The sequence below is a fragment of the Eretmochelys imbricata genome, chromosome 1 (assembly GCF_965152235.1).
Source record: "Eretmochelys imbricata isolate rEreImb1 chromosome 1, rEreImb1.hap1, whole genome shotgun sequence".
NCBI lineage: Eukaryota > Metazoa > Chordata > Testudines > Cheloniidae > Eretmochelys > Eretmochelys imbricata.
This window is the reverse complement of record NC_135572.1, coordinates 294,361,485-294,505,663: the sequence shown is the minus strand read 5'-3', so window position 1 is coordinate 294,505,663 and position 144,179 is coordinate 294,361,485. Positions and strand designations below refer to the sequence as shown.

At 40.8% G+C, this 144,179-nt stretch overlaps 2 protein-coding genes across 4 annotated transcripts in view; both read left to right on the top strand.

Moving 5' to 3' along the window:
- Nucleotides 1-5,101, top strand: part of YEATS4 (YEATS domain containing 4) — a 7,030-nt gene extending 1,929 nt beyond the window's left edge. Inside the window, exons 3-7 of the mRNA XM_077832970.1 lie at nucleotides 591-657; nucleotides 748-842; nucleotides 2,333-2,425; nucleotides 2,506-2,593; nucleotides 4,526-5,101. Coding sequence (XP_077689096.1) covers nucleotides 591-657; nucleotides 748-842; nucleotides 2,333-2,425; nucleotides 2,506-2,593; nucleotides 4,526-4,695 — 513 coding nt within the window. The 3' untranslated portion in view covers nucleotides 4,696-5,101. The remainder of the gene's footprint in view (nucleotides 1-590; nucleotides 658-747; nucleotides 843-2,332; nucleotides 2,426-2,505; nucleotides 2,594-4,525) is intronic.
- Nucleotides 5,102-50,344: 45,243 nt separating this feature from the next.
- Nucleotides 50,345-133,358, top strand: FRS2 (fibroblast growth factor receptor substrate 2). 3 transcript variants are annotated; one of them, XM_077832937.1, is made up of 9 exons: nucleotides 50,345-50,496; nucleotides 62,183-62,247; nucleotides 69,983-70,066; nucleotides 115,671-115,771; nucleotides 118,184-118,275; nucleotides 119,695-119,881; nucleotides 122,828-122,986; nucleotides 128,522-128,685; nucleotides 130,735-133,358. In XM_077832937.1, the coding sequence occupies exons 5-9, from the start codon at nucleotides 118,210-118,212 to the stop codon at nucleotides 131,683-131,685; spliced, it is 1,527 nt and encodes a 508-aa protein (XP_077689063.1). In that variant the 5' UTR covers nucleotides 50,345-50,496; nucleotides 62,183-62,247; nucleotides 69,983-70,066; nucleotides 115,671-115,771; nucleotides 118,184-118,209; the 3' UTR covers nucleotides 131,686-133,358. The 3 variants fall into 3 exon arrangements, with proteins under 3 accessions (XP_077689063.1, XP_077689081.1, XP_077689072.1); XM_077832955.1 differs by lacking the exon at nucleotides 62,183-62,247; XM_077832946.1 differs by lacking the exons at nucleotides 62,183-62,247; nucleotides 69,983-70,066.
- Nucleotides 133,359-144,179: the final 10,821 nt, after the last annotated feature.

Here is a 144,179-nt window from a genome sequence, read left to right as displayed (position 1 = left end):
CTGCTTTAATGCATTCTAATTCGCAAGTGTAGCCAAGCCCTTACATTCATATTTAACTTTAAGCATGTTAGTGGACCCATTGACTTCAAAGTTAAGCACATGCATAATTGCACAATTGGGGCCTTACCTGTTAAAATATAGCAAATGTTGTAATGACAATGTCACTCAAGAAATGCCAGAAAGGCCCTTAGCATTGTGTTGGGTCAGAAGAAAATACAGGCACAGTTAGAATAGCTTCTTCATCTCCAGTATAACACATTAATTATATGTACAAATTTAGAGTTGGCATTAGGGAAAAGGTGTGCAGATAAGTGTTTGGCAAAAAGTGAGTTATATAGACTGGCAGTTAAAAACAATCTATATTTCTGCAAGGATCATATAGAAAATAAATTAGATTGATGTCATCAGAGAGAAATGTAGCAAGAGATTTAAAAAATCCACATAATCTGGAGTATAGCTTGGTTTTGGCAGATAGTTAGTTTGCCACATTAGTAAACATAATAGATATGTGGAGGGGAAGAAACAATGAGAGAAACTGTTCAGTGTGCTTTAATATCTGGAAATAATTGGCTACAGTGTTTACATTTTAGGATATGTCTGCTTATGTGAAGAAAATTCAATTTAAACTACATGAAAGCTATGGTAATCCTTTAAGAGGTAAGTGTGTTTTTTTATGGTTTGTACATAGCTCTCACATAATGAGACTATAAGTCATCTGTGTTCCTGCCACTATTTTTTCCACTGCAGTTGTTACCAAACCACCATATGAAATCACTGAAACGGGTTGGGGTGAATTTGAAATCATCATCAAGATATTTTTTATTGATCCCAATGAAAGACCTGTAAGTACATTTTTTGGCTTTTAATAAACCTTTATTTATGTGTAGTGTATTGTGCATTTATAAAACTTTGACATGGGATGCAGTTGACCAGAAAAAGTTCTAATACTAAGTCTCAGCATGTTTAATGTCTTCATTACTGTATGCCTACCCTTCACTTTTGGATGCATCTTCAAGATAATGTGTGCTATTACTCAGCTTTTGAAGTCATTTTTTATTGTGCATTGAATCCCAGTGCATAGCTGGCTTTCACACTTTTAAACTAAGTTTAGATAGGGAAAGCACGTGTCAAGTAGCACTGTGGTGCCTGAAGGTGGGAAGGGAATGCCTACTTGTTGAAAACAGAATTTGTAAATTACCATGATCACAAGAGCTTAGTCCTTTCTTCTTGTCCAAAACTCTCAAACTCTTTATGCTTTCCTTGACCTGATTAGCACTATGGAGGAATATGATGGATTACACACTTTTTTGAATGGTGTTGAAGGAAGGAAAAGAACTGTAAGGTGTTCCAAAGAGGATCAAAGTAGATAAAATAGCCTGGATTGTCTCTTTTTTCCCTCCCTGCCCTCCATTATGTACAATTCTTCCAACTGGAAGCAGGTATCGGCCATCTCTGTGGCACTTAATTGGTTTGCTTAAGGGAAGGAGTGGAAAAGGCAGAGTTGTTGGGATTTGTTGATTAGAGCCAGAGCCATTGTGAATCCATGTTGCTTCCACATGGATGGCCCTGGCCTCCCATGAATAACCAGGGGTTTGTAGGTAGGCTCACAGCCTATTCCATTACCTATCACCTCCCACAGAATAATAGAAAAGGAACTCTTGGAGAAGAACTTCATCGAGGGGTGATATAAATCTAGATTAATATTGAGAAGCACTTCCTAACTGTGTTTTATTAGGCATCCGTATGCATAGGGTCCCACGTGAACCAAGTGATCTTTTCTGTGCTCAGAGTTTGTCTACATGGTGAGCTGGTGCACAGAAACCTAGCATGTGAATCTATAGCCAGCTACATCGTGCTTGCAAAGTTCTGTAGCGTGCTTTGACTTACTGCTGTTAGTGCTGTAGCTGTGTCCACATGGGATATTGTTGTGTGGCTAGCTAGTGTTCTGCAGATGCACTTCCTGGCTTGTTGTGCACCAACTCATTGAATGTTTTAAAAAAGGTAATTATTATAGTAGCATTTATAGATCAGTCTTCGTTTATCTTATTTTCTATTTTACTTTCCCTAGACCCTTTCCAAATCCAGCCAAACATTTGGCTTCAGGATGCTTAAGTTGTTTAACAATTAATATTAAATTCAGTTATTCTGTTAAAGTTTAAACAGTATCAGAAGATCGGTTTAGTTCTTGAATTCTTACAGGGTTTTAAAAATCCTATATGCTTGCACAGCAAAAAGAGCAATGAATGTTTTAATTCCATTGTGGTGTATCACTTATTTTTTCTTAAAGTGGTCATATTACATTTATTCAGGTCTATCTGTTTTCCTTGCACAGGTAACTTTGTACCATTTGCTGAAGCTGTTTCAGTCTGACACCAATGCAATACTGGGAAAGAAAACTGTAGTATCCGAGTTTTATGATGAGATGGTAAGAAAAGAGAACATATTAAAGGTTTTGTTTTTAAATAGTGAGATTGATAACAGGTGTGTATTTTTCTCCTCTATTAGATATTTCAAGATCCTACTGCTATGATGCAGCAGCTTTTGACAACATCTCGTCAGCTAACGCTAGGAGCTTATAAGCATGAAACAGAGTGTAAGTGCCAACTGATAATTCTAATGTCACACATGAATTTTAGAAGTTAAGATTAACCATTAATGTTTTTAATTATCTTTGTCTGCTGCTGTAAAGTGAAATTTGTATGTGGAAAGATCTCTATATGTTTTTGAAAAACATCTCTACAGACATATCTATTAAGTATTATACTAATTTTAGGATCTGAAGGTTTCAGATTTGTACATTTTTCACAATTGTTTACTTGTGAATAATTCTATATGAAGGCTGATAGAAATATTTATCGTTCATGTAATTCCAGTGAAGTCAGAGAGTAACACAAGGAATGAAAAAACCCCTGAGGGGTCCTTGTGCTACAAGGACTCCTTGTTGTTTTTCCTGGTACAGACTAACACAGTTACCACTGTGAAACCTCTCACAAGGAATGAAGTTGCCCAATAGATTTGAGGTGTGAACTTCCCCCGTTCATCTAAATAGGATATTAACTGAACTCAGAGATTGAACTTAGAATTGCAATATTTAATGTTAATATTTCAACACCTTTACCTGAAGCGAGCAGCTATTTTGGGATGGAGTGAATAGTTACCATTACTTGTTTTCTAAATGAAGTTCTCAAACTTTCATGCTGTAGACCATTTCTTAAGATAAGACTTGTATAGAGTCACCTCCCTATCCAACCTCTTTCCTAATTCTTTGTTTCCTTTGCAACTATAATGCTTTCTTTAAGTATTGAGGGCATTAAGGCGATAAAATGAAAATAAACTTTATTAATATTGACTGGTGTGGCTATTTGACTTATCCCCTCCTTCAGATTTTGCTTCAGCTTTCTGATTTCCTATACCCAGAGCATAGATTTAATATATATTCATTCCACATCTCACATTGCTGTCTATAACTCTGCTGCTCTAATCTCTCCAGGACACTTACACTTTGGTTCTGTCCTCCTGTCTGTATGTTACCCCTCTCATTTAAGTATTGTCAGTAAATTATATTACTTAAGATACTTTTGAGATACCTAAAACTGAGGACTAAGGGAGTCCCTATAGCTTTGAAAGCCAGAAAATGCTGGATTCTAATCTCAGCATTGCCACTGTAGTGCTGTGTCGACTTTGGTAAATCACTTGACTTTCCTGCCTTAGTTTTATCATCTGTGCGGTGGAAATAATGTCTTTACCAGTTTCCTCATTTGTAAAATACTTATCTCACAAAAGTACTGAGGATTATTTTTTGTATTTGTAGCTTGTTACTTTGTTAATTGGACAGTAGAAAATGTTTTATGACTTTACTTTTGAGCATGTCAAACTTCTACATTTAAACTAAAAAAATGGCTACATGTTTCTACTAGGCATGGATAGAAGTGATTTATTGCTCTACAGACAAAGTATTAGAGGTGTTTCCTTATTTGCATTTCTCATAAATATGCTTGTGGAAGAAGATATCGAGTAGGACCTTCCTGGAGCATGGGCTGTTTAATTTAATATCCCACAAATGGGAGGGGTGATTTTTTTGCGCTGCAGTGGAGTGCCAGTGTTCTATTCAGATTTCTGTTGCCCTGCCAGCCAAAAACGGAGACATGGGGAAAGTAACATTCTCACAATGTTTTTGTGCATAAGCTAAAAAGCTGGAATTTACAGTATTTCAATACTGCAATTTCTGTAGGATACTTGGAAAGACAGATTCTGTGCCACTGTATATCTGAGACATGTAGAATAACTATTGTGGTAAGGCATTGAGGGCAAGGTGCTTTTTTTGCACCTGGTAGGGAATAGGAGCCCAACTTCCAGCCATGCAAACTCCAAAATGGGATCTGAAGGTCCTTCTGGATTCTTTTAGGGTCCATGCATTACCAGTAGTGAAGATTCTGTGAAACAGATTCTGCCCTCTGTTACATTATATTGAGTAATTGCAATTTTGCAGTGCACTAAAAATTTTTTTTCTTTGTCACCATCCCAGTTGCAGATCTTGAAGTTAAAACCAGGGAAAAGCTGGAAGCTGCCAAAAAAAAAACCAGTTTTGAAATTGCTGAGCTTAAAGAGAGATTAAAAGCAAGTCGTGAAACTATCAACTGTTTAAAGAGTGAAATCAGGAAACTTGAAGAAGATGACCAGTCTAAAGATATTTAACAAGTTATCAATTTGATAGAGACTTAGCTGTAAATAAAGGGACTTAGATCATGGAACAATGTTAACATATTCCCTCAAATTCATAGAGGGGACTATGTACAGTTTCATCCTTGAATTTCATTTCAAAAGATTGTTGTACATGAGGCCAGCTTTATAGATGAAAAATGTCTAGTGTTTAAACTATCGAAGTATGTGCAGTTTTTACTTTTCTATCGTTTTAAAGAATGTAATTCTTTGAGATCAGACTTTTTTAAAATTGCATTGAGTGCAGCATGGTAACTTTGTAATAAATCTCAGGTTACTATAATTTACAAAATGTAATCCGTTTTCATACTCCATTTACTCTTTCTAAAGTATTGGAGACAAATCTTTAAAACTGAACATTAAAATAGTAGTAGCCTTTTCACTGTTGGGAATCTGAAATTCCTCTTAGTTGTTGGCTTCACATCCAGTGTGATGAGTAAATTTGAAGGGAGAGGTTAAAATCTTTGGTATGCAGGTAGATTAAGCCTGTCAGTTTAAAATTACATCTGCACTTCTGTTTTCTGATATTGGTATGAGGAAACAGTGGGCTGGCAGAGATTCAGGAAGATGAGATTCTTTAAACTAGCAGTGCTACTGTACAAATGGTACAGAGACAAACTATAAAAATGTAGATCAGACTTATATACATGCAGCAACCACATTACTTATATTCCAAGATGTAAGTTGACTTGTCATGTTTTGCAACTTTTTGTTGGCCTAATATATTATTATTATTATACTGTATTATTTGTTACCAACTCCAGTAACTCTAGCATACGTCCTTACCGAAAAAGCAGTACATATTCCCCTTGACAGCTCTGACTTTATTCATAGGAATAAAATGTGACCTTGGAATGAAAAGGGTTATCTTCCCTGCTATTTTTTAAATTACCACTATACAATAAAATCACCTGTTAAATACACACACAAACCCCAGGAATTAATGTGAGATTTTAAAGACTCAAAGCATTGGGATTGCTTTAAATTTGAGATTAATATGAACCGCCTGTTGACCATGACTTTAGTAAACTAAATACATTTAAAACAGTTCCATAGAAGTAATTTACTTCAAATAATGCAGTTTTTTGATATCTGCACTTAATATAGAACTGGAAGGATTTTTCCTTCATTCTCTGACCCCACAGTGCAGCTAAGATACGTGGGAATCAAATGAGAAGGCACAAGCCAAGACCCTTTGTTTAAAGATGTTTCAAAGAGTTATAACTCCCATGGAACCAACTACTGTCTAATGTTCAAATAAAGCTGGCTGACTCTAAAAGATGGTCCAAGTGGCTTCCGTCTACAAATTGTTGCTGATCTGATGCCTTGCAAGACTCATGAGAGGAGAATAGGAGTGGAAATGTACTAAACTGACAGGAAGTAAAATAGATGTCTATATTCCAGAACAGCAGCTCCTCTGACTCCTTGCAGCTGCTAATCTGGGTTTGAGTGTGGGCTGAAGTTGGAAAGATAGGATTTAGATAGGGCAAGGGTTCTCAAATGGGGTTATAAGCTTATTACATGGGCGGAGGGGTCCGCAAGCTGTCAGCCTCCACCCCCAAACCCTGCTTTGACTCCAGCATTTATAATAGTGTTAAATACAAAAAATGTTTTTTTAATTTATAAGGAGGGGTCGCACTCGTAGGTTTGCTGTGTGAAAGGGGTCACCAATACAAAAGTTTGAGAAATACTGATATAGGGGCCAATGGCTTACCCAAGTCCCATCAGCTCAGATGATGCCTTGTCACTCTCCCAACCTCTGAGTGAAGGGTGACCCTTAAAAGAGCCACTATCCAGAGGAAGGATGGTCCAGTGGTTAGGGAACTAGTTTAGGATTTGGGAGACTATGGTTCAGTTTCTTGTTCTTCCACAGTGTGTGACCTTGAACAAGTCACTTAGCCTCTCTGTGCCTCAGTATCCCTTGTGAAATGGGGATAATAGTATACCCATAGCTCATTAAGGATTATGAGATGCTCGGATACTACAGTGATGTGGACAATGTAAGCAGCTTAGGTAACTTTTCCTGACTGTGATTGTAAAGGGTTCTTGGAGCTACTTGCTAGATTTGGACCTGTGAGGTGTCACTAGAATTTCAGGAGTACCATCACACAAGATTATGGGGAATTGCATTCCGTTTCCTGAGGTAGCTTTTAAGACACTGGAATTTTTTTCTATTTTGGGAATAGGATGTAGGTGGGGAGGTAAAGGAAACCTGGGAATTTGCAGCAGTGGTGGGACAAAAATGGGTTTAGAACACATATTGAACCAATACTTACTCCTGCACAGCCCTGCCCACACGAGATTGGGGGAATGAGGAAATCCTCTCAATTTTTTTAATCTTCACACTGAGCCAACGTGTGTGACATCTCCTGGTTTGAGAGTTGAAGTTTTGAATCCTAATTCTGGAGTACTTAAGTCAACATAATGAGACTAATGGGAATATGAGTAACATACAGTCAGAATTCTAGAGCCTCCAAAGAATTGAAACAGAACTTGAAAAGCTGTGTCATAAGTAGCCTAGCAGAATTTGATTTTTATTTTTTATAATTTTGACATATCAATGTTTAGTTTTAAGCATTTTAAAAATTTTTATTAACTTAAATTTTTAATTGCAGGAAATTGGGGTGGGGAGGAGGGGTCAGGCAATAGGTGAGATCAGACCATAATTCTTTAATGACAGTAGAGATTTGAGATTTCAAAAAGTTAAAGCTTTATTGCCATTAAAACACAATTGTCCACATCACATCAAAATATACAAAATAAATATTCTTAAATCAAACTCTTCTCAAGCAGCATTTTTCTTATTTTGCCTATCTGTAAACTCTGGTTATTACAGATGTAAATTTTTGTTAATGTGTCTGGTGAAATGAACATCTACTGTCACTTACTGATGATCTAATCCTCTCAAGCCTAGTGATAAGAAAAGCTATGATTCAGATATTATTATTTCTTAAGAACCTATAAACACTATCCAGCTGTGTTTTTATACCATCGTTATCATCATAGTATTAGAATACTTTATTTAAGTGCAGAACTCGGCCTTAAAAATGGACCCAAGACTGGTGCTTTCCTAATAGAGAGCATGCCCGTAATAGACCAGTGATCTTTTTTTTTTTTTCCTCCTTACTTCTGAGGCAATCAAGATTTTTTTTCTTGTCACTGTTCCCTCAACTTCACTTTTTATGCTTTTCTTTCTCTCCTTCCTTCCTTGCTGTTCCTATGGGAAGAGGAGACAGAAATAATACTCTTAACTTGGAGGGAAAAAAATTAGTCACAATCTTTTCCTGAGCAGATATGACTGTCTCATGGAAAACAAGAAACTATTTCATATTACACTGTTCAAGTTCCTTGTGTGTATTCTGTATTTTTCTTCAATAGTAGAAAATTGTTTCTAAGGATGAAGAAAACATGCTTGAATTCAGCAGTATCAGAAAAATTCAGTTTTCCAAAGAACCTGTCTACAATTTTCTATCAGAATTGCAGAGCCTAAGCATTATGATTTTTATTGGATTGTAAGCAGTATGAGAAAACAAACTTTTCCAAAACTTGTGTGAAACTAAATATTGTGCCTGCATGTGACTACATGTGCATATATGAGTCATGGAGTTGCTTGGACACATGAATATGTATTCACCTTTCTAATCATGTGCCCATCTAAATCCCCAAGCTTGCATATAGTGTATACACCTAAAAGTCAAGACATCTGAACTGAGATGAAGCAGCACATGTTGGGACCTGTAGTCTGCATGATCTACATTATCTGGAGAAAGCAGCTGTGGGTTGTAATGGAAAGTTAAGGTCTATAGACTGTACTTTGGCCACCCCTGAGTAAGATGTTTTTCACATTATTCGAGACAAATAGTTATGGTTCATGATTTCTGGGGATGTGAATTTAAGTGGTAGCTATGTACATTGTTGACTCTGACTTTCTGCCTTCAGAGAGTGGTTCTATCCTGAATTATAATGATGACACAGAGTGGTATTTTAAAATCTCTTCAAGAGGGGGAAAAAATCCCTGATTGTGCCATATGTAAAACAAAAGACTTCTTGATCTCACCCAGATGTATGATAATTTAGTCTCAATAATTGTCTAGCACTAAGCTTCAGACTCTGTTTAAACTAATCCTTTGGTGGGTGAGGAGAAATATGGTTTATTTCCATTGTCTTGCTAGGTAAAATGTTCTGGACTGGGAGATAAACTTGTCCCATAATAAATCATGTTACAAGTTAACTAGTCCAGATATGTTATCCTACTTCATGCATCAAACAGGTAGCTTTATAATTAAGCACAGTTTGCTATTTCCATTGCAAACTCCATTTCCCCCCAACCCCAAGAATTTTAACCCATTTTAACTCACAGCTCTCCGAGATGTGAGATCTAAATATTTAGGTTGGATGAGAGAGGAACTGCCAACTACCTTCCATGATCACCTTCCCTTTCACTACTTTGCAGTAGTAAAGAAAAATTCACTAAACTGCTGATCTGAAAGTTTTATGCTTCACTGTCCCTCTACAGCTTTTTCAGCATGGGGATGGGGTTGATTCTTCTGAGGGGGTGGTGGTTAGCATATCAGCCTGTTTGTTAGTCTGAGATAGAATTTTGGGTTTGACTTTTTCATATTCATATGTCTTACGCTGATATGTGTGAAGAACAATGAACAAAGATACTGTGTGTTGAACTTCCCACAACCAGATGGGGTTTTTAATACAATAGAAGAGATAAGGGATAGAGCAGTTAAAGTGTTACCAGGCATAGTGGGAGTGTAATATATGAGCTCCTTTCTCAAGCCAAGGTCAAGCAACCAGTTGCAGGGAGGTGGGGGGAGGCATAAGAAACACTAAAAGCCAAAGAAAAGCCTGGCATTGTCTAGAACACAACCTCACTCCTTACCCCTCCATGGGATACAAAAGAGGTGGGACAAAGACCCATGACCCTGCAAAACAGAATGTGACCATAAGTGTAAGGAGTGTGATTAGGGGTGTGCACTGCAGGTATATTTGGGCCTGCTAAGGAGGAAGAGGTGGGAATGGGGAACAGGGACATAAGCAAGACTCTGCAGTGTCAGAGCTGGGAAGGGGGACATGGGGTAAACACTCTGTGGCGTCAGAGCTGGAAATGGAACACTGGGAATCAGACTATGCCGACATGTAGAACTATGGTATCCATGTTTGCTTGGAACTAACCCCAGTAAACATTGTATTGCCTGCACTTCGGACTTCTGGTCTTCTGCTTTCTGTCTGTGTGACGAGAACCAGGGGAGAGGGTGTCGGGAAAGCCCTCTAACAGTGGTAGCTAGACAAGAAGTGCAGCTCTGTTGGGGCAGCCTGCCCGGCTTCATCCAACAATGCTCTAGGACAGTAAGTAGGTCACTGGTGGCCAAGACCCATCCTTGTTGGAGGGGGCACCCAGACTGGTGGTCAGAGGCCAAACTGAAGATATGGAAGCAAAGAGCCTTGTTGGCATGAGCCAGAGCGATGGATACTATTCTTCAAATGCAAACCTGGTGAGATCTGAGACCTCTGAAGTATCTAGATATAGCAAGGTGAAGTATCTCCTCTCCCTCTTACTCATTTTCTTTTGTTGTCCTTCTGTATTCTGTCTGTATCTTTTGCATTCTCATATTCTTTTATCCCGTTTCATTCATTTACCCTGCCTTGTCCTTCTTTTTAGCCATTTAGGACTGGTAACAGTTGTCAGATTGAAAGCCTTGAAGAATAAAACCCAGCACAGGAAAAATATGGATAACTAACTACCTGGTTGTTGTAAGAAACATTGCTTTATTTAACTTCTTCCGGAGAGTTATTCTTCCGGCTACACTAACTCATCTGTCCTTTTGGCATGTAAACTACACTGCTGAACCACTTACAACTTTATATCATTTATCACCATTCATTTTCAGACCTGCTTAAACCTGATGTGTAACTTACACCTCCATTTATATCACCGTTCAGTTTGGTCCTAGTATTTCTGCTTAACCCACACCTCTAATACCAAGCCATTTAGAGCTGTACCCTTTGTAGATTTCACTTTAGAATGCCTAGGATCTGACATGAAGTCTATTTCAGGGGTTTACTCTAAGAATTTTCATGGTCAAAGGGAGAGATGGGGATGGTGTTGGGAAGTTTTCCCCTAAATGTATGTTTAATGACGTTAATGTTTATGTTTGAATTAATGTGTTTGCTGTAATGATTAGTATAAAATGTGTTAATTATGGAACAGAAATCAATGGAGTCCATGATTCAAGATGGTGTGCCTGAGCATTCTTGCCATCCACCAGAGCGGCAGCCAGGTATCACATTGATTCCCGCGGACGTCGAGGATCTCCTCAGTGACTTCGGGCCCACACCGTTGGCCAAGAAGACATCACTTACCATCACTCATGAACTATAACACCTACCTATATCCTGATTCCAGCGACTCCTTTATCTGCAATCCTGGTTCCAGTAGATCTTCACTGAGGGTCCTATGCTCCTCTCTCCTGTAGGCCAAGTCAGGCTGCGAAGCTTGGTTTGTGGTCCAGGATTTGGAACCCACGGTGTCAAGCTACAACGAGATACTCCACCATCAGTTGTTTTGTCTTACCTGAAGTTGTCTCCTCTGACTCAGTACAGTCAGGGCCATTCCTATCCATACGCAAAATTCGCAGCTGTGCAGGGCAACGGGAAATTTGGGGCACCACATTTCCTGGTGCCCTACGCAGCTGCATGCTGCTCCAGCCCCTGCTCTGCCTCTTCCCACCCCAGCCCTGCCCCCCACTCCCTTGAGGACTGCAGCAGGGGTTGGGCCTACACTCACCGGCGGCGGGAAGTGGAGCGACCCGGCCCCAGCCCGCTCTGCGCTGCTGGCTCCCAGCCGCGCCACCGGTGAGTGCAGGGGGGACGATAGCCCCCTGCCCCCCAAGCCGCAAGGCTGGGAGCCAGGGGAGCAGAACAAAGCAGGCTGGGGCCCGGTCGCTCCACTTCCCGCCGCCCTGTGAGTGCAGGGTCGGTCCTGCCCTGCACTCACCGGGCGGCAGGAAATGGAGGGACCCGGCTCCAATCCGCTCCACTCCACCGGCTCATGCTGGAGGGGCGGTTTCCCACCGACCCTCAAGCCTGCTCCTGCCCCCCCATGGAGGCCGCCCCCCCCGTGGAGGCCTGGGACCCCACATTCCCCCTCCCCCGGGGGGGGGGCTGAGTAGGGCACCAAAATGGCTAGGGACGGCACTGAGTACAGTATTGGGGTAGATTGTGTTTTCCTTTAGTTTAGTTCAAATATAGCCACGGTTAAGGGTTGTATGGGTCTCCGGGCTTCATGTCAAACTGGGGGCAGCCACACTTGCATTTGTATTGGGTTGTTTATTCTAGTTATCGTTCCTCTTTCCCTGCTATTGTCAATTTCCTTAATAAATCTTTAACTGTTTTCGAAGCATACATATCTCTCTGTCTCTTTTCTGTCATACACGAGAGGTGTATGGACTGACAAACTGCTTCCGCAGGTGATCAGATACTGTATGCCAGCTCAAGTTCCTGACCCTGTGGGCTAGGTAGAATGGAGGGAATACTTGGTCACGCTCTTTGTTGATTTGTTCCTTCCCACATTGGCTTGAGGTCACTTTCAGCGATGTTGTCGTGAAGACTATTTTGTTTGGGGTTTTTAATATATTTGTCATAAATCCTGAGTCCATTTCAGAATAATATTACCTTGCTCCTTAAATAGGAATACAATTTCAATAGCACTCCAGGCTGCTTTCCAAACACCAACAGGCAAACGTGTGCAAAATTGTCCTAACCATCTCAATAACAACTTAATAATTTGGTTTTGGGCAGGAAAAGGGGAACTTCTCACTGGGCCCATAAAGTAGCTTTTTACACTGAAGATTTTTAGCACTTTTTAAAAAATTCTGGAAGGATAATCAATAGTGACCTGTGTCCAGGGGCCATTGGCAGGTACAGAAAAAAAATACTCTTGAGTCAGACAACTTGCTACAATCTTAGGAACTATTTTCCCATTTGGGCAATGTTTTACTGCTCTTGGCCTTCAAACCAATACATATTTGTGTTTATGGGCTTTAGGTATATTCATATATCTTACATGTTTTTATCCCTAAACATCATGAAGGTCTGAATATATCATGCTCAGGGGGTGATCATTGAGCCAGACCTTTCAGTATGATTTGTTCTTGCTTCTGTAGATGGGATGAAATCACATCTAGCCTGCTGTGAAACTTTTACAGCCCTGTGAGCCAGCAATGCCAATTCAGATATTTCTTGGAATGGGGGGCAGATTCCAATCCACATCCCTACAGCTTCCTCAGGGATCCCTAGACAGTTTCCCATCTCTTACCTACAGAGCACATGATCAGCCAATGCTGCCATGGGTTGAGTTCTCAGTGGACTCTCTTACCCTCTGGATGGAGGGGTAGCTGGGTCAAATTTCAGTGACAATGTAACCATGAACTCAAATCCATCTTCTGGATTGCTGCAGCAGCAGCCATACTGTACTTACCCCTGCTACTGAAATTAATTAAAGGACAAATCCTGAGGGTGAGTGCAGGGGGGAGGGCAGGGCACTTGCACCTCACTGCTGTGAGCAGAATTTAGCCTCAAGTATTTGCCTGACTGCAGGGCTCAGTCATAGGAATTGTGTCTGGGTCCAAATGGAGATAATTATTGCATGACAGGGACTGCAACTCTCATTTATTTGTCAGGGTCCAGTTTTTATAACCCATGCTCCCTTTTTGTGTGCTTTTTCAAGGGGATATTATGTACCTGCAATTATATGCAGACAAAAATGATGTCACACATATGTCCTATTACATGGCATAATTTGCTTGTGCACACAAGTATTTGCATCTGTAAGAAAACCAGGTTTTAAAATTTTGACTTTAACATTCAATTGCTGGCCGCTGAACTTGTCTAATAAGAACTTAAATAATAAATAATGCCATAGATGTGTGTAGGGTGTGCAAAACTAATAGATGGAGTCCCTGCTCTGCACAGTTTGCAATCTAAATTGAGATAAGTGTAACAGGAGTAAACATAGGTGGATTCACAGGAATATAGGAACGTAAGAACTGTCATACTATTTCAAACTAGAGTCCATCTAGACCAGTATCCTATCTAACTGTGGTCAGTACTCCATACTTCAGAGGGAAATGGTTAAAAAACATTCTTTATTTAAGTATGGAAGATATGAAGTAGACTGATGGCAGGAAAATGGTGACAACAGTGAAAGATCATGAGATGAGCTTATTGTTTCATATGCATCTTGTTCCTCTTTGGACTTTTAAAATATAATGAATTAGTATGGATTTCTTTTTTTAACCTGGGGTTTACGGTACACAGCATGCAAATAATTCATAATGGAATGTTTCAGTTTTAAGAGGGTCTAAGCCAGGACTCTAAATGATATAAGCGTCCAGTAAAACAGTTCTTTTACAAGGAGATATTACATGACAGAAACTGAAATTTACATTTAAACATTCAGGGGAAAACATCTTGGAAGTCCTGGAGAATAAGTCACAAAAAGAGTTCATCAACATCAGGATGGATAGCTCGTCTCCTTTTTTCCTGGATAACTACTTTAAATTCTCAGTCACTTGAGTGTTGAAATAATAGTATCTTTGGCATCTTTGCTCCATCTTCTACTGCAGTGTTTCCCAAACTTGGGACACCGGTTGTTCAGGGAAAACTCCTGGCGGGCCGGGCCGGTTTGTCTACCTGCTGCATCCGCAGGTTCGGCCGACCGCGGCTCCCACTGGCCGCGGTTCGCTGTGCCCGGCCAATGCGGGCTGCGGGAAGTGGCACGGGCCGAGGGACGTACTGGCCGCCGCTTCCCGCAGACCCCATTGGCCGGATACGGCAAATTGCGGCCAGTGGGAGCCGCAATCGGCCGAACCTGCAGATGCGGCAGGTAGACAAACCGGCCCGGCCCACCAGGGGTTTTCCCTGAACAAACGGCGTCCCAAGTTTGGGAAACACTGTTCTACTGTATTCTCACAGCAGTGGACAACTGCTATAATTTATAGCACAGAAAACATCTATCTGATGTTCTTCCCGCTGCTGCTTAAAGAGTATTTTAATCTGAAATGTTGGCAGTTTTTCTAAGGGTCACAGTTGAAGAAATATTTCAGCTAATTCCTATTTTTGTGGTGTTTCCCTTTCCAGTGTTCTGTACATCTTTTGTACATTTTCCTATGGAAAATATTGTTGGTGACAGCTTACGGTACAATGTAACTTCAGTTTAAAAACTCATATTTCAGGCAAACTGTAGCCTAAAACGTTTTAATGCATTCAGAATTGTGTGTTCCTAGTATATGGTATAAGTTGCATAAAAGAATTGTGTAGAGACATTGTTCGGGGAAACAAATTATAGTATTCGTTCATGAGCCCAAAAACAAAGAAAGAAAAAATTTAAGAGGCATATAAGCAAGAGTTTTTCAGCTGATATTTGAAGTAAGATGAGAACTGGCAGGCAAAGCTACTGCTACTACTACTAATTCTATATTGATGTAATGACTTTAATGCCACAGGATCCCAAAGTGCGTCGCAGGTTTATACCCCGGTTTGTAACTTTGCATCTGCCATCACCAATATGGTGGCTGATTACCTATTTTTGCTGCAAGTACAGTATTTTTATTAAGTTATAAGAGGATAAGAGTTATAAATGGGGGGAAAATCAGGCTCTATGCCTTTTGTCTGCATGTTGTATAAAAAGAAAAGGAGTACTTGTGGCACCTTAGAGACTAACCAATTTATTTGAGCATAAGCTTTCGTGAGCTACAGCTCACTTCATCGGATGCATACTGTGGAAAGTGTAGAAGATCTTTTTATACACACAAAGCATGAAAAAATACCTCCTCCCACCCCACTCTCCTGCTGGTAATAGCTTATCTAAAGTGATCACTCTCCTTACAATGTGTATGATAATCAAGTTGGGCCATTTCCAGCAAAAATCCAGGTTTTCTCCCCACCCCACCCCAAACCCACTCTCCTGTTGGTAATAGCTTATCTAAAGTGACCACTCTCCTTACAATTACTATTACCAACAGGAGAGTGGGGGGTTTTTTTTGGGCGGGAGGGGGAGAAAACCTGGATTTGTGCGGGAAATGGCCCAACTTGATTATCATACACATTGTAAGGAGAGCGATCACTTTAGATAAGTGTGTTGGAGTGCATGGTGTGGTTGGAAGTGATCAAGGAGCAAGCTGGAGGTGGAGAGGGAAGGTCCGTGACCATGTGGTCCTTCCCATTCCCTGTAGAAGGGATTCACTAGCTCTGTGCTGCTTGGGGGAAGGATTGCTTCCTTCCCTGCCTCTTTCCAACCCTCTCCTCTTTGGAAATGGTCATTGTACAGCAGAGTGAGATGAGCCCTGCTTGGCACTGGGTCTCTGCTGGAGCTGGAGAGTGGTAGTAGTCCACACAGGTGATCTGGCCTCCAGGCAAATCCCTACTCCATGCCTGCCTCTGGGGCTGGGACCACTTCTAAAGGTGGGAAGGTAGTTCAGCTTCTTAATGTTCAATCTTTGGCCTGTCCGCTGGTGCTGAATTTGGCAATGTGGACTGCCCACTAGGATCTAGACTGAAAAAATACTCTAGGTCATTACCTACCTGTTTTGGATTCAACCTGATGCCTTAAAAGTTAAAGGTTGAGTCCCATTATCTTCTGAGTGATCCATTTCCGTGAGAGGTAGATCATCTCTGCATGTATTTAAAAAGTTTTACTTTCAAGAGAACAAAGACTAGCAGACTTTTGTCAGGAATCTTCACAACAGTGTAAGTATTCTCCATTGTTTAAACTGCTCTTCTCTGAATCTTTGATGTGCAGGCCATCTGGTGGTCTTGTGCAAATCTGTGTATTACAAATCTGCCTCTATTATTGTCTAGTAATTTATTAAGCTCACATCAATGTAAATAACATAACAACCATTAACATTTTTATATGTGGCTTTCCTGTGGAAAGACTTGAAATCATAGAATCATAGGACTGGAAGGGATCTTGAAAGGTCTTCTAGTCCAGTCCCCTGCCCTTAAGGCAGGACTAAGTATTATCTTCACCATCCCTGACAGGTGTTTGTCTAATCTGCTCTTAAAAATCTCTAATGATGGAGATTCTACAACCTCCCTTGGCAATTTATTCCAGTGCTTAACCACCCTGATAGTTAGGAAGTTTTTCCTAATGTCCAACTTAAACTGCCCTTGCTGCAATTTAAGTCCCTTGCTTCTTGCCGTATCCTCAAAGGTTAAAGAGAACAATTTTTGAAAGAGAACAATTTTTCTCCCTCCTCCTTGTAACAACCTTTTATGTACTTGAAAACTGTTATGTCCCCCCTCAGTCTTCTCCTCTCCATACTAACCATACCCAATTTTTTCATTCTTTCCTCACAGGTCATGTTTTCTAGACTTTTAATTCTTGATGAGATTCGAAATGCCAAGTATTTTTCAGTCATTGTTGATATCACTCCAGATTGTTCTCACAAAGAACAGACTACTATCGTTATTCGATATGTTAAGATTGTAGACAGCTCAAAATTTTCATTTGAAGAAAGGTTTATTCTGTTTGATAATTTTAAGAGAAAAACTGGAAAAGAAATTGCTGCTCAAGGCCTAGCAATTCTCAAAGGTTTTAAGTTAGATTTTCAAGTCTGCATTGGTCAAGCCTATGACAATGGATCTAATATGGCTTAGAAGTACAAAGGTGTACAAGCAGTTCTGCTTGAGCGTAATTCAAACTGTATTTTCTCCAGCTGTGGAAACCACACACTAAACCAGAGGTTCTCAAACTGGGGGTCGGGACCCCTCAGGGAGTCGCAAGGTTGTTCTAGGGGGGTCGCGAACTGTCAGCCTCCACCAGAAACCCCACTTTGCCTCCAGAATTTATAATGGTGTTAAATATATAAAAGGGGTTTTTAATTTATATGGGGGGGGTCGCACTCAGAGGCTTGTTATGTGAAAGGGGTCATCAGTACAAAAGTTTGAGAACCGTTGCACTAAACCTTGTAGGTGTTGACTGTGCTGAATCACGCAAGGAAGCAATTACTTACTTTGGAACTGTTCAGCAAATGTACAATCTCTTCAGTAGCAGTCCACAAATGTGGGGAATTCTGAAGCAATATCTTCCTGTTTCACTGCATGGGATGTCCAAAACTAGATGGTCTGCACGGATTGATGGTGTTTAACCAGTTGTGCATCATCTGAATTCAGTGAGAAAGGCTTTAAATGAGCTTGAATCTCTCAATCCCACTGCACAGGCTCGAACTGAACTTCAGTCTATTCAGAAGCACATGTTCAAATTTGAATGCATTCTGCTGTCATCTTTGTGGATGAAGCTACTTACAATGATTCACCAAACTAATCTGGTAATTGAAGCATGCAGTGCTACACTTGATGTTGAGAAGGATAAAACTGAAGGTCTCATCAATGATATTCAACAGGTTCTTGAACAATGGGATGCGATCCTGACTGAGTCCAAATTAGTAGCACAGAATATTGGCATTTCATCTGAGTTCTCCACCAATCGCAACTTACCTACTGAATCCGATGCCAAGCAGCTTTATAGGGTCAATGTCTTCTTTGTCATCATTGACTCTATTCAATCAGGTCTTACGCGTCCATTTGAATCACTGCGACTAATCTGTATCCTTTTGGGGTTTCTTTGACAGTTCAACAGACTGAGTAATGAAGATCTACTTTCTGCAGCTGAACAATTTCAGCAACAGTACAACAAAGAAATCTCAAAAGATCTCAGTGACGAGATCATCTTCCTCGAAGAATCTATTCCACGAACTTTAAATTGGATTGCAAGCCAAAGGAATTGCTTCAAGAAATAATCGAACTTGGACTCTCTGGGGTGTTTCCTAATATCACAATTGCATTGCGTATTTTTGTCAGTTTGCCTGCATCAGTGGCTTCAGGTGAATGCACTTTCAATGTGTTGAAGCAGGTAAAGAACTATTACCATTCAACTATGGGACAAGAGTGTTTGAATGGGCTCGCCATGCTTAATATCAACTGTGACATTGCATGAAAGCTAGATTTTTCCTCAATAATTAGTGCATTTGCACAGAAAAAGGCTAGAAAAGCATTTGTTAAATAAAAAATTATTCAAATTATGTCTCACTCTTTTTTTGGTGCCTTATTTTGTTTTCATGTGTCGTCATTTTTTATTTTTATTATGGCTAGGGGGCCTCAAAAGCTGGAAGTGGCCCGGTCCCCTCTGGACCTCTGAGAGGGCCTGAATGGATGTTAAGACTGAATCACTTTCTGAGGAGGTCTGGCCAGGTCAGGGCAGAGACACATTGATGAGGCAGTGGAGGGAAGCTTGCACTGTATCTGCCTGTTCTGTGGGACAAAGTGGGTGAGGTAATATCTTTTATTGGACCAACTTCTGTTGGAGAAAGAGACAAGCTTTCAAGCCACACCGAGATCTTCTTCAGGTCTGGGAAAGGTACTCCCAGAAAACCTCATGCTCAGAGCTGGCAATCTTGCACCTTTCACAACCGCTAAATTCACTAACAAAAAATATTCAAAATTAAAAAGTAACACAATAGTGTGAATTTGGCTTCCCTCTGCAAACTTACTGCTAAGCAGACAGAGTTATGAAAAAGAGAGAGACAGCACTCTGTTTCTTACTCTGTGATATTGGTCTCTTTGGGGAAGTTCTGCCTTTTTTCATAAGGGGACTTATCCAGCCCAGGGAAACTTCCAGAAGGACTTACAGGCCAAATTCACGTTGGTGTATTGGCACTGACATCAATAATTACATCAGGGTTAATTTGGCCCAATATGTTTTCCTTCTTCTCTTCTAGATTACTAACTCCTGAGTGAAAACAAAAGGAGAACTATCTAATTTGCACTGAACCAGCTGCTCTGCTTTTGCATAGTCACAACAAGGGAAAAAAAAATTCTTGACCACCATTTAAATATTTCTTCCAAAACACACCAAATGGAAATGAAAATCAGGGCAGGGAGAGATGCTTCTCTGTGTATCTTAGGGGAAGTGAAAGTAATTTTGTACATTAGGAGAGGAATGCTATATCAAAGCTTAAGAAACCTAGTTATAGAGAATTAGATACGTAAAGTACGTCAGAATATACAGTAATACTAAGAAGAAAAGGAGGACTTGTGGCACCTTAGAGACTAACAAATTTATTTGAGCATAAGCTTTCATGAGCTACAGCCATTTCGCAGAGATAGCTCTCTGATTGTGCTGGCTAAAACTTCCAAATGCATGTTCCAACCACCACAATAGAGATATATACGTTTTTGTGGGCACACCCATTACCCCCCTAAAATCTTGGCCTTAGGAGTTTCCTGACACTTTGAATTACTTTAACAATCCACAAGGACTAGAGAGCGTTTATTTAAGTGCGCTCTTTGATTCTGGAACAGTAAATCCAGCCACAAAAGATAAATATCAGCAACATGCCTACAACGTTTTAAAAAAACAAACATGAAAATTCTGTATGTAACAATGCAAAATATATATCAATAATGGGTATTTCAGTAAAAGTTCTCTTCACTTTCTCAGCTCCAAAGAGTGGCTGTGCTATGGTTGGACTTTCTGCTAGCACAGAGATATCCCAGTACGCAGTGTACTGTTAACCTGAGTAGCACCTCTTATTCATAAGGGAACAGGGACAAGGAAGTGTGGGGGGAAATAAATCAAATGTTATTTTTAATATTTGCTATGTAGTAGTCGTCATAAAAGCATATAATGTAAATACAGAAGATCTTAGAGATCTGTTGATGATTCATTTAAATTTGGCTTAATTTTTCCCCATAAGCAAACACCCTATGCCTGATCAATCATATTCAAGCATGCAATTGTCCATACAAATCCCTCGTTACCAGTTGCACAAGAAGCTTAAACTGCTGTTGCAAAAATATTTAGATTTGCATATAACCACACCTTATGGAAAAAAGAAAAGGAGGACTTGTGGCACCTTAGAGACTAACCAATTTATCTGAGCATAAGCTTTTGTGAGCTACAGCTCACTTCATCGGATGCTGTAGCTCACGAAAGCTCATGCTCAGATAAATTGGTTAGTCTCTAAGGTGCCACAAATACTCCTTTTCTTTTTGCGAATACAGACTGACACGGCTGTTACTCTGAAACACACTTTATGGTTTTCTCTGAATACATAGCCCGTCATCTTAACCCCACTACCTATCTACTCTCCAACAAACAGACAGACAACTCCTGTTGTTTTTATTCAGTCCTTACTCCAATTGAAGTCAAAGTAAGTTTGGCTTTAGTAAAGGCTGCAGGACTTGATCCACTGCATCTGGACATTCCTAGCTTCTCGGACAAGATCATTCTCAAGGCAGCTAGCTTCTCCTGATGCTCACCCCCTGCGGCTACACTTCCATTTATAGTGCAATTGCTCAATGAGAGTGAGAATGGATATGTCTCCTTGAGGTAGAAATTACACTTCCAATTCTAAGTGTGGACATTCCCTAAGTATTTTGTGTGAGTGTATTGTTGTACCTCTGCTGAGCAGTAGCTGATTCAGGCCTTGCAAGTCAGTTTCCTGTTAGAGGAGAAATCAATGATGCAGAGCGTGGGTGTTTTCTTAATGCACTTTGTTTATTACACTATGTATGCCAGTCCTTGAACAGAGGTGGACATCAACAGCACACAGGTAATCCCCTCTTTCAGAAATCTCAGTCCAGATACCAATGCTCAGTTCCCAGGAATCAACTTTGCACTATGAATTGACTTCAGTTAGAGAAATTAAGGTAGTGAGCCAACCCCTTATTGTCAACAATTTCCCCAAAGCACATACATCAAAAAATAACAATATCACTTTTCTTCAAAGACTATGCTGCTCTCATGTTAAGAAAAATAATTTATGTGCAACAATGCCATTAAGGGACTTCTGCCATAGCTCTGTTATAGAAGGTGGGGGGAGGGCCTTGTAATGACCCATCAGGTTAAGTTACCTAATACTTTCCCTTATAAAAAATTCTTGTAACTTTTTTTGAAAAGCTCTAATGTAACCCACGTGCCTAGTAGTGAGATATCTCTTTAAGAGACCCATTGGGGGGAGGTAGGAGTGAGTTGTGTCTGAGTCATTGTTGTGAGGCAGATTTAGCACTCCACATCCAGAAGCTTCTGGAATTGGGTCTGGTAGTTTTGGGTATGCTTCAATAGGTTCCCTGTTCCTGGGGTCAGATTCCAGGAGGGCAAGCAGTCAGGGCAGCTGCTTTGCAGAAGGCCAAGTGCCCTGTGTGAGTTGGGAGAAAATGAGCCCAGGAGCAGAAAGCAGGCTGTTGTCCCTAACTCTGAAGCATTTTGCAGCAGGCTAGTGATATTGTTAACCCTCTAACAGGGAAGCATGGGCAAGGCTAATTATAGCAAGGGGAAATTGGGAGGGAAAAATAACTTCTATTTTAATTGTATGCTTTGAATGTTTTGATTTTAGCCAAACTGTTCTAGTTATATCAACTAGTCGGATTCACCAACTTTTCTTTAAATGTAGTAATGGGGAAAGAGTCATTTATATTTTGCTATTCTCAGTTTTGTATTTTCTTGTAACAGTTTTCTTTAAATCTATACACTTTAACTGAGTGATTGGTTAATCAGTTAGCTGACCGGCTAGCAGTGATTTCAGCAGAGGAAGAGTCTGCATGGATTCCAACTGAAGATTCCTACAAGCAAGTGGAAGGAAGATGTTGTTTTAGACTCAGCAGACTGTATAGATTCGGTGCTCAAAGTGGGGGTCAGTGCTAACAAGGCCAATTCAATCAGGGTGGATGTGGCCCATTCCCAACAGTTGACAAGAAGGGGTGAACATCAACAGAGGGCAAATTACTTTTTGTAGTGACCCAGCCACTCCCAGTCTTTATTCGGGCCTCATTTGATGGTGTCAAGTTTGCAAATTAATTCCAGTTCTGCAATTTCTCATTGAAGTCTGTTTTTGAAGTTTTTTTTGTTGAAGAATGGCCACTTTTAAGTCTGTTATTGAGTGTCCAGGGAGATTGAAGTGCTTGCCTACTGGTTTTTGAATGTTACAATTCTTGATGTCTGATTTGTGTCCATTTATTCTTTTACGTAGAGACTGTCCAGTTTGGCCAATGTACATGGCAGAGGGGCATTGCTGGCACATGATGGGATATGTGCAGGTGAACGAGCCCCTGATGGCTAATGTGGTTAGGTCCTATGATTGTGTCCCTTGAATAGATATGTGGACAGAGTTGGCAACAGGTTTGTTGCAGGGATTGGTTCCTGGGTTAGTGTTTCTGTTGTGTGGTGTGTAGTTGCTGGTGAGTATTTGCTTCAGGTTGGGGGGCTGTCTGTAAGTGAGGACCGGCCTGTCTCCCAAGGTCTGTGAGAGTGAGGGATGGTCCTCCAGGATAGATCCTTGATGATGCGCTGGAGAGGTTTTAGTTGGGGGCCGTAGGTGATGGCGAGTGGCATTCAATGACTTTCTTTGTTGGGCCTGTTCTTTAGTAGGTGACTTCTGGGTACCCTTCTGGCTCTGTCAATCTGTTTCTTCACTTCAGGAGGTGGGTATTGCAGTTGTAAGAATGCTTGATAGAGATCCTATAGGTGTTTGTCCGAGCGATCGGAGCAAATGTGGTTGTATCTTAGGGCTTGGCTGTAGACAATGGATCGTGTGGTGTGGTCTGGATGAAAGCTGGAGGCATGTAGGTAAGTATAGAGGTCAGTAGGTTTCCAGTATAGGGTGATGTTTATGTGACCATCGCTTATTTGCACTGTCTGTGGGTTATAAAATAGCCATGTTATGCTGTAAAAATTAGGTTTCAGAATGGTAGCCGTGTTAGTCTGTATCAGCAAAAAGAACTAGGAGTACTTGTGGCACTTTAGAGACTAACAAATTTGTCTGAGCATAAGCTTTCGTGGGCTAAACCCCACTTCATCAGATGCATGCAGCGGAAAATACAGTAGGAAGATATATATAATATAAATTAATTATATACACATATAATATAAATTAATATATACACATACAGGAGAACATGAAAAAAAAGGGGTTGCCATACCAACTCTAACGAGAGTAATTGATTAAGGTGGGCTATTATCAGCAGGAGAAAAAAAACTTTTGTAGTGATAATCAGGATGGCCCATTTGACAAGAAGGTGTGAGTAACAGTAGGGGGAAAATTAGCATGGGGAAATAGTTTTTAGTTTGTGTAATGACTCACCCACTCCCAGTCTTTATTCAAGCCTAATTTAATGGTGTCCAGTCTGCAAATTAATTCCAGTTCTGCAGTTTCTCATTGGAGTCTGTTTTTGAAGGTTTTTTTGTTGAATAATTGCAACTTTTAGGTCTATAATTGAGTGTCCAGGGAGACTGAAGTGTTCACCGACTGGTTTTTGAAGTGGGCTTTAGCCCATGACAGCTTATGCTCAAATAAATCTGTTAGTCTCTAAGGTGCCCCAAGTACTCCTCATTCTTTTTGTAAAAATTAGATTATTATTTGTTTCTTTATCATGAGATTTTATAAACTTATTTAATTAAATTCATTTCTTTAGTTCCTTTTGGGACTTGAATGTGGCAAGGTTGACCCTGTGCAATTCTTGCTGAAAATCCTTAGAGACTAAACTCTGGGTCTCCAGCTACTTTACTATGGGAGTTGGGGTTTTTTTAGACACTGGAGAAGGGCAATGAAGTGAACTCTAGCCCACCACCTCCGTTTCTTCTGAAATGCCATTGTCACTTTAAGTGTCAGCAAAACTTTGGCAGCATGCCACAACAATAACTCAACATAAACATTCAAATTTAAGGTCAGGCCCACACAACTGCTACTGCAGCATCAGCAGACCCAGGGAGAGAGCTAGACTGGGCTCCCCATGACAATCTCATCCGCAGATTCAGCACGTGGTACCAGTATCCCATCCTCTTCTCTGAGAATACCACATGGAGAAGGAATTCCCCTCACTTTCTGGGGTTGGAAAGAAGAGAGTGATTTGGGCCATGCTTTTCCCAAATACATGCCGAGACCCAACACGTGGTGCCAGCAGCTCACTTCTCCCTGGGATAACAGCTTTTTCCTTCTGCCAGCTAAGGTAGTTAGTATAGGTTTCAGAGTAACAGCCGTGTTAGTCTGTATTTGCAAAAAGAAAAGGAGTACTTGTGGCACCTTAGAGACTAACCAATTTATTTGAGCATAACCTTTCGCGAGCTACATCCGATGCATCCGATGAAGTGAGCTGTAGCTCACGAAAGCTCATGCTCAAATAAATTGGTTAGTCTCTAAGGTGCCACAAGTACTCCTTTTCTTTTTGTAGTTAGTATAGTAGCTCAAGCTGTGCTGAAGATGTAGGATTCAAATTCTACCAATAATGTGTTTTGGGGGAGGATTTGGTAAGTACAGCAGCACATAATAAAATTTGTTAACCTTTTTCCTTTAAAAGAATTCTAAGAAATTAACTAAATTTAAAAAAACATTAAAAAACACATGTGGCAAACTCAAGCATTCAGAAGTTAGGAAATGCCAGATCTAAGGTTGCCCATACACCCTTACTCTTGGTGGAGTTCTGCGCCAAAAAAATAAAAATTCTGCATATTTTATTTGTCAAAATCACACAATATAATCATGTCAGTTTCAATTATTTTGGTAATTTATTTCAAAATATCCATCAGCAAGTATGTCTGTAACAATATAGACCCCCCCCCCAAAAAATATTCTGGTAATATTTTTGTTTTGACAAATAGATTCCTTACGAGGCTTATTAATACAGAACTTTGAGTAATTCATTTAAATTACAATACAGAACTGTATTTCCTGCATCTGTCAGAAGCAGTGCAAAGGCTTGGGGGAGTCAGGGGTAACAGAGGACCAGAGGGAGAGGGAAGGAGCCTGGGAGTGAACCTGGAGGGTGTTGGATGTAGGTGGGAGAAGGGTTTATTGGGGGCGGACGGGACTGTTAGGGAGTTGGGATGCCTCCCCCATGCAGACCCTGACTGACCCCAAGCCTCTCTCATTCAGTCAGGCACATCTATCTCTGTCCCCACAACCCCCCATCCCCATGGGTCTCTGCAGTCTTCTCCCCCATCCCCATGTTCCGTGCAGCCTCCCTTCCCCATCCCCAGGCTCAATGCTGTCACCCCACTAGCTCCTGAGCCCATGCGCCAGTCTGTCCCTGCCCCCAGCCATTCTGAACCCCAGTCTGAGACACGCCCCCAGCAGCCGTGTATGCCCTACTCTGTCCTAACCTGGCAGAGTGCTATGATGAACTTCTACTGCTGGGGGAAATCTGCAGCACTGGGCACACAGAGAAATTTCTTTCCCCCACAGAAAATACATTCTGCCCCAGAAGTGCTGCGGTTCTGCCTTTTGCCCACAAGAGGCCGCTGTGGTGGCAGAACAGCCGGGTGCATTCATGTAGCTGTCTGTTCTGGCCCCACAGCAGCCTCTGGTGGGCAAAAGATGGAACTGCACCACTTCTTGGGTAGAATGTATTTTATGTTGGTGGAAAAACAAAATTATGTGGGACAGATGAACATCTGCAGATACACAGAATTCCCCCAGAAGTAACAACCTCAGTTCTGCCCCTTGTGCATATGGCATTATGACAGAGTCTCCAGTTTCATTATCATATACTATTTTTCAATAGGAGTTCTTGCTCTTTCAGTGCACAGGATGGACTGTGCTAAAGGCATGAATCAGGGTTGATAGTGAATGAGGCTGTTTGTAGGATCTCTGCCTCATTTGCTCTAGAATTTGGAAGATGTACAGTGAGCAGGTAGGGGACTGCAGAAAGAACATGCGCTCCCAATGTGATGTTGTATTTAGCAGGGTGAATGCAATCCTTGGATGTATGAAGAATATCCGGTAGGAACAGGGAGATGGTGTTACCTCTGTATACAGCATTAGTAAGGCTGTTACTGAACTACTATGTCTAGTTCTGATCACACTTGAAAAAAGATGTTGAGAATTTGGAAAGGGTTCAGAAAAGTGCTATACGAATGATTAGAGATCAAAAACCATGCCTTCTACCGACAAGCTAAAAAAACTCTGTCTGTTTAGTTTAGCGAATAGAAGGTTAAGAAGTAACTTTTTCACAGTCTATAAGTACTTAAAGAGAGAAGAAACTTCTGCTAGTTGTGGGCTCTTTCATCTAGCAGAAAAAGGCATAATGACATCGAGTTTGGATGCGGAAACCAGACAAAATACAGACTAGAAACCGGGTTGCAAATTTTTAACAGTTAGTGTAATTAACCATCGCAACAACTTTCCTAGGGATGTCGTGGATTCTCCATCCATTCAGTCTTTAAGACAAGAGTGGAAATCTTTCTAGAAGATACGCTGTAGCTCAGGTAGAAGTCATGGGCTTGATGCAAAAAATATTCATGATGCTCTATGGCTTGTGTTATGGAGGTCAGACTAGATCAGGGTCGGCAACCTGCGGCTTCAGAGCTGCATGTGGCTCTTTGGCTGCCCCCTTGTTGCTCTTTGGCTGCCCAGTTGCTGGCTGCCATTTTCTGAGGGGGTGCGAGGTGCAGGCTCTGGCCAGGAGGCGCTCACCACAGACTGCCTGCCTGCCCTAGACCCACGCTGCTCCGGGAAGCAACTGGCTGCTGGCATGTCTCTGCGCACTCCTTGGCGGAAGGGAGGTAACCCGCAAGCAGCACCCCCGCAACTCCCATTGGCCAGTTCCCAGCCAATGGGAGCTGTGAGGACGGTGCTGGGAGTGGGGACAGCGCGCAGAGCTGCCTCCCCCCTGCACAAGGGGTGCGCAGAGGCATACCAGTAGCCAGCCACTTCCGGGAGCGGCATGGGGCCAGGGCAGGCAGGCAGCCTGCTGTGCTGCCAGCCGGGTGCCGCCTGTGGTAAGCGCCTCCTGGCCAGAGCCTGCACCTCGCACCTCCTCCCGCACCCCTGCCCCAAGTCAGAACCCCCTCCTGCACCCAAACTCCCTCCCAGACCCCACACCCTCTCCTGCACCACAGTCCCCTGCTTTGTAATCAAGGAAGACTGGCACTCAGCAGAAGAGGTGGGAGGTTTGCATGAAGGGGATTCGGAGTCTGATACAAAGCCAGGGTGAGGCTCTCATAAGCACATAATCCACCGCAGCACGGGTGTAGTTATTGTGTCCTCTCGGGTACACAATGCTCCAAGCACCCTGTGATTCAGAAGGGCAGAGACCACTCAGCCTCCAGGGAGCTCACATATTGTACAGTGACATCGCATTACTGTGACTCCCTGCCAGAATACTGGCCTTATTCAGAGCCTCACTTGAGGGACTGTAGCCCTGCAGGCCCTGTAGAAAATGCACTTTAACAAACCCAAATCTGAATGCAAGTATTTTCCAGAGAGCTGGGTCCAAACTTATTTGAATGTCAGTAACATCAGTAGGCCCCAACTCAGATCAGGTCCTGATTGTGCTAGGTGCTGTACAAATGCAGGGGATGTGCCTACATTGCATTCAGAAGCATGACTGCAGCTCTGCTAGCTTTAATCTAGCTCCCCTGGCTAAAGATATCAGTGAAGATGCAACAGCATGGACCCAGCATGGTTTAACACTGCAGCTACATACCCTGGCTGTGGGCAGTCTGGTATAGTCCTCGCTGAAGCACCTAGATTCTAGTCAGATTAAAAGTATTGGTGAGTAGTAATAACTTTAACATGTTCAATTATTATGAGTTGATAAATTCGAACTCTACAAGTAGCTTTGTGTGTGATACGGCTCTCGAAATATTTTGGTCAAAGACAAAAACAAAAAAATAGCTCTTCTTCGAAAGGTTGCTGACCCCTGGACTAGATGATCATAATAGTTCCTTTATAATCTATGAGCAAAGATTCCCTTGTAGTTAAGGAAGGTGAATAATAGAGTATAAAGGAAGATTCAGATCTATCTCTGCTGCAGCCTTCATATGCAATGCAGAGCAAATCATTCAAACAAAAATTTTGCCAGGTGACCACTAGTTGTATACTTCTGATTTTCTGTGTGCACAACTTGACACAATGGGGGCCTGCTTTGCAGAAATGCTGAACACTTACAGCTGGAATAGAACTCAGTGGTGCCACAGATGCTCAGCACCTCTGCCAATAAGACTGTTTTCACGGACACAAAGGTGTGGGGGGTTTGTACAGCGAGATAACAAATATAGAGTGGTTATCCTGCTATAAAATCCTAAGAGAGACATGTAGTGTTTGCTGTGAGGTACCTAGCTGAGGTCAGCATTATATACCTGTGTTTGATCTCGTGATAAACACTACAGGTGTCTTTTCTCCACTACGGTAAAGCAGGATAGTTAATGTGGTTAGGTATCCTACTGGTAAAAACATACCTTTTTGTCAGTGACATCATAGTACAAGAGAGCTTGGTATGGAGGTGTGGGCACAGGCTTGGGAATCTTGTGGTGCTGAGCTCTAATCCTAGCTCTACCCCTGATTCACTGTGTTCCTGCAGAGAAGTCTTTGTCTGTTTTTCCCATCTATAAAATGAAGATAATACTCTTATCTTGCAGTGGCGATATGGAGATAAATTCATTAATGTGTGGGAAGCACTCAGACATTACAGTGATGAGTGCCCTAGAAAAGACCATAAGAAAATTAATAATTATATATTCATTGCATGGTATACACTAAATAAGGCAGAGGATACTAACTGTATGTTGAGGATAAAGATATTAAACAGCAGCTTCATTCTCTGAACCATTCGTTTTTTAAACAGGTTTACAAATCCTTGCCATGTAAATATCAGAGACAAAACACTCATTACAACAGTGAGCTTTTGGTTAGTGAAACAGTATACAGTTAATATAATCATCAAATCTCTCCGTTTAAGCAGGGTGTTACCATGTGACAGAGTGAGCATCTTTACACTACTCATGACCTAGCATTTCTAGTGAATTTGTTAAACTGAGTGAAATCTCTGATTACACATATTTAACAAGCCAGGCATGTCTATCAAATGCTAATATTCAAAAAGATTGGACAGATGTGCCAAGAGGTTTTTTGCAGGTGAATGTTCTTTTGTTTGAGTACTGAATGTATATAGTAACCAAATATCTAAGTATCTATTTGTCCTCTGTCTATTATCCTGAGCACGTAACTGGTGCATTAATTTTTCCATAACAACCTCTCATATTTTGTGAACCATTCCGCTAGAGTTGGACCATTTTTCTTTTCCCAATGAGAGGCTATCAGGAGCCTAGCAGCTACTAGCAGATGACAGATTAATTCTTCATTTCCTTTTGTATGACCATTTCTGACAGGAAGCCCAGGAGGATTACTGAAGGATCACTGGGTAATAAATATCCAACAATTTGTGATAAATTATTATGAATTATGTCCCAGTACTTTCTAATGAATAGACATGTCCACCCTGTGTGTGTAAAATCTCCTCGTTCACTGCGGTTTCTCCAGTATTTATCCACATTTAATTGCTATATATAGATTTTAACCTGACTGGCATGAAATACCATTGAAACACTATAGTAAAGAATTTTTCTTTTATCATGCTGAAGACTGAGGTTACTGGTCCTCTTGTATCATATCAACCCTCATTCTTCTGGGGTAATTTGTTTATCCAGATCCTTTTCCCAGCATGTCATATATAGACTTCTTTGGTTAGGAAAGTTGTCTGCAAAGATTGATATAAATTAGTTGCAATTTTTTGTTTCCTAACTGACCGGATGCTATCGCTTCTATTAAAGTCAGCTTTTTGTATAAAACAACTTTTCTAGGAAGTTGAGCAACATAATGGCTAATTTGAAAGTACTGTACCAGTATCAGGGAAGAATGGGCTGGTTAAGGTTTGTTTTGATCTCTACGTAAGTTAGAAAAGTTTCTTTATTGAATAGCTGGGAAATTGCAGTCTTTAAAACTCTCTGGTTCATGATTTGGGTTAAGAACTGGATTATTTGAAATGGGTGTCATTAGTGAGGGAAAAACACTTATTTTTTATCTCTAGTTCTATCCTAAACCCATGGAGTAGCCTTTGCTAAAGATGTATGTACATTTCTGGAGGGCATGTTCAACCTTCATTCTGGCATTTTCTAACTTTTGGGAGCTTGACTTTGCAACCTTAATAATGTTCTTTTAACACAGTGATTTGTATGTAGTGTGTGTTCACGCATGATTGTACACACTGGCATGCGCACAGCCACAACATGTGTGTCTATTATGCACAGTTCTGAGACCCTGCAGTTCCAAAGTACAGCAGGGTGAAATAAGGACAGAATGGGAACTTTAACTTGGAATTTCCTTGCTTTTGTCAGTTTAATTCAGACCATGAATGTTATTGCAACATACGGCAACTTTTTGTATTTAATTAGATTTACATCCCACTCAGTTACCACAGGCTGGTTGGAAACAGATGTGTGTGTACTTTCCTATGGTCAGCACATTGATGCTGCCACTGGAAAATAGCCAACAAGAAGTTACAAAGAGAGGACTGCATGTGGCAGCTCCTGTTAGGGGAGTGAAAATAGTTGAATTTGGTTAAGCATAACGTTCATTTTGTGAGGCCACCTGGGCTTGAATATGGTTTTGGAAGCCTCAGAAAAAGCTTCATTTGTAATTATGTTTTCAGTCTTTCATCATTAATGTGTCTGAAAGATCAAAAAAAGCAGAGCATGACTATCTCAGCAGGCTCAGAATCATTTTATTATAACACTAAATAGGTCTTCTCTGACCTCATGAGCTTTAATTTACATTTTCAGTTGTTTTCTCATTGTCACTGTGTGTTCAATTCTTACAGCTGAAATACCGCTGTGCCTGGAGCCTTAAAAATATTATAACAGACAGTACATTGTTTGTATGCAGCAGGTAGATCTTTTCAACAATTCCATTGCTCACAGTTCAATATTCATAAGGCACTTTACTTATTAGGCAACCCAATTCAAATATTCCCAGTATGGGCACCTATCTCAAGGTCCCCTAATGATGTGAGTACAGTTCTATTCCACCTTTCTCAAAAAGCCACATCCATTAAACGCAACGGATTTATCACTCTCAAGCAGTCACTTAGGACAAGTTTTACTGTGTAAATAAAAATAATCTGTCAAGATGTAGGAAATACATTAATATTGATTTTTACATACACAGCGGCAACTGCACTAATGATTACAATATTCAGTGATACAGTGGACCAATGGTTTAAGACCAGGGCCCAATCTTGTATTCCTTACTTAGACAGAAATCCTATTGACTTCAGTAGGACCTTTTTCCTAATTAAGAATTGCAGGGTCAGGTGCTAGGTGCCTGTTGCATAGCATTCATTATCTGGGAGGGTTTGTTCTATCTTGTTCAACTGCGGAGAACAAAAACTTCTTGAACCTTGATACACATGAGGGGAGGCAGACTGACCTTACACCGTTCAACTAGCACACTAAGTACAACTCATTCTCTCTGTAAACCGGTCTTCAAGCTTCTGAAAGGTTTGCTATAGACTCAGAAATGTGTGTTTTAAAAGTTGTATTTGTTAGTGTCAAATCGCATTTGGAGACGGACACAGAAAAATTACACAAGAGGCCGCCTCCTACAGTAGAGAGAGGGAGATTTTCTGTATAAAATTTCAGCCAAGAAGTGCTTTTAATGGCTGAGTCATAAACACTGCAAAACACAGTTCATAACAGACTCGCAACACTGGTCGCATACTCATCTATAGCTGTGCTACCAAGCACTACTCTAATGAATGCAATAATAATAAAGGCCTATCTTAAACAAAAGTGATTGCAAAGTTTTGTAAAAGTGCAGAGTAATACAAATTTAGAAGATTAGAAACAAGAGAAATTAACTTTTTAAATTTAATTGAAAATGTCTTCTCAGCCTAGCATAAAAGACTAGCTTTAGGTCCTAATCTGAATCTTTAAATACTGTGTAAATGAGTCTTGCATTGTGTGACAGGGTGTACCAACCCCGCACTGGGTCAACGGGGCCTGACCAATCACTGTGGGCCTAGCAGACAATGCCCCCTCACCCCTGCTGCACATGCTCCAGGTGGAAGGGACAGATAAAAGGAGGCAGCCCAGTTCAGTGGGGGCTGACTGAGGAGGAGGAAGGATATGTGCTGCAGGTTCCTGCAGAGGAATCTTCAACTCTCTAGGCTGTTGAGACCATGGACTCAGACTATGCTGTGGATGACCAGCTGACCATGGAGACTGACTGGGATGCTGAGCCCCTGCCAGCAGAAGAGATGCCCTAAATGGGCCTTATGGTAGGAAGTACCCAGGGAATGTGTTAGGGGTTCAAGCATAGGGAATTTACCAGCTTCTTAGGGCCCTGGGCTGGAACCCAGTGGAGTAGGGTGGCCCCAGGTTCCCCTGTGCCCTCCTCTGCACTTGCCACTAGGCAAGCTACCTGACAGCTAGCTGGGAGGAGGAGAGAGTTTAGGTGTGTCCATGTAAATACAGTTTGCTCTTGCTCTGCTTAGATATCCATCAGATAGAGCAGTGTTTTGCCCAAAGTAATCAACTTTGACTCATGTTGGGTTACAAATCACTTTACTACTGAATGCAGGGGTAGTGAAATGCTGTTATCAATGTGTTGTAATTATTGTATGAATAAAGGGGAACAGAACCTGTCCCAAATGAGGGGGTCACCCTCAGCTGAAAGGACCTTGTTAAGCCAGGGGCTCGAATGCCAGAGCCCTGTGAAAGTAAGAGGGGTGGGGAAAGGTGTCCCAGTCAGGAAGTGTAGACCTTCCCCAAGGATCTTCCCTGGACTAGTTTAATGTGTTTCTCTTCCCCTGCTGCTCAAAGAAAGAGCTAAATTATTTTTTATCAAGGTCCAAATTTCTTGGTCAAGGTATAGTCAAGATCCAGACTCCAGAGAAAATAATAATAATTTAAAAAATGACAATAAGTTCATAAAAAGATTTTGGAGTCTGTTTAAAATCATCAGGTGGTCTGGATTTGGCCTGCCATCTGCCTATTGACTATCCCTGCTATAGACTGAGTATTTGCTCTGCTCCATCCCAGGGGCTGATGACTGACTTTTTGCCGTGACCTGCCCAGAGGGTCAGAGCCCTCCACTATTGTCTGCCCCAGCCCAGAAGGCTTACGAGCCATAGACTAAGTGTTTGCTCTGTCCTGCCCCCGGGGCTACAGACTGGTTGGTTGCTTGGCCCTGCTAGGGGTCCTGAGTTCTCCAACTGCAATTGTTTGACTCAACAGGGAATCCCAATGACCGTGTGACAGGGTGTACCAAGCCCAAGCTTAATATTAAAACTGCAACACTGATCAATAGATACAAGCCTTTCCTAGCTGCCTTCTTTGTGCAGTTCCCAATCCTAATGTTTTTTTTCTGGAAGGTCTAAATCTTGTCGTTGGGCTGCTGCTGTGGTTTTATTTTTTAAAATAAACTGTTTCCTTTATTGCTTTTACCTCAAGAGCAGAATTTACAATAGAAAAATTAAGAACATGAGAACTAATACCCTTACCAAAAAATGTACTCAGTCTTAAGAGAGATATACAGTAATACATATGTTAGAATTATGGAAAGGTATCCCATCCTCCTTTAAGTAGACCAAGTCACATACCGATAATATTGTATTTATTTTGTACATTTTACCTCAAGATATCAGGCCACATCCTGGTCTGTAATATCCCTTTGCCTCTCTCTGGCCCTTAAGATCAAACTTATGATTTTTCCTTTCCACCAAAGTTGTCTTTTTCTTGGCAAACACTTTAAGTGTAAGGTTGTCCATATTAGCAGTTCTCTCAGCTTAACAACCTTAGGCCCCAATTCTACATATATACTTAACTTCATGCACTTTGAACAGAAATCAATGGGACTACTCACTGTGTATCCAGTTAAGCAGGTGTGTTATACCCAATGTAACTCATTCTTGCACCAAAATTCAGAGCGATACCCTCTGGCTATTCTCACTAAAAATAAGAGAGAGAATATTTGGTACAACCTGAATGTCAGAAGGGCTAGGAAAGATATTGTTACCTTCCACCTGCTCACTTTGCAGGCCATATGCAAGGACCACAGGCAATCATGTTCCCTATATTTGCGGAGAAAATAAGGACTGCTCCCTCTTTGCACCTCTGCGGTGGCAAGTGGCAGGATCCATGAAGTTACTTGGGTACTTAAGTCCTGTTTTTTAGACACCAGTGAAATCCACAAAACTCCCACTTGGCTGCTGGCTAATCCTGTAGGCACCTATGTATTTTCCCCTAGGAATGTACACTACATGCATGCTGCAGCCTCACTATAGGCACTGTAATAGAATAAGAACGGCCCTACTGGGTCAGACCAAAGGTCCATCTAGCCCAGTATCCTGTCTTACAACAGTGGCCAGTGCCAGGTGCTCCAGAGGGAATGAACAGAACAGGTAATCATCAAGTGATCCATCCCATGTCCCTCGTTCCCAGCTTCTGGGAAACAGTGGCTAGAGACACCATTCTTGCCCATCCTGGCTAATAGCCATTGATGGACCTATCCTCCATGAATTTATCTAGTTCTTTTTTGAACCCTGTTATGGTCTTGGCCTTCACAACATCCTCTGGCAAGGAGTTCCACAGGTTGGCTGTGCATTGTGTGAAGAAACACTTACTTTTATTTGTTTTAAACCTGCTGCCTATTAATTTCATTTGGTGAGCCCCTAGTTCTTGTGTTATGAGAAGTAGTAAACAACACTTCCTTATCTACTTTCTCTACACCAGTCATGATTTTATAGACCTCAATCATATCTCCCTTTAGCTGTCTCTTTTCCAAGCTGAAAAGGCCCAGTCTTATTAATCTCTCCTCATACGGAAGCCGTTCCATACCCCTAATTTTTGTTGCCCTCTTCTGAACCTTTTCCAATTCCAATATATCTTTTTTGAGATGGGATGACCACATCTGTACACAGTATTCATGGATTTATATAGAGGCAACATGATATTTTCTGTCCTATTATCTATCCCTTTCTTAATTATTCCCAGCATGCTGTTCACTTTTTTGACTGCTGCTGCATATTGAGTGGATGTTTTCAGAGAACTATCCATAATGACTCCAAGATCTCTTTCTTGAGTTGTAACAGCTAATTTAGACCCCATAATTTTATATGTATAGTTGGGATTATGCTTTTCAATGTGCATTACTTTGCATTTATCAACATTAAATTTCATCTGCCATTTTGTTGCCCAGTCACCCAGTTTTGAGAGATCCTTTTGTAGGTTTTTGCAGTCTGCCTGGGTCTTCACTATCTTTAGTAATTTTGTATCATCTGCAAATTTTGCCACCTCACTATTTACCCCTTTTTCCAGATCATTTATGAATATGTTGAATAGGACTGGTCTCAGAACAGACCCCTGGGGGACACCACTATTTACCTCTCTCCATTCTGAAAATGGACCATTTATTCCTACCCTCTGTTTCCTATCTTTTAACCAGTTACCAATCCATGAGAGCACCTTCCCTCTTATCCCATGGCAGCTTACTTTGCATAAGAGCTGCCATAGCAACTCAGCCAGCAGTCTTTGCCAGCAGCAGCTACCAAACATCTGCAGTGACCAACAGGCTTCCATATTTGTCACCAGAGGGCAGCTTTCGCCTCAGCAGCATTGGTCTCTCTCTGGTGGCAAACAATATTAAGCACCAGCAGACAGCGTTTCCTTTTTTCACAGATCAGAAGGACCTTATTGATGATTCAGAGGAATCTAAGAATAGTAGAAGTAAGTCTAGTCTTCTATTCACTGTCAAGGAACGTATGGGTTTCTCCTGTAAATAAAGTTGTATGCCAGTGGTCTTAGTGAGCTCTTCCTCTACCCATCTAATAGTCCCTTGGCCAGTGCTTATTGGATGTTCAGTGCTACATGTTGAATGTTAAATGTTAAAAGTCAAATAGAGTTAAGTGAATGGTTACATTGTTATATTTTATATAGTCTACGTTTTTACTTGCTGCATTGCTTTATTTTAAACTGTAATTCTATTATGTTTTATCATGCTTTACTCATTTCTTCTTCTTTTTCTGTAAATACCTAATTCCTTCAAGAAACAATTATTTCTGTTTTTGAAGAATTACTGTTTGTGTGTCCATTCCTGAGCGGAAGGCTGTATTCATGTCCTTTCAGGGGTTAACAAGACTAGCTTGCTCTGAGGAGCCCTCTACGAGTCAGAGACAAGCCCCCTGGTAATATTCTGGTAATTCCTTTAGGGCAGGCCACAACCTTGTTTACCCTTTTTATTAAATTTAAAAAATTGTAGGTAATTTAATTAGCTTCCAATTTTTAGGGTAACAGTTGGGGGAGAAGAGCTTATGAACACTTTTACAACGTTGATGCTCAATTAGAGAACTGCTGAGCCTAGAACCTGGTTACTGTGTCTGTGTTCAATTGGATGGAGAAAAAGGATGGATAACTCCAGCAGTCTTAAAGAAAAAGAATTCGCCAACCAGATCATTTGTGATCAAGACCAACAGTAGAGAGTTCAACAGAAACTGTCAATATCTAGTTTGTGCCTCAGAAAGAACAATCAACAGAACAAACTCTACATATGGCAGATGACGATTCAAGGATTCCAAACTGATCACAGGCTGTTGTTGCAACTAATGGATAGCCAGATGATCAAGTTGTTACATGTTTGGGCTGTGTAGTGAGAAAACCAATCCGATTCAGATACATTTGACAGACTAGTCTGTATCAAACTTCAGAAATAGCGTGACAGTGTAAATTTTGTAAATGGTAGGAATATAGAACTTTTGGGGGGAGAAGTAATGGAATGCTAATTTGTATTCCACTGTACAGCCACAAGGTGGCAATATGTGTAACATACCTTATTTACAGGTTTCAGAGTAACAGCCGTGTTAGTCTGTATTCGCAAAAAGAAAAGGAGTACTTGTGGCACCTTAGAGACTAACCAATTTATTTGAGCATGAGCTTTCGTGAGCTACAGCTCACTTCATCGGATGCATACCGTGGAAACTGCAGCAGACTTTATATATACACAGAGAATATGAAACAATACCTCCTCCCACCCCACTGTCCTGCTGGTAATAGCTTATCTAAAGTGATCATCAGGTTAGGCCATTTCCAGCACAAATCCAGGTTTTCTCACCCTCTACCCCCCCCCCCCACAAATTCACTCTCCTGCTGGTGATAGCCCATCCAAAGTGACAACTCTTTACACAATGTGCATGATAATCAAGTTGGGCCATTTCCTGCACAAATCCAGGTTCTCTCACTCCCTCACCCCCCTCCAAAAACCCACCCCCATACACACACAAACTCACTCTCCTGCTGGTAATAGCTCATCCAAACTGACCACTCTCCAAGTTTAAATCCAAGTTAAACCAGAACATCTGGGGGGGGGGGGTAGGAAAAAACAAGAGGAAATAGGCTACCTTGCATAATGACTTAGCCACTCCCAGTCTCTATTTAAGCCTAAATTAATAGTATCCAATTTGCAAATGAATTCCAATTCAGCAGTTTCTCGCTGGAGTCTGGATTTGAAGTTTTTTTGTTTTACGATAGCGACCTTCATGTCTGTGATTGCGTGACCAGAGAGATTGAAGTGTTCTCCGACTGGTTTATGAATGTTATAATTCTTGACATCTGATTTGTGTCCATTTATTCTTTTACGTAGAGACTGTCCAGTTTGACCAATGTACATGGCAGAGGGGCATTGCTGGCACATGATGGCATATATCACATTGGTGGATGTGCAGGTGAACGAGCCTCTGATAGTGTGGCTGATGTTATTAGGCCCTGTGATGGTGTCCCCTGAATAGATATGTGGGCACAATTGGCAACGGGCTTTGTTGCAAGGATAAGTTCCTGGGTTAGTGGTTCTGTTGTGTGGTATGTGGTTGTTGGTGAGTATTTACTTCAGGTTGCGGGGCTGTCTGTAGGCAAGGACTGGCCTGTCTCCCAAGATTTGTGAGAGTGTTGGGTCATCCTTTAGGATAGGTTGTAGATCCTTAATAATGCGTTGGAGGGGTTTTAGTTGGGGGCTGAAGGTGACGGCTAGTGGCGTTCTGTTATTTTCTTTGTTAGGCCTGTCCTGTAGTAGGTAACTTCTGGGAACTCTTCTGGCTCTATCAGTCTGTTTCTTTACTTCTGCAGGTGGGTGTTGTAGTTGTAAGAACGCTTGACAGAGATCTTGTAGGTGTTTGTCTCTGTCTGAGGGGTTGGAGCAAATGCGGTTGTATCGCAGAGCTTGGCTGTAGACGATGGATCGTGTGGTGTGGTCAGGGTGAAAGCTGGAGGCATGCAGGTAGGAATAGCGGTCAGTAGGTTTCCGGTATAGGGTGGTGTTTATGTGACCATTGTTTATTAGCACGGTAGTGTCCAGGAAGTGGATCTCTTGTGTGGACTGGACCAGGCTGAGGTTACAGGACAGGCCTAACAAAGAAAATAACAGAACGCCACTAGCCGTCACCTTCAGCCCCCAACTAAAACCCCTCCAACGCATTATTAAGGATCTACAACCTATCCTAAAGGATGACCCAACACTCTCACAAATCTTGGGAGACAGGCCAGTCCTTGCCTACAGACAGCCCCGCAACCTTAAGTAAATACTCACCAACAACCACATACCACACAACAGAACCACTAACCCAGGAACTTATCCTTGCAACAAAGCCCGTTGCCAATTGTGCCCACATATCTATTCAGGGGACACCATCACAGGGCCTAATAACATCAGCCACACTATCAGAGGCTCGTTCACCTGCACATCCACCAATGTGATATATGCCATCATGTGCCAGCAATGCCCCTCTGCCATGTACATTGGTCAAACTGGACAGTCTCTACGTAAAAGAATAAATGGACACAAATCAGATGTCAAGAATTATAACATTCATAAACCAGTCGGAGAACACTTCAATCTCTCTGGTCACGCAATCACAGACATGAAGGTCGCTATCGTAAAACAAAAAAACTTCAAATCCAGACTCCAGCGAGAAACTGCTGAATTGGAATTCATTTGCAAATTGGATACTATTAATTTAGGCTTAAATAGAGACTGGGAGTGGCTAAGTCATTATGCAAGGTAGCCTATTTCCTCTTGTTTTTTCCTACCCCCCCCCCCCCCCCCAGATGTTCTGGTTTAACTTGGATTTAAACTTGGAGAGTGGTCAGTTTGGATGAGCTATTACCAGCAGGAGAGTGAGTTTGTGTGTGTATGGGGGTGGGTTTTTGGAGGGGGGTGAGGGAGTGAGAGAACCTGGATTTGTGCAGGAAATGGCCCAACTTGATTATCATGCACATTGTGTAAAGAGTTGTCACTTTGGATGGGCTATCACCAGCAGGAGAGTGAATTTGTGGGGGGGGGGTAGAGGGTGAGAAAACCTGGATTTGTGCTGGAAATGGCCTAACCTGATGATCACTTTAGATAAGCTATTACCAGCAGGACAGTGGGGTGGGAGGAGGTATTGTTTCATATTCTCTGTGTATATATAAAGTCTGCTGCAGTTTCCACGGTATGCATCCGATGAAGTGAGCTGTAGCTCACGAAAGCTCATGCTCAAATAAATTGGTTAGTCTCTAAGGTGCCACAAGTATTCCATACCTTATTTAAGCTAACCTCAGCCATGCTTGGCAGAGCATTAAAGGATCTTATAGTGAACACATCTGGTGTTTATCTCTGAGGGAAGGAAGTTCTGTAGCCAGACCATATCTGATATAGAAGCCTGATCTGTTCGTAGCAGCCCTGCAACCTACTGGTATACTTGACAGGCAACCAGGCCCCTGTTTCCTGCCTAAGCATGCATTCTACTGTTTCATGATAGGCATCCAGACACCTATCTCCCACCTAAGCTCAGAGCAATTGTCAACCCAGGAAAGATATGCATTTGGCTGCTCAAGTTGCATGTGAGGGCACAGTCAGGTACGCGGTCTCTGAGCACACCTACTGGACTGGGTCCCTCAGGCAAGTTCACACAAAATAGCTGCGGGGAGGCCAGCAACCTCCCTTATCTTTAGCCTACTGGCTAGAGTATTCACACAGGGTATGGGAAACCCCCAGTTCAAGTACTCCCTCCTTGTGTGGGAGAAGGGATTTGAAATGTGATCAGCCACAGATGCCAACTTCCGCTGGCACCAGTGGGTGGTCCCGCCCCAACTCCGCCCCTGCCCTGCCCCCATTCCAAATCCTTCCCCAAAGTCCCCTCCCCAACTCTGCCCCCTCCCTGCCCCTATTGGGACCCATTCCCCAAATCCCCACCTCTTCCCAGCCTCCCCCCCTGAGCGCTCCATGTTCCCGCTCCTTCCACTCCTTCCCACAGCTTGTTATGCCTTGAAAAAGCTGTTTCCCAGTGGAAGCCTGGGAGGAGAAGCGGGGACATGGCGTGCTCAGGAGAGGAGGCAGAGGTGAGCTGGGGGGGGCCGGTGGGGGAAGCTTGGCTGCTGGTGGGTGCAGAGCACCCACCAGTTTTTCCCCATGGGTCCTCCAGTACCGGAGCACCCACAGAGTCGGCACCTATGTGATCAGCCACTTCTCAGGAGTGTCCAAACTGCTAGGCAATGGAACAGTCTGATGTGGGGCTCCCTCATTCTCTCCTGTTGAAGTTGTTCCACTCCAGCTGAACAGTGGAATACTGAAATGTTAATGGTATCAAAGAAAGAATTAGAATAACTCTGTAGTCTAGTGGTTAGGCACTCCCACTCAGGAGGAGGGGAAACTTCAACTGGGGGTCTTCCACATCTTGGGTGAGTACCCTAGGCTAAAGGCTATAAAGGAGGTCCTCCTCCTTCTTCTCCCCCACTCCCTGGCTGTTTTGTTTTGGGTTCTGCACAAGATAGGTGCCTCTGTGCTGCCCAGATTTAGGCACCTGTCTCTGAGAGAGGGGCAGAGCTTAGCACACACCCATCTAGTTGACATGTCCCATTGACTAGCTTAGATGGCTTCCCACCTAATGTACTGGCTTTGAGGATTGTTTTCTAAGCTCTCTCCCCATTCATTGTATAGGAGCCTAGCTGTCTAACTCGGCCTTGTCGATCAGTGTTATTCCTGTGATATTTTTTTTTCTAGGCCCTAAAAGTTAGGCACCGTGTGATGCTCAGCACGGCAACACTAACGTCCTGTTGCGGCTCTCACCCTAGGTGCCAGGCTTCTTCCCTTCACCCCTAAAGGCCAGCAAAGCAAGTCAGATGCACTGGCAGAGCAGGCTGCATGCAACATTGTGCATGCAATCTGCTCACTTTCATGTGCACTGTGGAGCTGAGAGGAACTGGTTTTGTCTGTTTTTTTCGTAGGTGCAATTCCACACCTCTGGCTCAGGCCTGTGTCTGAATGGGTGAGATTGTGCTAAACACTGTTTTACCAAAAGCTTCAGCCTTTTCACTGAGAAATTTAGAAATGGTTCCTTCTGTGTTTTAAATAAATCAAGCGTATTTCTCATCCCAAACATTCTTTTGCATGACACTGCTGTTACAAGGTCTACCCAAAATGCTTTTATACTTAATATTCTTTATCCTTTCAGTGGAAGGGATTTACAGGTATGAGACAAACTATACAGTAAAAGGAAAACGTTCAGAAGTCCTTGGTATTCCTTCACCTCTCCCACTCCTCCTCCCACTTTACAAGTTTCATTCTCAGGAATCCCTAAGCAAACAAACAGAAGGAAACTGCAGAAAACCCCATTCTCTGGTATGCAGTTCTCAGAGATTCCCTTCTTCATCAGACCCCAGACAAGAATTGGGAAAGGAAGGGAGAACAATTTCTTAAACAGATAAATCCCACTGTTATAAAACCCTATATACTGCTTGACTGCTCTCTTGAGTGCAGGATTGGCTACTTGCTAAAACAGGTGAAAATGTTTAGTCCATCAAGTAAATCTAATTTCCATCACAATACCACCACACAATGGCAGTCTTTTCTCTAAAAGACTAGAATAACAGGAACAGATATTGAGATGCTTTTGGAGAGCAAGATTCAGATGCTCAGATAGTACCCACCTGCAGGATACCTAGCTCTTCCAATATTATTAGCGCTTCAAAGAGCAAAACATGTGAAAATATATCTTTAGTTCAAAAGAAGAAAAAAAACTTTTAAAGAAACAAACAGGTGGTACACCACAAACTGATAGCTGGGGTATAGATTCATTGTCAGTAAAATACTTAATTCTCAATTGTAATCAAATCCAGCACATAAATACAATATTTAATAGAACAAGCTGGCCTTAAATCAGAGCGAGAGCAGTGAAGTTGTGTAATCACTCCAGTTACCTCAGAAAAGTCATCATGGTTGCTGGATGTGCTAAATCGCTCGGAAAATTTGTTTACCTGGACATTTTTTTCATCCTCCCAAAATATTCTGAGTGATTAGCACAAAGGCTATTAGCTATAAACTCATAAACTACAATAAGATTAAGCAGTGAAAGTCTTTAAATAAAAACAATGGTTAGTTTTCATTGCCTTAGACTCTATTCTTGCAAAGACTTACACACATGCTTTACTTTATGCACATGAAGAGTACGACTGAACATTTGGGTAAATCTTTGCAGGCTCAGAGTCTAAGAGGCATTAGAATAAATCAAGCTATTTTAATGTAAAGACTTACAATGTTTGATCTTACTCTGTAGCTCATGTATGTATCAGTTTATGTGTAGTATGAATGGGACTGCTCACATATGTAAAGTTAAGCACATGCATAGGTGTGGCGGGTTGTATAGGTGTGGCTCTGGTTTCGCAGGGGTTAATTCTACTATGTGGGCTGAGAAGGTCAACCCGGCCTGGCTTGCTGGGCATGCTCCATCTGGAAACAGAATATAAAAGGGAGTAACTCTGCTCAGTCTGGGCTGACTGCTGGAGGGAGTGGAGGTGTGCTGCGGATTCTGGCACTTCGGGACACGAAGGCCAGCCAGACTGTGCTGACCCACGAACCCCAGGCTCCTGATACCACAGAGGGAGGAGAGACCATGGGAACCCCAAGATGCCAAACTGCAGACTCACGGAAACTTTGCAGGGAATCGGTTGTAAAACCATAGATTAGATTAGTGTGTTTCACTTGCTGAGCTGGTGGCGGGCAACCCTGCCACCGCAAGGGCCCTGAGTTGGGACCCAGTGGAGTAGGAAGGACCTGGGTCCCCCTACCCTGGCCACTGCCCACCCTGGGGTGGCGGCCCACCTCTCCAACCCTATTGACTCTGGCTGCTAGACCACACAGCTCGAACAGTAAGGGCAATGGTATTGACTCTGGCCGGTAGGCCACACAGCCTGGCATAGGAGGACCACCTTGACGAGCCCCAAACGTTAGGCCACACTGCCCCGAGACTAGGGGTGGTCATTCAAACTCAGCCGTGAGGCCATAATGCCCCTTCACCTCTCCCCCAAAATGTGACGGGGTGTACCAGCTCCAGGACAACAGGTCTTTAAAGTATTGGGGCTTAGAATAGTTAAGTAGATAGCTGATAAAATATGTTTTAAAAATAATTTTAAACCTCCTTTTTCAGAAATATATTTTTTTGTTGAATTGTTTTGGCCAAATGCAGCACCAGACTTCTAATAAACATAGCTAGAATTGTAACCATGAGGCTGCGGTTTATTTCTGTCATGAGGGAATGAGTATATTGGTAACTGAATGGTTCTGGCGTGTCTCAATAGGACAGGAGGTGCCATTCTGCTGTTACCAGTACCTGACAGCATGAAATTCTGTCTGCTGATGCGTAAGTTTCTGACAAAGAAATTGCTGTGCAGTGTATGATTGTATAATGGAACCGGAGACTTTCACATTTATTTTAACACAAGTTCTATTTTGGGTAAAAAAAAAAAAATACTAAGTGGATTACGTTCAATTCTTTTTCATATTAAACCAATTTCAACAAACTTATTTCCAATAAGTAATACAATTTACCTTAAAACATCTGGGAGAAGAGCCTCAGAAACAGATAGTAGATAAACAAGATTGCAACTTCTTGTTTCTTTAGAAATCTTTGTTTTTTATATGTAACTGTACATATTTTTACAATTAGATAACGTAATTGTCAAAATATTCTAATTAAACTCTGTTCATTTTTTTAAATGGCATCTTATCCTTTCTATACTGTCAATAGCTTGGTGTGCAGTTTTCTAGTGAATAGCAAAACTACTAATTTTAAGCATGCAGGGCTGGGCCCACGATTAGAAGAGACAGTGATTTCTTTCTTTTTGTCAGGGACAATACATAAATACTTCATTCAGTGCTGTGGAAATCTATTTAAGGTTTCAAGATTTCCACACATTAAAATTGTGGTCAATTGGTACCTACAATTTACAGCCCTTTCTTTCTGGCTGTTACCAAATTCAACCCTAATGTTTGAGAAAAATGTAATAAAATGGGGGGTATTATATAGCTATATATCTCTAAAGGAATGAAAAAGTGGATAATGCATGTGTACAATGTCAAATGTTTGATTAATATAGCTTTGGATTCTAGAATCAGTCATCTGACTTTTTCCCACTATTTATTTATTAGAGTCCATTATGGAAACATACTAGCTAACATATTAAGAGTTTTATGTATCTGGTAACTTAGTGCATAAGCTTATTTGCTTCTGTACAGCCAATAAAATGCTACTTCAAAGGGCAAATTAGAGTAATTAGTTTTAGCATTACACATATCATCCAAAGCTCCACAGGCTCGTAGGGAAAATGAATGGGAAACCTGGCCAAAACAAAACTTAAAGAATGTTCCGCACACATCTGCCAAGACAATTGCTCAGTGTAACCTCAGAGCAAAGATCCTTCAGTTACACACGTTCATGCATACTTTTAGTGCAATCTCAAGAAAGAAGGGAACATCACGTTGTGATGAAAGTTGGGAGAAACCTCATTGAAGTTGGTGAGAGAGAGCTGCTATTCGTTCAGGATAAACGTAAGTCGTAGTTAAGCTCCCTTTTGGATAAGATAGCTGAAACAATAGGAGCTACTGCCCAAAACACAGGCCACATGCAAGGCCAGTTAGTTACAGAGCTAGGTGGGTGGAGGGGTTTTGCTGGGGGCTGAATGCAAACACAGGGAGCTGGATATTGTTGTTTGTAGGTGTTCGCAGCCAGATCCAGACATAGTAGGCAGCAAGAAAGCCAAGGAGACAGTGAGAGAAGTACTTGTAAAGTGGCCCTGAGAGAAAGACAAAGCTTTTTGCGCAGAGCATTGGCTGGAATGAGGCTTGGAAGTCCCGGCAAAGAAACTGCCTCCTGTTGTTTGTTTCCCACTCTGTTCAGTGAAACAGGACTTGGTGTACATTCTTTGCAAATAAACAAGATTGCATTAAAGAAATACTTGCTTCCATCATCAATTTCTCCTAAGAGAAACAACCTGCAAGATCTTCAATACTGGCTAACTGCTTGAGTCAAAAGAGGTAATAATTTCACACGCATTCATAGTCCATTTTAGATTGTAAAGAACAAGCCTGCTTACAGGATGATCTATAAGTAAAAATAGTGTGATCTCAAAAAAGAAAATTTTGCCTTAGCTGCACCTCACAGAGCTGCACCTTGCAAAGGAAATTAAAACCAATAGTGAAAGGTTCTTTAGTCATATAAATAAAAAGAAAACAAGGAAAGAAGTGGACTGCAGAACACTGAGGACAGGGTAGAGATTAAAAATAATCTAGGTATGGCCCACCATTTAAACAAATACTATGCCTCGGGTTTTAATAAGGGTAATCAGGAGCTTAGCAACAGTGGCAGGTTGGCTAATGGGTACAGGAATATGGAAAAAGAAATTGCTACATCTGAAGTGGAGGTCAAACTCAGACAGTTTAATGGGAGAAAACTGGGGGACCATCCAAGAATACCGAAATAATTTCATGTGGCAGTTCCAAATCCAACAGCAAGGATTTTTAACGAATCTGTAAATTTGGTGGGGGTACTGTGACGGAGTAGGGCGTATTGACCTGGGGATGTTGTGTGGAAGTTTTACTGGGACTGTCTGCATTGGTGATGGGGATATCAGGTGTGACTTCACTTGAAGGAGGATACCTGAGCATGTAACCTGAGCCCAGGAGGGGGGTTGGGGCCAGGTTACACCTTTGCTCAGGAAACTGGACAAAGGCTGGAGGAGGAGCCAGGGGGAGGCTGGGCAAGACTGGGCGAGATGACTAGAGGGGGTTTCAGTTTGGAGCTAACTGGGGAAATGGAGGGAGGCCCAGATGCAGCTCTGGGCTCCCTACCCCCCAAGACAGACCTGACTGAAAGGTCCTGTTCTCTGTACCTACAAGCTCTGTTTTAGACTGTGTTCCTGTCGTCTAGTAAACCTTCTGTTTTACTGTGTCTGGTGTTAACAAATATCTCCAGCTATGAGACACTAGATGGGGAGGGCTCAGAGTTACTACAGAAAATTCTTTTGCAGGTTTCCAGCTAGTGGGTCTTGCCCACGTGCTCAGGGTCTAGCTAATTGCCGCATTTGAGGTCAGGAAGGAATTTTCTTCCAGCTCCATAGATACTGACTCCATGGGTGCTCCAGCCTTGGAGCACCATGGAAAAAAACTAGTAGATGCTTAGCACCCACTGGCAACAAACACACACCTCCTCCCACAGCGCCTCCTGTCTGCCAATAAACTCCTCCTCCTCCCTCCCAGAATCTCCTGCCTCCCGTGATCAGCTCTTCCGCAGTGTGCAGGAGGCTCTGGGGTGGGGAGCGAGGACAAGTGGGGATGGGGCATACTCAGAGGAGCGGGGGTGGGGACTTGGGGGAAGGGGTCAGGTAGGGCAGGGCCTAGGGTAGAGCAGGGGGTTAAGCACCCCCCAGGCCCAGAGGAAGCCAGTGCCTGTGTCCGTGATCAGGTCAGATTGGCAGAGATCCTAGGGTTTTTTCCATCTTCCTCTGCAACATGGGGCACAGATCATTTGATGGCTTGAACTAGAGGAAATGGTGGATTCTCTGTAACTTGAAGTCCTTAAATCAAGAATTGAGGACTTCAGAAACACAGCCAGGCATTATGGGCCTGCAGCAAGTGTAACACGAACAGACCTTGGTTGGCAGCAGGCAGGATTGAACCTGGGACCTCTGGAGCTAAATGCATGAGTCTCTACTGCATGAGCTAAAGTCATGTAGCTGTTAGCTAAGGCTTAATCTCTAAGTGGTCTCAGTGCCACTAGAGGGGACAGAATACCACACCCAGCAGCAGCAGGGGTGGCAGGTTCGTATAATTTTTGGTGGTGCCCAGAATGGTCCAAGTTCTGCCTTCCTCCCTCCACCTCCGAGAGGGAGTTTGGGTGCAGGACGGGGAGGGGTAAGGCTCTGGGAGGGAGTTTAGGTGTGAGCTCTGGGCTGGGATGCAGGAGGCGGGCTCTGGGAGGGAACGAGGGTGCAGGATCTGGGCTGGGGCAGGGGTGTGGGAGAGGGTACGGGGTGCAGCGCTTACCTTCAGGCGGCTCCTGAAAGCAACTCACACCCCCCTCTGGCAGCAACTCCTAGGTGGTGGGCCAGAGGGGTCTCCATGTGCCACTGCCCGCAGGCACCATCCCCACTGCTCCCACTGGCCGCAGCTCGGGGCGGGGACAGCACACAGAGACACACACCTCTCCCACCCCCAGGGGTTGCAGGGACATGCCAGCCACTTCTGGAAGCGAAATGGGGAGGGGGGGGGAAAGCCGCCTTAGCCCTGTTGCACTGGCGGTGGGGGCCCCAGGCCCTTTTAAATTGCCCAGGAGCGGCAGGCAGGGCCGGGGAGATACTCCCAGAGTGGCAGGCCAGGCTGGGGAAGGGACCTGGCCCCAAACTTTGGTTAAGCTGGACCCCCTGCTCTCACATTGGTGAAGCACAGGCCCCATGGGCCCATAGAACTCGCCGCCCCTGCCCAGCTGTGTGGTGTACACTTTACCTTTGACTCTTTTTTGTGTATGTCTATACTGCAATTAAAAAACGATGGCTGGCTCATGCAGGCTTGGGCTAAGGGACTGTTTAATTGCAGTATTTGGGCTGGCACTAAAGTTCTAGGATCCTGCGAGTTGGGAGAGTCCTAGAACTCTGGATAAAGCCAGAGCTGGAACCTCCCTACACCAGTAGTTCTCAACCTTTCCAGCCTACTGTACCCCTTTCAGGAGCCTGATTCGTCTTGCATACTCTTAAGTTTCATCTCACTTAAAATGTACTTGCACTGCTTGAAGATAGTATAGTGCTCACAAAAGCTTTTTTCATTTTAAGCTGGCAAGTCTGGAACTCAAAGCTTTCTTTGAAAAATCTACTGGCTTATCCGCATACAGAGGTTGTTTTGTCTTCAGACGTCATAGCAAATGTGCCAGCTTCAAACTGTTGTTTGACAGAGTTTCTTTGCAAAGGAAACACAAAGCTTGAAGTGGATTGCTATTTGTAGACATGAATCCAAAAGCAACAGATTCCTTGCAGAAGCGACAATTTTTGTTCCCCGTCATTTTCAATTTCTTACTATTTTCAGTCGCCACTACCACTGCTTCCAGCTTGTTTTAAAAAATTCTATCCATTTTTACATTGCAACTGCATACACTCCATGACAAGTTCAATCTCATTAATGTGCTTGCCTGCATAAGTAAATGACATAGAACATGTCTAATACAGTGCGTATACATGTTACTTTACCATATAATATAGTATACAGAGCAGCATAAACAAGTCATTCTATGAAATTTTAGTTTGTACGGACTTTGCTAGTGCTTTTTATGTAGCCTGTTGCAAAACTAGGCAAATACCTAGATGAGTTGACATACTCCCTAGAGGACCTCTGCATACTTCCAGGATATCCCTGATTGAGAACCATGGCTCTACACCACACTTAAACAGCCCTGAAGCTAGCTGAGGGTGTCTACTGCACTGCAGACATACCCATCATTTCTATTTTCATCATTCCTCCTTTTTCATCTTCTTTTATTAATTATATTGCTCCCTCTTTATAATTTTCTATACATCAACGGTTAAAAAAGAACATGAAGATACATTTGTACAGTGTTTGAAGAGTATAAAGCAACATCTAAACATGACAGAAACCAACTTCTTGGTGCCCAGTCACAAGTAATAAAAAAAGCAAATTAAAACCCTTGTACCTCATCTTTTCAAACTTGCAAAATCAGGAAGTTTTTACAAGGAAACTGCTGGCGGCCCTTCTCGGGAACGGGCCTGGCAACGCACTTCTCTAGTGCCCAGCAGAAAACAAGTATTTGTGGCACCTTAGAGACTAACCAATTTATTTGAGCATGAGCTTTCCTGAGCTACCGCTCACTTCATCGGATGCATACTGTGGAAAACAGCAGCTGACACACACAGAATTCCTAGTTCTTCCTCCCAGGCCGCTGAGCTGTTTTCTTTAGCAATTTCTTTGAGGCATGGGCTGCGCCTTTTACACCATCAAAGCCACTGTCAGCTCTTAACGCGCCGCGAGGACCAGAGTCTCCGGGGGCGGCGGCTGCATGAGAAGACCCACCAGACACTCGCACAGCCCAAGCGCCTCACTGCGTTTTGCACTGCGAGTCAGGCTGCGCCAGCAGGGCAGTGACACGCCGGCTCTTGGAGCCTGCCCGAGCCCAGGTGGGGCGCGACGGCGGCGGCGGCGGGCAGGCTCAGCCCCGCGCGACGGCCGGGGCACGGGAGTTCGGGGTTACGTAGGAATATGTAAATGAGCTCAGGCAGGCCGCACTTGGGATAAACCGTTGGTGTGAGAGCGAGGCTCCGGCTACCTAAACGCGTACTCCCAACGAGCGGCTCCTCCCGCCCCGCATGAGGCCAGAGCGCTCCCCGCCAGAGACGCCCCCGACCCCCTCCCTGGACCACGCCCCCTCCCTGGCCCCGGAAGTAGTTGTGGGGCTTGCCCCGGAAGTTGTCCCGGGCAGAGTCCGGCCCAGAGCGAGGCCCTGCGGCTGCCGCTATCGAGAGTTGCAGTTGTTCCTGGGGCTGTGAAAGGACCCAGCGCCGCGGTCTCCCAGCCCCCGGCTGCTCGGCCCGGTCCTGCCCCTGCCGGTTTCGCGGCCAGTCCTGGGCTCATGGAGAATGTAAGTGCTGGTTAGGGCCCGGCTCTGCGCCCGGCGCCTTCCCCCGGGTGTCGGCAGCCGGCTTCTGGGGGCGGGGGGGTGCAGCGTCCTGGGCCCGGCCCGGCCCGGCCCGGCTCGGTTCGGTTCGGTTCTGCTCTGCTCTGCTCTGCTCCGCTCTTCCTGGCGGTGACTCGTGCCAGCGGGAGCGTCCTGGGCTGCGGGAGCCGCTGCTCCCTATTGGCCCTGTTCTGGGCTTCCCTTGGGGAGAGACGTGCCGCTGGGAGAGGGGGGCCGGGCTGGGGACGTGTTTCTGTCAGTGGGGGGAGGGGGCGCTGCTGGGACCTGCCGCCGTGCTTGGGGGCCTGGGCGTGGGGTTGGCAAGTCGCTGATGCGAGCGTAGGGCTGGAGACCATCGCCGTGTAGGGCTCAGGTGAGGGGTTGGGTTTGGTTTGCGGGGGGGCTAACCTGTCGTTGCGTGTGTTACCAGTGGGGATAGAGTGTGTGTGTGTGTGGGGGGGGGGAGAGGTGAGAGGTGAGAAATGACTGTGAAAACAAAGGTGAGCCCTTAAAGCTGTCTTGACTGAGGGCTTACTGGAGGCAGCTCCTGTACGTTGTGGTCCCTGAGCTTGCTGACCATTCACCAGCTGATTTGCCTGCTGGGTCAGCCTTATCCTGTGTGTCCTGTCAAGGTTCCCTCTGTAGCTTTAACTGCTTCTATAATGTGCGTTTTAGGACTAGTATATTTGCTGTTGCATGCCCCTGATTGTGGTGTATTAACGCCCAGTAGTCCTGGAACTTTAAAGGTGCTATTCCTGACTCTCAAAACTAATTCTGAGTTCGGCTAGATTGATGAGTTAGTGCCAAAATAACACAAGTGTCTGATATATGTGGGTGGGGAGGGGAGAGGAGAGGATTCTGAAAATTTACCCAAAAATGATCCTCTGTGGGTGAAAATATATTAGACGTTATACTTAACAGAATATATTTCAAGTAGAAAATTCCCTTTTTGTAATCTCCTGCTAGGATTAGTTTGGTGGGGATTGGCCTCAGAAAGTTAAACGGTGCAAATGGTGCCTCACATCCTAGTTAATTATAGTGGACCACCAGGTCTGCTATAGCTAAGGTTTAGACCAGCTTTTTGTTTAAATCAGTTCTCTGACAGTTTTGCAACTTTGTAAGTGCTATGTCTGCAATACTGAGCTTTAACATCTTGAATTTTTTTTTAGCTAATTTTAATCTTCCTTTCATTGGCAATTCATAGAAAGCAATGATCATATTCAGGTATCACTTAAAATTTTATTTGACACTTAGTCATAGAATGATATACCTTTCAATTGCAGTGCATGTAAATAATAGAAGTCAGGCTTAATATTGGGAAGAGTTTTGTATTTGTCATTTTCTCCAGTGTAACCACAATATTTTGTATTAGTATTTTTTTCTGATGATTTCATTTCCTAATGACACTTTTGTAAATATACTTCTCTAAAACTACATAACTCTTTTGTCTGAACACTAATATGTAAGTGACATCTAGCATAATGTGCATATAGTTTTTCTGAATAACTTATTTTGATCTTAAACAGTTTTAAAATATTCGTAGCCATTCTACATTAAAATACCATTTTTATGATCTGATAACTATGTTGTCATTTTTTTCTTTTTGGGAGATGAACTGTATACATTATTGCATGTTTTTGTGGTGCATTTGTGATGCTCTGGTATTAAGACATGTGGGTTCAGATCCAGTAAATGCCCTGTATTCCTACTGAAGTCAGCAAGAATTCTGCAAGTTGACTCTGTTGTGTATTTTCCTTGGTTAAATACTGCACTGAAAACATACAGTGCTTTATAAATGTATTTGCTGGGTTTTTTTGTTTAAAAGGAAATGTTTATATTGGAATAAATTTACCAGTCCAATGCTAATATTCATAAATTTAGTTCTCTTCCTTATTTGACTCTAATTTGGATGTCGCGCCTTACCTAACAACCCCTTAGTTCATATGATTCTGTGTCAATAAAAAATGAAAATGCTTATTGAAACAACATTCCTGCAAATATATGTGTAGCTAAACGTCTTTCCATGATTTTTGCTTACTTTCATGCTTGTTTATTTTAAACACAAGTTGGTCAATTTTGTTGTTTAAGATTATACTGCAGTTTTTCTGTGGACCATCTCTTTGTAATGTCGTCAAGGCTTCAGATTTGAAATGAGTGTGGTGGAAAGAAGTTTAATTTAATTTTACCTGAAAATGTGGTGAAATTATGTATGCTCAGAGTAGCAAGGCTAATCAGCTCATTAGAGGGCAACCTGATCCTTCCCAGGGTCATCCCCCTGCAGAGCTGCCCGCAAGCACTACTTTGAGACTAAAAGTAATTCAGCACTCAGACTGATAAGTGACAAATAACAGAGTCATCTGACTGAGGTAGGTGGGGAGAGGATTTTCAAGATGTACCAAAAGGTAATCCTGTATGTACACATGTATGAAAAGACATACCTAACCGAAATATATTTATAGTGGCAAATTCCCCCTGTCTGTTTATTAAGTAGTCTATAAATAGTTCTAGCTTGTTTTGACTTACTATGTTCAACTACTTCATTTCTTTGTCTTCACAGGTACTCTACCACTGATTCATGTTTGTTTGCCATTTTGCCATCTTTTAACATTAAAAATAACTCAAAAATAAATAAGTGCTGATCCTGTCTGTTGCCAATCATTTTTGTCAGGAAAAATAAAATATTTGACACTTAATGTATATTAACATTTGTGTTAGTATAATCTGTCCTGCAAACACTTTTACATATGTGTTTAATTTTACATTGTAGTTCCTTTGAAGTCAGTCAGGCTATTCGGGTTCGTAAAATTAAGCATGTAAATTTGCAGGATTTTGTCTGCTTGAATTCATATGCTTATACATGTCTATTCTGTGTTCTGTACTGTTAGTGCTCAGTCAGTGAACTACATGGAAATTGTACCCTCCTAAATCTAATGTTCTAAAAATAATAGTTACTTTTTGTAACATAATTTAATCTTGCTGTATAGATTCTTTATTCTTATTCAGTATTCTTAGAGACTTTCTGGTGGTTCCAAACTAATTATGAATGCAATTACATCCATTTCACTGTGTGTCCTATTTAGAACCTGTTGAAATCAGTTCATTCCCATTGACTGCAGTGAGCAATGGATCAGGCCTTATAGTTTAAAGAATGCAGCTCATAAGAAAGATAGTGGATGAAATTAATGCCTGATTAGAAGGGCCAGTTAACAGGGCACTTCCTAAGGCAACATTTAAATCCCATATAACTTTAATTTGGAGTTGAAGTGGGCATAAATGGTGCATAGGGCCTTGTGTGGATGTTCGGCACATTAAAAAACTGTAGTCAGTTTGAGCTGTGACTCTTTGGATCTCTCAGTTAGGGGTATAATTGTTAACTCAACACTTACGCTGCTGCTGTTTTGCATTTTATTCAACATGGAGAGTGAAACTAAAACAGTGAAGTTGATCAATTTGTAGATTTCATTTTCTGGGTTTTGCACACCAGCAGTTGTTCTTAAGTCTCCAAAAATTTAAAACAACACTTAAACTTTAAATTGAAAAAAGTTTATTTTTTAACTTACTAAAATAATGAATAGATCTCTATTTGTGTTAAGTTTTGATAAACTTTTTAGCAACCTTATACTGAAAAATACTACATCTCTTTAGTTCTGGGGTGTCAAACTCATTTGGCTCAGAGGACTGAATTGCAAGTTAAATTATTGTTCCTGGTCTGGGGCATAAATAGAGGACTTCAGACTCCTCTTGATCCAGAGCAGTCTGACATTGATGTCACTAGGAGCTTTGCAGTGAGATCAAGGGAAGGATATGGCCTTTGTGTAGTAACTAAACTTAGATATTCTTCATTTAGTACCTTATTGTCATATTTAGCAACGTTCAGTGGGAAAAATATGTCCTCCTTTTAGAGCCACTGTTATTTCTGCCCGCTGTTTTTTTTCCCAGTCTCCTTTCTTTCTCTCTCCATCTTCCCTGTGTGTTTACTCTGTTTTTCCCTCTGCATTTTCTTACCTGAAGCAGCTCCCAGTTCCCACCTCCTTGTAAGCTTAATTTTCACACCTCCTTCCCCATTCTATCCATGAACATGATCAGCTGAAGATAGTTGGTGTTAACACTGAAATGTTGTTGCTGGATTTTAGATCTGAGACACCAGCTCCCCTCCATGAGATTAATAGGAAGAAGGGGAGTTCATGCTCCTCAGTCACTGTTTCTACCTGTCTGCAGACTCAGGCACCTGGCATTGCAGCAGTTTAGCTAAGTTCACATTTACAAACTTTTTTTTAACCATTAGGGTTAGGAACTTATTTAAATAAGAAAAAGAGAGCTGAAATTCTACAGTCTGAACATGTCCTGTGGGAAATGTAAATACATCAGGCAGACCATATCCAGCCTATGGGCAGTATGTTTGATGCACCAGCTATAATCAGTTTAACTGAGAAACTCTTGGTGGTGAGGTTAGAAGGGACAAATCTGTTGAACATGTGCATGTTCTTAAGGGCATGAAGAATCACAACATCCCTACCCCCTAAATTAATAAGAGGCTTCAGTATAAGTTGAACTTTTCAGTGTGTTGCTACATTTGTTATAATTTTCTATGTATTTACATTAGTGTGGTTTAATATTTTGGCAGTGATCATTCATAATGCAAATAGGTTCCTGAAACAATGACTTAGTTTAGCATTTATGGCAGATGCAGCAGTGAATTAAAACGTCTACCAAGGAAATGGTAAGACTATACAATGTGGTAAAGGGTGTGTGTGTGTGTGCGTGCTCGCTCTCTCTTGCTCTCACGCTCTCTCTCAGTAAAATTGATCACATTGACATCTTCAAAATAATTGAAATGTTTTTCTGTGTATGTGAAAGTTAAGGTGATAAACGATTATCAACGATGGTCAAATTTCTTGGTGTAGACAGAGATTAATATTCTGATTGTGTGGAAGTTGAAATACAGCAGCTTCCACTGTAAAAATGTTTAAGGGGGATAGATTTTAAATTTTCTGTTAATAGACTTTTTCTGTAGTAATCAGTGTATACAAACTCATTCTCTTTATACTTGGATCTGTGATGTATTCTCTGGCATACTACCATCTTCATTGCTTCTAGCTGAGTTGCAAAACAAAAGTTTCTAGTTGTCATGGTTGGGAAGAAGAGTTTGAAAATATGAATGCTAATGACTCAAAAACCAAAGGGTAAATAAAAAGAATCCCACATTTTATTAATTTTTTTTTTAAATCTCATGATTTGTTTGGGGGCTTGGCTCATGATTTTGGTGTGGTTGGCCTTGGCAATATTCTGCACACTGCTTGGTGAGGACAGAGTGGTGCTCCCGCATTGTTGTGACCAGCTGCTGCTTTTCTGTCCAGGACATCTGTTACCTGGACAACTTGTTTTGCTTTTACCTAAATCCATGAGCATGGTTCAACGGTTGGAGCAGAGAATTGGGTGTCAAGACCTGGTTTCTGTTCCCATGTGTCACTGAGTTGCTTTGTGTCATTGGACTGTCCCTTAAACATTTCTGTGCCTGATTCCCAATGTGCAAAATAGAGGTAGGACCCATCTTTATAGAACCTTGAGAGCGTTTGTATCACTACAAAGTGGTGGTGGCATTGCAAAATATTGTAGCTTCAACACTAGTGTTGCCTGTAATTTGGAGTAGATTTTTGGTTAGAGTCTGAAGTTGCATTAATTTTCCTTTCCATTTACCCAAATAGCAGTGTGCATTTAAGTTAGGGATGCCTGGTTTGTGTGGAAACAGTCCTATTACAGTACACTTCTGAATCAAGGTCTCCAGTACATTTTTAGGTTTTTTTCTACCTTCTCTTTCACACTACTGTAAGTGAATTAGTTTGTTGGATGTAAGCTTCATTTTTTAAGCTTATGTTCAATAGGCATTTGGCTTTCTTTCAGGTATTCAGATTTCTTTCTGTGTATATTTGACTTTGACTCTTGTTCAGGAAAATGTGTGCTTCAGAACTACTATTTTTTTGAAATATCTATCTATAATAAAAGCCAAGTACTATACGGCAGTTGGCATATTTGTAATACTGCAGGTTTTTTGGATGACTACTCAAATTCAAGAGGGGTTTGATCATTACATTTTTAGTTCTAAGAGAAGACCTTTTTTCCTTGACTCCTCTCCGTTGGTTTTTCTTCATGGTGGTATTGGTACTGGCAGAGCTGAGATGCTGCTGCAGTCATTCATATAGCAGATGACGGTTAGTGTAAACCACTGATCCATTACTGTGTGCTGGCTCAATGGTGAAAAGTTGCTGCAATTTCCTGCCTCTCTTTCAAAGAGAAAATGGACCCTCTATCCTGGTATGCTGGAAGCTGGAATTCTGTCGTTTGCAACAGTTAATCAAAGTTTTTAAACTTGTCTTCAGAGCTGTAATTTAAATCATTTTGCCTTGCTGATAATTCTGGTGAATACTATGGTGTGGCCCAACAAACTGTTTTGTCACACCACAGACTTATTTGCCAAATTGCTTATCCTTGATTGATCCTATAACTGCTAACATTATTTTTCAAGCAAGTTGGTCTGTAAACACTTTGGGGGAGAGGCCATGCCTTCCAACATGTTTGTACAGCATCTTTCACAATGTCATCCCATTCTGGGTGGAGACATTTCAGCATTACCACTATACGATTACTAATAATGATCATAATTAATTGCTTAAACATTTGGATGATTGTAGTTAAATGTTAAAATATGGATGTCAATCAATATAATACTAGTTAAGAACCTGACAATTGTACTTTCATCTTCATGCTTAATCTAGTTGACAACATATCCTTAATTTTACAAGTATTCCTAGTATGGAATGGCTTTATTTTATTTTTTGTGTGGTAGAACAAGAGTTCTAGAGGAAATCTTGAGTGTGACGGAGAGTTGGCTGTTTTTGCTATGTCTTTAGAAACTAGTGACACCTTTGCCCCACGTGGAGACATTGAAGCAATAATTTTAGAGGATCTCCCACTATACTTCACAGAAATGCAAACTACAGTTTTATATATAAACTGTTTCAAGTGAAGAATGAATGATCTAGTGTTTGCTATATTCCACTTCAGTACAAATGCATCGTACGCTGAGCTTACTTGAAGTGACAGCAATAGTTCTTTATTTAGTTGCAGAGCAGAGCAAAACAGAGCTGACTGTACAGCAGTTGTCTTTCAGACGTGTCTAAATTTTTCAGTCTATTTATGACTATCAACAAACACTTTGTACATAGTTTTGCCACGCATTGAATGCTTCTATTTTCCTTTAATTTAGCTTAAAACTAGTAATGGAATTCCTGAGGTTTTGAAAGGAATAGTTCTTGGCAAGCCTACAGTTTTGAAACCAAAGGCAAATTAAGATACCAAGCAACACGGAGGACTAGGATAGGACTACTTCAGAGAAGAATGTTAAAATTCTTCTGATATTTTAGAGAGTTCTTTCATATAAAAAAAGACTTCTCTTCTTTTAAATAAGTGTTTAAAACTGCAAATGTAAATATTATAAAAATGTTTTTTTAAAAAAATTAAATAAATAAATCCTCTAGCTCTATTCAGTGTCACTTAAATGTTAGGGCTTTTCAGCCAAGCATTAACGCTACAGAGTATTTCACACTTTTGAGGTTTTTTCTCTGACGGACTGTATTAAATATTTCAAATATTGATTTGCAGATGTAATTATTTCCTTAAACTATAGTATGATATTGCTTTTAAATTATAGCAAAATGGTAACTGAAAAACAAATCTAATCCTCCTCGGTCGTAAGAACTGTACAACTATCAGAGGGGTAGCTGTGTTAGTCTGGATCCACAAAAACAACGAGGAGTCGGTGGCACCTTAAAGACTAACAGATTTATTTGGGTATAAGCTTTTGTGGGTAAAAAACCCACTTCTTCGGATGTATTGAGTGAAAATTACAGATGCAGGCATAAATATACTGACACATGAAGAGAAGGGAGTTACCTTACAAGTGGAGAACCAGTCTTGACAGGCCAATTCAATCAGGGTGGATGTGGTCCACTCCCAATAACTGAGGAGGAGGTGTCAATACCAAGAGAGGGAAAATCGCTTTTGTAGTGAACCAACCACTCCCAGTTCCTATTCAAGCCCAAATTAATGGTGTTAAATTTGCAAATGAATTGTAGTTCTGCAGTTTCCCTTTAAAGTCTGTTTGTGAAGTTTTTGTTGTTGAAGGATGGGTACTTTTTAAATCTGTTTAATGTCCAGGGAGATCAAAGTGTTCTCCTACTGGCTTTTGTACATTACTATTCCTGATGTCTGATTTGTGTCCATTTATTCTTTTACATAGAGACTGTCCATTTTGGCCAATGTACATGGCAAAGGGGCATTGCTGGCACATGATGGCATATATCACATTAGTAGATGTGTAGGTGAATGAGCCTCTGATGATGTGTCTCATGTGGTTGGGTCCTCTGATGGTGTCGCTAGAGTAGATATGGGAACAGAGTAGGCAACAGGGTTTATTATAAGGATTGGTTCTTGGGTTAGTGTTTCTGTGGTGTGTAGTTGCTGGTGAGTATTTGCTTCAGGTTGGGGGGCTGTCTGTAAGCAAGGATTGGCTTGCCTCACAAGGTCTGTGAGAGTTAGGGATCGTTTTCCAGGGTAGGTTGTAGATTGATGATGCGCTGGAGAGGTTTTAGCTGAGGACTGTACGTGATGGCCGGTGGTGTTCTGTTGTTTTCCTTGTTGGGCCTGTCCTGTAGTAGGTGACTTCTGGGTACCTGTCTTGCTCTGTCAATCTGTTTCCTCACTTCCCCAGGTGGATATTGTACAGTTATCAAGCATTCTTAAAACTACAACTATTAACCAGTGCAATACGCCAGTCCAAAATTTATTTAAAACAGTTAAAATGCACTCCTACTCTTTAAAGTGTAGGTCCAGGCACCCTATCAGTGGGTGAGACACACGACTGCCCCTCTACACACCCCTTTATGCACCATTTCTATGAATCATTTACGCAATACTCAGGCTTTTTTGGTGACTGCATCTTCTCAGACAGCTTCAACTCCTGATTTGTGTGCCACCATCCAGTCTTGTTTCTCCTTCTCGATTTCTTGCAGTCATCTTAAGACTAGTGTGGCCTAAACTGGAGTCCTCTTCCTTTCCTGTCTCTGCTCATTTCCCTCACCGTTCTCAATTACTTCTGACAAATACCACCATCCTCCCTCTCACTCAGGCCAATAACGTGGGAGTCGACTTTGGTTACATCCTCTCCCTGGACCTGGACAAAAAACATGGATGTGCAAATACAGCTGCCTGTTTCTCCAGAATGTTTCCAAGATGAGTCCTTTCTTTTTCTCTTCGCAGCTAAAGGTCTCGTTCAGGCCCTTATGTGACCTTAGGTGTCAGGGTAACCCATACTGAAAATGCCAAAGGCAGGGCAGGCTGCAAAAAGGAGAGCAGATTCTCCCCAAACTGGTGGCTAACTAGTTAGTCACCAGTCAGTCACAAACTGAGCTCCTGATCCCTCATACTGGTTATCAAGAAGCTTAGAAAAAAATAAATCGCACAGTCCCCTTTATTGCATTCCAGTCGCCGGCTCCCAATCAGCAGATAGGTCCAATAAAGTGAGAAGTTATTTAAAGCTCTAGACACTACAAAATGTTCTTCTGATCCCGAAGGGCCAGCCACACTACCAGTTCAAGACTAGTCTGGATCTTACCCAAAATACCACACTGCCAGACGAACCTTGAGTATCTAAAACTAAAGGTTTTATTGTAAACAAAAAGAAAAGGAAGAAGACAGTTGTTAAATGGTCAACACAATCAGATACATATATATGACTTCAGAGTCCATATTTCAGGTTCTTAGCCGCATTGGTGAGATTGCTGTTGTGTAAAGTCCCTTTGGAACATAGACCATCCAAACTTTGCACATCAGTCCTTTGTTCAAAGCTTCAGTTTGTAGGGAAGTTACTCCAAGGTGAGAAGCAGGTTTGAAGACAAAATGGAGAAGATGCAGCTGCCTTTTTATATTCTTTGCTATGTGGCTTGTACATCATCTGTCTCAAACATAAGCTCTCAGCAAGTGGAAATGCACTTGGAGTCGTGTCCCCCCCCCCCCCCACTAAGAAGCTTCTCTCAGTGGGTTCATTGTACAGGTGATTGCCCTTGATGGGCCATTAAACAGGCTGGGTAGTGCTGATGCCAATCTGTTTTGGTGTGTCACCCAGATCCACAGCACATATTTGAGATATCAATATATTACACACATTTAAACTCGTGATACAAAGATGATACATATAAATAAGCTTATTTAGCAAATCATAACTTTTCCACTGATACCTTACATAGCACCTCTTGTAAGACTTATTGCGGTCACCCATATTCCATATAGCGTCACACCTTGACTACTGTAAGTGCCTCTTCCCCAGCCTTCTTGACATCCATATTGCTGCAGTCCACACAGAAGAAAGATGTTAAGAATCACTTCTGTAGTTGCTAGGTCCTCCTTGTGTACTGCATCAAGTTAGAGCCCTTTTTCCTTACCATGAAAACACTGTTTAATTCTTATCCTCCCTCCTTCTCTGCCCTTGTCCTTTTGTGCATAAACCCAACCCCACTCCTCTGCCATTGATTTCACTCACCACCCTATGTGTCTGTTTCCTTTCCTTCCATGCCACATTTTATACCTTCAGAATAGGGACTATCACTTAATATGTGTTGCACAGCACCTGTCAAAGTGGAGCCCTGATCTTAGTTGGAGGACTGTTAAATATTAATAATAATTAAAATATATCTATGCTTATGCACAACAAAAAGACCAAGTTGTTGTCCTAGCTATCTCTCAACCAAGGGTAGGTCGACATAGCTATGGTGCTCAGGAGTGTGGATTTTTCATGCCCCTGAGTGGGGTAGTTATATTGACCAGACCTCATGGTGTTCAGGTACCCTAGCTTGTCAGTCTGTATTTATAAAGCACCGAATCCTGAAACCTGCAATGGGCTGCCACCTTGCCTCCTTAAACTGATAAAGATGCAGGCAAACTATGCACCTCCGATTATAGACACATCTGGTCTCTGTCTTGTGAGTGCAAATTATTCCTATTAGGTGCGTCCTACAGTCTTATGCACATAACTAACCTGCCTGAAAAAGTGTCTTGGGTGAGTCTTCCAAACCTGGTTTCCTTTCCTAGTGATTCAAAGTGCTTTTAAGCTAGGGGAGCTCATTGGTGACACTATGACAATGCCATGCAATAAAGGTTTTGTGGGAGGGGAAGACGACTTTTTCTAACCCTAAGTAAATGGTTGCGAACAGTGATTTCTTGCATCTGGATGGCCTCTGAAACACTTTTGAGCCCAGGGTATATGGTCTGGTGAAAAAAGTAATACAGTAGGTTGTCATCCCTGATCTGCTGACCTAGGTGAAAATGACCTAAATATTTGTCTAAAACTTGAACAAAATCAATATTGAACAGGTTGTCCTTAAAATGGTCTTACTGCAGAATTAATGAGGGAAACACATTTTTTGAAATTGGGAAGGCCAAGTAGGTATTTTGGTCACAATGTTGCCAACTCTCATGATTTCATTACAAGTCTTATAATATTTGGTGTTTCTTCTTAAAGTCCTGAGCTCTCGGAGTTAAATGATTATGTTTAACTCTCTTTCTCTCTTTCTCTCTCTTTTTTTTTTTTTTTTTAAAGTTCCTAGACCTCACATTTGTGGAGAAAAGCTTAAACATGAACACTAAAGGCTCAAAAAGTAAAAGGTAAATAAAAACATCAGAATATTTTTTTTAAAGTTTTAAATCCATTCCAATTACTGTAAAGAGTTTGAGGCCTGAATGTTTGCGGTGCACTGACGGTGAAAAGATGAATTTATTGTTAAGCTGTCAGTTGAAACATAGTTACAGTTTCTAAACTCATTTTAAAAGCAGTTTGGTTCCTTCTACAGTAGGAGGTCAAACTGTTAGAAACAAGACCTACTTTAAAATCCAATTAAAATCTGTTAAAGGCCCTCTGTTAGGGGTATAAACAAGATAGACAAATGCTACAAAAGTTACTCCAGCAGTAGCTTTTGAAGATGTCCTCTTGTTGCCTCTTTCTTCAGGAATTTTCATTTTGTTGACATTCAGATTGGTTGGGACCTAGATTCATTAAACATCTGACAAACTTTACCTCTCATATCTACCTTTTTATAACTTGTAGAATTTTAGAACTTAAAGGGACAGATCCTGATCTGTGTTTGCCTTTTGGGTGCTTAAAACCTTTAATCAATTAGGATAGCACTTAATATCTCAGCATTTATTGTGCAGCATTTAGGCTAGTCATTGGTTTGGGAGTTTCCAGATAATAAATTGCAAAACTATATAAGACATTGGTCACTTGAGTGTTAATTTTCTTTTTATACACAAAACATGACCAAAAAAATCTAACTGGGTTTTAATATGGTAAACTGGATGGTCCTCATCACCCTACACGATACTCATATTGGTACAATGGATTATAGTTAAAACAAGTAATTTATTCTTTAACCTCTGCTCTAAATTTTTAAAAAGTATTTAATAAGGCATGGTTGGTCTGAGAGGATGCCAGCTTTTACTGCGTTCTGGGATCTTGCCGTTATAACTGACTGCTGTTTTTCTTCATTCACTGTGGGGTTTGTTTTTTTTTAAGAAGTTCTGATATCCCAGTTCCTGATTTCTCCCCCGCCCCCCTGAAGTTGGAGTTTGTGGGACAGATAAATACTACATGAGCCTTATTAGTTAATGAGGAGAGCTGAGTTATAGACACTTCAGATATTAAATAAGATTAATTTTAATCTTAAACTGGAATTTTAAAGTAGCGATGTTTACCTCTAGGTAGGTAGTTGTTTAGGGTATTTGTGGGTCCCACTTCTGGAATGGGTTGAAGCATTGCCCAACTCTGTACCAGACCTGTATGGCATAGATAACCTGATCTTGGCAGATATTTAGTATTATACAATTAAGGAAAGGAGTTGCATTAAAAATGGGGATTGACAAGGACAGGACACATTTATGCTAATAAATGGAGTGACATTAACCAGCTTGTTATGCCTTCTGTATGTTGTAATATAAAGTGCTTTTCTGTTAATTATATAAGGTGAATGGATGAAATGGAACTCTACAGATCAACTGGTTTCTATACTGATTTAAAGTCAGAATAGGATTGAGTGTAATACTTTTCTGAAATGTTAAATCCTAGGCATAAGTTATTAAAATTTGAATGAATGCAACAGTGTATGTATAAAGCAAGTAGTTATATTCTTCAGTAAGAATGTCTTCTGCTTTATGAAAATTCTGAAAGTTATTTTTGTTCCATTTGCTATATCTTTAGGTGCCGCAATGTTTGACAACCATATACAGTTGCACTGTTCCTTTCTTAAAATAACAGTCAACATTTTATTCCAAAACCTGTACTCTGTTCTTCATGCCAGAAAATCTAGAATGGATGTTCAGATTTTTACTTGCAGTCTCAAATATTCTACGTAAAAGCTTGTGGCTTTTTTTAGACAGATACTTTATTCTAGTTATGAAAGGTAATTGTCTTTATGTAGATTTATATCTAAAATTATGGTTTTGTAAAAAGAGGCAATTTGCTACAATTTAGATAACAAATTATCTTCTGTTTTCTTGATAATGCTGATAGGTTAATGATTGTATACTTTTTTCTGTAAAACAGATTTTTAGCTTTCTCTGTTTCATCATATGGGTGCATTCAGGCTTAAATAAATTCAGCTCTTCCATTACTAGAGTATACAAATGCTAGTCATTCAAAATGTCAAAGTTTGGATGTAACCCAGGAACTGAAAAGAATGTAACCTTTCATGTATTGTGAGATATTAAGCCTTCCTAGTGGGGAGGGATAAGTGAGATACTGTATTTATGAGGTTATTTAAACAGTTAGGCTTTAGAGTTGTTGTGTGCCAAATGTCTTTCTGAAGTGTGTGGCATACTGTACCAATTAAAGAAATGTAGCTGCAGAGTCCTTCAGTATTCTCGACTTTTTAAGATTAATCATGGAACCACAGCAGAATACTTTGAAAGAATGATGGAACGCTAAAAACTAGCAATTTATGGTGAAAAGTTGCAGTATTTCTGTGTCTCTGCCACTAACAGTAAACATTTTGGGCTGTCAGTTGGAGTGCTTTGAGAATGAACTTTTTTTACTTACCACTACAAACGTTTGATATTAATCAACTCCAGCACCAAACAAAGCATTAGTGGATTTTTCAGTTAGACTACCTTCCATGAATGTTCTACTTGAGGTATCAGAGTAACAGCCGTGTTAGTCTGTGTTCGCAAAAAGAAAAGGAGTACTTGTGGCACGTTAGAGACTAACCAATTTATTTGAGCATAAGCTTTCGTGAGCTACAGCTCACTTCATCGGATGCATACTGTGGAAACTGCAGAAGACATTAAATACACAGAGACCATGAAACAATACCTCCTCCCACCCACTCTCCTGCTGGTAATAGCTTATCTAAAGTGATCACTCTCCTTACAATGTGCATGATAATCAAGTTGGGCCATTTCCAGCACAAATCCAGGTTTTCTCACCCTCTGCCCCCCCCTCCCCTGCTGGTAATAGCTTATCCAAAGTGACCACTCTCCCTACAATGTGCATGATAATCAAGGTTATGATCATTTCCAGCACAAATTCCCCCCCCACACACACACAAACACACACACAGCAGGAGAGTGAGTTTGTGTGTGTGTGTCAGAGGGAGGGGGGGAGAACCTGGATTTGTGCTGGAAATGGCCCACCTTGATTATCATGCACATTGTAGGGAGAGTGGTCACTTTGGATGAGCTATTACCAGCAGGAGAGTGAGTTTGTGTGTGTGTGTTTTTTTTGGGGGGGGCGGGTGAGAAAACCTGGATTTGTGCTGGAAATGGCCCACCTTGATTATCATACACATTGTAAGGAGAGTGGTCACTTTGGATAAGCTATTACCAGCAGGAGAGTGGGGTGGGAGGAGGTATTGTTTCATGGTCTCTGTGTATATAATGTCTTCTGCAGTTTCCACTGTATGCATCCGATGAAGTGAGCTGTAGCTCACGAAAGCTTATGCTCAAATAAATTGGTTAGTCTCTAAGGTGCCACAAGTACTCCTTTTCTTTCTACTTGAGGTAGCTAGTCAGGTATGAAACTTCAAATTATAAAGTGACCATGTTTAACATTGTGGCATTTAGGAAGATTATAGTAATGGAAGGAATGAGAAGATGTCTTGTTTTGCTCATAAACCTATAGTTGCTGTAAATAAAACTGTAGCAAAGACTGTTAGTAAAAAGTATGGTGTTTAAATTCTTTTACATCAAAGGAAGCCTGCTGCCAGGTGCCTCATAACTTAACCCTATTGACAAATGTAAATTAACTCTCTTCTTGCAAACTCTAATTCTGGATTGATTGGTTGCTTTTTCCCAATCTAGATTGACAGGGAGCAGAGACTGGTAATCTCAGGAGTTTTGGTTCAATTTCAGTCCATTTTCCAGTGCCTCAGGAGACAGTGGTACCACAGTGCTGCCCCTTCACATTTCATTTCAGCATGAAGAGAAAAGCAGCATATTTAGTCTTGAGAAAAGAAGGCTGGTGTGGGGGGAAGTTGATAACACATTTCAAATAGGGCTGTTATAATGAGGATTATAATTCACTGACCTCCATGTCCACTGAAGGTAGGACGGGAAGTAATGGGCTTAATCTGCTGCAAGAGAGAGTTAGGTTAGGTATTAGGAAAAACTTTCTAACTATAAAGGTAGTTAAATTCTGGAATAGGCTTCCAAGGGGGGTTGTGAAAATCTTTATCATTGGAAATTTTTTAGAACAAGGTGGACAAACACCAGTCAGGGATGGTCTCTGTTTACTTGGTCCTGCCTCAGTGCAGGGAGATGGGCTTGATGACTTCTCATGGTCCCTTCCAGCCTTCCATTTCTATGATAAAATGGTCTCAATCTGAGTTTTCAGCAGAACAGTTTACAGTTCTGGCATTTGGGACTCTGCTTTTAGTGCAGGAGCCCAAGTTAGAACTGAACTTTGAGATTTCCTAGCTTCATGTTCAATTTCTTTTTGGTGCTACTACAAGATGAATCCCACTCATGCTTCCCCTAGATGAGTTTCTGTTTTTGGAAGTTAACCTTTTGTCCAGCACCCTTTAAACGTTAGCAGCTGTTCTATGAAAAGGGGTAAACAGAAAAGGTTTTTCAGATGCCATCCATTTAGTGATACGATAGGCAGCATCTTGATTAGATCTCCAGCTATAGCACTAGTTATTTCCTGGAACCTCAGTTTGGCTCAGAGAAAACTCTGAGAGCTGCCGTTTTAATTGCCTGGTTGTGTATATTAGACTGCATCTTCCATAGAGAATTGAATGAGTGGGATATGTGGTACTATATATACCATGGTAGCTCTGCCATTTTAGATGCAGTTTTGTCCTGAATCTGCACTTTCACTTAATTACTCCATTGCAGTTGCATTGGTTTTTTGGGTACCTATGCCATAATTTCTGGCACAGGTCTCTGAAGCAGTGATCTGAGAGAGATTTTGAAAGGCTTTTAGGGAGTCGCATAGAATCGAGGAAGATGTCAACCTCCCATGATTCTAAGGAAACTTCTGTAATTTAATGGCCACTATGGAACATTCACTTCTGTTAGTTGCACTGACAGCCAGTCATAAACCAAAATGATCCAAGTGACTAAATTCAGGTGGGCCTGGACCTCCTAACTCCCTTGATGATCGGTCAGCAGCTATCGGCCAACTGACAGTAGTACACTAAATAGGAAGGTTGAAATGGGCTATAGGTTGAAGCAGAACAAAATCTAATGCAGTTGAAGAAATTAGCCACTCCTTAAATAGTGCATAAATGAATTCCACAGTGTTTGCACAATTAATTTGTACAGGGAAATGTCTTCTACCTAACTCATCCCCTGTGTAGTAGAAGGTTGAAACTATACCACAGACCACGTTAGCAGTTTGGGGTAAATGAACGTGTGGTAGGGTGGTGGGAGGGTTATTTTACACTATTCGTGCCCATCCAGACTGGCTCAATGCTGGTGGATGTTAGTATGGTGGAGGATTATTTGCTGATTAGTCTTGCTTGAAGAAAGTCTAAATCAAAATAGTGGTATGACTGCCTGTCTGCTGTTGGAGAATTTTATGTGAATGAATGGAGCCAGATCCTTAGCCTAGTGTAGACTGGCATAACTCCATTTACTTTAGTGGAGTGACAACAGTTTACACCAGCCCACGATCTTGTCCAGTTGGTGTTACAGGTGTGCTATAGGAACCAGTTGCTGATTGTCATGCTAAGGTTTTTTTTAGGATAGACTCAGATTTAGGTTTCCTACTTGAAAAGTGACTCTTCTGTTAGTCCTATGCTTACTTATAGAATGATAGTTAGGTACTTTATCATATAGATTACAATTTATAGTTTTATCACTGGTAGGAGGACATGGCTTAAAACTTCTGGGAAGATGGCTGTTTGAAACTCCCAAGATATTGCTCTTCAGAGTTTCAGCAGTCGTTCTACTGTAATACTGAAGGTAGTCATTTAGAATACTCTTAATTGCAGTATCTCGGTGCCTTTCAGAATTCCTATTAACTGAACCTTGATTTGTTGGTGTGGAAGAAGCAAATAGATAGTGATGAGCAGCTTGTATGCTTTCTGTTTGTATGGAGCAGGGAGAATACAAATCATGATTTAAAAAATCAAAATTTTTATTTAAATTTTTCTAGTTTAAATTTGCTAGTTCTTTTCTTCCCATTATATTGTCTTAAATTAATATGGATATCCTGTTCTTGTTCCTTTAGTTTTCTAATGTTCAGATTTTACTTAGATATTTTTTCTACTAAAAAGTTTCAAACTTAAAATGTTCGTATATGCTGAAAAAGATGAGTCCAGAAATTCAACCCCCGTCTTCCAAAATATTGAACCATCACAATTCAGGAAAGCCAAAATGCATTGATCAGGCTACACTCCTGCATCAGGGTTTGCAGTTTGAAGTCAATTAAATTTGTGCTCCTAAATCACTTAAGTGATTTTGAAAATCCCACTAATGGGTACCTAAATATGAGTTCAGGGGCCTTGCTTTAGGCTCCTGTTTTTGTTAACTTTGGGTTGTGCATATATAAATCATTGTACAGCAGATCTAAGTAACTTGAGCAATTTTGATCTGAAGTGACAAAGATTTTTGTCACTCAGAAGTTTTTAATAAAAATACTTCACTTTCTGATGCTGGAAGCACTTATTTGATTATTGTACTTTAAATACTTAAATAATCCCATTGGAATCCACAGGACTGTACATGTGAGTAAAGTTACGTTCTAGTTTGTGTTTGTGGCATCAAGGCCTTAATTTTCAATATAGTGTGTTTTGCTTTTGGCCTATAGCAGTTTTGTAAAATTCAAATAAGAGACTCTCTATCAGTATTGGCATTTAAAAAACCTCAACAAGATATAATTGATTATACCTATTAATCTAAAGTTGGTATAGCAAAATTTTCAATATAGTTTTACGAAGCCCCAATCTGATTTAAATCAGTCACTTCAATTGCTCCACCCAGTTATGGATACTGAAAGTTTTAATAGTAAGCTGCCAAAACCATCATGACACACTACTAAATCAGTTGAAGACATCTCCATTGAGCAGAACAACTGTCCTGTGCCAAATATATCAGAATATGTGAGGAAACCTTTGTTGAAGGAGTTCCATCTTCTAACATCCTAAAGGCCCATTTCACTATTTGTACTTTTTATATATTTTAATACAGTATCATTCTGAGCTCTAACTGTGGTAGAAAATTAAACACCCAACAAAGATAAATAGTCAGAATTCAATAACAATACCTATACAAGGACATATGGTCTACATAATAGTGTGGTTGTATGACAAGCAGCAATGATCATGGATCAAAGAACCCATATGTAATGTACCTGTTGCAAGGTTAGTGAGCCTTTCAGATGGTTCACATCCCAGCTTTCACTTGTGCTTAGGTTCCTCCCTGATCATGTGACTATTGGCCTCAGCAAGGCCTGGACTGGGTTAGAAAATATCTGCCTCTTGCTTCTTACTGTTAGTACTCTTGTAGCAAGGGGTCTGGAGCCAAGACTGGTGTGGTTCCGTGCTGAGAGAGAACTGTAGAGGGAGCCATAGAGGTCTCTGCACTTAAGACACCTAGGAAGAGCCTGGGGAGAAGGTCTAAGAGGATACGAGCAGGTATTTGAAGTGCCCTGGGGAAGAGTAAAGTAAAGCAGTTTGGAGTGAACAATCACTTCACGGTTTTGGGTCCTAAGGCCATAGATAAAAGAGAGAAGCTCCTCTGTAATGCCACAGATAAAAGAGAGAAGCTCCTCTGTAATGCCACATGTAGGTTGTATGAAAACCCCGGTAGTTTAGGGGAAGGACTTGGAGGAAGCTGTGGCCCACTGACAGCGAAGTACTTGTTTGTGAAAGGCTTTGTTGTGTTTTTGGTCTTTCCTTTACTCCAGAAAGGAACTTTTTGGTTTGGCTGCAGTCACAGGGAGCCCAGGACTGGTGGGAAAACCAATGCATGGCCGTCCGGCTCAGATAAGGTAAGCTATATCCTTATGGTGCCCAAATAAAGTGAAACAGACCTCTAGAAATAGGGCATCATACAATCACTCCACATCTCTCATTGTATACTTCCTAGGAAAGCCTAGAAGAATAGATATGTCTTGCATCATGCCTGGGAAGTTAACAGACTTGGGGTCTCTTGGACCAACAGGAGAATTGAGTTCGAGTCAAGAACACATTCTCAGTTGTAATTAACTTTTTTAATGAAGTGGCTGTGAGCTTGGTTGCCTCTGATCGCAGCTTCTGGAGCAGGTATCGGCAACCTTTGAGAAGTGGCGTGCCAAGTCTTCATTAATTTAAGGTTTCGCGTGCCAGTAATAAATTTTACATTTATAGGGGCCCCCGACGGAACCCCAGACTGGCAGTGGGCTGAATGGGGCTGGTGGCCAGGACCCAGGCTGGCAGCAGGCTGAGCGGGGCTGATGGCCAGGACCCTGGCTGGCAAGAGGCCGGTGGCTGGAACTCCAGACCGGCAGCCTGCTGCCGGTCTGGGGTTCCCACTGCCGGCTCCTGCCAGCTGGGGTCCTGGCTGCCAGCCCCGCTCAGCCCGCTGCGAGCCAGGGTTTCCATTCGCCCAGGCAGGCAGCGGGCTGAGTGGGGCCGGCGGCTGGGACTCCGGCTGGCAGCAGCATCCGAGTAAAAATCGGCTTGCATGCCGCCTTTGGCACTTTAGGTAGTCTGGGCCCAAGCATTTGGGCAGGGATTTTCAAAAGAGCATATATGGGAGTTAGGAACCCAAAGCTCATTGAAATTTGGGCTTATGGCTCACTCACTTATGGTTTACAAGTCATAACTAATGCCTTAAATTCCCGCTGGAGATTAATTTGAAGCCAGTGCAGCTCTGGGGGCATGCTAATGTACTGTCTGTATAAAGCGCTGCTTGTTTGTTTTCTGCAACTTAAATATCACCTCAGTCTTCATTGAGTCTCAGCTGGCTAGCACTTCTCCATCCCTCGGTCTCATAAATTAGGTAAGTAACTCAACTGCTTCAAGTTCAGATGAGATTGAGAAATAAGGGTGGGGTTTAGTATGAGCTACAGCAGATTTAGTACACTATCTCGCTAATTCTCCTAGCATCCTCGCATACATGCTGAATGTGACCAGCTAGAATCCTGTAGCTCTGTAAATGAAAAAGCTTTGGGGAGCGGAGTTATTATTCAGCATAATCAAAGTGACTCCATCAGTCGCTGCTAGTGACTCCAGGCATGTGACCAAAATCTCATGATCAGTAGTAACAAAGGCACTATCTGCTTGTATAGTTGATCGTAATCCATCACCATAAGGAGATTTACCAACAAATCCATTCCAGTGACTGTATTATCTAGGCTTTAAACCAGGGATATTTGAGGATCCCAGATATAAAAATGCTGTCTATCTCCTCCCAAAAATATTTCTGTAGTTCCTCCATATTACCTTTCCACAATGGTAGGCTTATGAGTTGTGTCTAAAGGGATCTGGAAATACCTGAAGTGAATTTAAAGGTACTTTACCATATGAAAAGAGAGTTGCCCATTCTTCAATTCAGAATTGTTAAGATGAAGTAATCAAGCAGGTAGAATTTTCCTTTTTGTACTTTAGATTCACTAATCTGGTACCATATTTCTGTGTTGAGGGTTTTTTGAGTGGGGGTGGAAGGAAGGAAGTGTACGTTTTTGTATATTTTTCTATCATATTTTTTGTGAAGGAAGGTTTTATGTGAACTTCCTCGTAGCTATCAAAATCAGGAATAAATGTAAACTATTTCTTAAGTATACTGTGGAAGCTGCAATTTCGGATGCCTAGTGAAGGCAGGAGTGAAAGTTCCTAGGGTACATGAGAACCTTTCTGAGGCACTGGTTTTGCTACCTTTCGATGTAGACAATAAATGCTAAGCTGACTAGTTTCTAAGCTGGTATACTGATATGCAAATGGGACAAAATTCTACTGGTTCTCCTCTAACAGCAGTTGGCCACCATATTTTTATAGTTGCTGTTCTAAACTACTTTTTTAACTTCTTTAATATTGCTTGTACTGTTAAACGGCTGCTGTGCTCTATTTTGGAGGTAGCTGTCTTCCAGTAGAGGGCAAAATAATCACAATATAATTTGTAAAGCATCTTTTGGATCTATTTGGATGAAAAGTGCTATGTAAATAAATTTCTCTGAAAATAAAGTACAATACAATGGTACATCAGGTGTTTAAAATAAGAAATTCTTATGAATGCTGAATGAAAGGGCCAAAAGTTGTCAACTGTATGCATATAATGCTCGTGGTGGCTATGAACTATAGAGCTTTATAGTCCTGTTTCAGTACAGAGCTTTATGTCAAGAACTATTCTTATAAAGCTTCAGAGGGGTAGCTGTGTTAGTGTGGATCTGTAAATGCAGCAAAGAGTCCTGTGGCACCTTTTAGACTAACAGATGAAGTGGGTATTCACCCACGAAAGCTCATGCTCCAATACGTCTGTTAGTCTATAAGGTGCCACAGGACTCTTTGCCACTTGTAAAATTTGCTTCCATCCAAGTGCAGTCCTATTAGGGGAAAAATTCTTTTCAAGCCACTGAATGGGAAAAAATTGTTACCTTCTTCCTCTATAAAAATGTGCTTGCTTGCTATTGTGAAGTATCTGAAATGTGTGGTTTTACTACTAAGGCTTAATTTCCTCTGTGAAGAATAATACAGAGAACTTTGTTGTTTGCTTGAGAGAAGGGAGAGCAGAGGGATGAAAATCTTCCCCATGTTTGTAACCACCTTCATGTTGGTCATAATTGGACAGACGTAACAAATACAGAATTTCCAAAGGGAAGGTCTGTTCATTAATGCCAAGTTTTACATAAATGCAATTTTTACTGAGTCAAGTCAACACTTTTGAAGGCAGCCCTTTAAAGGTTTGGCTTTAATTTCAAAGCTGCTGAGCACCCACAGTTCCCATTGACTTTTTAACGATGTTGGAAGTGCACAGCATATCTGAAAAATCAGGCCAGTAGTTTCATTTTGATGGGCAAAGGTTTGACCAGAGCTTCCTGTTTATTCAGGTGAGAACACACACTTACTTCAGAGAAAAAATAGTTTGGAGCATTTAGCTTTATCTGATAAACATCTCCCTACTAGTTAAGTGGGCTATACTCTAATTCCTAGATATCTGGAATTTTGTGTTGGTGCTGTCATTTTTGCATGGTATATAGTTTTTGATGCTTCTAATGCAACATAAATATAAGTTAAAATATAGACAGTGACAATTTGAAGGGTACCATGCTGTTCACATGTGTCTTGATTTGCCAGTTTGAAGGGTACCATGGTGTTCACATATGTCTAGATTTGCTAAGTTTTAAAAAATGTATAAATGCCATTTCTGATATCAGAATTTAAATTTCTATCATAAGCCCTATTTTTCAGGAGTTTATAAATGGAGTTTCCAGTATTTGTTTGAAATGAAACTTTGTTTATGTGACTGCAGATTTGTGCAAACATAGAAAAATCTTATTAAGCAAGTCTAACAAACTGGATATTTTTATTTTATTTTGCTGTAAGCTTAATATATTTTGGTCAAACTCTATTTGAAAAGTCTAAATTACAAAAAGTCCCAGTTTTTCTTAAATTTGATTAGATGCCTCTTGGTATCTTTCTAAACAGTCCTAGTTATTTTTTGTTTTTAAACAAAATGAGATACTGAACATTCATAGTAACTTTTAAAAGTAACTGCTCTGGGAGAAAAGATAAAGCCTTGATTTTATTCTTATTGGCAGTTCATCAGCAATAGATGATTCATCAACACAAAATTCTTTAACCGGTCTTTTAGAATTGTTAAGATAGTCACCTTGGGTCTGCTTAATAACATCCCTATATTATAGACCAAGGTGCTTTTTTGTGTGTGGGTACTCTGTTTCATGTAACTGTCTTAAGAGAGAAACTACAAAACCTGTTTTAAAACATTTAAGGTTTCTGACACACATCCAAAGCAAACTATTTCAGTGCTCTAGCCTTCTTTCTAGGTTGTAGTAAAAACAGTATGTAAAGCAACACTGTTAAAAAATCAGTGAGATAAAGGAAAGAGAGCCTTAATGTAGAATTTCCTGACTTAAGATTTTGACTTGAGTGTTTTAGCATTTTAACATTTATTTTCATTCAACCCTTGTATGTCCTTAACCTGATCTTTTCTATATGGTTGGAGTATCAGACCCCCCACAACCTCAGCTACAGTTTTGTTATAAATTTAATTTGTATTACCGTAGGAATAGAAGAGTTTACCTTTTGATATGTGCATACTCATAATTACTGAAGCTTGTATAACGTACAAAAGTTTCAATATTTTTTGGTATACTGACTTTCCCTAAATGTCAATGCTGACCAAAAAACCACAACCCCAGCAAGTTGTTTGGGTGTGACTAAAGTATGTAAATATTAATCCTGAGTCACTTGGATTTCTTTTGAAGTATTGAAGATTATAGCAGGAAAACTACTCTGAAGTTAAGGTAGAAAAAAGAGCTGGTAATATAATGGTTTGCTCAGTAGCCCTCTGCAATATTTAGTCTGTGAGCTGTATTGCGTCTTTTGTCTCTTATAAAATGCAGTTGTTGGGTTGTTTCTGGAAATTCACAATATTTTGGCTTGGTTAGAATTGGCTTTATAACATATTTTCAACTTTAAAATATAGTACTGGTGTTGCTTTTATTGAGTAATATCAACTGCTCTTGTTGCAGTACACAGATTATACAGTAATGGGTGTGATAAAAGAATAGCATATCACTGAATCTCCATTACAAACCTGATTTTGGTCCCTTCCTCATTCCTCCTTGCTGTCAAACCACCATCATCACCACACATTCTTCAAAATGGCCAGATTTCAGATAGTTTGGCTTCCTTAACTGTGAATTTCCATACCTTTCAAAGGTTTAAGTTTCGTGTATGTTTTGAACACTGAATTTATGGGAATTTAACTTTTTTGCTAGCGCTAACATTTTTGAAATAGAATATATGGTTTGCAAAATTAACTTCACTTGAACAAAACCTTTTTGTGGTAGGGGTATAAAATATGCAAGCTGCTCAGCTAAATTGTGAACAAGAGCAAAAGAAACTTGTTTCTGGAGTCTTTGGTATTCCTCTCCCTCTCGCCCCAATATGATGACTTGTTCCTCTGGATAAACTTTGGATGCCTGTGCAAACTAGATGTTGTTCTACCTTGAAGTGTGAAAGATCATATAGCCTGTAATTATGTTTCCCTGTTTTTTAAGATTTCCCTTTGTTAGCAGAGGTCAAGGTTGCATTGCATGGTGTCCGCTCACTCACCTTGTGACTATAGACCATTAAATTTTTTTGAAGGGATCCACCTATCAGTGAACCAGGCAGAGTGACCCTTATGTCAGATGCCAGATGGGTACAATGGTGGAGGCCCAAACAAATCCCAGTTCAGTCCAAGGAATAGGTACGGGAGAGTGTGTGTGTGTGTGTGTGTGGCATCCACCAGCTGAAGTACTGTGTGCAGTTCCGAGCACCACACTTTGGGAAAGATGTGAACAAAATGGAGAAAGCGTAGAGGAGAACAAGAAAAATTATTAAGGTTCTAGCAGATACAATCTATGAGGAAAGATTGAAAAAAAAAATGGGCTAGTTTTGACTGGAGAAGAGATGAATGAAAGGGGACATAACCTTTTATGTACTTGAAGACTTGTTATAAAGAGGATGGTGATAAATTGTTTTCCTTATCCACTGAGGACAGGGCAAGAAGCAGTGGGCAAATTGCAGTAAGGGAGATTTAGATTAGGCATTAAGAGAAACTTCCTATCTGTAAGGGTAGTTAAGCCCTGGAGCAAATTACCTAAGGAGGTTGTGGAATCTCTGTCATTGGAGGCTTTTAAGAACAGGTTAGACAAACACTGTCAGGGATGATCTAATCTAGATAACATTTAGGACTGTCTCAGTGCAGGGGACTGGATTAGATGACCTATTGAGGTCCCTTCCAGTCCTACATTTCTATGATTATATGACTGGAGGTTTGCAAGCACTTTTCCTTCCATGGATATAATGGGCTTGGTCTGGTTTTGGCAGTCAAAATGGTTGGTGCGGTTTTCATAAATCAGCTAGGAAAAACATGATTGTCCCAACTCCATAGAAAGTAACTCTGCTCTGCCCAGGACAGAAGTTTCCTTTCTCTGTGTACGCTACCCCCAAAAGAGACATGGAACACCAAGGCTTATGTAAATCAATTTGATAGGCTGATGATTGACTTCTTTGCATCTAGAAACAGCAGTGAAGTGCCCTGTGGTCTCTTCATATGTCAGGACTGGATGTGAGGAATTGAATGAACAGTTCTAAAACTGGGTGATGTCTCTGTCTTACCACCTCTTCCACTACTCCTCAGGACCATACATGCATAGTAAGGAGAGAGCAGCAGTCATACTGTTTGCTTTTCTGGCTATAGAATTTATGGCTCTCTAGCCTTATGAACCTACTGTGACCATTTGGAATCTCTCTGTGAATTCATGAATTCCAGTTAGATTTTATGAACTCTTTATTTCTGCCTAATGAATTTCCTGACTGTCTTTCACTATATCTCTTGCATCATATTTATTGGCACATTGTATCTGCTCCTGAATGGGACAGTGGGGAAGGACCATCAGCAAATGAAAACTTTGCCATAGACCTGAGGAAGAGTTCTGTGTAACTCAAAAGCTCGTCTCTCTCACCAGCAGAAGTTGGTCCAATAAAAGATACTCACTCACCAATCATGTCTCTCTAATTTGACATAGCAGGACAGATAGTGAATGCTCAGTGTAACCTGTTCTTCCAGGTAAGCTGGGTAATCAAGCAATGGATCACTTGATGAGGGATTGGGAGTCACTGAAAGAGGTCACCTGACAAAAGAAACTGCAACTTTATAAAGGGAGGCCTTCTGACTGGACACTTTAGAGAGAGAAGTGAGCAGATCAGGACCCGAAGCAGGTAAGGTGAGTAGGAGTAGAGGAAGTAGCCTGCTCCCCTGAAAAGGCAATACCATATCCCAAAGGGCTCTTGGAATTGTTAAGAAATCGAGACAGGGTTTTGTTGTTTTTTCATACCTCTGTATATCTCTTGTATTTTCTCCAAGTGCATTCACTGTCACATTCCATGAATGGGGGAGAGTGAACTGGAATGCAGCAGCTGCTTGTCAGGTTTGGTGCCAGTTTCAGGGCCTAGGCAATTGGACTATAGGATCTCTGCAGCCAAGAGGAGCGTCACTCACAGGTTCTGCACCTAGTGAGTGTGCCTAAAGGCACAGAACTAGAGAGATGGTGTCTAAAGTCTGCCAAGCTGCAGCAATCCAAGGGCACGTGGGATCATGGTTCCACCAGTAAACAAGTAAAACATAGCCTTGAGTTTCTCTAGGAGGGTCTTAATGTAGTTATGAGTGTCCAGGGAAAAAGTCACATCTCCATAGCGTATTATCAGCATGTTCAAGAAAAGGAAGTTTTGTACAAATCCCATCCTTAAATGCTTTATTTGGGCAATGATCCTTATTCCAGCCCCATAAGGTCATACAGAACGGCCTTGGAACCTGGTTCTGCTCCTTACAGCACTGCTGTAATTGAGTTCCTGCAGGAGGTGTCATATTTCCTGTCCATTACGGAAGACCTCCCAATTGACACTACCTCCAATCATGAGGTGTGGGGTTTTTTGGTGGATTTTTTTTTAAAGTTAGGAGCTTTCTTGGATAAAACCCAGTATTGTACTTCTAATTCCAATCAGTAGTCCTTTCAACTGTCATAACATTAGTTTGCAGAGTAAATCAAGAAATATTCTTCCTTTGGCTAAGCATCAAAGTCCAGTCCTTTGGAGCACTGAATCTCAGAGAAGAATAGTCATGTCTCCTCTATTGAGAATTCCAGGTGGCCACCTGGCCATGAATACAGAAGTTCACCTAATTCTATACATCTGTCATCCAGTCTTTAACCAATGCCATTTTTTGGCATAACTCACTCCACATCTTAATGCCAAGTGGAAGGTAAGGGGATGTATAAGCCTTATGTGCCTCGGTTACTCCATCTGTAAAATGAGGATAATGCTACTGACCACCTTTGTAAAGTGCTTTGAGATCTATGGATGAAAAGCACTATATAAGAGTTGTGTTATGTATTATTATAATATACTTCACTTTAGATTTCCATTTTTTAAATGATGATCCTGTTTTCCATCCTGGAGATGTGCTGCTTTGAGAATCCCATTGTAAAAAATCTGTTGACTTCGGCATGATGAATAGGAGAATATATCTCTGCTTGTCTGAAAATTTTCTTCAAGTATTAAGGTCCACCGACCTAGGCCACCTGGAGACAAACGGAGCATTCAGAATAGAGATGGAAACTGACATCCAAACTTTTGAGAGAGTTTTCCACACTCTACAGTAGGAGAAATTATTGTGCTTTTTTCTAAAAGTATACTTAAGTATACTTAAAAAGAAAAGGAGTACCTGTGGCACCTTAGAGACTAACAAATTTATTTGAGCAGAAGCTTTCGTGAGCTACACACAATGTACAATGTAGCTCACGGAAGCTTCTGCTCAAATAAATTTGTTAGTCTCTAAGGTGCCACAGGTACTCCTTTTCTTTTTGTGAATACAGACTAATACGGCTGCTACTCTGAAACCTTAAGTATACTTACACAATTTGTAAATTAGGAAATAAGAACTGAATTAATCTGATTGTGGAAGTTCACAACAGTAATGAACCTTAGTGGTGGAACGCTTTTGTTTCTAGTGACTGACAGTTCTGGTGCTGTTCCAGGAAGTACCTATTGCATCGGTTCTCAAACTTTTGTATTGGTGACCCCTTTTACATAGCAAGCCTCTGAGTGTTACCCTCACCTGCCATATAAATTAAAAACATGTTTTTAAATATTTAACACTATTATAAATGCTGGAGGTGAAGCTGGGCTTGGCGATGGAGGCTGACAGCTTGTGACCCCGCCCCCCAACACAATAACCTCGCCACCCCATGAGGAGTCACAACCTCCAGTTTGAGAACCTCTGACCTATTGTAACAGATTTGTGGACTTCATTATTCAAAGGAAGGAACTTTTCAGATAAGAACCGATAAATTTCCCTATTTGGTGTACATTTTTATGTTTATGTGAATTAAATGTTGCACAGTAATTCTCTCTTCTTACTCAATTGGAGCAAGTGATTTTATTTTCTCTAGATGAGGGGCTTGATTTTTTTAATGAGTTTTCCCCCTGCAGCTGGGTGGATTGATTTTAAATCAAAGCTATTTAAACCATCAATTGTAATCACAATTTAAATCAGCAAGCAGGAAACCTTGATTTAAATAAACTATTTTAATCATGTTGTGCAGTAGTACTTTTTTAGTTATTTTCCAAAGGAAAGGTTGATTCTCATTGGTTGGTAACCATTAAAAAATGTTAATTTGCAACTAATTACAGTTTTTACTCTAAATTTGGTGCTGCTTTTTACGAACCAGGAGGATACATTATATCTATAGACTTTTGTAGTTTAATATATATTCATGCACATTCTTAATTTTTATATTGCTAGAAAGTGGTGAATGATGCATTTCTTTAATTTTTTATTCGTGATTTGTGTCAAGCGCTGGATGGAAATTCAAATTCAATTAATGCACAAAACAGAATTTTTAAATAAAACATTAAATGTGCTGGATACATTAAAAATTTATTAAAACATGTTTTGCATTTAAATTGATTTATTAAACAAGGGAAGTATTGTCTGTAGTTGGTGAATGGAACTGATTGTTTCTGGTGACTAGTCCTTCAAGATTTTAGAACTACTAGATCTCATCCTTTCACACCTACTTTTTACTCATAGCTTGGAAGGAGAAAACAAGCGTTCCTGATTTATTTATTTATTTATTTATTTATTAACTCCCATTGGCTTCTTAACTTTGAACAAGCTAGTTAAAAAAAATGGAAGAAAATATTCCTTCTGCATCTGCAGAAGAGTCCGCTGTTGTAACGTGGTTTAATATGTCAACATGCTCTGGTTACCAGCTACTTAGTCAAAGTTTTCTACCAGACTTTCTTTAAAATTTTGACAGCGAACATGTACTGCTTTAATATATTTTTTTATATAACTTAATAGACTATAGTTAGTTCAGGCCTTAACATAAATTGTTTTAATTTCAAATATAATTTTAAATAGGTTTATTTTTTAAAATCAGATTTAAATAAATCCAGTTATTCTTTTTAAAATAATCTCCTCCCTCCCCCACAATCCACTTTACCAGGCAGTAATTAATCAGATTTGTTTGTTCTGGACTGGAATGTGTGACAATAGCAACATTCACCATATTAGTTGAAAATATATGTTTAAACACTTTTTTTTAACTCCTGCTATCCTATCTTTGCACCCACAGAGGTATACTTTGAGTGATAGTCATACCATTATTTTATCATACTTAAGCCAGTATGTCATGAATCTGAAGTCAAAACTAGTAGGCATCAATCATCAATGGAAGGTAATCTCATGTTTTTAATTACACTGTACATATACATAGAATTTTCTTGAGTGTGTCATGCTTAACAAATATATAGTAAGAGTCTTTCCCTAGTAAATCTAGTTTTATACTGTTCAGGCCACCCCCCTACCCCTCCCCGGCCACACAAATAACCTTGATAGAAGAACATTTATGAAGGTTTGAAAGTCAAGGATTTAGAAGTTAGGGAATGCCAGTATTTTGTCTTATTGATTTTACTCAAAACCTACAAGTGGTGTTGGGGCGCACACATATATCGCTAGTCTGTCTCTAACCACATTTCTGTTGCTGACACCTTGTCTTCCTTCTGCATCCTTTGATTCTACAAAGAGGGTCCTCTGCCATTGCTTTTTCTCTGTCTGCTTTGCTACTGTAGCCATTTAAATTAAAGGGAGAAAAAATTGAAGCTACTGTCAACTCAAAGTTATTGAAACAATACAGTATAGATACAGATCTTCAAAAGTCTAGACTAAAGTGAATTCAATGACTGTAGTTGTACCAGTTACCTAAATGCATCAGCTATTCATTTGGCACTTTTAGAATTGTGGTCTTCAGTGTTTTTATGTGCATACTATAGAATTTTAATACCTGTGTCAACTGTTTATCTGTAGAATTGCACATAAAATCTCCTCGGTGCTGCTATTTCAACGTAAGGTGAACTTTCAGAAGTGTGATCAACTTAATAAATGGAACCCTTTCTAACATCAGTGGAAATTACAGCCTGCTTAACAGCAGCTATTGCATACAACAAACTTTTACTGTCTGGGTAGTCAAAGGCAACAGGTTACTCCTGTTGTGAGGAGAGGAGTGCAATAAAATGGGCCAGCCCAGTTAAACAGACCTAGATTGATGGAAAGCGCTGCTCCTTAGGGAGCTAGATTTTCAGGGAATTTTGACTGTTGGCACAGCTCATCGACGAAAATAGTCACCAGTCTGATGCACGTCACCCCATTGATTTGCTGAAACCTCCATTTGTTTTAGGGGAGCCAGTTGCTGCTGCCAGGTATCACTCAGCTGAATCGGAAATTCCCTTAGGAGAAGGAACAGTGTGTTTTCTCTTTTGAGAAAAAACAGAGGAAAAACATGTATAGATAGGGCAAGGGTAAGAAAGAGAAGGAAATTGAAGAGATTACTGTTCTCAATAGTTAAGTTTAAGGGATCAATTATTACATATATTATAGCTTAGTTGGAATATGCACTTCTTGAAACTGTTTCCTTATTTGTAATTACAGTGAGTCTTGATTTTTATTTATTACTGTCTGAACACACTGTAATTGGCAAATTTGAAAATAAAGGCTTGGGCATGCAGTGTATATATTTAACTTTTATCACCTTGCTGCTTAGTGAAGACTTTATGTATGAAATCTGTCTAAAATATATATTTGGTACTCTTTCAAGATACGTATACATACATACACGCACGCTAACATTGCCTTCCCCTAAGCTAACAGTTTAATTTGGTCGTCCGGTGGCCACTTTCATGTTTAGTCAGTCTGAGAAGTCTGACAGTGGGATATTCCAAATCTTACTGAACACAACAACATATAAGGTAATTTAATGTTGCAGTGTAGTCACAGACTATTCAACCTTGCAAGGTAAAATTTGAAAGATAGCCTTTACTTTTATGCATCAGAATTCTTTAAAAAGCCTGCGTGTAGAAGTTCAGTAGTATTTTTGTCTTATGGTCTTTAAACATTTTGAAGCACGATAATGAAGCACAATTGAAGTTTCAATAATGTAGACTGTGTGTCAGATTCAGAGTGTTTAAGGTCAGAAAGGGCTATTATCTAATATAGTCTGAGCTCCTGGTTCTCACAGGCTATTGCATTTAATCATTTACCCATTTATGGAGCTAAAACAGGGGTGGGGAACTTTAGCTTGTTTGGCTAAAACAGATGGGGAGCTTACAGCCAGCGGGCCGGATCTAGCCCATTGGTTAATGTCATTCGGCCCATGGCAGACCCCCACTCCCTCCACAGGGCTGGAGCTGTGAGCGCCTGCTCTCCCCACCACGGGCTGAGGGTGGAGAAAGCCCGGAGTCTCTGTGTGTACCCCCCCCCCCCCCCCCCGGGCTGGAGCCACAAGCACCAGCTGGCCCTGCCGCATGGGGAAGCCTCGAGCCTCTGCGCCACCCTGAGCCGGTAAGTGTTCCGCGATTAATTTCCCCAAATACGTTCTTCCTGAGTTCTTAATTACCAGATTGGACTGTTCCTCTCTATTTTGTTACCTCCCAGAGGTGTGAAACCAGTCCCCAGTTATCGGTTCACTTTGGGATATGGACTCCACACAGTTTGCACATCAGAGACCTGCTTATGATAAAATTAAACAAAAACCTAATTTAATACAAAAACCACAGATTCAGAGATGAAATAATGAGGAAAAACAAACATATACATTTATGCATAAAGTCAATGTTCAAGATGCAATCTCAGGCTTTACAATTTCATATTAGATAAAATCACTTTTCTAATAAGAATTACCTATTGCCTTAAAGTAGTTTCATAGCATAATCCTAATTATAAGAGGGATCCACTGTTCATGGACAACCTTCTGCCTTGACTGTCCCCCCAAGTTCTGGATACTCTTTAGTTCAAACCCCTTCCATTTTAAAAGGCTTTACATTTTTTTCCCCTTTAGTCACTATAGACTGGGGTTTTCTTTTCAGTTTCAAGCTGTTCCTGTTTGCTTTGATGATTCCTCACTCTTCTTTTCTGCTCTGGACAATGTCTAGGTGCTTGCGGCTAGTCTCATTGGGTAGGAGAGGTAGCCCTTCCCTGTCTGATTGCTTCACAGCGCTGTTTTGAGGTGATGCTGAAGTTGTATCACAGTTACCATTACAGGTGTGTGTGTGTGTGGGGGGGTACACATACATTCACACCATCTGTATACATATCTCATAATGACTGTTAAGTTCTGTGCATTACAAGCTTTCATAAGAGTTTACTTGATGTACTTTTACAGTAAAGTAGTTGGTTTAGCTGCTTACTTTTGGAGATTTAAACCTTCTGATCTCCCCTTGGTGTCTGTACCCTGATTGTCATAGTTGTCTTTTTAGAAAACATAGTGTTTTGTTTTTTAGTTATTTGTGTTTTTAAATGACGCTTACTCTTAAAGGTGCTACCGTGATGCCATGGGGTGTAAGCAAAGGAGCAGCTCTGTCTCCATTTCTAACACATTTGAACATTTGGGGTTGGCAATACTGTCTAGATTTCTAAATCTAGAAATCTATTGCCAACATCTTATTTAGGGCTCATTTGCACATACTGGTGACATTCACATGGGCTATAATATTGTACATCTCCTGTGAAGACATTATAAATCGTTATTGCCCTCCTTCACAAAATAATACAAAACCAATGTACATTTCTCACCTGACAATGTTCAGCTGGAAAAGGCTACATGCAGTGGGTCCCTAGTAATTGCTGTTAGATTAGTGTACATAGTTACTAAAGTCAGCTAATTATTCCAGTTAAAATCACTATCTGTATTTTGAATGCTGTTTAAATTTGATTTTAGGATCTCTGAACCTATATTTGCTGATGAATGGTAAAACATGTTACCTAAATTGTCCTTTGTTCTAATAGATGGACCACTAGATCTGGGTACCTCTATCAAAAGCAGAGAGAGAAATCTAGTTAACTGTCTCTATTTTGAGTTTAGTTTTCCTGTCTCTTCATTAGAGCCTTCTAGTTACAAACAAAACCAGTTAATTCTGTTAAATGTTTGATCTGTCATAACATAAGATATACTAGCTTTCACAATTGTGGCACTGAGTCATCAATGAGTGAGGCTTAGCACCACGCTAGTAACCTACAGATGTCTCCGTTGAGAGCTACCTAAAGTAGTGTCTGTGGATCTGCCTACTAGAAGAAAGGGATTTTTGAGATAAGTAAACACATTTTCCTATTCCAGTTAGCACATGATCGGTAAACTGATATAAGATCCATGGTGATACTTTCCATTTCTAATTTGATTACTTTGATCAGAATCTCCCCATCAAAAATAAACAATGCGTTAAAAGAGCAAAGCCCTTCCTGGTTTCTCATGGTCTTAGTTATATTTAATATCACTGGCTTTCCCGGTGGACTGAAAAATGTTCTGGAGTGTGAAAAGGTGTGGATATTAAAATAATGACAAGAAATTTCTTTTAATTGAAACAATTTTAGTTTTAACTGTACAGCTTTATTTCAGAAATGGTAATAAAGATAGAAGCTAAGGGCTTGTCTGCACTAGTGAGCTTACAGCAGAGCAAATAAATTGGTTAGTCTCTAAGGTGCCACAAGGACTCCTTTTCTTTCAGCAGAGCAGCTGTGCTGCTGTAAGATGGCTCATGTAGCCGCTCTAAGCCAATGGGAGAGAGCTCTCCCGTCGACATAATAACACATCGCCGTGAGCCATGGTAGCTATGTTGGCAGGAGAAGCTCTCCCAACGACTGTCCACCCTGCGCTTCTGTTGGTGTAATTTATGTTGCTCAGGGGGTGTTTTTTCACATGGGTGATGTAGACAAGCCCTAAGTCAATGAGTGAGTCTACTTTTGATTGTAAGCTCTTGAGGCGGGGCAGTCTTTGTTCTGTTTGTACAATGCCTAGCATAGTGGGGTCCTGGTCCAGGACTAGGACTCCGAGGTGCTACAGTAATACATACATTAACAGTAATTCATAATATATGCATACTGCTGCTATGCTTTCTCACCAAGAATAGTATATATATAGAAGACAATTACTCTTGAACTTCTAAATTGAAGTCTGAATTTTGTCTAAATTTGACTTGATTTATGTTTAGCATTCTTTTGGATCTTATCTTTGTATATTTCTTTTCTTGAATTAATGTATAGCTAACTGAATTCTAGTATAATTTTTGGACCATGTCATCTAGTTTTAAATTAAAAAAAAAATGCTGGTATTAAATGGGTGTGTTAATGTTAGGCACATTTGAACTTGTTTCTTTGAGCAGACTGCAGTGCAAACACTTATTACTTTGTGAGTGTGTGTGTGTGTATATGCAGGCTTATGTTTTTTTAAAAAAATACTTTTACTACTAAAAATATTTTAAACCAGTGTGTTAGGTCTTGAGTCGATTAAAACAAAAGTCTGGCATCTGCTTTGCTCCAAACCCTTTGTCTTCAGTCATACGATCACATTGCTGAAGCTGTGGGAGCTATTTTGTGTGGAACTTGGGGCAACTTTTAATAATGCCCTTAATATGTAACTGACTTATTATTCAAAAAAAGCTTGTTTAATTGGAAACCTCTAAATTTTCTAGAAAGTGACTGTCATAAAAGAAAATTGCACCCACTTTGTTCATTCCCGTGGCTCAAAATTCAAAAGATGAAAGGATCATTATGAATGAAGTGTGAAACTTGTTTGAGAATAAGTTTTTAAATATAAATTCTATTCCCCTTTTCATCAAGACAGCAACCAAAAATAGCAAAGCATTTATCATACATTCATAGGAAGAGACATATGAGCAGTGGAAGCAAATAAGGTTTGGGCCTCGACGGTGGAGTGTACTTTTGCCAACTCTTGCAATATTTGGTATTTTTCTTAAAGCCCCAGCTCCTGGAATCATGTAATTGATTACATGAAAATCTCAACATACATTTAAAAGAAAAGTATCTAGCTCTCCTGGTTGCAGAGGAAAAACTTGAAAATGTGACCGTAAAGGCTCAAAAAACAGATGATAAGTAAAAAGACCCCAAATTTTATTGTTTTAAACCAAACTCATGACTTTTAGCGCCTTTTGGAACTGGGAGTATGATGTGTGAAGCTTCAATTTGATGCAAAAGAAAAGGGGATTTGAAGAGGCAGATTAGTGTATTGACTATGTCAATCCTGCATAAATAGGGCCCGACCAAATTCACGGTACACTTCAGTAAACGTCACAGTCATAGGATTTAAAAATGGTAAATTTCATGATTTCAGCTATTTAAATCTGAAATTTCATGGTGTTGTAATTGTAGGGGTCCTGACCCAAAAAGGAGTTGTGGAGGGTAGGGGTCGCAAGCTTATTGTAAAGGGGGTTGCACTATTGCTACCCTTACTTCTGGGAAGCTGCTGGCTGGGAGCCCAGCTCTGAAGGCAGAGCTGCTGCCAGCAGCAGCATAAAGTAAGGATGGCATGGTATGGTATTGCCATCCTTCTGTGCTGCTGCCTGCAGAGCTGGGCCCTCAGTCAGTAGCCGTCACTCTCCGGCTGCCCAGCTCTGAAGGCAGCAGCGTGTGGTATGGTATAGCCACCCTTACTGCTATGCTGCCGCTGGCAGGGCGCTGATTTCAGAGCTGGGCAGCGTCCAACAGTCACTGCTCTGCGGTCACCAAGATCTGAAGGCAGCACCAAAGACAGAGTGGCAATACTGCAACACCCCTAAAATAGCCTTGTGACCCACCTCCCCCACAATTCCCTTTTGGATCAGCACCCCCAATTTGAGAAATGCTGGTCTCACCTGTGAAATCTGTATAGTAAAGTGTAAAAGCACACGCACAAGACCAGATTTCATGATCTGTGACACGTTTTTCGTGGCCGTGAATTTGGTAGGATTCTATGCATAAATCCATGCAGATGATTTGATATTTAAATTTATTTTAGGATTTTTTTTTCTTCTGGTTAACTGGGTCCATCTCTTCTCCCAGTACCCTCTGGGCCCAGAACTATATTGAAGAGACCCCCACATACTATGGTGGCTCTAGGACCCAGGTGGTGCCTCCCGTCCACCCCACAATCGAGATTGGGAGGGGCGGGGGAGGTTTGTAGAGAGGAGCCAGCTAGAGACTCCAGATGGTAGGATAAGGAACAGCTAAGCTCTTTGGGGTAGGGACTGTCTTCTAGCATTGTGTTTCTACAGTGCCTAGCACCATAGTGCCCCATTCTTGGGTGCCCCTTAGGGAGTGCCGTAATAAACACAATTAATAATAATTTATTATTAAACCAGTATTGTGGAATGTTGTAATCTGGCCTACATTTTGATTCTGGGCTTCCACACCACCAGACACATGAATGATGTCACCTCTTAGCCATAGAGTTGCTCTGAGTAGTGGCTTAAGAAATGCCAGTTATAATTAAAGCTTTATTTTTCTAAGTAACTTGTGTCTGTTCATGCAGAACTTTTCTTACCTTTTGAACTTTCAAACTGCTGGACTGAGGAAAATGAGCATCATTTTCTTTTATGCTTGGGACTATAAAAGGATTCTTCAATCCTTCTATGCAACCTAAATTGGCTGCATAGTTGAATATGTTTAAAGGCTATTTTTGAGTCATAATCATATTTAAATAAGCTGTTTTTAGCCAATTGCCATCTAATTAGATGTTCTTTGGATTGAATATGAAAATAAGTGCTGTTCTAACTAGAAAACTGTACTTCACTGTTTTTCTTAGTGTTGCCTGTCCCATGATCCAGATTTTTTCAGACTACTGTTTTGTTTGTTAGAAACCATGCAAATCAGAGAACAGTTACTCTGTATACAAGTAAATAATTAGTCCAAAAATTCTTCTCTTATGGGCTTAAATTTCAGCTTTTAAATGTTTTTTTCATGAATCAGGAACTGCAGTGGAAAAGGTTGTCTCATATCTCTCCCCTCCCCCCCCGAATTTCCTTACTGGTTCTGCACCACCTGAATCTAGTGTCATTGTGAATGTATCTTTCATTGTAGTACAAGATGGTGTGATGGCATCTTCCATACATCTTTGTTATGTATGGAGGGTTGGAATAATACTGTTGTGATGTTGTCCAGTGGGGGGCACTTTGTTTATGGTACTCCTTAAAATGAACATAATGGTATTGTTTCTTTATTTTAGGCCTGGATGTTATGAGTATAAGCCAGGAAGGAACAAATTTGTTCTGAGGTGTTCTCGCAGAATGTTTTGGTCAGGTACTTAAGAATTATTTGCGTAGCCCTCCTGGCTAGTATAAGATAATTAGGTTTAATTGGGGCTTGGGTTTCAATAAGCTGTCTGGGAGTCGGTCCTAATAAGACTGAGGTGATGCTGGTTGTTTGAGAGAAGTAGTGAGTAGGTATGAATGGTGACTGCCTTCATGATTGAGGCATCTTGTCTGTTCCTAGTCAATGAAGAGCATAATTTCAGGGTATTACTGGATCCCTATTAGTTCCTGGAATTCCAAGTGGCTTTGGTAGCCAGAAGTGCCTTTTTTGGTGTCTGCAGTAACTGATTATCAGATGTGGACCATGCTGTAAGCATCTGTGCTTTTGTAACCTCTAAATGAATGCGTTCTATCTACAGCTACCATATGAAAATATCTTAGATATTACAGCTGACACAGAATGCAATGAGTTGTCTCTTTGCTCACTTATATTAAGTGAATAGAACATAAACTTGAACGCTGGCTGTATTATTTAGCTGGTGCTTGTAAACTAATTTTTGTACTATTTTAGCATGTCCTCTCTGGCTGGCTGCCATGGGCTGACAGCAGGAGTCCCAGAACAAATGCTAAATAGCAGCTATGAAACTGACAAGAATGACAGTTTCACTGCTAGTGGGCTCCCTGTTGTGAAGCTGAGCCCTGCCCCTCATCAGGCTCACAGTTTAAGCTGTCAGCTGTGGGCGGGGCTCCTGCTTTGAGCCCTGCTGCCAGGGCAGGGAGCCGGGCTCGGGCTTTCTCCCCTTCCTCACTGGGAGGTGGCAGCAGGACTCCAGACTGCCAGCCAACAAGCGATATAAGTAACACAGGGTCTACATGGACACTGCGTTGCCCTAACTACGTGGACCTAAGCACTACGCTTCTCAAAGAAATGGAGTTATTAGATTGATGTAGTGGGCAACTTACATCGGCGGGAGCACCATTCTAGTGTAAACACTTACATAGTTAGGTTGAGTAAGCTGACTTACGTCAACCGAACTCTGGAATGTAGACCAGGCCTGAGTACCTTTCCCAGACCTGAAGAAGAGCTCTGTGTAGTTCAAAAGCTTGTCTTTCATCAATAGAATTAGGTCCAATAAAAGATATTACCTCCCTCACTATGTCTCTCTAAAGTTACCATTTGTTAATTTGTACATTTTGTTAATTACATTACATTACTAACTTTGATCAAATTTTCATGTGTGTACATCTGTTTTAATTTTGGCATATACATTCTGTACAATAGTTCTACAGGGGATAAAACATGGTTTTAAACTGCTTAATAAACAAATGCTTAGAATAAATAAAACATTGGATAAGACACAGAACCTAATTCCTTATTTTTAATAATAAAGGCAGAAGAGTGAAATTAGAGGGCTTTGAGACCTTACGTTATTTTTGAAGTATTTTGCAGAATGTTAACACCCACTACCAAATTTAATTTTTATCCATATGAAATATTGTTAGAAAAACAAGCTTTTTTTTCTCTTCACCTGCAGAGCAGTTAATTATTATGCACCCCCTTAAAAATAGCAAATAAGGAAATCCCATCTTGCCAAGAATAAAACTGGGTCAATTAGAATAGCAAGGTTATTTCAGTTCAAGATTATAGCATGTGTCCAAGTGAATAAACAACAAATGAAAGTTTCTCTTAATTTGCAGTTTTTGATGTATTCTTTACTCTTTTCTCTCTTCTCCCCCCCCCCCCCCCGGTCCTTTACCAGCTAAGAACTGGAAACCTTTGCATCTCATAGTAATATGTATTGGACTGTGCAGCAACCTTCTTGGAATGTTGGACTGTCCAGCCAATGAAAGGGGGGTGTGTGAGTGTGTGTATACACACCCCCTTCCTCAACCCTGAATTGCTTTATTTCTTTAAAAAACAACGAGGAGTCCCTGTGGCATCTTAGAGACTAACAAATTTATTTGGGCATAAGCGTTTGTGTGCTAGAACCCACTTCATCAGATTCATGCATGCATGAATCTGATGAAGTGGGTTCTAGACCACGAAAGCTTATGCCCAAATAAATTTTAGTCTCTAAGGTGCCACAGGGACTCCTCGTTGTTTTTGCTGATAGACTAACACGGCTACCACTCTAAAACCTTTATTTCTTTAGTAACTTGTGGTGATGCACACTAATGCTAAGGTCTGCAGCTCTGCTACAATGGGTATTGCAACTTAGGGACAGAACCAAATCTGTCAGAATTGACAGCATTTGAATGTCCTACCACAGTAGTTCACTACAGCTTTATTTGCCTCCACAGTGACAGGCACAAACAAGCAGATCTCTCTGCTTCAACGCTTTTTCTAAGGAAAACGCTAAACTTTATTTCAGTTTTCTGACTATTTGGCTCAATAATTTGGCTGATTAATTCCCAGCTGGTTGCCAGGGCTGAATTTCCCTTTTCTCACAGTGCAGTTGGGTGAATGATTCGCAGCACCTGGTTACATTGTTCACCTTCATGGAGTGTAACATGGAATATAAATGAAGAAAAGACCAGATTATTTCTGTGGCATATGTGCATACATATACAAAGGAAAATTCTTCCTTTGGGGAGGAAGGCCAGCAGAGTACCATTTTAACCACGGTCAGGTCATCTGCAGCTGTCCTAAACAATACTTTATATACCCCTCCTCATTTTCTCTAGTAAAATGTAATAGAGGGATGGGGGGAAATATTGGGCTGTCATCACCTGCCGTTTCTGTGGATTTCCATAGGTGAACTACTGGGCTGTCATTTCCAACTGACTCTGTGGGTCACCACACTTTAACGTCCAGGATATTGTCCCCAGCGTCTGCCTTCCCTTCCAATCTGTAAGCAGCTGGCCGTGAAGTAACGAGAAGGCCAGTAACCCAGGTGTGGAAAAACAAGTAGGCAGTAGGAGGCCCACCATTTATCTTTCTAGTCCCACTGTACACCATTTTATTAGGCCAGAAGATTCCTTTGTGTGCGCCAATCCATATTCAACGTGGTGTCACTAATGGAATTAAACATGGCTGTCTTTCCTGGTGACCAGGGTTCAACATTTCTAAGTGGGGAAGACTTTCCGTTGAAAGTCTGCTGGATAGGCCCTTCTCAGGCAGCTAACGCCAGGCAGGCATCACCTCTGCCCTCTCCTTTGGCTATGAAAGCTCTGAGGTGGCATCATACCAACCCAATAAAAAAGAAAATATTCTGAACTGCTGTCTGACACTGTGAGTGCCTCCACATGCTTTCACAAGGAGGGATAGTATTGCAGGTGTGGTCCCCCTCAACCTAAAGATCTTATGACTAACTGGGTTTTTCCTGGGAAACTGTGTGGGTTACAAATGTTACAAGGGGCTTTGAACCTTGAGATTAGGCACTCAGGCAAATGAGTTTCTAAGTCTTAGTGCTACAATGGGAAGCTTCATGGACAGCTGAGGCTTCTCACAGTAATTGGAAATGTCTGTTTCCAATTTTTGGCTCCTGACAGACACTATAGAAAGAAATACATGTAATATAGCTAGTTGAAACTGAAGTACACAAGAGGAAAGACCACTCTGCAAGTTGTAACTAGAATAAGTACAGGGTGCTGAGGTAAAGTCAGCAGTGGCTCTCAATTGGCAGACGGAGGGGGAACCAATGGATGGAAGGAAAGAGAAGGGTAACATGCTGAAAGAATTCATAGATATTTGGGTTTTTTTATAGTACATATCAAAATTACACTGCCTTATTTTTGGTAAATTCTGCTGCATTTACTGAATCTTCTAATAAGAGGGTAGAACTAGCATTTAAAAAACCAAAGATCTACTGTGGTTTTAAAAGACTGTGCAGACTCTGCTCAAAAAATTAAAACAAAGTTTAAAGAATCTTTATAAAAATGTTTGGATGAGTAATATTCATCCATTAAAATATAAAAAATAAGTCTTTTCATGCCACTTTTATTATGAGATTTGGCACTCAAGTGGCCTTGGAAAATCTGCCTGGGCTGTGGGCTCAAGTTTGGGAGGCATCTGACGTAAAAGTATTGGAGAGCTAACTCACTCTTTAAGTCTTTGCAGGCCATTTCCCCCCCCCCCCCAAATAATTAATTTAGGCTCCATTGTTTTGCCCTGATAAGTGTAACCTCCTCCATTCTCCCTACTTCTTTCTCTCCTCCCTCACAGTTTACCTAAAATGCGGCTTCTGAAGTATAATATACTACTTCCCTTTCTCCAGCCATGGCGCTCACTACTTGAATCCTATCACTGCCTCTCTTACTGCAGAATATTCATGCTCCTTGTCTTCACGTAAACCTCCACTATAACTTCCTCCTCCCTGTATTTTGCTCACTGCTTCCTTCTTTTCTTTCTCCCACTCCTTTGATTTTATGGGTTCATTTCTGCTATCCCTATACTTGGAACAGTCTGCCAAAAGCTTCTTCTCCTTATCCCTTCTTAAAACTTACTTCCAGGAAGTCAGCATATGTCAACCCTTGTCTATGCCAGGAAGATGTTTTTTGTTTTTGTTTTTTTTCCCTTTATAACCTAAGGTTTGAATTTAAACTGATATACCTATACTGGTATCATCCTTTGTGTGGATAATCATCTTCTGGCGTATGAGAGGCTTTTTTCAGTTTAGTTGTTTGCTTGGGAAAGGGTTTAAGCTAAACTGAAAAGAGAAATTCTGATACCAGAATAATACTGTCCATACAGGGATACAAGCTATTTAACTGCATTTGTTTTCCCTGGTAAAATTTTCCTGTGTAAGGAAGGTCGTAATTTTCTCACCAGCGTTCTCTGTTGGTTGACCTTTAACTGGATGGTTTTGGTATATTTAGGATTGTCTTTCACTGCAGATGGGGGAAATGAAAAAAAATTGAGGTCATAAAAATATCTAGGTAGCTTGAATTAGCTGGTAGATTACTTCAGCATATACATACTTCTTTATTTCTTTCAGGTATTCACCTAAACCAGCCACTGTGTCCTGATGCATGAGCTCCAAGGAGAAAATGTTGCACTTTACATATAAATTATCATGTTATATTTGAAGAGGACCAAGAATTTCCAAAACTAAAATAATTTTAATAGTGCTTCCTTGGTCAAACAAACCTCAAAAGCCAACATTGAGGTTTCTCTTCTGGCCTCTTCTTTCAGAAAGATATAGTTTAAACTGACAAGAATTCAGAGGAGACTAATACACTGATTAGGGGTCTGGAGGGATTGTTCTATGAATTAAGATTAAAATAGTTTACACAGGTGTAGACTGGCTAAATAATTATATCAGATGGGGTGGACCTGGACATATTGGTCTATAAGTATCTTGAAGATGTGAACACCAAGAAAAAAAAAGAGTAAATTGTTCAGAGTGGCACAAAGGAGTGGAACAGGGCATAGTGTGACTAAATTAAGCAAAAAAAAATTTAGACAGAATATTAGGAAAAACCTTCCTAACAGAAAGATGTATTTGATTATGGAAAAGTCTCCCAAAATAAGTTGTGGAAAGATCATTGAGACTGTTAAAACTAGAAGTACAGAGGACTGAAAAACAGAATGCATGGAACAATCCTACGCTACAAAGGAGGGATGGGCTACATGACCTAATTGGGTCTCTTCTGTGTCTAACTACTGGGACAATAGTGTGGCTTAAACAGCTCAAAATCCTCTTGGAGTTGATGTCCCCTGGCTCACATAGAGGATGGACCAGTCCAGCAGCCTACAATGATGTAATCAAATCACAGGAATTAATTGATTATATTTTATAAATTTTGTTGTGCATGTTCCCCCAGTTCTCACAACAAACTTGTCATTAAGATTAATTTAGATTTCCTGCTTCATATATAGGATTTATTTTAATTATTTCTATTTTTATCCCATTTAATTTTTATGATTTGTATTGTGGTACCATCCAAAAACTGCATTCAGGATCAGGGTCTCACTGTGCTAGGTGCTTTACAAACACAGGACTCCAATCTGCAAGTAGTTATTTCCCCAGTCCTGTACTGAGGAAGTAAATGGGGACTCCACATGTGGTCTCTGGGTGGATAAATGTGAGTAGCTGTAGGGTCCTGTGTCCAGTTCTGGTGTCTACATTTTAAAAAGGATCTGAAAAATAGAAGGTGCATAAAAGAGCCATACAAATTATTTGGGGGCTGGGCTTTACAGTGAGACACTTTATGTATAGTCTTTTTTTAATGAGTTTTTTAAGTCTTGACCCGTCTTAGTATTTGTCTTGCCATTTTCTACTTTTATATTTAATCTTATCCTTATCTAGCTGTTCGAAGTATACCCTTTTTAATGTAATCCTTGTCTTTTACTATTGCATATTTTACCCAAGTCTTTTCTATTTTTAAATTTTGTTTTGAACTCTTGCCTGTTTTCAAGGTGATGACAGATGAATGATGGAAAGTTTGTTGCTGCTGAACTTGATAGAATGCAAGGTAAATCAGAAGAGTAGATTAATAAAGTCCAGAATCAAGGTGCTGTGCCACTGGGGAAGCCGTGGCCTTTGAAAATTGTCCTGTAGTATATTGCCTATGTTGTACTGAAGTATGATGGAATAAATGAGTGAGTGCTGTCATCTGAGGACTTTAATAGAAACTCCGTGTATTTAAGTAAAATTTTAAACAAATAGACTGGTGAAGATTGAAAATTGTGTTTAACATAGAGGAACTTCTGCGTTGCTATTGAATAGAAAAATTCATATCCAGTTCTCCTCTCAAATCCTTGGAATTCTGAAATGAAAAGAATGGTTACCTCTTTTACCACCTGAAGATATGCCAGAATGTATTTACCTTACTTGATGTATATATTCCCTGTGGTAGAATTAAGGGAGTAAATGATACGCTTTGAGTGGAAAAAAGAATCATAAGAGAGATGTCATATATTTGATAAGTTCAGCTGTGCACAAATCTTGGTTTTTATTAATCCTGAAGTATTTTGAGATTAATCTTAAATTTGTCATCAGTGGCCAGTTCGCCACACACTCCTATACCAACCCCTTGAGACCCTCTCCTCCCCCCCCCCCCTTTTTTTTTTCTTTTACAAGAATACAAGAGCACAAAGGCATCTTCCGAGTGATTGCCCTTGCATGGGTTAAGTATGTGTTTGTAAATGGTCGTTAGTCAGGAATAGTTACGGAGCAAAAATGTAGATAGCTTCTTGCAGGTTACTAAAATCATTATTTTCAGCTTTGAGAAAAATGCTTTGGGTGTTTGCAGCTTTACAATTTAATATACTGGCACATCAAGATTTTCAGTTTATTTTTACAGTAGGATCTTCAGAGATCTTTCCTTACAGCTTAGTCTGTTCTTTCCTTCCCTCCCCCAAATATTTTCTCAAACTGTGTTTTATGTACTATGACACTTACTTTGATTAACAATGTTTGAAAAATACATAGGAAATAATTCCTCAGGTTTTTTTAGATCAAACAGATTGAAATGCTGCACAAATCTCTGGAACTGAACAAAAGTGCTAATCAAGTTTCAAAATTTTAAATCAACCCCTGTGATTAGTAGTTTGGGAATTAAGAGGACAAGCTCTTCCGAATTTGAGGGAACAACCATTTTCGTTGCCAACTAGGGCTGACTCTAAATGGACCAGCTGTCCATATTAGGAGCAGAGGGTTGCTAAGGTTACAGTGGCTGTTTGAAGAAGAATGCAGCTGAGAGGGCAAGTTCTTGATGTGTGAGCTGAGGGAAGGAATTTAGTGTGATCATGCATCAGCCCTCCTAATCACATGTTCAAAAAGTGCTGTGTGGGCGGTATGTAGAAACTACAATTCTGTGTGCTGGCACTTGTGTGTGGTTACAATAATTTTGTTTTTCTAGGAGTCAGATTCATTGCAGTTTTATCATAAAAATGTCATGGTTTTGTTTTGGGCAAGGGGTAGAGAGAAAAGCAGTCTAAATTCAACATAATTTGAATAATTAGTCTGTGAATGTATTTAATTTAATTATAAAAAAAATTCTTATACTTAAACACTTATCATAGACAAATATATAAAGTACACTTTTTTTAATACCTTCAGCTCCACCATTCAGGATTGTAGATTTTATTCACCTTTCATATTCAGGCTCCAATCAAAACAATTTTCCGGTACCGTTACTTCCCACTTGCATCTCCTTCGCTGTAGTTTTTGGTCTGTTTTAGTTTGATATTGGCAACACTGCTTTTTTCCCCTCAAGTACTTGTTCTCTTTTTGTTATGACTGATGCCAGATAGATGAAAGTGCAGGATTATGCTCAGTGACCCAACTCAGCTTTCTTAACTGTTAAAATGCCCCTACTGTCTCTCAAGTAGACAAAATGGGAAGCTAGTTGCTGTTAGATCTTCATGTGCTGGAGAATGCAAGGCAAGGACTCAGCAAGACATCTTGAAGAAACAGTTAATTTGAAGAAAGGCTGCATACGTGGGGATGTATGGGAAAGAACATCATGACCCTTCTGAATCTTCTTTCAAGGGTTTCTGTCTTTTTAAAGTACTCTGTTTCCATGGGAGAAGTTTCCTCCTCTGAAACCTGTTACTTTTTCTCTGTTCTATTTCCAAACTCCTAGTGAATTTTCCAGTCTGGGCTAATAAGCACAAATCTGGTTTTTCCTCATTAATTCTTAAGAAGTTCACCCCTGTGGGCCAGCTCCAAGAGGCTTGCCTGCACAGCCAGCAATTACTGGTTTGAAGCAAAATTTTGATACAGAAGAGATGTTGCATGTGATGCCTTATCCCAAGATAACCTCATAGCAGCAACACATGCTCTCATGACCGTGAACTCAATTGCAGTCCCCTTTACACAGGGCTTCTCCGGAGCTTGCAGCTTGTGCAGTATGTGACAGCACTTAACCTATTTTCAGCATTTTACACCAGCCCTGCCGCCTTTATATTGCCCTAAAGTGGTGAATGGACTCTAAATCGATACTGTTGTTTTTTCAGACTTCTACACCACAAATTGTAGAAAATAATCTAAAGAATTTGGCATCATTCTAGGACAGAGGTGGGCAAACTTTTTGGCCTGAGGGCCACATTGGGGTTGCAAAACTATATGGAGGGCTGGGTAGGGAAGACTTTGCCTCCCCAAACAGCCTGGCCACCCCCCCGCCCCAATCCAACCCACTCCCCCCCCCGTCTCCTGACTGCCTCTACCCCTATCCACCCCCCCGTCCCCGGTCTCCTGACAGGCCCCCGGGGACTCCCACGCCTATCCAACCGCCCCCTGTCCTCTGACTGCCCCAGAACCTCTGCCCCATCCAACCTAACCTCCCCCTCCCCCCCCCGGCAACCTTCACATGCTGCTCAGAGCAGTAGGAGATCGCCGCCCAGCCGGAGCCAGCCGCGCTGCCCAGAGGAGTGGCGGGCCAGAGCGCTGGCAGCGCGACGATCTGAGGCTACGGGGGAGGAGGGACAGCAGCGGCGGGGCTGGTGGCTACCCTCCCTGGCTGGGAGCTCAAGGGCCGGGCAGGACGGGCCCGCGGGCCATAGTTTGCCCACCTCTGTTCTAGGAAGCCACTCTAGCCAGAAAAAAGACAAAGGTCAAAGTAAGAACTACTTAAGTCTAAATAGGATACTAGGCTTAATAGGATTTGCCACATCTGAGCAACCAATGGTCCTTCTTTTCTTTCACATTTTATTCTACCACAGTGTCTACTACTAAATTATTCAGCTGAAGCCTAGAGAAAGAATCTAGTGCCATCAAGTAAGATAGACATCAACTAAGTTCAGAGGGTTGATTGCATTGTCACCTTATCTTCTGGAGGGAATAAGGTGCTTCTTAAAGGCTGCTCCCTTTGTTTTACTCAATAGCATTTTTTCCTATGTGGGCCCCTTACTGAATGAGGGAGGCAACCTAGTGACAGGGGATGTGGAAAAAGCTAATGTACTCAATGCTTTTTTTGCCTCTGTTTTCACTAACAAGGTCAGCTCCCAGACTGCTACGCTGGGCATCACAAAATGGGGAAGAGATGGCCAGCCCTCTGTGGAGATAGAGGTGGTTAGGGACTATTTAGAAAAGCTGGACGTGCACAAGTCCATGGGGCCGGACGAGTTGCATCCGAGAGTGCTGAAGGAATTGGCGGCTGTGATTGCAGAGCCATTGGCCATTATCTTTGAAAACTCGTGGCGAACCGGGGAAGTCCCGGATGACTGGAAAAAGGCTAATATAGTGCCAATCTTTAAAAAAGGGAAGAAGGAGGATCCTGGGAACTACAGGCCAGTCAGCCTCACCTCAGTCCCTGGAAAAATCATGGAGCAGGTCCTCAAAGAATCAGTCTTGAAGTACTTGCATGAGAGGAAAGTGATCAGGAACAGCCAGCATGGATTCACCAAGGGAAGGTCATGCCTGACTAATCTAATCGCCTTGTATCATGAGATTACTGGTTCTGTGGATGAAGGGAAAGCAGTGGATGTATTGTTTCTTGACTTTAGCAAAGCTTTTGACACGGTCTCCCACAGTATTCTTGTGAGCAAGTTAAGGAAGTATGGGCTGGATGAATGCACTATAGGGTGGGTAGAAAGCTGGCTAGATTGTCGGGCTCAACGGGTAGTGATCAATGGCTCCATGTCTAGTTGGCAGCCGGTGTCAAGTGGAGTGCCCCAGGGGTCTGTCCTGGGGCCGGTTTTGTTCAATATCTTCATAAATGATCTGGAGGATGGTGTGGATTGCACTCTCAGCAAATTCGCGGACGATACTAAACTGGGAGGAGTGGTAGATACGCTGGAGGGGAGGGATAGGATACAGAAGGACCTAGACAAATTGGAGGATTGGGCCAAAAGAAATCTGATGAGGTTCAATAAGGATAAGTGCAGGGTCCTGCACTTAGGACGGAAGAATCCAATGCACCGCTACAGACTAGGGACCGAATGGCTAGGCAGCAGTTCTGCGGAAAAGGACCTAGGGGTGACAGTGGACGAGAAGCTGGATATGAGTCAGCAGTGTGCCCTTGTTGCCAAGAAGGCCAATGGCATTTTGGGATGTATAAGTAGGGGCATAGCGAGCAGATCGAGGGACGTGATCGTCCCCCTCTATTCGACATTGGTGAGGCCTCATCTGGAGTACTGTGTCCAGTTTTGGGCCCCACACTACAAGAAGGATGTGGATAAATTGGAGAGAGTCCAGCGAAGGGCAACAAAAATGATTAGGGGTCTAGAACACATGACTTATGAGGAGAGGCTGAGGGAGCTGGGATTGTTTAGCCTGCAGAAGAGAAGAATGAGGGGGGATTTGATAGCTGCTTTCAACTACCTGAAAGGGGGTTCCAAAGAGGATGGCTCTAGACTGTTCTCAATGGTAGCAGATGACAGAACGAGGAGTAATGGCCTCAAGTTGCAGTGGGGGAGGTTTAGATTGGATATTAGGAAAAACTTTTTCACTAAGAGGGTGGTGAAACACTGGAATGCGTTGCCTAGGGGGGTGGTGGAATCTCCTTCCTTGGAAGTTTTTAAGGTCAGGCTTGACAAAGCCCTGGCTGGGATGATTTAACTGGGAATTGGTCCTGCTTCGAGCAGGGGGTTGGACTAGATGACCTTCAGGGGTCCCTTCCAACCCTGATATTCTATGATTCTATGATTCTATATGGTAGGTTTCCCATCTGTTTCCGTCTATCCAATTGCTGACACTAACTTAGTGTCTGGAGGGCTTTCCAGTTCTATCTGAACATGCATCTGTGTTCTGTATAGGCCACCCAAAAACGTCCGCATTTAGAACACTAGTTTCTTGCCCAGAGAACTGAGTGGATTCCCATGCAGCCTATCTGCTGTATTATATAGCAGGAATCTGACATACTGTAGTCACACAGTACAGCCCCTCATTTTGCAGACCTTCTTTGAGGTGTCAGTATTTCAGTGGAAGCCCTGCGTTTCACTGAATATTGATAAATGCCACAGTGGAACAGTGATTTTGGTGGGAGTCAGGAAAATTACAAGATTTATTTTAAATTACATAGAAGCCTGGCTGTATTTTCTCCAGACACTACGGAGTTTGCACTTTTTTTCATTGGGCTGTTTTTGGTAATAGGGTCCTTAAAGCACATGGACTCAGGGTATAAATCTGTCCCATCTAGGTTTCATAAAGTTGGGGTTCCAAGTAAAGACAATGTTAATCACTATCATAATAGTCAAACAAATAAAAAGCAAATAAGGCAATTAAAAAAAAGTTGCTGGAGGGAAAGGAATGAGAGAAATATAACAGATGTGGGGCCAACTATGATTGTTCTTTTCTAAGGGAGGAGATGACAACTTACACTATTTGCAGTCAGATAAAACTATTTTAGGCATTTAAAAAAAAATTGAAATAAGTACTGGGATGAATTTCAGGGTATAGTAGATTCCATACTCTGGAACCCTCCTCAGTAAAGGCATGTTTGTTTTACCAACCTGAGATGCAAAGATGGTTCACTGAAAGGCTATTGGTGTATGACTGCAGACACCTGTCAAAATGAGGCCTCCGCGTCTAATATAGCTTGGGCCTATAGCATTAAAAGTTTGAAAAACCAACATTGTCAGTTTATAGTCCATCCGTCAACTTGGGGCAATGTAAAGAAGGCAGGACTGGTGTAAAATACTGAAAATAAATGTGTGCTGTTGCATACTGAACAAACTGGAAGCTCTGGAGAAGCCCCATGGACAGGGAATTTCAACTGAGTTTATGGTCATGCGATCATGTGGTGCTGCTACAAGGCTACCCTGGGATAAAGAAAGATGTAGTCTGTGCAAATTGTGCAACTGTAAATTTGTTCCATGTATAATATGGCAACTGTTGTGGCAAACTGAATGTACCTTAAAAGGGGAATGTTTGAAATGCGGATTTCATAACTCATTAACTCAATCCTTTAAAAACACATTTTTTCCTTAGCTCTGTGAGAGCACCCAGTACTCAAGTATTTTTCATTAAGTATGTAGGTTGACTTATAAAATACACTCCTTATATGCTACTTAAGTATTTTTGCAACACACAAGAATTTGGTGTTAAACAAGGTTCAGTAAAAGGGATGTAACTAAACAAATAGCAAGTAATCTTAATGACTAAAAAGTCTAAGACAGTTGTGGATGAAAACAAGAGATGTCAATACTGAAGGAAAATCAATTACAATGTAACTAACCTCTAGATAATTTAAAAAAAATCTTTTTTTAGGCACGACCTATTACATAATCCAAAGCCAAAACAAAAAACCTCTTGCTCTCAAATTTAATTACTGTGTCGTAGGAAGTCAGCTAGTGGTGATTTGAATCAGTAAATGCCGCTGTTAGTGATGTGAGATTCCATATTCTTGAGATCAGAGCTAGATTACTGTTAGAAAACTGATTTTAGAAGTATATGAGAAGCTCGTTAAGGTGGGACAACAGTGGGGATTTCACTCTCCGAAGCCAATCATCCAAGTACGGTAGAAGTGTATTTCTTGTCATCTTGGATGTGCTGCTACTACCATCAGATATCTTGTGAAAACTCTTAGGTTGTAGACAGACGGTAGTGATAGTGGTTGAACTGAAGAGATATTCCAGTGGTTCCAAACCTGCAGCCTAATCAGCACACAGCTGTGGCCCATGTGACCTCCTCAGAGCCATACAGGTAGTATTGGATGAGGCCCACAATGGTAAATTAATTGAGAACCACTGATGTATTCTGAGGGCTGGGTGAATCACTACTTGAAAATAAGCTTCCTGAAGGTTAAGAGCAGAAAACCAATTCTGCTTCCAAAGAGTTGATTATGGAAGCTAGTGTCAACATTCTGAATTTGAGCTGGTGTATTAATTCTAATTGTCTGAGGTCTAGGATAAGATGCACTCGCACGCACACCTTTTCTTTTTTTTTAATAGGGAAGTAGTGTGAATAGAATTCTTGAGTTGGTACTTCTGTTGCTTTCTAGTTGAAATAAGGAATCCACTTTCATCCCTCATTTTTTTTTTTCCCCATGTAAGGTTGGTTCTTGAAGAGGAATGGGGGAGGGGACTAAAAAGGGGGCAAGGACTATAATGTAATGTTTTCATGCATAAGATACCTACATTTAAGAATATTTTATGCAGGAATTGTTTGGCAGAGAATAAGCCCTTTTTTCAACATACTGCTCTTTAAAAGAGTTCTACAAGAGGCAGTGTCCAAGCAGCAATAGGGTTGTCATTTTTAGAGCTATGCTAATTTGAGTTCTCAATAATAGAGTTAAATATTAAGTATTAAAAATGGTCCATTCTCGGGCCCCTCCATATCATTTTTCAAAGTGGGATGTTCACCATCTCCATGACAACTAGAGCCTTTGCTCTAAGGCTGAGCTCCAGAGTTGTCCGCCTACAAGCTGCGTGCACATGAGATTATTGCAGAAGCTTCTGCAGGATTCTTAAAAGATTATCAACAGGTGTGTCTCAAATTCTTCAATGGCTCTGAGGCTTTTCCTCAAAAAGACTAAACTTAAAAAAAAAAAAATTAGGTTGGCTTTCTGAGGAGGGTTTGGAGAACAGCACCTCGCCTTCTCACCCTCTCCAGAAATGGCAGACAGCAGGCCACAGGAATTCAGCTCCCAGCAAGCACGTGGGCAAGGCCATGTCAAGACAGTTGAGCAGACTGCATGGAAGCTTCTTTCATGGAGACCAGGCCAGAATCAGTGTCAAACTTGGGGGTAAGTTTTTCCCCTTCCCCAAAATATGGGATCCCTTTTCTTTTCTGCTTGTCCTGAAGGCTGAGAGTTTTCATTGGAGACTCCTGAATCTTGGGGTAAGGCATGGTCTCACCCCATGACAACCAGGAGGATGAAATTCCTGTTTCAAGCCAGTTAGTAGGTGTGGACTGTGAGATGGCTGAGAAGGCTACAAAGCATCTCCCCTTTCACACAAGCTATTTTACTTGCAAGGCCACAGCTGTCTCATTTCCTGTCGCCTCCCTGATACCAACGGGTCCCTTGTCTCCAGTGGCTTCAGCTCACACCTCATTCTGTGCAGTCGGTTCTTGCTCAGCTTGGACCCAGCAGCAAGGAGCACAGGGTAAAATGATTTGAATTCCCTCCTTGGGAGATGAGCCTACTATATCTCCCCTTCTATCCTCCAGAATTCACACAGGAGGTCATAAAGTGGCTACTCTTTTTTCCTTGTAGAGAAATGAGGGATATATGCCTGCAGACTGTCCTTTCAATCTCTCTGGTAACGCACTTTCCCCCTCAGAGGGCTTCTCCCCACTTCTCTTGAAGGTTTGATCCAAGGTCTGGTGAAGAATGTTTCTCACAATCAATCTTAAAAGGAAACCGCAAAGTCGTAACACGTCTCATGAGTGTCCCATCTAGGTCTCTAGGAGAAATCTCTAAAGTTGAGGCTTTTGAGCAAGATGCTCAGACTGAATAAGCATTCCATAGTTAAGCACAAATTGCACAGGGAGAGGATCTAACTTCACAAGTGCTTATGGATTTTTAGAAAATGAAACAAACAAAATAACTTGCAAAGGTGAAGAGCCATGTTGTTCATCCCCTTATTTGAGGGTGTGATTTTAAGATGGAGTGGCAATTCCCTACCTAAAGTCTTCATTAGTCTGCCTAAGGTTAAGCCTGTTGTGACTTTGTTAAAGGGCATAGTCATACCAGTTGAAGAGAGTAATCTTGCTAAACCCACAGATGAGAATAAAATCACTCAGACTAAACTTGGATACAGTAGTCTCAGCCTGAGCGTCTGGGTGTAGTCTTATTGTGGAGGTCTATGCTTAACTGTTAGCAGCTTGTGAGCATGCAGGGGAAAAAGAAAAGCAATCTATTCTAAACTAGATTTCTTTATTAGCTTTTTTAGGACTGATGCTTCACCTGATTCTGACTTGCTGTATGTAATGTTGTAGCCATGTTGGTCCCAGGATATTAGAGAGACAAGGTAGGTGAGGTAATATCTTTTTATTGGTCTGAAGCTCTGTGTAAGCTCGAAATTTTGTCTCTCTCACCAACAGAAGTTGGTCCAATAAAAGAGATTACATCATCCACCTTATGTCTTTAACTTGCTGAACATTCAAAGCTTCAAAGTTGTGTCCCGGAGGGCAGCTATGGCTGCACTTGAAGAAACTGGAATTACAGGCTAAACTCTGATACCCTTCCAAATATCTTGTTGTAAGCATTTTGGGAGCATAGAAGCAAAGCAGACGCTGAGACTTTAGACAAGGGGTTAAGTCCTTGCCAGTGAGAGACACTTCAAATTACCTTATTTCAGCAGGTATTTCCTTTGAAGCCAATCCTCCTCCAGATTCCAGCATGGATATTACAAATTGGGAAGCGGCCGTTCTCTCTCGTGGACTTGGAAGACCAAGACTGGGATTCTCTGGAAAACCATCCAGCCTTCAAAGCTTCTTATTTTTTGGGTTTCCCAATTTTGGGAAGAACTCCCTCGCCTGAGCAGGGATGCTTCAGGGTGGGCCCTGATCTAGAAGTGAATCACCTCCAGAGAATAGGAGGTGATTCACTTGAGATAATCAGGGAAGGATATTCAGTAGAACTCACTTATTGTCCTAGGGAGAAGTTTATCGTTTACTCACAGTAAATTAAAATAAATCCGCACTATCAGCAAGAACCTTTATAGCATCAGAAGATGAAGCCTGCATAGTCCATCTTCCACACATTGAAACAATAAGAACCAGTTCTGTGAGAGATGAATATTTTGAAAGAAGTAAAAGATTCTTTGTGGTACAAATTTTAGATCTCTGGTTCCTCAGAAAGTCCAGAAGGAGATCATATATTCCAGTTAGAAATACTAAAATCCATCATTGCAGCATTTTCTTTCCAAGACTTTGGAATGTGAAAATAAAGCTCCCAGAGATCTACTGAAGATGTGATTGGGGAGACTCACCCAGAGATACTTAGTCTCTGCTACAACAAAGTATTCCCTTTTTGGACTCATAACGTCTACATGGATATTCACAATTCATCCCTTCCTTCAAGTGAAAGGGATACATGTTTACCCTTGTCTGGACAGCCTTCTTGTCATATTACACTGGACCCAGCAACCATTGCTAAAAAGCCATCAGAAACATGGCTTTGAGCAAACAGGTTTGAAGAGCCAATTACAGCCCTCATAAAACTCCAGCATCTAAGTTATTGTCCGGGACAATCTCTTTATTTGGGGGAGGCAGGAGGGAGAGAAAAGAAAATAGTGTCTTATTTGCCAAACATTAGCACATTTCTCATAGGAAAAATCTGACTCAGCTCCTGGGCTAGTTGGTCTTGTGCGTATGCCTGGCACAATTCTTGCTTTGCTTCCAGCCAGCAATTGCACCAAAATAGTATATAAAGTTCTTGGTCCAGATCCAGTATTGGTATCTCAATGAACTCATTCTTAATATTATTTAACGGCTGCCTGATGTTGAGTCTGGAGGAACTTGTCATCTGCACAGATACCAGACCCCATATAAAGGGAACATAGCTGGACCCCTCATTGACTTGGGAGAGGGATATAGCCCAGAGACGAGAGATAGAGTATAACCTGTCTCGTTCTGTGAGCCGTCAAGCATACACCTGCATTTCCAGCATTTTTGATTCTTTGGAAACAGTCTGTATGTGCCTGCAAAGGCTGAAGATCTTCAGCCCTGCTGGGAGAAATATTCTTGCTTGTGCCCTTGGCAGAAACAAGCGTGTATGCTCGCTTGCTCTCCTTTCCTCCCACCATGGTTCTACACAAAGAAGGAAAGTTGGCATCTGAAGATGAACTTAGAACCAAAGGAATGCAGTTTACAACAGCTAGCCTTTCTGTGCCTCACGGGTCAGACTTAAAGCCTATTTGTGAATCCGTTTGCATCCAACTCCATTTGGAAAGCCAAGAGGTACCATGTGAGATGCACACTCACAAGCGGAGGCTGTGGTCCCCATATCTTTGAAAGTGGGCTAAAAGTCTCCTTTTTTTTGTTTTCTTCCTATCCCCAACTCCCTGCAACCACTGAGGGTCAAAATGGTAACACAGATTGTGAAGGAGCAGACTACAGTGATTACACCTCATTAAGCCTCACGGCTTGGTTCTTAGACCTGACCCATTGGAACTTCGTCTCAGATCCCACCCCTGCCCTTCCCACCCACTACTGCAACAGGGACCCATCTTGAACAAATATCCAGTGCTGCCCAATCAGTCAGCTGGGAAACAGATAGGAGAGAATTACAGGTGCTCATTCTAAGAAGTTGATAAACATTCTCCTAGAGAGATAAGGTGGGTGAGGTAATATCTTTTATTGAATCAACTTCTGTTGGTGAAAGACACAAGCTTTCAAGCTACACAGAATTCAAGTCACATTCTGGGGTGCAGTCCAGCCCAGTGAGGGGTTGTCACTGTCTGCCCTGTTAGTGCCTCAAAATGCCTTCCTGCTTCTCAGCTCCTCAGAGCTAAGATCAAGCATAGGTAGTCTCTTGGCTTATCAAAGGCTGTGATCAAGCATCTTGATGTTTTTGGGCTTTTGGCCCTGAGATGAAAAACCTTGTCTGTGTCTCTTGGACCGTGAAGTACAAACATTATCTCCTAAACTAATATCTGTTCTTATCAGTTTAATGTCTGCTGTAGCTCTCTTGACAGGGTGTTTCCAGCCAGCATACAAGCATGCACTGAGTAGCTGTGTTAAGGAACTCTGGTTCAGCGCTCTGATTCCAGAGGCCTGCTTGTTATACCACTGCCACTCTCTGGCTTCCATCAGCCTTGGTTACACCTGGGAAGAAGACCTGAAGAAGAACTCTGTGTAGCTCAAAAGTTTTTTTTTCATCAACAAAAGTTAGCCCAATAAAAGATACTACCTCACCTACTTTGTCTCTCTAATGTCCTGGAACCAGTGTGGCTACAACAGCAGTGCAAAAAACCATTCTCCTAGCATCTCGGAGGAAATTCACAAATGATGTCTATGTATTACATGATGATTATATATTGGTGTTACAAGGGATACATATCAGGGAAGGTCAGATGATGCAAAGGACACAGTGGTTTTTTTTGCAAGACACCCTGACCATGGATGTCAAGGGCAACACTTTTTTGTTTTAGAACAGTGGTCCCCAAACTTTTCATGGTTGCCCCCCTGACCCCTGTTGCCCCCCCCCCAAGCTGAGGCCACTTCTCCCGGGGAGGGAGGGGGGGAGGAGAGAAGGGCACAGACAAGGGTAAGGGGAGCCCCGGCTAGGGTCAGGAGCGGAGCCAGGATTGGGGAACTGTGGTGGTCGGAGACCAGGACTGGAGCAGAGCTGGGGATAAAGAGGGGCTGGGTGGCACTCCCTCCCTGCCCCCCATGGGGGCTGGCCCCAGGCCTCACTGTGATCCCTGAATGTTCCTCCATGCCCCTCTAGGGGGGCGAGCCCCACAGTTTGGGGACCACTGTTTTAGAAAGACAAGTCAGTTTCTGTTGGTATATCGCACTGTAAGAAATGCATAAGAATTTCTCATTATTGCCATGTAATAGATTCCTGACAGCCGCCACTCTTATCAGTCCTCTGGCAATATGCAGGCTCTTGGCATGATCTTGATCTATGTCCTACAAGTTCGAATAGAACTACCTTTCAGTCTTGCAGGTGCTTTTCCCTTCTCACTGAAAGTATCTTGTTTATTCACCACTTTCTTGTCGAACAGTGTTTGTTTTTGGCAGGCTCTCGATGAAACCTGACTTTCACAGAACTACCATGTTTGAGAGAAAGTGTATTAGCCAGCCCTCCATCCCCAAGGTGACTACAATCTTTCTTATATAATAGGAAGTTTTATGTTGCCCTTCTGGTTGAATCCAGACATCCTAGGGAAGTAGAAATGCATAAGTTAGACATGAACAGAGCCTACAGGTAAAGATATTCATAGCAGAGACATTCAAAGCTCTTCTCCTTTTGTTTCTATGCACTCTGTGAAAAGAGCAGTGACTTTTTTTGCGGATGGAAATCTTAAAAGGAAATCTGTAAGGCTACTAAAGGGTTTTCCATCTGCTTTTTCAGACACTAGACTTGACATCCTGAAGCATTTGGTAGCTGTAGCTCACAAAAGCTTGTGCTCAAATAAGTTTATCTCTAAGGTGCCACAAGTACTCCTTTTCTTTTTGTGGATAGACTAACACAGCTGCTACTCTGAAACCAAGGATTACTGGGGTACCGTGTTCTGTAAATTCCTTTTCAGTTCTACAGGAGAAAATGGAATCTTCCCTCCCTAGGGATGATTTACTGCTTCCCACTATGAAGACTGCAACATGGAGGGGTCTGAAAGGGAAAATTCTGTTTTATCCATGAATTTTCATTTGAGGAACCTCCATGTTGCAGTCTGACCCTCCCTCAGAGAATTGATTAATGTCCAATTCTCCTTCCTTTCCCCCCCACCACACACACTTCTTTCTTAAGAAGTTTGAAACAGATGAGGGTATTCTTCCAGGAAACTCCTAAATTTCTTGTAAAGGCTCTGCTGCAAATGGTTTGTGTTGACTAGCACTTACAAACTTTTATACAGCTTCCAAAGCTGGAAAAAAAAAATCTCCAGAATGATCATTAGTTCTTCCTGAGGTGTGCCGAAGCCCACGCTCCCGAAAGAGATTTAGTATGCTTCCCCTTGCCATAGAGATGGGGACTGCCCTACTACGAAGACTAACTGACATGGAGGTTTCTAAAAAGAAAACTCACAGGTAAGACAGAATTTTCCCTTTCCAGTGAAGGGACTTGAAATACTGTACACTAAATTTGAAGTCTGAACAGGTTGCAGACTCAAAAGCTTGTTGTTTTTTTTCTTGTTTCAAGAATTTAGAAAAAATAATCAGTCACTTTTTTGTTTTTTCCCTTTTGTAATTTGGTGCTGGTGTTACCACTGGTATTTTCAGCAGAATGCTTCCATTAAATAATTGACAAGTGTTTTTTTTTTTTCCCCCCACATAGTTTCCCAGGATTTTTAAATGATTTCCAGTTTTAAAAATCAAGTTATGATTTTACCAAGAAGAACCTGAGAGCAGAAAATGTTTAGTCATCTGCTTTGTGATGGTGCTACAGTCTCATACTTAATTTAACCTGAAAAGTGAGCAAACCAGACACTTAATAAAAATGTGATTAAATGGCAAGATTACTCTGTAGCTAAAAGAGCAATTTTGTAAAGTGAGTTTGAAAATTATTTGAGGGATTGTTGTATTTCAGTTTAAGTAGAAGTAACTGTCCAGCAGGCCGTGACTTGAATTCACTGCCCAGAGGGGACGCCGTGAAATAGAATTCTTCCCAGGTTCAATCCACATCACAAACATAACATGTTTTTCCAGTTATTCAACTTTCTTCCTTCAAAATCTCAAGGATTTATCCTGAAGCTTCAAATTAAACTAATTTCCAAATTTTTTGTTTAATGAGCTGGCCCTAGAATTAAACTATGGCATTTAAGTGGGGGACAAACAGAAATTGGACTTACTGAGGATGAAACCTTTAATGTTTCTGCTATTTTAAGAATGTCTTCATAAAGTTCCAAATTGACTATAGTCCTTTTTCTTGGTTTGACAGCAGGCAGTTGTGAAAACCCAGTTAGGTATTTCTGAAGCCTTTGACCATGGTAGTACTACTGCAACTGAAAAGTCTTAATTGTAACATTCAGAGAGTGCTTGTAAGCTTTTTTTTGGTATTGCGCATTAAATATTTGCTTTCAACTCTGGTACAAATGTAATATATTAAATTCATTGTTGGCTAACTAGTTTAGAGTTTAGACAGACCATGACTTTCATTTTACTGTTTTAATATGATACTTATTTTGAGAAATAATATTTAGGAATGGGAAGAATTAAAACTGAGGATTTGATCCTTGTTCTGTTACATTTGTATTTTCTTGGATTTTAGTACCCAGGTATCCCAGCATTAGTTCTATTATTAAAACATGTACTGTAATGTAAATTAGTGATCTCAAAAACATTCTGTTTATCCAGTATCTCAAATTAACTGTTAAAGAAATGTACATAGTGGAAAAAATAGTTTGTTAGCTTCATTCTCTTCACTCTTTGGTCACAAATTTGTGGCCCTAATGGAGATCCTAAGTTTAAAAACCAGCAAACAAAAAACCTCACACATCACACACAGCTTTAAGCTAAAGATGAATTAATGCATCTCAGGAACAATGGAATAACTCTAGCTATTCTGTTTTTTGGTACTAGATAAGTTAATGTTCAAAACCACTTTAATTTCACTATCCTTTATCTTCTCTAACTTTTTAAAATCAAATACATATGATATGTAATGTTAGAATTTAGGGTAAGCATTAAAATAAAAACACAGCAGTTCTGTGTTCTAGTTTCAGGACTCAGGGCTAAGCCCCTTCTTAAAGAAGAAAAATATAAATTAGAAAGCTAGATTTTGTGTGTGTGTGTATACATACATGTGTATACATGCATGTTTGCCCTTTAATTTTAAGGTTAAAAAGTAGACGTGGTCTGCCAAATTGTTGCGTTTAGAATGCTCTAGGTGAAAACGATGGATGTAAGTATATTTAGCTTTTAGCTGTGGTCAGCCGTTCTCATGACTGAATACAAAAATCTACCGGCGGGAACGGTTTAAAAAAAAAAAAAAAAAAAGGCTAGACTTCCTTGAGGTAAAAGAATGTGCTAGAGAAGGAAAGGTATCTTTCAATGTCTTTTGACTGAGATAATATTTTATAGATGTTTTGAAATGCAAGAACTTAAAATTGAGTTATTGGGCAAAGTGTGTATGATCACAGGACTACTCATTGCTCAGTCAGAACTGGAAGCTAAGAGCAAATGGACCTAGCCATGTTGTAGCTATTGGATTTGAAGAGCCATACTCTCCTTAACCAACTCCCAGATGATGGGAGAGCTTGCAAAGGGTGAGGGCTAGAGAAAGAAGGCTCCTTTTCTTTCCCTTCCCACACTAATCACTTTATTTTTTTTTAACTTACTTCCTCCCCTCTCCCCAAAATTAACAGGTTGCAAAGTCAAGCAATCAAAAATTAGGAATTGCCAGATTTAAGGTTGCCTATTCAACTTTAACTCTGCCCCCTTGTGCATCGAATAAGGTGGAGGTCTTGTGCAAAAATTTGATTGTGTAATTTAAAACTGTATCATAATGCATGGATGCAAGGGGCAGGATGAAATTATATCAAGACTGGAAGATGACTCATGGAGGGCAAAGGTAGTGAAGTTTATATAGTCTAGTAAAGAAGATTGTGAGGAGGACATGAGTTTACAAATCACTAAGTTACAGAAAAGCTAGAGTAGGCAAACTTCAGGTTGGGTGTTAGGCAGTTGTCCCTGAAAGAGCACTTTGACTGGAAATTTAGTGCAATTATAGAAATAATTTATACATCCTCACTTGCTGCAAGGCTTTGACATTGACTACCACATGTCTTTGAGGCAACAACATAGCCACGTTAACCGTGTTTGCACTCTATAAGTTCCTTTCCGTGTATTTGTGTGTCTACACACACCTAAATGTACAGCATATGACCAATGGTCATCCTACATCTATGCACAAGTCAAATTTGATTGAAGTTCAGCAAAGCTTGTGCAGTTTTGTATGTGATTGTAGTGTCTTAAATGTGATCACAAGTTTTTGTTATAGCCTAATGAAAGACATAGGCAGCGTTATGATAGTCTGCTTTTGAATGTCCACTGTAGCTACTTTACTTTTTAATCTATATAATTTAAAGATGGGTTATCCATACTATCCCTAATTATTAACTTGTATTACCTTGTCACCCAGGAGCCTTGCCATGGATCAGGACCCTGTTGTGGTAGGCACTGTAAAAATACAGGACAAAATGATAGTCCCTGCCCCTAAGAGTTTACAATCTAAGTATAAGACAGCAGATGTATAAAGATATATAAATGAATACAAGGGAACAATGACAGAGCATTGGTCAGCTTGATAAACAGTGCTATCACCAGCCTCATCATTGTCAAGTATTTGTAGGCATCACATCAAAGGAGGTAGCTGAAGGTAGTTAAAGGGGTAGCTTTACAGATGTTCCCAGGGGATACCTCCCAAGAGTGAAGGACAACATGGGAGAAAGCACAAAGGTGCTTGTTTGAAAACAGGTGAGCAGTGGAAGTTGGCATCATGGCCCGACTGAAGGTGGGAGTCAACCTTTCAGTATTCAGAGTAGCAGCCGTGTTAGTCTGTATTCGCAAAAAGAAAAGGAGTACTTGTGGCACCTTAGAGACTAACAAATGTATTTGAGCATAAGCTTTCGTGAGCTACAGCTCACTTAATCGGATGCATTCAGTGGAAAATACAGTGGGGAGATTTATATACATAGAGAACATGAAACAATGGGTGTTATCATACACACTGTAACCAGAGTGATCACTTACGGTGAGCTATTACCAGCAGGAGAGCGAGGGGGGGTGGGACCTTTTGTAGTGATAGTCCAGGTGGGCCATTTCCAGCAGTTGACAAGAACGTCTGAGGAACAGTGGGGAGTGGCAGTGGGGGGGGGGGGAGATAAACATAGGGAAATTGTTTTAATTTGTGTAATGACCCATCCACTCCCAGTCTCTATTCAAGCCTAAGTTAATTGTATCCAGTTTGCAAATTAATTCCAATTCAGCAGTCTCTTGTTGGAGTCTGTTTTTGAAGTTTTTTTGTTGAAGTATTGCACTTTGAGGTCTGTAATCAAGTGACCAGAGAGATTGAAATGTTCTCCAACTGGTTTTTGAATGTTATAATTCTTGACATCTGATTTGTGTCCATTTATTCTTTTACGTAGAAACTGTCTAGTTTGACCAATGTACATGGCAGAGGGGCATTGCTGGCACATGGTGGCGTATATCACATTGGTAGATGTGCAGGTGAACGAGCCTCTGATATTGTAGCTGATGTGATTAGGCCCTATGATGGTGTCACCTGAGTAGATATGTGGACGCAGTTGGCAACGGGCTTTGTTGCAAGGATAGGTTCCTGGGTTAGTGGTTCTGTTGTGTGGTGTGTGGTTGCTTGTGAGTATTTGCTTCAGGTTGGGGGGCTGTCTGTAAGCAAGGACTGGCCTGTCTCCCAAGATCTCTGAGAGTGATGGATCGTCGTTCAGGATAGGTTGTAGATCCTTGATGGTGTGTTGGAGAGGTTTTAGTTGGGGGCTGAAGGCGATGGCTAGTGGCGTTCTGTTATTTTCTTTGTTGGGCCTGTCCTGTAGTAGGTGATTTCTGGGTACTCTTCTGGCTTTGTCAATCTGTTTCTTCACTTCAGCAGGTGGGTATTGTAGTTGTAAGAATGCTTGATAGAGATCTTGTAAGTGTTTGTCTCTGTCTGAGGGGTTGGAGCAAATGCGGTTGTATTGTAGAGCTTGGCTGTAGATAATGGATCGTGTGGTGTGGTCTGGACGAAAGCTGGAGGCATGTAGGTAGGAATAGCAGTCAGTAGGTTTCCGGTATAGGGTGGTGTTTATGTGACCATCGCTTATTAGCACCGTAGTGTCCAGGAAGTGGATCTCTTGTGTGGATTGGTCCAAGCTGAGGTTGATGGTGGGATGGAAATTGTTGAAATCATGGTGGAATTCCTCAAGGGCTTCCTTTCCATGGGTCCAGATGATGAAGATGTCATCAATGTAGCGCAAGTAGAGTAGGGGCATTAGGGGACGAGAGCTGAGGAAGCGTTGTTCTAAGTCAGCCATAAAAATGTTGGCATACTGTGGGGCCATGCAGGTACCCATAGCAGTGCCGCTGATTTGAAGATATACATTGTCCCCAAATGTGAAATAGTTATGGGTGAGGACAAAGTCACAAAGTTCAGCCACCAGGTTTGCCGTGACATTATTGGGGATACTGATGGCTTGTAGTCCATCTTTTTGTGGAATGTTGGTGTAGAGGGCTTCTACATATATAGTGGCCAGGATGGTGTTTTCAGGAAGATCACTGCTGGATTGTAGTTTCCTCAGGAAGTCAGTGGTGTCTCGAAGATAGCTGGAAGTGCTGGTAGCATAGGGCCTGAGGAGGGAGTCTACATAGCCAGACAATCCTGCTGTCAAGGTGCCAATGCCTGGGATGATGGGGCATCCAGGATTTCCAGGTTTATGGATCTTGGGTAGCAGATAGAATACCCCAGGTCGGGGTTCCAGGGGTGTGTCTGTGCAGATTTGTTCTTGTGCTTTTGCAGGGAGTTTCTTGAGCAAATGCTGTAGTTTCCTTTGGTAACCCTCAGTGGGATCAGACTTCAAAAACAGACTCCAACGAGAGACTGCTGAATTGGAATTAATTTGCAAACTGGATACAATTAACTTAGGCTTGAATAGAGACCGGGAGTGGATGGGTCATTATACAAAGTAAAACTATTTCCCCATGTTTATTCCCCCCCCCACTCCCCACTGTTCCTCAGACATTCTTGTCAACTGCTGGAAATGGCCCACCTGGATTATCACTACAAAAGGTCCCCCCCTCGCTCTCCTGCTGGTAATAGCTCACCTTAAGTGATCATTCTGGTTACAGTGTGTATGGTAACACCCATTGTTTCATGTTCTCTATGTATATAAATCTCACTGTATTTTCCACTGAATGCATCCGATTAGGTGAGCTGTAGCTCACAAAAGCTTATGCTCAAATAAATTTGTTAGTCTCTAAGATGCCACAAGTACTCCTAACGTTTCAGTAGTAAGTGAGATGATAATTCATGAAGGGCCTTGTAAGTGAAGACAAACAGCTTATGTTGTGATAGAGAAGGAGAAGCCAGTGGAGGGTTGCAAAGAGGGTTGACATGCTAAGAATACCCATTGATACTATCCTACGCGTTCTGTAGGATATGGAATAAGAGACATATTGCTCCTCTGTGCAGCCTCCCCAATGTGTCTGCTATACCCTACATGTCTGTGTATCTGGTACTTTCCTTCTCTCAGGTAGGTGGGGTATCGGCAGAGAGTGGGCATAGTCCCCCATTGCAATGATTCTCAACCGTTCCAGACTATTGTACTCCTTTCTGGACTCTGAATCCCAAACCCTGCTGCCTGGGGCTGAAGCATGTAGCTTAGCTTTGTGGGGCTCCCTGTGGCATGAGGCCCCAGGCAGTTTCCATACTTGTCACCCCCTAATGCCAGTTCTGCACTTTTAATCCCCTCAAAACCTCTCCCGTAACCCCCCTGGGGCTCATGACTCCCAGGTTGAAAAACACTGATCTAGATGAATTGACGTAACCCCTGGAAGACCTGTGCATACCCTCGTTGAGGACAACTGCTCCAGTGCACCAGTATTAGCAGATTTCTTCTCTCTGCAAGCAAGATGGGAACAGGAAATGTATTGTGATTCTGAGACCCTGGGGTCCACGACATAAGCACCATTGCGCAAAGATTTGCCTCTTATACAAAACTATAGCAGTCTAGCCCTATACAGTGCCTCCAAAATACACTGTTGACTATGTATAAATGTACATTAATAGCAAGTTTTTGCTGAAGGAAAGTATGTATAAAGACAAGTTGTTCAACTTTCCCCCCCTTACTTATATTTTTAGTTCAAGTGGTTGCTAATGTGAGAAGACAACATGCCATTTTGAAGTATGACAGAAGTCCTGATGCTGCAGCAGAGGCTAGGAATATTAATGGCCAAATCTAGGTGAGTGAATTTAGTTAAGTTCCATCCGTTCTCAAAGTTCCATACTGTGGCCCTTTTAACCTCAATTCCACATTGTCTCTTAAACAGCTTTAAGTGCTCTGTGTCCTAAAACGTTAAGGAGGTAAAACCATAAACTCCTCTGACTATTGAATTATATTTCCCTTCTCCCTTTCTGTATCTCTGTTTCCTCTTCTTGGGGGGTAGTGTTGAAATTTAAGTACCAGATCTCTTCACTTCATCTACAACTCCCTTTGCTCTATATCTGCTAGTCACTTTGCAGGTTGATTTTGTTGTCCTTCAAAATCGCTCGCACTGGCATCCCAGTTCTGCCATTTACAGCTTTGATCAATGTAATTTTTACACCAAAGAAAGAAAGAGTGAGTGCATCACTGCTGCTTAGTTCTGTTATCAGTTTGTCAGAAAGGTTAAAGGAAGCCCTAAGACTGGGCATACGTAGCTACAGTATCTCTGTTTAAAGACTGACAAACACTTCCCCAATGTAACTGAAACAGCTCTGCATCCATCTGGAAGCGCTCTGTGGACCACACAGCGAGAACTTCTGTTTTAAATGTGTTTATTTGTATTAACTTTAATATCTAGGTGCACTATAGCTACCTTTCATAATTGTTTTCAAGAGTACTTCCTCAAAATAAATGAGCAGGATCAATAGACTACAGGACCCCTGCCCTCCCCCCCCCCCCGCCCCCTTTGTGTAAGGATCCATAGGCTGTCTCCACAGTGCCTGTGCTGGGGAAATTCTCCCTGAGCCAGAACTTGGGCTTTTAGAGCCTTTTGGCCCAGTGTGAAGAGTTTGGAGGGGGGTGAGGGTCTCACCACAAAACGTTTCCAAATGTCATGAGAATTCAATTCACAACTCACGTGAGTTGGTTACTGCAAGTTTTACTTATGGCAGGATTCTCACAACTTTGTATTGAGAGAGGTTTTTTTTCCAGTCAAATTGTAAGAAAATAAAATTTTAAAAAGTGGAATGTTATCATTATTTTAATATTTTTATAATAGCTTGTGTGATTACTGCAAAATACTTCAGACATTTGTCATCTCAAGGAGAACTATTAGTGCATTTGGTTTTGTTGTGTCAATGAGATGTGTGTATATATAGGTTTCAGAGTAGCAGCTGTGTTAGTCTGTATTCGCAAAAAGAAAAGGAGTACATGTGGCACCTAAGAGACTAACCAATTTATTTGAGCATAAGCTTTCAATGAAGTGAGCTGTAGCTCACGAAAGCTTATGCTCAAATAAATTGGTTAGTCTCTAAGGTGCCACAAGTACTCCTTTTCTTTTTGTGTATATATAGTTAGTGGATGTTATTGGGGTGTATGAAAATTTAAATTAAATTCCTTTTAAAACTTAAAATTAATAGGTATATTTAAAAATATATATTTAAAATCGACAATCTAGCCTAAACTTACTAAAATGTATTAAATCATTTAATTAAAAAAAAATCAAGCAGTACATATTAGATGCTGACGTTTAAAAGATAGAACACTGACTTGGTGAAAGCCACTGATTAAGTACCTAGAACCAAAGTGTGTTGAAATGTGAAACCAACTCTTGATAGCAGTAGTCTCTTCTGCAGATAGAGAAAATATTTTCTTCAAATCAGTTTATTCCACTAGTTTTAGTTCAGTGACAGGTTCATTCAAAGTTAAGTAACTGGTTGGTAATCAAAAAAGCAGGAAAACTTGTTTTCCTCTTCCAATCTATGAATAAAAATGAGATACGAGAGAGTGAGTTGACTAGTTTTAAAATCTTGAAAGACATGATGACCAGAAACTATCACTTCAATTCACTAACTCAGGTACTTATTTTGTTTAATAAATCAAATTTAAATACAAAATATGTTTTGGTAAACTTACTTTCTCCCTTAGATATCTATCATATTCAAGGTAGTTTTATTTAATTAAAAACAGAATTTTAAAGTTATTTTATTAATTGAATTTCAATTTCCATCCAAATACAACTTGACTCAAATCACGAGTAAAATATTAATCTAGTAAGTAAATTCATCATTAACTATTTTCTAACATAACAGAATGTAAAAATTAGTAATCTGAAATGTTAAGCTATATAATTGCTTAAATAAATACAAACAGATATAAGGTATACTCCTGATTAGCAACAAGTACCAAATTTAGTGTAAAGGTTATATTTAGTAGTTGCAAATGAACACGTTTTTAATGATTACATCAACCAGTAAGAATCATCTTTGGTTTTTTTGCATTTGTTCTTTTTGTTTTCCTAACAATGACCTTAAATCAAGGTTTCCTGTTTGTTGATTTAAATCATGATTAAAATTGTTGATGTAAATGTCTTTGATTTAAATCAATCTACCCTGGGTATTCTTGGGTTCCCTTCCCCCAAGTAAATTACCACTTCCTTTTTTGGCTCTAGAGATTACATGGTCTTCTAAAGAAGCCATGGGTAGCTGTTGTAGCTGTCCAGATAAAGAGACTGTCCCAGACAACCATCGAAACAAGTTTAAGGTAAGCAGTTGATTTTTTTGTGTTGCAATCTATTTTGTCATTCCCTTGCAAAATAGAATTCAGATATAAGAATTGGAATGAAGAAAGTGTTTGTAATGTTCATGAAAATCAAGCCATCAGAGACGTATCAGTTTGTATGGCTATGAATTCCTCTTTATCCCTAAGGATATATTAGGTCCAGTAAAAGGAATATTTTAAAAGGTCTGGTTTTCAGTAGTGATGGATATTCATAGACCTCTGATCTTCTGTAAGGTGAAAAGCCATGTGTCTTAGGCGGTGAATCTCCATTTAAACAGAAGGTCAGTATTATTGTAGCATTTTTCAGAAAATGTCTTTTATTTGAAGAAGAATAGTCCTTGTTGTCACACGCAAAGAATTCCTAGGAGTTTTAGACTTTGAAATACATGTGCTTAACCTTAACCACAAGTAGCCCCATTGACTGCAATGGCCTCATTTTGCCCAGTTACACAAGATTGATATTTGATTTTCTGTCCCTGTCTGTCTCACCAAGATCCTAGAAGAATGAGGGCAAGTGGCTGTGCTTTCCATCATGAACAATGACTCTTGTAGACAACTTAAGGGGATGCTGTTATCTTAAATACCACATTAATGTCTTGACTTTTTTACATAGTTTTGTTACAAATAACACCTAATAACCGAAAGATCAGAGACTTTATTTCTGTTTTTCAATTTGTGCTTCAACAGCATTTTTTGTTTGGTGGTCAGTTTCTCTTTTCCCCCTATACAGTTAACTCCCTTGTTTGTGTGAGTCTTACTTAAAAACCGGGGAGAGAAAAAAAGAGACTATTTTTGCAAAACCACAGAAAATGTCAGGAGCCTCAGTAGCAGGTGAAACTATTTCTCCTTTTTTAAAATTGACTAGATTTCAATTTGAGTATCTCTTTTTAAGAAGAAAATTAATTATAACCAGTCTTTCTATTGAGTAAGGAGTGGTTGGGACAAAAGGCACTGAAATAGGGGCTGTTACAGTGTGAATAAATGTGGCGATTGTCCAAGTTCTATCAGGGATAAAGAGGATGTGGTGACTGTTTGTTTGTTTTAATGCACATATTACATATAAAAAATACAGACTCTTAGATTTATTGGACTTACCTTCAAACTTCTGTAGTGTTGAGGTAACAAGTCACATTAATGATTTGCGCCCTTTGTTACACACTGCTTTAAACATACACTTTTTTTTTAAAAAAAGAGGCAAATACTCTCATCTAGAGAATTAACACTTCCTGACTTGCTCTTATACAAAAATGTTTTGTTTTCAAAAATAGTTAAACCTGTAATGTTTTGTATCTCACCAGGAGCTATAAACTCTTTTCAAATTTGTATTTGATGGGTCAGATGCTTTATGTTAATGAAATGTCCAAGAAGCTTATATAATGGTATAAAACTCTTATTTTAAAGGTCATTAATGTAGATGATGATGGTAATGAACTGGGTTCTGGCGTAATGGAACTTACAGATACAGAACTAATTTTATACACCCGTAAACGGGATTCCGTAAAATGGCACTACCTCTGTCTCCGTCGCTACGGCTATGATTCAAATCTCTTTTCTTTTGAAAGTGGTCGAAGATGTCAAACTGGACAAGGTAGGTAGCATCTATATGTTTGTATATATAAGTATTTTAGCAACCTGTTCCACAAGTCTTTAAATGAAATACAATTCACTCAGTTTTTTCTTCCTGAGAGCAAGAGTGGAAAGAGTGGGCTTTTTCTCCTTGAATGTAGGCATCACAGAAAAATCTTATAAGTAGCCCTTTGGGGAACAGTTCTAGTTAAATGGCCAGCATTTTAAATAGGGTGGGCCTGATTGCTCTGGAGCAGTTTGTCTGCGCTATATGAAAGATGATCTGGGAGACTTCTAGTTTCTGAAATCACCAAAGACGTGGAATACTTTGTACTTCTTTGCAGTGACATCACTAATCAGTTTAAGAGCTGATTTAATGGGTTTTGTAGAGGGTTGAATCCAACTCTCCTGGCTCGAAGTGTTGACTTTCCTGATGTTTCTCCTTTTGGGAAAATGTAAAAATGAAGATTTCAGAGAAGCCTTTCTGAAAACTAACAGATTATTTTAGCTAAATTCATCACTACACCTGTTATGAGGGCAGCAAATGGGGGGGGGGGTATAATAAACCTGAGCACTTGCAGGATCAGGTCTGTCTGCCTTGTTTATTTTTAAACATAGTATTTAAAACACATACTTGCATTTTCTATCCTTCTCCCTAAAAAAAAAAATCACAAATGTTTGTTTATAAAAGCCAAAACATCAGTGAAATCATCCTGTTTCCTAAATTCTGTTTTTATTTTAAATATGAAGCACTTAATTTCAGCACATTTGAGAAGAATGAGGGATAGGTGGCTCCTACTTTTCCGTTCCCTTAATCCTGAGCTGACTGGGGAGTCAAAATGGCTCCCAGTTAATGGGCCAAACAGCTACACTAAATTACACCCACTGCAGCAGTCCCTATGCGACAACTGCACTGGCCAAGGAACAGGTGAAGTACCATGTGCTCCATGACACCCTTTCTATGCTTCCCTACCCGTGATGCACCACCTTCATGAAGATATTGGGTGGTGGCTACCCCATCTCCGACATTCAAGAATTCCTCTGTGTCAAGGGTAATCTATGGCTGCCTGATCATTGCAGATTCCTGCAGCACAGTGCAGCCAGACTGGGGCTGGAGATCTGGCTTGAAGTGTTGATTAACTTAAGTTTTTAAAAAGCAACCACTATTTAAAGCAGGTGAGAGTAGTTAGTCACCCATTTTTATCATTTTGTTAGGTTAAGTTGCATTCTTAACTGCCGTTAACATTGTTTACTCACTATTTTTTTTATTATGAGGCTCGTAAAAAAACAAAACTAACAAAAAAAACCCACCACAACTCCATACTCCTGAGCGACGTAGTTATACAGATTGAACTCCTGCTGCAGACAGCACTATGTCGATGGGAGGTCGTCTTCTGTCAACATAGCTGCAGCCTCTTAGGGAGTTGGAGTACCGATGCTGACAGAAGTTCTCCAGTCAGCACAGGTAGCATCTTCACTTAAGTGCTATAGCAGCACAGCTGCATCAGTACAGCTGCACTGCTATATGTGTAGACAAGAACCAGATTATTTGTTGTCTTTCTAAACTTGAAGCCCACTTCAGAACTTCACTGACCATGCAACATTGTTTCTGTGTCGGTAAACTGGGTATAGTAGTACATGTTATGAAAAAAGCCATGGCATCCTAGCTAACTTGAGTGGGGGGAAGGGAGTTGCCTTTTCATAGTATGGCTTTTAATATGAAAATATTTGAGAAATTGCTGCAGTAAGAAGTCTTGATTTTTGTTTTTCTTTCTTTCTATATATGCAATTTTATTGCACCTCATGTTCCGAAGTACTGACAATTTGGGAACAGAACATGTTTTATTCTTCCTTTCTAATAGAAGGGCAAATTTGAATTTCTCAAGCGTACACAGTTATTTTCTGAAGTATATCAAGCAAAATGTCAAATTTTTGGAGAGGTTTCACAGAAATTGTTTAGACCTAGAGTACTGCACATCTTGTAAGCTTCTACCTTTTGGAGCATTTTTTTAGTGATTAACGCCAAAATACAGTCAATATGTTAGATTGCTCTTTGTTCCATGGTATTCAAATCAATCAAAAGTTTGTAGATAACAAGAAGTGAATGTCATGATTGATTGCATTGTCAAAATGTAGTAGGATATAGGTATCTTAAAATAAAGATACTTTTTAGATGTATCCAGTCTTCTTAAAAAAAACAAAACCACATACACACTCTTCTTTTAACAAGAATATGTCAACTTTAAATTAATGCTTTCAATGGAAAGAATAACCAAAGCTGCGACTTCACTGCTTGTCTCTTTGCTTGGGATGGTAAGTTGGGCTCCCTCTACTGTTCAAAGACAAAGTGGCACAATACTTGGGCAATATACATAGTATTGATGCCAACTTTGTATTTTGTGTCTATCCCTAAGGCAGGAAAAAAAATGGTTTGTTGCTGTTTATTTCACACAATCTGTCTTCTAGCCCTTCATTTTAACCTTCTTTAAGAACGTGGACTTTTACCCTGTGTCAAAACCCTTCTTCCCTGTTGTGCAGGTATTTTATTTTTTATGGTAACTCAGTATAAACCTGATAAACACATAACCTTGCAGCACCAAAGTTCTATTCTTTTTACAGGTCTACTTATTAGATTATTCATTTTAAAACTTCGCTGTTTCATGAAGTGTTTTCCCTCATTTACCCAGAAATTTTAACAGATTTTCTCTTATTGGGTCTGTTTTATTTTCCAGTCTGTCCTTTGGTGCATTGGAAGCTTATTCATTTATCAGGTACTAATTTAAAAGGGCCTCACTATATATTTTTGTTTTGGTTGGTGCACAAAAAAGATAATAGCTCAGTTCCTTTAACAGGTATTCGTTAAGTGGACTCCTGTTTAGTTACTTAAAAATTAATTACATAACTGTTTTTAGAAGCAGTTCTTGTTTTCACTTAAAGGGATCTAAAACAATTTGTTGTATGTTTATAGGAATCTTTGCCTTTAAGTGTGCTCGTGCAGAAGAATTATTTAATATGCTACAAGAGATCATGCAGAACAATAGCATAAATGTGGTAGAAGAACCAGTAGTAGAAAGGAATCATCATCAAACTGAGTTGGAAGTTCCAAGAACCCCTCGAACACCCACCAGTAAGCATGGTTCTGCTCTCAAAGTATAATTTCTGTGTGTAACGTGACACCTTGCTTTAAATTTGATTTAGCTCTTCAGTTAGCAGCATGCAAGTAATCTAGTTAACGAACGAATACTGATTTAAATGCTATTGCCAGCTAAAGTGTTTGCAGTAGGTTTTTTTCTTTAAATACCATCACAGAATTCTCACTTCTAGATCTCCTTGCTCTGGGGCAGGACTGGCTAGGACTCCCAAAGCTGAAGAATTTGGCTAGGCTGTATTGGGACCTAACATCAGTGCACAAAAGCACCACTTCAGTATGTGCACATATGGTCGCTTTATGAGATCTTGTCTAAGGATTGCCTGATTACAACCACAGAGAATTATACGACAATTGTAAATGTCAGAATCCTTGTCCAAAATGTTCATGCTTTGTGTCAGCAGGCCCTGAGGGGCTGAATGAAGGTAGAACAGCAGAATTCTTCCTATCAGCTAAACAAGAAATTACTGACCTTTTCTTTATAGGGAAGGCTCCTGTAAGCATTTCCACCACTCTGTAGCAGCAAAGGGCTTGGCAAAGCTTGAATCTTCTTTGAGTATTGTCCCTTTGGCACCTTTGACTGGAGGTTTTCAGTAACAGTGCCCATTTGGCTTGTGCGTGCATTCCAGACATCCTCATGCCCGTACCAACGATATATAGAGCTGCATAGGCAAAATGCCCTCTGTTCCTTTTTAACTGCCCTTACGCTTGAGACTGAGCATCAAGTGTGCCTGGTTCACTTTAGGTGTAATTTAGCTTGGTTTGTTCTTTTGTTAAGTAGTTTTCTTAAATTTAATCTAGTTGTTAGTATTTAATTTTGGGGGTTCTGTTTGTTTTATTTTCCCCTCTTCTTTCACCTCTTGAGGGGTTATTTTGGAGATCAGCACTTCTGGGGTACACCAGGATTCCTAGGCTTTAAGCACTCTCTCTCCTGCCAGGAGGTAATCTGTGTCAGTGACGGCTATTCTCAGTGCCTCCACTGTTTGGGAGACATCCATATACTGACTAAGTGTAAGATCTGGACGTCTTTTAAAAGCAGAACTCATTAAGAATAGTGTGAGAGAGTTTAGATTGCTTATGATGGAACAAGTCCTAAGACTGGCCTCTGATCCAGGCTCAGAGAACCCCCCTGTACACTGGTCTCCCAGCACACTTAATGGCTTCATCTACCTCTGAGTTCAGGTCAACAAGAGCCTCATGGAACAAGACTATGGGTGCCAACAAGAGGATAAGGAGTACTAGGTTTCCTACCTGAGAGTCCTTGTCTTGTCTTAAAAAAAAAAAAAAAAAAAATCTCGATCACTGGTTTATAATTAATGTTCCGGAGACCTCTCCCAAAGGGAGTACCATTGAGGCGCCGACTGGCTCCAGTACCGAGAGGTCATCTCTAAGACATCATCTAAAAGCCCTGCCCAGTAGTGACACCTCCCTTGACATCAGGTCGTCATGTCCATTCCAGGAGACATTGTACTTTGAAGCAGTCAGTGCCATTAGACTCCTGCATACCTTCTCTGAGACTTTATACCAATGTCCCAGTCTACTTCATTGATATCATCTGAGTCTACTAGATGTATTTGTTCGAAGTGTTCCATGTGCTCATACTAGCACATTCTAGATGAGCACCTATCCTGGTACTGATGACAGTTTCTGCAGAATCCTATTCAACTTCTGCTCACACTCCATTGGTACCACAGGAATTTAGCTATTCAAAAGGTCTTTTTGTCTCAGACAAGCCTGTCTCCACTATTTATTGGTACCATACAATTGCCTATACTGAGATCTTCTGGGTCACCAACACCACATCTCTTGCCCAGATCTCCTACCTCTTTGATACCTACCGTTCAGGGTGAGCAGTTATCACCGCCACTGGATTATGGTGAGGAAAAGTCCGATTTCCAGATTTCTGTCCAGGTTACCTCTCTCTACTTGACAAGACATTTACTCTCTTGCCAGCTACACTGAGGGGGAGAGAAAGGGGGTTTAGAGGTTGGGAAATGACTTTGACCTCCATTCCATTGGTGCGGCAGATGGATGCCTCCTCCCATGCCCTATGGGCCTCCTCAGTGGCAACATCAAGATTCCTCAGTCTTTTTTTCCTCCCCTCAGATTAAACCCCAATATGGGATTTGAACTTCATTCTTAATTGTTTTACAAAACATCTCTGAGCCATTAACTACTTGTTCTTTACTTCCCCTCTCCATGAAAATGGCTACTTTTTTTTTTTTTTTTTTTGATGGCCCTCACTTCTGCTCGAAGGGTCGGAGAACTGAGATCTTTAATGGCAGATCATCCCTTTGGTGTTTTTCAAAAAAAAGTTTTGTTATGGCCACACCCTAAGTTTATGCCTAAAGTATCTTCTGAATTTCAGATTAACCAGGTCACTTATCTCCCAGTTTTTTCCCCAAAACTACATCAGACCAGGGATGTCTTCTATACCTTGAATGTCAGAAGGGCATTAGCCTTCTATTTGGACGAAACTAAACCATTTAGAAAGTCTCCCAGACTGTTTCAGTTGTAGACAGATCCAAAGGACCCACAGTCTCCTCCCAAAGACTCTCAAGGTGGATCTCTAGGGGTATTATTTCATGTTATGAGTCTGTCAAATCCATCCTCCTTCCAGGGTGCTAGCCCATTGTACAGGGCCTCTACCTATTTCTGTGGCATTACTGAAACCTGTTCTGGCTATTGAAATCAGCAAAGCCACAACCTGGACCCCTCTATATGCTTTGGTTCGTGCCTATAGATCAGATGTTGGCGTTGGTAATGCATTTTTGTCTTCACTATTCGACTTCGCTCTGAAGCTCCCTCCTGTGGGTGAGGACACTGCTTGGGAGTCATCTGAAGTAGAGAACTTGTTCCAGGGAAACTACTCAATGAAGGAGAGGTTACTCACCTTGTGCATAACTGGAGTTGTTTGAGATGCCTCCCTGAGGGTGGTCTGCTACAAGCCCTCCTTTCCTTCTGTTTTGGAGCTTCCTTTCATGGAACTTTGTGGTAGAGAAGGAACTGAGGGCAGTTTGCCTGTGCAGCTCTCTGTATCCCCAGTACAGGCAACCAGGATGTTTGGAGAACATACATGGGCCAAATGGGCACTGCTACTGAACATCTCCGGTCAAAGGTTCATGGGGTCATGTGCACCTCAAGTGGAGCACCCATAGGGACACATACCTTGAAGAACTCCAGCCACTGCACAGTTGAGTTACCTCTCTTTTTCCAATATCCCCATATTAGCCAAGACTGTCATTTTTGACTTTATAAATATCTAAGATGAGCTTTCTCAGGCCCAGTGTGTGGCTTTGGATGACTGCTCAGAACTCCTGTGACCTTGTCCAGACTGAGCTGTCCTCTGACACTTTTTTTTTTTTTTTTTTTTTTGACAGAATGTAGTTCTGAGGGCATGGTATGTATAGCTGAACAAATGGCTTGAATTCTGGCTTTTTGGAAGACCATTACCTCACAGATGTAGTCATAGATGTCTGTGTCATTCATGGCTTGCAGTCAGCTTCCATCTCTCACGTCTGCAGAACATATTTCATAGTAGCGGAGCCCAAACTCTCCCATGCCTATGAGTTTTGTTTCTTAGGATATCTTTATCTGGATATATTTGTGGATAATTCTTGCTTATTGAGCGCTCATCCTCAAATCCCTCTGCATTGATGCTTCTTGGTTAGCAGGAGGTGACTCATCCTCCCTTTTTATTAAAGAAAAAAAGAGCTGCTTTGCATCTTGCCTAAGGTACATGTAAATCATTGCCTGATGCAGTGCCTTTGGTTTTATTTTGAAACATCACATCCCTTAAGCTCCTTACTCACCAAGAGTGAGAATCCCATAACGATTGTATCTTTAAAGAAGAGAAAATTCTTTCTTCATCTTTGAACATATCTCACATGATTCTCACCCATACATCTCCTTTCAGAGTGTAGGAGTTCTGCCTATGAAGAGGTGTGCTCTGCTTTGTGGTGATTGTGTATTTGTGCATATTTATATACAAAAATAACATTGTCTACTGAATGTGGGTTTTTTAATATGAACTCACCCTTTATCCTTGCAGAGTTAATGATATGTTGGTACTGGTCATGTTCCAGCCTTTCGCTCTCTTTCGCTCTCACTCTCTTTCGCTCTCGCTCTCAAAAGGGAATTGGCAGTTAAGCTGTACCTTTCGTGCTGCGGGGTTGGAATGTTTCTTCTGATGTGGGGAGGGTGTGTGTGTGAAGCCCTCCAAAACTCTGTTTGTGGGAGTTCTGGCCAATCTCAGGTTGGAGGCTTGAGATCTAACAGTGAGGATCCGGTGGTGGTGATTTAAAAAAGTAGAATTACAGGCAAGTAATTTTCTTTTCCTTAAGGAGACAGCTTCATGTTACTAATGGCAATATTGAAAAGAAGTTTGATAAGGGTTATGGTTCCTCCTCCATCGAGATCTAAAAATGTAAACTTCTTGTTTCAGTGTTGTCTACACATTCACTTCAGATAACCTAGAACTGTAAAACTGTGAATTTGAAAAGTGGTGGAATGAAGTTCTCAAAAGTAGATACTCTTGTGACTAGTGATGTTACAAGAATATCTCTTTTGACAATCTTATATACTTAACTGGAAAACTGCATTAAAATTTGGCAGTGTGTGAAAACCTGAAATTGGCTTAACAATTTTTCTGATGAAATACTTGTAACCAATGAAACTAACTTATTTTCCCATTGTATATTTAGCTTACCCTTTGTTGAATAAAGTAAACGAGTTTGCAATCTTTGCTGTCATTCTGTATCATAAATATACTGACAAACAATGCAATGCAATTATGAAAAACAAATTAATTTTTCAGTAGCGTTTATATCTAAGGCCTGGGCTACACTGGGGGGTTCGAACTCAGATATGCCACTTCAGCTATGCAAATAGCATAGCTGAAGTCGAACTATCTTAGTTCAACTTACCTGGCCGTCCTCACGGTGGCGAGTTGATGGTGGCGGCTCCCCCGTCAACTCCGCTTACTCCTCCTGCAGAGGTGGAGTACAGGCGTCAATTCGGGGATCGATTTATCGCGTCTAGATGAGACGCGATAAATCGATCCCCGATAGATCGATCACTACCCGCTGATCCGGCGGGTACTGAAGACGTACCCTAATATACATTCCCGTAAATGTATATTGTAAAATGTATATTCCCGTTCTCTTGTTTATGCATGCAGACAATACAGTTTAAGAGGGCTGAACTTAAGAAAATGAATGTTGATGCCAATTCCACTTGGTTACTCAGCAGTAGTTGCTTTTCATATTTTCTTGAGGGGATTAAAATTTTTGGCACATGGTTTGTCAGTTAAATATTGAGGAGATCCAATCTAGATATATATTTTTTTAGGCACATATCTAGCCCCGTGAGCATTTGGCATTTGTTAAATATATTTATTTTGATAGTGTCCACAATGTACAATGCACTTTCCAAAGACAAAAGAGAGCAGCTGAATGATACATAAGGGGGCACTTTGAATATCTTTTTAATGCATCTTTTCTTAAATTGAATTAGCTCCTGGGTTCAGTGCACAAAGTTTACCTAATGGGTATCCAAGATATCCCTCCTTTGGAGATGCTTCATCACATCCTTCCAGCAGACATCCCTCTGTAGGAAGTGCACGGCTTCCGTCAGTAGGTGAAGAGTCAACGCATCCATTGCTTGTAGCAGAGGAACAAGTAAGCATAGTCTTTATTTTCACATATTTTGGGTTCAGCATTAATTCTACTGCTCTTATACTGACCCTGTAGATTTGTATTTGCACTTATTTTCCTAGATCTGTTTCCATGATGGAAAAATGTGTGGTTTTTTCTGATCTTGGCTGTGTATATCTGCATATTATGTTGTATTACTGTAAAATGTTTGCATGTGGTACCATTTTAGGATGATGATTAAAGCTAAGATTTTGTCATGGGTATTTTTAGTACAAATCAGGGACAGGTCCCAGGCAATAAAGAAAAAATCATGGAAGCCCATGACCTGTTCCTGACTTTTACTAAAAATATCCATGATAAAATGGGAAGGTACTGGGCAGCTGGGAGCTCTGGGGTCCCACTACCCATGCGGGCTCAGAGTTCCAGGTTCCCCCTGCAACCAGCAGTGGAGGGAAGCTGCAAGAATCCCCCCCTCCCCAGCCGTGGAGAGGTGGGGGGGTCCCCTGCCTCCTCTCCAACTGTGGGGAGCTGCGAGGGTCCCCCTGCCCAGCCATGGCCATAGCTGGGAGCTGCAGGGTACACCCGCTGCCCATGGGATCTGAGAGCTTGGGGGCACACTGCCTCAGAGTGGCGGGGGTACCTCACAGCTCCCTGCTGCCAGGGCTGAAGTCACGGGGGTCTTTAGAAGTCATGGATTCCGTGACAAAACCGTAGCCTTGATGATGATGTATATGGTGTGCATCTGGCGAAAGAGCAACTTTGTTTTCTTAGCTACTTGATTTAAAATACACATTATTATGCATTTATTTGTATTGTAATAGTGCCAGGAGTTCCCAATCATGAACTTAAGATAGGTGGGTAAGAGTCATATGGGGAGTCAGCATGGAAAAGTCACTGAGGATGATGATGAGAGACTGGGAGGAGAAAAAGAGGCAGAGCCAAAAGTCAGAGAGGAAGATAGATGGAGTTGAGTCAAGTGAGCACCTGCAGGGCAGGAAAAGGAGAGAACAAATGGTTGGAGTGTTCAAAGGAGAATGAATTAGGTGAGGGAGGGAGAACAGGGGTTGAAAGCAAGTGGAGTGGGAGAGAAGCTAAGTGCCTCACCGTGGCTTTTTGAGCATGTCACTGGGTAAGTGTTGTGGGAGAAATTACATCTGTGTATTTGACTCTCAGCAATGCTCTTTGGTAGAAGCAAATAACTTGAAAAATGAAGACACACATGACTGTTGATGTGTGAGGCAATCCGGAAAAGTAATAGTTATCATCATCTACTAGTGTGCCCTACACGCACTCAGCAGGCAAATCCTGGCAGAGATCTGGTATAGTGTGGAGCATAGAAGGGAGTTGTTCTCAATCATTACCTTTGCCCTCCAAGTTTCCAGATCCAGGAGTGGTATAGGGGATGACAGAATTCCATCTATCCATTCCCTTTAAAGCAAGGGGTTGGAAACACTGAAGGCATGAAGTGTGAAGCTAGTGGTGCACTTTTAACTCTCCCAAAGAGCATCTGCTACCAACACCCTGATCAGCACTTTTAATTCCGTAAATGTATAATTTAACATACCAGTCTGACCTCTTCAATCTTTATTTCTGAAACAGTTTTATAATTTGACAATTAATTGACTATATGCTCTTCGGTGGAAGTGCTGCTACCTAACCCTCCAAGTATGCCAGTGGCTTTAGTCAGAGCAGCCCCAAGGCTGTTCTGACCAATGTTGGGGCTAGCCTGGCACTGGATCAGGGAGCTGTAACCTCAGCAGAGCTCAGACGTAAGGTAGAATTGAGCTTATTAATAAATTTAATGGTAGAAATAGGTTCTCACTGGTTCGTCTGGGCACCTTTTGACATTATTTAAAACAACACTGCAAAAATAAGATGAGTAGCAAACCTCTGACAAAGCTCCACGCTCAACACAACCCAACAGGCTGGACTTTTACCCCAAAACTCTGTCCCCAAAACAGTTTCCTTCACTCTTCAGACAGCCAGGCAAAAAGATTGCAAGTCTTTGAGGGAAGGGAAGGAGTAAGGAGATTAAGAAAAAGTGCAACTAATGTTTGAATTTGTCCTCTACAGGTGCACACCTATGTCAACACTACTGGTGTCCAAGAGGAAAGAAAAAATAGATCAAGTGTGCATGTACCGCTGGAATTAAGGCTTTCTAATGTTGAAACAAGCAAGACAACAGAAGATCAGAATTGCACTGATGACAGAGATGCTCAGGTTCTCCTGGAGCCTGAAGGAGTCAAATTTGTTTTAGGACCAACACCTGTTCAAAGACAATTAATGGAAAGAGAGCAACTGGAGCAACTTGGGAGAGACCAAGTTAGTGGCAGCAGTACAAACAACTCTGAATGGGACACTGGGTACGACAGTGATGAACGTAAAGAAACACCTTGTGGTAATAAACTAGTGTATGAAAATCTAAACAGGTTATCAATCCCTAGTGCCTCAGGGGTCAGGAGAGGTCGTCTGACATCAACAAGTACCTCAGATACCCAGAATATTAACAACTCTGCTCAAAGGAGAACTGCATTGTTAAACTATGAAAACTTGCCATCTTTGCCGCCTGTTTGGGAAGCCCGCAAGCTAAGTAGAGATGAAGATGACAATTTAGGACCAAAGACCCCATCTCTGAATGGCTACCACAATAACCTAGATCCAATGCATAATTACGTAAATACAGAGAATGTAACTGTGCCAGCAAGTGCTCATAAAGTAGAATTTACACGACGTCGGGACTGTACACCAACAGTCTTTAACTTTGATATTAGACGTCCAAGTTTAGAACACAGGCAGCTCAATTATATACAGGTTGACTTGGAAGGTGGCAGTGACTCCGACAACCCTCAGACTCCAAAAACTCCTACCACTCCACTTCCACAAACTCCAACCAGGCGCACAGAGCTGTATGCTGTGATAGACATTGAAAGAACTGCTGCTATGTCAAGTTTGCAGAAAGCACTGCCACGAGATGATGGTACATCTAGAAAAACTAGACATAACAGTACTGACCTGCCTATGTGAAACCGGGAAGCATTAAATCATTTGCACCTTTTGTGAAGTTTATAAAATTGAAGATGCAAATACTTCATTTGCATTTCTTAACAGTAACGCTTTTTATAGAGTAATAGACTTTTTTCTGAATACTTCATGTGCTTGTCTAACAAAAGGGAAATAATGTAGAGCAGGTACTCATTAAATGACACCATTTTATTCTACAGTAATAGTAATTGTTGTGCAGAAGCATTGCCACTTTTCACAGTGCCTCTTTACTTGGTTAGAGTTGGAGTGACTGCTAGTTCTGAAGTTATCAATATTCTGGCCATGTGCCTATAGTCATTGTTATAACATTTTATAAAGCCTCTTGATGTGCATTATTAGCTGATAGCCCTAATCTTGCAAGGTTGATATTTGTACCTTCACTCTCTTCATTCATGTGGCCTCCTCCAATATGAGAGGTGTGAGTAATTCATTATTCAATCAGTTTGACTTACATAATACATATTGGCTCATGTGAAGGGATATAAACACCGTGCTTCCTTGTATATGTCAGTTCATTTTTTGAAGTAATTTGGACAAGCTTCAAATTCTTGAAGGTTTTTTAAATTTCTGTAACATTGAGGGGTTACATCAAGTTCACTTGGTCAGAGATAGAGTTGGGTCTGAAATAAGCCATAAGTCATTTCCACTAGAAAAGATATTTCCAAGTGGTAGTATCAAGCTTCCTGAACAGTTTTACCGAATTTTAATCTGAGTTTTCTGAAGGAATTCAAAGGTTGATTATATCTGTGATTTTAAGGTGTTCTCTAATTTCACAGTTCTGCTCACCTTTCCATCTTCATGTGTGGGATGTCTTTTGACCTATTTTGTATTGTCTGTAGCTTAAGAACAGTTAAGTTTTTGTGTATAACTTCAATGATTGTTTAGGGTTTTTATGTGTGTTGCTCCTATTCAGTCTGCACATTGTCAAAGAAAAATCTCTTGAAGGTTCAGTGGGAACCTTTTTTACTTAACAGGGTTGCTTTTGTCCAGTGTTCTATTGTTCTACTTTTTATGTCTGGCAGAAACATCCCAAAAGTGTTAGTGTCCAGCAGCATACAGCATCGCACAAGTGGAAAGGTGTATTATGCATTTTTGTCTTCCTCTGAAGCATCAAATATAGGTCACCATGGGAAGCAAGGTACTGCAGTTGGTAGTTCAGTGTGCCAAATCTTAAATTCTAACTGTGTGGATCTGTAGATGATGTACTTGGATTTAGACCGAATTAGTTACTTACAATATGTAGAGAATTTTCTGAAGGTAATATCTATGGGCATATATATTTTCCCTTTGCAGCTAGTTAACTCAGTTACTCTAATGGCTTAACTGCTGCTCGATGTTATGGTACATCCAAGTAGAACGCATCTGCTGAACATGCCAGGTATGCCCTTGATTGACAGTCCCTTGTTCTATACTGAATATTAATAGAATTGATAGCAGTACAGCAGGTGCAGCGCAGGACCAGAAAAAAAACAGATTAAGCTTGAGCCTGTGATTTCAAAGGAACTGACCACTATGTGAACTGGTGTGACGAATAATAATCCTTGAGCTGTGGGTGAGAAAAATCACATGCAAGAAACCATAGGGGAGGTCTGAAAAAATGCTTAGGGTCCTCATGTAATATTTGAGCTTTCATATAAAACAAAACACTATTTCCAGTTCTTTGAATTTTGTGGAAGGTGTTCCTGTTTCCCTATTACATTTTCCTTTTGTCTTCAGCCAGATAAATAGTAGGAAGAGTGATAGCTGAAATACATTTTTCCTGTTCACCCCAGTGAGATAATGGCAGCCTCATTTATATAGGTCAGGCCTTTTTATCCTGAAGGATTTCCAGTGTTCTTTACAAACTTTATAATTCTAAAATGCATCTAGGTGCACAATCCATATGCTTCACAGTAGTAAGGGAACAGGAGCCTTAGTTGGGACGTTGTAAGAAAACTTCACTGAGATCAAGAAACTTTTCCATAATCATTTCACCATTAGTCTATGCACTTGTATACGTTTTTTTTATTTAGGTGCTCAAAAAGGTGAGGGACTAGTAGCATTTCACTAGAACCAGAGGTAGTGCAGATGCATGGTGCTATAAGTGTCCCTTGCTCCGCCCTGACATTGCACCTCTGTTGTGATTTGCATCACACCATGCATATACTAATCCTGGGTCTGTCTTGAAGCATGATTGCCAATTGTTGCAAACTGTGTGGTGGATGTGTGAAGTGGGCTAGGAACTAGAATCAGACCGACAAACTGTTGCGAATTTGTAAACTAAGACAAGATTTCAGCACTATATTTCAAGCAGTTAAAAAGCTAGAACACTTAACTCATCAGCTATCTTATCTAGAGACTTATATGGCTCGCGTCACCATAATCTCTGAGTGTCTTAATCATTAATGGATTTTATCCTCAAATACCCCTGTAGAGTAAGTAAATACTGTCCCCAATTTACAGATGGGGGAACTGAGACCCAAGTAAACTATACATGACTTGCTGAAGGTCACACATTGAGCCAGGAATTCAACCCCACTCTCATGAGTTTTAGTCCAGTGCCCTTTCCACTAGATCATCCTTCCTATCCAAGACCTACCATGGACCATTCAGAATAACGTTGTTGCCAACTCTTGCAATTTTATGAGTGTTGTAATATTTAGTGTTTTTCTTAAAGCCGTAGATCCTGGAGTTGTGAATACTGCAAAATCTCACTTTTTCCTTTTTTTCTCCCCCCTCCCCCCAAAAAAATAAAGTTAAATTTCTTGCCCTTGGGGAGAAAAGCTTGAAAATATGATCCCTAAAGGATCAAAAACCAGAAGGCCTCTAAAAAGAAGCCAAATCCAATCTCATGATTTTTTTTTCCTCATTCATGATATTTGAATTCTTGGGGTTGGTGATGCTTTTAATATGACAAATGCAAAAGACATCATACTGCACCTAAAGGGAAGAGTATCTCTAACATACAGAGTGCATTTTAGCATTAAAGATGTTAAGCATGGTGTTTAGGTTCAGGCTGTTACCTCCACCCGCATATTTTTCAAGAATGTCCCTAAACCTCTTCCATTTCCCTAAGCAGGTAAGAGATAGAAACTACTCAATTCATCTATGGCATTGTTTTTATTTAATTTTCCTATGAAGTAGTTGCACTTTACCCTTGGAGACTTGGTTGTATCTCAGTCTCTTTGTGATGTTAGATTCACTGTCTGCAGATCTGGGGTTCAGTTTTTAGCTGAAATTTCTCAACTGTATTTTTAAGCATATTTATTTTGGACCCACAGGTGTACAGAGCAAGATGCAACAAATATATAACAGTTCATTGGAAAATAACTGGCATAATATGTGAAGATTACCTAACCAATGCCCAGAAAAAGTGGCAAATTTTCTTTTAATTGTGTTTATCCACAATGTTCAGCTGGCCCCTGTCTTTCAGGCACATGACATATTCCACACTACTAATCCTCCAATGTGTAAAGCCTTTAAGATAGAAGTTGCTCCCCCCCGATGCCATGACTAGTAAAAGGTGCGGAGCGTTCATATATTCTACTACGTAAGTAGCTGCTCTAACCAATTCTTATTTGCAGTGTATAAAATCTGAGGAGGCACTGTCCAAGACTCCATTGTTGCATTGAAAATGCAGTTAAAGTGGGAATTTAATCCATGGGTTACACAAGGGAAAAACAAGTATTTCCTTCCCAAATTGATATTGCATACTTAAGAGGTGCAGAGTTCTATTTTGTGAAAGTTTGTGTTTTTTTCCAGTGGTTCTATCAAATACATTTAAAAATGACCAATTCTGGAAAAATTTGACTGGCTTTATAATGTTCTTTTGGTTTCTCCTCAGTGAAGTGTCTAAATTAAAAAATAAATAAAATGTACTCATGTACTGATAATTTATTCAGCATATGGAAGGTGTTGAATATAACAAGTGACACAGTAAGGCCCTAATCTTGCTCTCATTTAAATCCATAACAAAACTATTATCTTCAGTAGTGCAGTATCAGGCCCCCAAGTATTTATCTTTACATTTTGCACTTAGACAAATGTCTCAGCATTTAAATAATATCAGTGTGTTCAAATCTCTGACATGAAAGCATTTTATTGCAACATAGAATGCAGTTAGTCTGGGCCACAGCTATGATATATAGGGTCCAGGTCAAGATTTCAAAGCGGGGCCACTATGTGGCCCAGCTCCCTGCAACAGCTGCATGAGCAGCCACTGCAGTATTGTTCCTTGGAGCCTCATTTCCTCCTGTACAAGGGCTAGTCTCACCCTCCCTAGTGTTTGATAATCCATCACCCTTCACCCAGTCAGGCTTTCATATTCACTCAGAGCCCAGACAGGCACTGAAAGAAATGGAGGCATCTACACTCAATTTATTTCACTTATGGTAAATTAAATAGTACTTTCATGGGCATGACAACCTGAAAGTGTTATCTAAGTGTGAGAGACAGAGACAGGTATCCTTGTGTAAATCAACAGTTGGTTTCAATGGAGTTATGCCAATGTACATCCACTGAAAAGCCAGCCCAGAATATTCATGTTGGTATCTGGGGTAGTTCCATTTTTGCCCAGGATGAGGCAGTATCAACAGAGGACAGATTGCCTTTGCCTTCTTTCACTTCAATTAGAGCAGGGCTGTCAAGTGATTTTTAAAAAATTAATTGCGATTAAACAATAATAGAATATCATTTATTTAAATATTTTGGATGTTTTCTACGTTTTCAAATATATTGATTTCAATTTCACCACAGAGTACAGTGCTCACTTTATATTTATTTTTGATTACAAATATTTGTGCTGTAAAAAACAAAAGAAATAGTATTTTTCAATTCACCTCATACAAGTACTGTAATACAATCTCTTTATTATGAAAGTTGGACTTACAAAGGTAGAATTATGTGTAAAAATAACTGCCTTAAAAAATAAAACAATGTAAAACTTTAGAGCCTACAAATCCACTCAGTCCTACTTCTTGTTCAGCCAGTCACTCAGAAAAACAAGTTTGTTTACATTTGCAGGAGATAATGCTGCCCCCTTCTTGTTCACAATGTCACCTGAAAATGAGAACAGGCGTTTGCATGGCACTGTTGTAGCGGTGTTGCAAGATGTTTGTGCCAGATGCGCTAAGGATTCATATGTCCCTTCATGCTTCAACCACCTTTCCAGAGGACATGCATCCATGCTGATGATGGGTTCTGCTCAATAACAATCCAAAGCAGTGCAGATCGATGCATGTTCCTTTTCATCATCTGAGTCAGATGCCACCAGCAGAAGGTTGATTTTCTTTTTTGATGGTTCGGGTTCTGTAGTTTTCGCATCGGAGTGTTGCACTTTTAGGACTTCTGAAAGCATACTCCACACCTTGTCCCCTTCAGATTCTTAAATCTTGGGTTAAGTGCTGTAGCTATCTTTAGAAATCTCACACTGGTACCTTCTTTGCGTTTTGTCAAATCAGCAATGAAAGCATTCTTAAAACTAACAACGTGCTGAGTCATCATCCAAGACTGCTATAACATTAAATATATGGCAGAATGCAGGTAAAACAGAGCAGGAGACTTACTGTTCTCCCCCAAGGACTTCAGTGAGAATTTAATTAACACATTTTTTTAACAAGCGTCATCCACATGGAAGCATGTCCTCTGCAATTGTGGGCAAAGCATGAAGGGGCATATGAATGTTTGGCATGTAGCACATAAATACCTTTCAATGCCTGCTATAAAAAGTGCCATGCAAATGCCTGTTCTCACTTTCAGGTGACATTGTAAATAAGAAGCCAGCAGCATTGTCTCCTGTAAATGTAAACAAACTTGTTGGTCTTAGCTGAACGAGAAGTAGGACTGAGTTGACTTGTAGGCTCTAAAGTTTTACATTGTTTTGTTTTTGAGTGCAGCTATGTAACAAAAAATCTACAGTTGTAAATTGTACTTTTACTATAAGGAGATTGCATTACAGTACTTGTATGAGGTGAATTGAAAAACTATTTCTTTTTATAATTTTTACAGTGCAAATATTTGTAATAAAAATAATATAAAGTGAGCACTGTACACTTTTTGTATTCTGTGTTGTAATTGGAATCAATATATTTGAAAATGTAGAAACACATCTAAAATATTTAATTTCATTTGGTATTCTATTAACAGTGCAATTAAAACTGATTAATCATGATTTTTTTAGTTAATCGCGTGAGTTAACTGCAATTAATCGAGAGCCAGAATTAAGAGTGAACAAGTTTTCGTTGAGTTGTTACTGCATTGTGTGTGATGTTGCATCCCTGATGTGGAGCTCTGTTTCTTAACAGAACTGCCTGCTTCATATAAGGTGGAATCTGTAGTAGAACTCCGTATCTGCACTGTACTGTGTTTATGGCTGCAAATAAAGATGAATGTGAGGAAACATACTGTAGAGGCTGGTAGTGGATCTAATTGGTTTCTTAGAGGAAAACTTCTTCTTTCTTGACCATCACTAGAAGAGGTCAAGAAAAGTTTGAGCCTGCTTGTTGGCTGATAGAAATTGATTTTTGGCATTTAAATGTAGGGGTTTTTCCATGAATAACAATTCAGGCATTCAAATTTGACAGTATTTACTTCATAAAAATATTTAATCAAACTCATGTAAGATGTGTTCATGTTGAATTCTTCTTTTACAGTCTCAAAAAAAAAAAAAAGAGAGAGCGCCTAGGGGAAATTCCAGCACAAAAAACTGCGTTAACATGGAGTTAAGGTTGCTAATGTCCATTCCTAAATAGTACTCATTAAAAAGATAGGAAATCTTGAGTTAAGGTTCTTTCACAATCTTTAGAAAATATTTCCTCTTCCAGGCAACACACACACACGATGAATAGGAAATTAAAATTTACATAGCAGACTTAACTCTGACCATACATGTGTTAATGTTCCTTGTAATTGTGCTTTAAGTATGACTTAAGACATTTGTCAGATGTATTATTAGGATATTATCCTAATGTTGTTTACTCCAGTTTAACGCAGTATTTTGTGTGGAAATATGTAGGTATATAGGTGAAAGTATGTCTGATCTTTAAAAGTCATGAAACAAGTATTGGACATTTTTATATTTTTATATATTTACAAAGGGCATTTAAAATTTTTCTTGCAGTTTTAGTAATTATCTAGTGTGATAATACACATATTGTGACAAAGTTTCCTGATATATCCATTACCTTGGTGTATTTCTATTTAATGTAGCAAATATGTATATATACAAATGAGATGATGTAAAAATATAATTAAGAATTAGGTTGTATGCTCCTTGGGGCAGGGACTAAGTCTTCCTTTGTGTTTTGTAAAGCACCTAGCACAATGGGACCCCAACACTGACTGGTGTCTGAGAATTACAGTGATAAAAATAAGAGGAGATAATGAAGATGCAGGGCCAGAACTTCACCTTTAATTGAGAAGCATGAGTACTTAGATGCCATGAAGCTTACCTTTCCACTCCCTGATTCTGGGAGCCACTCTGTGCCTGGCTATTTCCCAGGAACATTCTCCCCACTAGCTGCAAACCAGCCCAAAATCACAGCAGGTGAATAATAGAGCATAGGGGTATATCAACCTTTTATCACATCCTCTGTGCTTGCTGCAGAGGTGGGGGTGTGAGGCAGGAGCCTCTCTGTGGATTACCTTTGTACTGGAGTGATCTTGAGCTGGATACACTGTCTCTGGGCCCATTGAAGCCAACAGAAAGATTCATTGCCCACTGAAGCCTACAGAAAGATTTCTGTTGATTTTGGTGTCTGTTGGACCAGGTGCTACCTGCTCAGATTCTGCTGGCAATGAGTGCAAAATGGCTGTACTACACCAGAAGATCTGGTTGATCAAGCTATTCAGGAATGACCTAAAAATACTGTAAAAATATAAATATATTACCTGTACTAAAAAAAATTCCTATTTGTGGTCACCAGAGTTAAAATTACAATATAAATTTTTATTTGTCATACATAAGTGTAGATTGATTGAGCTGTTATGTATGAAAGAGGAAATGATTCTAAAGAGTGTGAAAGAAACAGCTCAGGATTGCTTTTATTTTTAATGCTAGGAATGGACATCAGCATCCTTGACTCCAAAATTAATGCAAATTTTGGCATCGGATTGTGTAAGGGGGTGTGTGTGGGTGTGTATGCACGCACACACACAATATACTATATATTTGGTACTAACTTTGTACTTTCCCTGAAGTTGCCAAATCTTTAACACAGACATTCTCACTTGTAAGATATTGGTACTTAATTACTGAATGTATAGGATATGCTTCTGGTTTGAAAAGGAAAATTAGTGTTGTATGGTATCCCACAATGCAGTGTGTCCCAACTGTAAACGTTGCCTTTTTTTGCATGTAACACCTCCTTCTGTTGTTGCATCACCTAGAACTATTACTTCTGAACCATCGTCTGCATCTTAACTAAACTGCAAATTTGCAGTTACAGTACAACTGAATACAGCTCTAGCATGAAAGCTGACTGGTAGTAATAGTACAGCAGTCACCATTGTGCCACAAATGCATTTATTAAATGCAGAAATATATATTTCTATAAAAGCCAAAATCATGTTTTTATGTTCCTTTATGGTCATTACATTGTATGATATTGTAAGATTATGTTCTAATTTGCATTATAAAATGTTTTTTCCTACTTAAAGGCATAAATATAACAACTTTGTATAAAGGTAGCTTTCTAGATTTTTATTTCTTTTATAAAAATTATAAATAGTGGGAGTACCATTGCCAAATTGTTTATAAAATGTCCATGAACTTTGTCCTGTTTGGTTAATCTTTTACAGACATTCCATGTTTCTTTTTATGAGAAAATTGACACTTTCTGCATAGTACAGTATTTTTATGCTGTTCCAAATCAGCATATTAGAATTTTAATTTAAGTTGGGTTTGCATTTTCATTACTGATAGCTTACCAAATGTTCATTTTTAAAAAATGTATTATGTAATGTTGACAACATTGTCATCCTCCCTCATCAGTGCCAACTTCATTTTTTTTTAAATTGTAGCATGGCAATAAAAATGATTTTACATTGTTGGGAGCATGTGAATTTCTTGTTTGAGACTCAGTTATGATTTTCATTATTCAATATTGGGTGTGTTGTACCTTCAATGGAAAAGAGATTTGTCCTTTTTCACCATTGTCCCTGGCATACCAATAGCCTTATTAGCTAACATTGTGTATTCACTTAATTTTCTGAATCTCATTTATCACAAAGACTGCCTCTATTCTATTTCCTTTGTATTACTAGGATACATAATTTTTTAAGTTTGGAAATTTTCTGTGGTGGCCCTGGAAGTATGTGTGGATTTTTTTGAGTGGTGTTCAGGCCTTACATCTTTGTAATATATAGAAAGATGTTGCTTTTTCACTGTGGTGCCATTTAAATTGATACATATCCCATATTTCTTGAAGTAAATAATCAGTTCTATAGAAAATGAACTAAAAATCTTGTTGAAGGCAGATAGAAAAATTAGGTCACGAGTCATCCCCTTAATCACAAGATGTTAATGTGTCATAACTGAATTAACAGCACCAGTAAAAGTATTAAAACAGCCTTGTAAAATCACAGTGGCAAGGACTATAAATTTTAATCTGCAATAGCTCAGCATACTAAACTGAACTACTGGTTCAGCAGTAAGCATAGGTCATAAGACTGTATTGATGAAGCCCCAATGATGGTAATTTATGCTCTGACTCAACCGTCCATCCTTATGCAGCTAAGCACTTAGCCTGTGCTTAACTCTAAGCCCTTCCTTATGTTCCACTGACTTCATAGAAATATAGGGCTGGATGGACCTGACGAGAACATCTAGTCCACCCCCACCCCCTATTCTGAGGCACAATTGAGTATACCTAGACCATCCCTGACAGATGTTTCTCTAACAGGTTCTTGAAAACCTCCAGATGGTGAGGATTTCACAATCTCCTTCTGTAACTTGTTCTAGTACTTAACTTCCTAATATCTAACTTAAATCTCCATTGCTGCAAACTAAGTCAACTGCTTTTTGTTCTACCCTCAGTAGACATGGAGAACAATTGAACACCATCTTCTTTATACTAAGCTTTTTCATATTTGAAGATTGCTGTCTCTCCTCACTCACCTTCACTCTAAAGCAAACATGCCTTGTTCCTTTAATCTTTTCTCATAAATCATGTTTTTTAAACCTCTTAGCAGTTTTGTTGTTCCGCTCTGGATTGTCTCCAGTTTTTTCACATTTCTTAAAATGTGGTGACCTGAACTGGATTCAGTACTCCAGATGAGGCCTTGCCAGTGCTGAGTATGGCGAAACAATTACCTACTTTGTCCTACATATGACATTCCTGTTACTACATCTCAGAATTAAATTTACCTTTTCCACAATACCGTCACACTGACTCATATCGGATGGTGATCTATTATAACCTTGGGATCCTTTTTCTGCAGTACTATTGCCTAGCTCAGGGGTCTCAAACTCAATTTACCTTAGGGCCAGTGCCAGTCCTCAAATTCTCCCAGCAGGCCAATAATGTTATTCATGCTGCCCACAACCTGCCCGCCGCCCCAAAAAACTCCACCCCCCCACCTGTTAAGGCTGTGGGAAGGAGTTTGGGGGGGCAGAGGGGGAGGAGGTCTGGGATAGGGGATTGGAGTGCAGGCTCTAGGAGGGAGTTTAGGTGCTGGGTGCAGGCTCTGGGCTGGGGCAGGGGGTGGGATTGCAGCCTCTGGGAGGGCGTGCAGTGCTTATCTGGGGCTCCAAGACGGGCCGGGGGCCCCCGTGTGCTGCTGCCCCCAGGCACCGCCCCTGCAGCTTCCCATTGGCCGCAGGAGTGCTCAGGGAGGGGGGCAGCGGACAGAGGCACAGCCCTGTCCTGGGGCTGCGGGGGAAGGAGGGGCAGCAGATATCTGGAGCAAGCAGGCAGAAAACACTCTGCTCCGCTGTGCTGCGGGGGCCCTGGGCCATTGTAAATTGCCTGAGCTGGGGAGCGCCCGGGGCGGCAGGTGGGAAAGCCCTGGCCCAAAACTGCTGGAGCCCCACGGGCCACATTGGGGAGGTTCACAGGCCGCAGATGGCCCACAGGCCACGAGTTTGAGACCCTTGGCCTAGCCAGTTGTTCCCATTTTTATTTGATTTTTCTTTCCTCTGCAGGGATTGTATTTGTCTTCATTGAATTGCACAGTTATTTTGATTTCTAATACTTTGACAGAAAGTATTTGCAACCCCTCCTTGCTTGGTGTCCTCCACAGATTTTATGAGCATACTCCACTGCATCATCCAATTCATTAAAAATACTGAATATAGTAATGCCTCACTTAACATGGTAGTTATGTTCCTAAAAAATGCTACTTTAAGCGAAACGATGTTAAGCGAATCCAATTTTGCCATAAGAATTAATGTAAATGGGGGGGCTTAGGTTCCAGGGAGTGTGGGCTCTGGGAAGGAGTTTGGGTGCTGGGTGCGGGCTCTGGACCGGGACAGGGGCTTGGCATGTGGGAGGAGGTGCAGGGTGTGGGACAGGGCTGGGGATGAGTTTGGGGTGCAGCAGGCAGGCTGCCCCAGGGCTGGGGGCCAGAGGATGACTCCTCCCAGCCGGCAGTAGCGAGCTCTGGACAGGGTCTTCTCCTAGCCTGACACTCACCCAAGTCCCCCTAGACTGCTGCTCATGAGGCCCAGCCAGGATAAGTGTCTCCCCCATACCTCCCAAGTCGACTTGGAGTCGCTTACTGTGGGGTGGGGGTGCTGCCATGCACCTCCTCCCCTCCTCAGGTGCAGCAGCTACCTCAGCCTAGCCTTGGTGCTGCTCTCTTGCAGCTGGCAGCAGCTGGTGAGGGAGCACAGTGCGGGGCAGCTGCCCGCTGCCCAGGGCAGGTAGGGATGCTCAGAGGAGGCACACGGGGGTGGCAGGTGGGATCAGGGGAGAGACCTGGCCCTGAACATTGGTGGAGCTGGCCTCACTAGGCCCTGAATTTGCAGGAGCCCTGGCACCACAGACCCATACAACTCACTGCCCCTGTTGGTGGAGGTTAATACAACTCACTGCCCCTCTTGTTGGAGTCTGTTTTTGGCAATACTACAACAAAAAAAACTTCAAAAACAGACTCCAACGATGGACTGCTGAATTGGAATTAATTTGCAAACTGGACACCGCTACATTAGGCTTCAACAAGGACTGGGAATGGGCAAGTCATTACACAAAGTAAAACTATTTCCCCATGCTTATTTTTCCCCCTACTGTTACTCACACCTTCTTGTCAACCCTTTGGAAATGGGCCATCCTGATTATCACTACAAAAGGTTTTGTTTTTTTCCTCCTGCTGCTACTAGCCCACCTTAATTGATCACTCGCCTTATAGTGGGTATGGCAACACCCATTTTTTTCATGTTCTCTCTCTCTCTCTCTCTCTCTCTCAATATGTGTGTGTGTGTGTCTTCCTGCTGTATTTTCCACTGCATGCATCTGATGAAGTGGGTTTTAGTCCACAAAAGCTTATGCTCAAATAAATTT

Coding starts and splice junctions, on each gene's coding strand:
- FRS2 (XM_077832946.1), top strand. CDS start 118,210: ATGGGTAGCTGTTGTAGCTGTCCAGATAAAGAGACTGTCCCAGACAAC. Junction 118,276..119,694: donor ACCATCGAAACAAGTTTAAG/GTAAGCAGTTGA, acceptor CTTATTTTAAAG/GTCATTAATGTAGATGATGA. Junction 122,987..128,521: donor AACCCCTCGAACACCCACCA/GTAAGCATGGTT, acceptor AAATTGAATTAG/CTCCTGGGTTCAGTGCACAA.